Raw genomic sequence first — 144,179 nt, 5'->3', positions numbered from 1 at the left:
TTTAATTCATTGCACAGATGATTCAGTACAGATGAAAGCCTCTCGGTGACATCCTAGTAATTACACAATTTGTCATGTCTTTTTCCCAATGACTCATTAAATACACCATAGGATTGTAGTGCAGTTAACTAGTGTTGCCTTGTTTAATGAACAAGAGAAAAGATTAAAAATCACACCATCTAGATTTATAATCACATCTTAGGAACCTCGTGTAATTGGAATGTGACTGAAGAAGATGATTGTGTGCTGGATTAAATGCTACAGCATTGTTATACAAAATAGAGACTAGATGATTGCTTTTCTGTTTCCACAGCCAGCATGTTATGTTCACGAAGTAAAAGCAGGTTTGAGATAGTTTTTAAAAATCTACAAGGTATCACTCACAATAAAACGCATTGTAGCAATGTATCAACTGTTGAAGCTCTCTAAGAATATGACACAACAAAATATATGTGTTATTGAATTAGTTAACGTGGTAATGCTCTCACAGTACGGCAGTCAATCATGATTAACCTTTAATTACAGCACTTCCATTCAGAAATTACCGTCAGGAGTTACATTTCGCCACGAGGATACACTACACTTCAACATATTGAAATAACAACCGACAGATTTACAATGATACAACAAATAACAATCCATCAAATACTGACATGTATCTTTGTTTAAACTCGAATTCTATTAATCTAGGGCAAAATATTCACCAGGTGTTGTGTGTGATTAAGCGTCTTCTGCTTTATCGACGTCACTCGCAATGTAAACCTTGCTCAATACAAGAGAGTAATGTCACATTCTCAAACGAGAGGAGGGTATACAACAGCGGAACCAACAGGCAAATTTACGAGCAGCAAATACCACCAGCTTAATAAATAATACACAAAGAAATATAACATTTCTCGATGAGATCACTATGACGACCGAAAACTTCCTCATAATGTTTATCAACTTGCATCTCTTGCAACCCTTACGAAAAATAGTGATATTGGGAACAGAACCTGAAATATCAAATCTATGCTACATCATCATAGTCACCATAGTCTGAAGATGCAAGGGTGCTGCTATCCAGAAATGGAAATTAAAATCATCACGTTTTCCACACAGCTTGGTGGAAGTTGCTGGTTTCGTTGTAGGAAAAGAGCGAGGTAAGCTGCTGATGTAGAAGAGCATGTCATGCCCAAAATTTCCAATTGTAGTAGGCATATACAATGGGCATAGTCAATAAATATTTTATCATTTAACCCACAAGACGTCATCAATACATAAGAAAGTGACACCGGAGGACTTTGCAAGGTCTTTGTGATAGAGGAGCACAATTTGTTCCCATACGTGTGCCAGTTGTCTGTTAGAAGATATATTTCAACCAAACTCTACGACGAGTCTGAATGGTAAACCCAGGAGGCGACTAAAGAAAATCCAAAGCGAATGAACGAAATAATAAAATATAGATGTGGAGGCGCACTTGCCCCATTATTCAGTCAATTTCATAATTTTTATTTGATAATTTTAGAAATGTCGCCGAGTACATGTTCATATTCTGCACTGTACCACAATTCGAGACAATTAAAACACTGTATGTAGGTTATAGCAAACCTCGAGGACTAACTGTCTGCCAGCAGTGTCTATCGCCTGCAATTTCGACGATTGTACAAAAGACACACAGATGTCTAGCACCATTTCAAGGATTTTGAATAAGGTAAGGTAGAGTCGAGCAATGAATTACTGTCTACAAAAAACTTGATTATTTTTATGATTTCGATGCCTGTTCTGTTCCATTGATACGTACGGATTTTTTTAAAAGAGATATACTTCATAATACCTCACAACCATATACTTGTACAGAATACTCCGATAACAAGAGAAACGGATTTTTTTCAGTTTAGAATAGGGTACACAGAGTAAAAAATACAATGTTCTTTTAGAAGGAATATATCAGGAAAGGGCAGTGAAGATTGGTCAAAATCTCTTCCGAGTTCTTTAAAATCTATATATCATCAGTTACTGCAGAGCCAAGGCGTTGAAACTAGGCAAAATATGGAACACCAGAAAAAGTACAGGAGTAAGTCTTTTGTACAAACACTGAGTGTCCTCCATTACGATCGATATAGAATTCAGATAATAAACACTGTCAAAGTCTTAATCTAAATATAATGACTGTCAAATAATTGTGGAGTCAATCTGTAATTTTGTCAAGAATATTTTAAAATCGTTACCGTCATTAGCAGGTTGATTTCATTTTGCTTTCATTGTTGATGATCAACATGCCTCGCTCGGTTTTACGGAATCCATAATGACGGGAGTCTAATTTAGAATATTTCGTCTTCTTGTTTTGTTTTCGTGTAGCCTCAGTTTTGCTGACTTTAATTGCCGACTTTTTATTTGTTTTACATTATTATCATTTTTATTTATTGTGATGTTTTGTTTTTCTAGTTTACATATAATGTTACCGTGAAGTAAAATCGATTAATGACAACTCTAGAAACAGCAAGATGTTTCTGATTCATTGCTCGTCATCATCATGACGACAGCATCAATCAATCAAGTTTGTCCCCACAAAAGGTTAAATAAAAGGATTTCTGTCATTCCGACTAGTACCGGTTGTTTGTTTCTTGAATGTGAGACTATCCAAAGTCAATCACTACTTCTTTGATTACGAATGACCTTTAGAACAAGTGCTTCCAGGCCGTGGAAGACGAAACCCACAGGTAAACATTCGTACTCGTTTATGGTAATCCATATATGGTCATGGTGCATTATGACTATATAGTGATATACAACACCAGACTCAGTGTTTATGTACACAGGTTAGATCTTTACAATATAGGTGCCGGAAAACTCATTGATAGCCTGAAATCGGATCATCCTCGATCCTCGATACTTATATACGTACAGTAATATTCTTAATTTGAAATTCTTAATTTTTTGCCTTAAAATAATGAAACATCGCTATTGAATAAGATGGCATATTATGAATGAATGAAAGGTCCAAGAATTAAAAGGAGGATAAGACCAGGTGGTCCGCAAGGGTAAGTGTCTTATACTTCGGAGCTACCAGTAATGTTGATATCAGTAATAGGTAGTTGGATAAAAATTCTTCACAATGGGCAGTGCATTGCTGTTCTTTATAACGGCGTCACTGGCGAATTGTCTATACGAAACCACAGCGGAAATATTACAAGCTGGATGAAAACCTCAAGACGGAACAACAAAACACATGTAACGATAAACATGAGATCATATGTTTACAAATTCCCAGACAAATCCAAGAAGGCAAGCCATGCTTGAAGTACACAAATGGAAAGGGACTTTTTTCGTTATTCCCCTTCTCAAAAAGAAAAGCAGTGAAAATCGATAAAAGTGACATAAACAATGTTGATTACATTATAGAACCGGAAACAACTCGCTCATTCAGAAAATGAAAAATCATACAGGAGTCACCAATGACAACCTATTCACTACTCACAAGGTCAAGGTTCACTTTATAATTGACGTTAAAAGTGCGTGCGACTAATGGTATAGAAGGATCTGAGAATATTCACGATATTGTATAAAAGACTTGTATGGTCACATCTACAGTATACAACCAAATTCTGGAACTCCCGTCAGAATATACATCAGAAGATGTACAAAGGTGGGCTATACCCGGAATGGCAAATAGATCCTACCCAGAAAGACTACAATGCCGGAAGTTACCAATTTTGTCCTGTTGGTGATCGAAGTCACAAATGATACAACACCACTAGATGACATAATTTGAAAAAGAGAGACAAGGAAACATTCTTTATTCCACAAAACCTTGGATGTCTGAAATTGTCTGCCATCCTAGGGACGTGTTACAACCCTGAGTTGTCAGGTCTCAGTCTACTAATGCATTTGAATCTAAGCTTGACAAGAATATTCAACCTCTTGATATAACTATAATATGTTCATTGAAACCAAGAGTTCACTACTGTAATAGACAAATAAGTGTAAGATTATAACATGCTTGACCATCACAGGAAGCACCGCCTAATGGACAAGAACCTTAAGGTTTACACACCCGCGATACGTTCGGGAAATGATTAACAAAACCAATTAAAAATAATGTTATTTGTTTTTACTTTTAGCCAGCTTCCATTGATTAAACAGAGCTAAGAGAAGAGGGAATAGCGTAAAAATCGTATTCAGATTGTTTATCTGTGTGCTGTATGTTTCCCTTTAGTTGTTGACATCCGTCACAGATATCGTGATCTTGGGACAAGCTCTCGAATATTGAATCAAAAGCAACATTAAAACACCATAGGTTAGGGAAGCAGGTAGGTTACCGTCTAGATATGGAAATGATGTAGTTCAAATCCTCACGCGTATCATACAGTTTAGTAGAATGGTGTCCCTGTTGGTGTAAATGTATCCGGCTTGTATACCAGTAAAAAGGCTGCAGTGTTCTTCACTTCATTTTTTCAAAGGTGAGTCCAGACATAGCCTAAATGGTTGTTATAACCTAGACTTAAGACATTGTTATATACAATAAGGTAGCACACCGTTCGATATACAAATGATGCCAGTCGCGTGTAGAGATAAAACAAATGCAGCTGGCCTGTGAGGGTGTTGAGACTGTAGTGACGTAAATTGAAGATTTGCATTGTTTACAAATTTTGAACAAAGATAATAATTACCTGTCGAAGTTAATTCTTAAAATGACTATGTTACGGTTTCATTGGCATAAAACTAAATAGCTTTGAGTAACAGAAATAAAAATAAATGATGTGTTGTTCTTTCCGTCACGTTAGGGGTAACCTGAAGCAATTTCATGGGATCACCGTCAGCCATAAGCTTAGTGGATAAGTAAATACGACAGCTGATCACGACATCAGTGGCAAAACTCGTGTTACTCGTCTGTAAATGTTTGGAATGGAGTACTCCAAATTTGAGAATAACCAAACTAGTAAGTTAGAGTGATGAATATTGACACATGTTGGAATATTTAAAAGACATATCCTGATATTGAAAACATACATATGTCATTTCATTTTAAATCAGAGAAAATATACCCTAAATATTAAACCATATTAAAATAACAGGACTGGTGGAACAATAAAACAAATGTGAATACCAAACACGGAGACTTGGGTGTGAGACCACGCGCTCCGTGGAATGTGTGCCATCCAATCAGGCGCTGCACAAGGCCAAGCACCATATACATGTTTTTGATGATTGCGAAGTTTAATCAAGTGTTCGATTTGCATCTGTAGCGTTACCCTACTCATTACATGTGGTATGATCGCTTTTCAATGATATCGATATGCGATCAGATATCTCAAAGTATAGCCTTGGAGAAGAGGTTGACCATGACCTAGGCGCTGCCAAAACATGAAGACACCTGTAAACATATGTGTATATATACTGTACTTCGTACATTGTGTTTACCGAAACACTTTCTGGTGGTTCCTAAAACAGACAGATCTTATGACAACCATCAGAATTTACCGCTATAAGATATGTATGGAAATGGCACTCACCTCGAGCGTTGTCGTCTCCTTCAGAAGATGTCAAACAACGTCAGCCATGCTGTTCACTTCCGGAGCGCGCGACTTTCTCCCGGAAATAGTAGGCTTTCGTGGACAAATGTTTAAAGGCGATGTATCCGTTGACGTGCCTTTGTCAATAGTGTTTGACGAGATGAATGGTAGATGCCAAGTTGTGACAGGGCGGCGACACACAGAGGCAAGAAACAGTCACAGAATCAATACCACATATACAAGACCATGTGTAAGGGGTAGCTTAAGAGTCCGTCCAGATATTCGCATTAAGATGTTTCCCGCCTGTCTTTTTTCTGTTCACGCTGTATATAAAGCATGCGTATACGCACACACATACAAAAATAAATGCAAAGAGAGCCGGTTTCACACAACACATATGGCGATGGAACAACGGTTGTGTCCGCGTCTAATCTGGAGAAATGTGGTCAAGTGTCATCTAAATACGCATCTACATAGGAACACGAGAATGAACAATCGCGAAATCTTTATCAAAGTATAACAGAATGGTAAAAAGTCTTAGCACTTAGAATGTTTGAATCGAAGCTGCCATCGCATGTTGCTGTAGCCCTGTGCTGCCTAGTCTATCGATCGGTGCCCACCACGACTCGTGAGGAAAGATATGCCGACCCTTGCTTGTCTTTGGTCTATGGCAGACCGCACCGTATTTAGTCCTCCAACGACAATATACTTGGATGTTTTTCCATTATAGATTTAATTACCTGCCTCACTAGATCTGTATTCGGGTTCAATCAGCGATTGTAGATGGACTGTTTTATATGACAGTGGTAAGTTCTTTCTCTAATTATCCATGAAATACCCCCTGTGACAATTCTAACAAAGCTAATTTTCTTATATAGGATTCGTGCGCAGGAAACATTTATTTCCGAATGAAAAGGATTTTTTCCTTGTGGTGTTGAAAAGGTCAACGCGGAACAATAATACGACATGTTGAGTCTCATTCAGACTGAAGTTAAATGAGGTCAAGCTTGCGACCATCAAATTGGAACAGCACAGTTACCTACTGAAACAGCAGTATAACTAACATCATCAACACATCTCTATTCCCTGTCGATACTTCTATTTAACGAAACACGCGTAATATCAAATCACAAAGAAATATTGCTAGACATTAAAAGACGGTTAAGTGTAATATTTTCTTAAACCTACCCTGTAATAGGTACACATGTATCCAAATCAATGAACAGAGATTTATTAAAGAATTTCGGTGGGTGGATTCGCGTTTAGTATTTAAACATTTCCATACAAACAATACAAAATTCTGGAATGGTAATACAACATATCCTTGTCTACTGTGGCTGTACCTCAAAGTATTAATTAGTATTTATAACACCAATTTATGAAATAAAAATAGATTGGATTTTTATTAATAGACAAATCATAACCATGATCAATGATAAATCAGCTGAATCAGGTGCTTGTAGTCCATAATCACCATCGGTGTTGGTTTGGTCCCGGTAACTAACTAGAATATTATACAATAAAAATGGGAACTGTAGGTTAACATATCAGCAGCATAGAAATCTATATCCTTGAGTAATAGTTCTTACTTATAGACTAGCTTCAGGGACAGAGTAAAAATTAAACTTTAATTGTTTTGAATCATTTCCAAATGATATCAATGAATGATAAATATTTCAATTTCCCTGTTGCTTATCGTTAAATCAATCCGGTACGATTTCGGATCTACCTATAGAATTACCTGTACATATCCTTCAGACATTCAAGGTCATTGGAAAGCTTTACAGATTTGCTTTTTATCGTGAAGCCCGCTGAGGGGTTTCCAACATAAGCCTTCAACAGCTGTTGTTGTCCTGATTACGGATGTTCATGTTAGGCGATTACCCATGACTACATGTACAACGTAAACCCGAGAATCTATTAAAGTACATGTTTCTCTCACAGACGGAGTAGTATTTCTGGAATATCACCACCGTAGAGACTGTACAACAATATTTCTGTAACAGTAACAGGTCTACTGTATAGACGGTATAATATTTCTGTAACAGTACCGGTTCAATTGTATAGACGGTACAATATTTCTGTAACAGTACCAGTTCTACTGTAGAGAAGGTACAATATTTCTGTAACAGTACCAGTTCTACTGTAGAGACGGTACAATATTTCTGTAACAGTACCAGTTCTACTGTAGAGAAGGTACAATATTTCTGTAACAGTACCAGTTCTACTGTAGAGACGGTACAATATTTCTGTAACAGTACCAGTTCTACTGTAGAGACGGTACAATATTTCTGTAACAGTACCAGTTCTACTGTAGAGAAGGTACAATATTTCTGTAACAGTACCAGTTCTACTGTAGAGACGGTACAATATTTCTGTAACAGTACCAGTTCTACAGTAGAGACGATACAATATTTCTGTAACAGTACCAGTTCTACTGTAGAGACGGTACAATATTTCTGTAACAGGTCTACTGTAGAGACGGTACAATATTTCTGTAACAGTAACAGGTCTGCTGTAGAGACGGTACAATATTTCTGTAACAGGTCTGCTGTAGAGACGGTACAATATTTCTGTAACAGTACCAGTTCTACTGTAGAGACGGTACAATATTTCTGTAACAGGTCTACTGTAGAGACGGTACAATATTTCTGTAACAGTAACAGGTCTGCTGTAGAGACGGTACAATATTTCTGTAACAGGTCTGCTGTAGAGACGGTAAAATATTTCTGTGACAGTACCAGTTCTACTGTATAGACGGTACAATATTTTTGTAACAGTATCAATTCTATTGTATAGACGTTAAAATATTTCTGTAACAGTTCTTCTGTAGAGACGGTACAATATTTCTGTCACAGTACCAGTTCTACTGTAGAGACGATACAATATTTCTGTAACAGTATCAATTCTATTGTATAGACGGTAAAATATTTCTATAACAGTTCTACTGTAGAGACGGTACAATATTTCTGTAACAGTACCAGTTCTACTGTAGAGACGATACAATATTTCTGTAACAGTACCAGTTCTACTGTAGAGACGGTACAATATTTCTGTAACAGGTCTACTGTAGAGACGGTACAATATTTCTGTAACAGTACCAGTTCTGCTGTAGAGACGATACAATATTTCTGCAACAGTACCAGTTCTACTGTTGAGACGATACAATATTTCTGTAACAGTTCTACTGTAGAGACGGTACAATATTTCTGTAACAGTACCAGTTCTACTGTAGAGACGGTACAATATTTCTGTAACAGTAACAGTTCTACTGTATAGACGGTACAATATTTTTGTAACAGTAACAGTTCTACTGTAGAGACGGTACAATATTTCTGTAACAGTACCAGTTATACTATGTGTACTGTAAGTGCAAATCAAAATTTATATGAAGCAGGTTAGTAATTTGAGTTTGTCTTCACCCAGTTGGCATTCATATAGGACATGAATGCCATCTATAAGCGGTTAATTGTTGTTATATTGGAAGACAATTTCAGTTTGTTAACATCCCTGTGTTGTTGTCAGTATATCAACTGGCATAACACAACTAACTGGCTTTGGTAAGGTTACAACGTAAAAATCTGATACAGTAGTATTTTTGTCGCCGTCTTTTTCATCAGAGGAGAAATAAGGGACTATTGTATTGAATTGTCAAATTGTCATTATGGGTCACATATATATCGGGACAATTTCTTCATGTTGGCAATGTCAATAGAATAGTGCAAAATTTGAGTGTGACGATTTGATGACTACACGGTCACCTTCATCTTATAACACAACCAGTAGAAGATTAGAGTACGACGATGACTACACGGTCACCTCCATCTTAGAGCACAGCCAGTAGAAGATTAGAGTGTGAGATTCCGATGACTACACGGTCACCTTCCTCTTATAACACATCCGGTAGAAGATTAGAGTGTGATGTCTTTGGTTAATTAAACATAAGAAAGGGAGACTTATTCGCCGAAGGTACTTGTGAAACAGACTCTAACCAATGACACAAGAAATTGAACTGTTTTAATTGAAACTAATTCGGGCATGTGTTTGAAGCACGCGTTCAATGGCTATGAGTGTGTTGTCCTGTTATAACAAGCAGGTTCCAAACTAGCATGAGCTGTAAAATGATGGAAAGATCGTGTAATTAACAATGTTTTGATGTCACATTGTAAATATAAACACTTATCAAACATCGGCATGCATGTGCTTTGTGTCACGCGACTTCTCTGATAATCTCGAGGACGATGAGCTGAGTAGTTCTCTGCTGTGATTAACGCTTTCAAATACTAAGACAGTACAGTTAATTCAGTAATTGGTGACAACACATCGATTGAAGTCCCTGTAACAAACTCCGACAAATGATGTTTGTCTTTCATCATTCAGCACGCTAACACGTTTTTTTTAAGTGGCTGTGGTTCCAATTTCAGTCAGGGTTATCTTTGAAATAAACACAACTTGGGTCATTTCTGAAACTGACTTTCTATTCAGAAAGATTTCTAAAGACGATAGCTATATCTGATAGATCTGTTGTCGTTGCTGCCACCTTAAATGCAGGTTCTGTTCTTACCCTACTGCATATGATAGAATAGGACCCTATTAATATCCATTGGTAGTTGACCTGAGGAGCTAAAACATAAAATCTTGCCAAGACAGAAAAAGAAACGGAAAGTAGGCACAATACTAGCACCATACCCGTAAGATGCATGTAAAGTATGTTTGATGCTTGAGACTGTCATTATATAATATATTAATGATATGGTTATATAACACTGACGTCCTTGATGTCAGAGATTGTCTCCATGCCTCGAAACAAACTAGATATTTTAAGTCCAGAACTCCACAAACATACAAACAAACAAGCTGAAGATAATTGTGTACCAAAGTACAGGACGTGTTGTACATACCAGGACCGCTAATGACTTATTGCATGTATGACTTCATACACCTACAAACTCATTATGTCATAGCTAGATAATCATGTATTTATACCATTTTACCTTTGGACTCTAATTTATTTAGATTTTTCAGAGTTACTTCCCTTCGTTTCACTCTCTTAAACTGCATTGCGATAAGTGCGTCGAATGGGAAGTCGTTCATGCCATAGGTCACGTGATTTGGACTATCTCGCAGTTTTCAGGAACCTAAACAAAATTTGATTTCTCCTATGTTACATAACAACACATTGATATTCGGTTCCAATCTCCTGTTTAAATTATTCCACAAGTTTTACCATAGAGTGTCAATTTAAACAACTTTAGAAACAAGTACCCATTCACATTCTGATCCAGTTATATCATATCGGTCTGTATAGTAAATATCGAATTCATCGGCTTGCAAATTCTATTTATTTAATTATCATTTCAAATCGGTGGTTTGTAAGGGAAAACAGAGAAAGTTTTGTGATCAGAGAACACCCACATCTAGTAGAAGTAAATATTGTCACGTTTCCATGACGACAATATAAACCTCGTGAAGCTCAAGTTCCTGAACATCAACTATGAAATTGCTATGAATAGACCGAAAGAAATTTCGCTTGTTGCGTTTCACAATATAACTCTATAAAAGGACTGAGACAGAAGGGAAAAAGAACAAGCATTGTGCAAGATGTCGGCGACTAAGAGATAATCTCACAACACATTGTTTCGAGGGATGAATAGTGAAGATTATATGGACGTTTTATTCTCGCCATAGTGACCTCATCGAGAAAGGTTCTATTTTCCCGATGTGATGCTGGACGTGTTTGATGCTCGAGAGTTTTCCTGTTGGTCTCGTTGTTGTTTACTTATTTTTCATAGGGAACGTGACACTAATTATTTGGATTAGCCAAACTTCACAGAGCTGGTGTTTGGCTATGAAGCAGAAGACACTTTTCCTTCCGGAACACATGGTCTTATTCTCCTTGTACTGTTTCAGTTGTCTCTATGTAATTCTGTATTTTGTTAATAATTTGTCATATTTTTATTGAATAAGGGTCGGAGTTAAGTACAGCGATAATCTTCAGGTCATGGGGGAAATATCACACAAACAATGTCCAATATATTGTCTCATTATTTCACAACACTTAAATCACACGTCACACGTGGGGAAAACGGTGGATTAAGTGGGAAAATGACTCGGCTTTAACGAATCAAAAATACGGTGAGGAGGGGCGGGGTGACAACAAGTTTATAATGTGATCAATCAAAAATTGTCGGTATTCTAAAAAAAATGAACAGAAATATATAATAGGCGTATAATCTGTATTCTCTGTGGTATATACATGTGTAGTTCCCATTGGAATAAGCTGTGTTAGACATGCTGATTGACAGCAAACCTAGAGGATGAATTCTACCCGGAGGACCCACAACTCCTAGATCCAAGGGGAGGGCAATAATTCATTATCTGTAAAATCGTGTACATTATATAGGGATTATTCACTTTTTCCTTTAATGTAAGAAACAGAAACCAGATACTAATTGAGATGTTTCTTTTGGTCTCAAAGTTGGCGTCTTCGTGTCGAGACACAGGACAGATACTAATTCAAATGTTTCTTTTTGTCTCAAAGTATGCTTCTACGTGCCGAGACACAGGACAGATACTAATTAAAAGGTTTCACTTTGTCTCAAAGTTGGCGTCTACGTGCCGAAACACGGGACAGATACTAATTCAAATGTTTGTTTTTGTCTCTAAGATGGCGTCTACGTGCCGAGACACAGGACAGATACTAATTAAAAGGTTTTATTTTGTCTCAAAGTTGGCGTCTACGTGTCGAGACACAGGACAGATACTAATTCAAATGTTTCACTTTGTCTCAAAGTTGGCGTCTACGTGTCGAGGCACAGGACAGATTCTAATTCAAATGTTTCACTTTGTCTCAAAGGATGCGTCTACGTGTCGAGACACAGGACAGATACTAATTCAAATGTTTCACTTTGTCTCAAAGTTGGCGTCTACGTGCCGAGACACAGGACAGATACTAATTCAAATGTTTCACTTTGTCTCAAAGTTGGCGTCTACGTGTCGAGACACAGGACAGATACTAATTCAAATGTTTCACTTTGTCTCAAAGTTGGCGTCTACGTGTCGAGACACAGGACAGATACTAATTCAAATGTTTCACTTTGTCTCAAAGTATGCGTCTACGTGCCGAGACACAGGACAGATTACGCGCACATGTTGTTAGGAAAGACAAAACAGGGTTTCGCATGCATTATGTTTGATAAAACCATCAGTAAATGATAACAGTGTTTGTGTCTACCAGCAACATCATTTCAACGTAGAAAGTACATATGTATGTACAGTTTAAGCATCGACTCCCGCTGGTGTTGCCTTCTCCGACCTGCGCTATCAATACTGTCACAAGATCGAGATGTTTATACGTGTAAAATTTCACCATTGTTTTACATTTTAACACCATGATGTATATAAATCGTGAAGATCATATTCTGTGTATGTCATCCATTCATTGTAAGTTCAAAGACAATGCAATTAATGAGATTAAATGAAAACGTATACAAAACAAAATGTAAGACACTTTTTTGGCCACATGGGATTAGGACATTTTCAAATGTGTGCGAAATCAAACCAACTCCAATATATTTTCTCCATTTCGATGCAGGTAAATATCACTTTAGTCCAGGTTAACTAAATGTATTTAATTTTGCTTCTTAAAGAAAACACACTTTCAACGGCTGTATGTGTTTCTTTACAAACGACCATGAGATATCATGTTACTTTAGATAATCGAATGAAATACAATGTTGGTGTACAAACTAGTTCAAAACTGACAGGAGCCATAACTTGATGGAATGTTCGTGTAATTAGCAATTTGACATTAAGCATAAACACTTATCAAACAGTGGCATGCACGTGCTTTGTGTCACGCGACTTCTCTGATAATCCCGAGGACGATGAGCTGAGTAGTTCTCTGCTGTGATTAACGCTTTCAGATACGAAGTCTGTACAGTTAATTCAGTAATTGGTGACAACACATCGATTGAAGTCCCTGTAACAAACTCCAACAAATGATGTTTGTCTTCCATCACTAAGCACGCAAATAGGTAATTTGCATGTTGGGTCGCTTTGTTTAGTTTCGTACTTTGGTCCTGGGTGACTTTCGTGTACTTGTACTAGGTATAAACAATTTTATTCTTACTGATATTTATCCTAGTGTACATCTCAATGGTATAAATACCTGCTGTGTTTCGTCGAGACTTCTTATAAAAACATGTATAGAGAAACAAATATAAGCATTAATCAACACAGCATGTGTTTATATTAAGCTTTTAGAAGACAACAATGAACTTCAGGATAATAGAATTATAGAAGGAAATCACGAAAATCAAAGATCGAAACTCTTTGATTCGGAGAGATAAAACAAGTCTATCTCTGTTTGAAATACCACATCAGTAAAATAGTCATATCGGTACTGGTTCCACTCCATAAAAGACATGAAAAAAGAACAGAAAATTCTTGCCTTGCTAAGCCCCCTGTTTGTGTTGAGGATACAGATATGTGTTGTGTTCAATGATAGATTTGTAGAAAGCACATTCAGCGTCTTCAGTTACAAGCTCCGCCCATCTCTTGTGTCGTAAACATATTGTATATATTACGTAATAAGCTCCGCCCACCTCTTGCGTCGTAAACAAATTGTTTATATTACGTAATAAGCTCCGCCCACCTCTTGTGCCGTAAACATATTGTATACATTTTCCATTATAAGCTCCGCCCACCTCTTGTGTCGTCTGTAGATTGTAGATGTGTTAAGTGCCAAGCTCCGTATACCTCATATGTTGTATTTTGTAAATTTGTTCAGTTACAAGCTCCGCCCACCTCTTGTGTCGTATGCATATTGTAAATATGTTCAGTAACAAGCTCCGCCCACCTCTTGTGTCGTATGCATATTGTAAATATGTTCAGTTACAAGCTCCGCCCCCTGTTGTGTCGTATGTATATTGTAAATGTATTCAGTAACAAGCTCCGCCCACCTCTTGTGTCGTATGTATATTGTAAATATGTTCAGTAACAAGCTCCGCCCACCTCTTGTGTCGTATGTATATTGTAAATATGTTCAGTAACAAGCTCCGCTCACTTCTTGTGTCGTATGTATATTGTAAATGTGTTCAGTAACAAGCTCCGCTCACTTCTTGTGTCGTATGTATATTGTAAATGTGTTCAGTAACAAGCTCCGCCCACCTCTTGTGTCGTATGTATATTGTAAATATGTTCAGTAACAAGCTCCGCCCACCTCTTGTGTCGTATGTATATTGTAAATATGTTCAGTTACAAGCTCCGCCCACCTCTTGTGTCGTATGTATATTGTAAATGTATTCAGTAACAAGCGCCCCCACCCCTCAAACATACATACACACACACACCCTCACACACACACACACACACACACACACACACACACACACACCTCTCCTCTTGTGTCGTATGTATATTGTAAATGTATTTAGTAACAAGCTCCGCCCACCTCATGCGTCGTATGTATATTGTAATTGTGTTCAGTAACAAGCGCCCCCACCCCTCAAACACATACACACACACACCCTCACACACACACACACACACACCTCTCCTCTTGTGTCGTATGTATGTTGTAAATGTGTTCAGTGACAAGCTCCGCCCACCTCTTGTGTCGTATGTATATTGTAAATGTATTCAGTAACAAGCTCCGCCCACCTCACGCGTCGTGTGTATATTGTAAATGCGTTCAGTAACAATATCCGCCCACCTCATGCGTCGTGAATATATTATGGGTGCGTCTTTTAACAAGTTCCTCTCATCTCTCGTTTTGAATGGCTCGACGGAGACGCTCGGGTTCAGATATATTACAGTTCTAAGACTAAAACACCGGTCTTAAACACAGCTAAGCGAAGTTTACCGAAAGGTGTGGGAATATTGATCAAATCTGGTACTTTTACATTTATTTATTAACGTTGTTTGAGAGCTGCCCTAATTACTTTTACAAAACAAACTTCAAACGTCACTCAGATCAATCTTTCCATCTGCACACAAAAAAGCAAACGGGGAAACTCGCACAACTAAACAAAGTCGTTGTTGTTACGTAAACACACACAGACATAGCGCTATAAATAAGTTTGCTTCCATCGTTATCGGTTATAAATAGAGTCATTCTCAGTATGATACCCGTTCTTGGCGACAACGGATCGTATTTTGTGTGTGCTGACATTTACAATACGAAATAAAGACATTATACTGGAGCTAAATTTAATAAACCCAAGTTATAGTCGTCACCTCTCTGACATAGACTTGAATCAATACCACAAACAATCGTATGAAATCAGAAACTCCAAAGTACAGTAATTAGGTGGCTGGCGACTTACATTCTGAGTATGTCTGTAAACAAATATCACATATCGATAACTGAATTATTTCTGTCGTGATTGGAGAAGGAAAGCGAAGTTGTATGGTAAGTAACGACATATGTATATAGATGTTATGTGTTGATGTTTTAATGTCAGCGTTATATCCGTTACATTGGTGTTCAATCAAGGAAAGATAACTGAGAAGGTTTCCACTTCAAAATAACATCAAAGTAAAAAGCTTCGCGAGAGACGGGAAAGTGTCTGTAGAACTGATAAATATATTCTAATGATCATAACTTCGTTTTTTTGTTGTGAACGAAGACCAATATATTTTATCTCCGAAACAGACAGTAAGACAAGCTTTATTGTTATATTCCAAATGAATCCGTTGTGAAAATTTTGTAAAATGAATTACGAAAAGTTGGAACATTCTTTATCAGCTGTGGATTTGCTGATACATCTGTATATTTTGGGTGTTACTTTTAGTTTTAATACTCTAGTTTGTTCAGTGGCAGAGTTTGATATTTTCACAAACCACTGGTTAACTCCAGTTAACTTTTGTGCACTACCGGGTCCAGTGGTTAAGAAATCACCTTAACCTCGAGTTAATCATTGTAAAATTAATGTTAGTATAAAACAGTGGATGGAGAGGGTTTAATGTATCAGATACAGTGACACTATCAGACACACAGACGGACAGAACAAGATTACTACCGTGAATCACTCAGTACTGTAAGTTAAGTCGTCTTTATCGCCTCATTTTCTTAGTCCGATAATTGTTTCTTGATTTTGCTGTCGCGAGGGTGACAAGCCAGAAATGTTAAACGTCTTCACATACAAAAAAGTTTAAACAATTCATGTAATTTAGATGAAGTAGATGAAGTATATATTCTCTACCGTAATGCACCAAATTACATGTGAAGATAGATACACAAGCGATTCTTTCTTATTTTTTAATTATCGTGTAGCGTTTTAAAAGTTTCTAATTTAAAAGAAATAACAATTGATAGGGGGTTTATCCATGTCTTTAAAATATTACACACATGTTTTAGACAAAAGTATGACATATATGCTGAATTACATGACAATCATGCAAGGACATATGCATTTGTATGTGTCCCCTCCTTATCATCTTGTTTGTGTTCCATCAATACAAGGTTGCTGATATGCCCTCCTGCTCAGATGGTTTGTGTTCCCTTCTTTCCAGATGGTTTGTGTTCCCTCCTTACCAGATGGTTTGTGTTCCCTCCTTTCCAGATGGTTTGTGTTCCCTCCTTATCAGGTTGTTTGTGTTCCCTCCTTATCAGGTTGTTTGCTTTCCCTCCTTTCCATATTATTTGTTTTCCCTCCTTAGCAGATGGTTTGTGTTCTCTCCTTACCAGGTTGTTTGTGTTCCCTCCTTACCAGGTTGTTTCTTTTCCCTCCTGCTCAGATGGTTTGTGTTCCCTCCTTTCCAGATTGTTTGTGTTCCCTCCTTACCAGATTGTTTGTGTTCCCTCCTTACCAGATTGTTTGTTTTCCCTCCTTACCAGATTATTTGTTTTTCTTCCTTAGCAGATGGTTTGTGTTCCCTCCTTACCAGGTTGTTTGTTTTCCCTCCTTATCAGATTGCTTGTGTTCCCTCCTTACCAGATTGTTTGTGTTCCCTCCTTATAAGGTTGTTTGTTTTCCCTCCTTTCCATATTATTTGTTTTCCCTCCTTTCCATATTATTTGTTTTCCCTCCTTAGCAGATGGTTTGTGTTCCCTCCTTACCAGGTTGTTTGTTTTCCCTCCTGCTCAGATGGTTTGTGTGCCCTCCTTTCCAGATGGTTTGTGTTCCCTCCTTACCAGGTTGTTTATGTTCCCTCCTTACCAGGTTGTTTGTGTTCCCTCCTTACCAGGTTGATTGTGTTCCCTCCTTACCAGGTTGTTTGTTTTCCCTCCTTACCAGATTATTTGTTTTTCCTCCTTAGCAGATGGTTTGTGTTCCCTTCTTACCAGGTTGTTTGTGTTCCCTCCTTACCAGGTTGTTTGTTTTCCCTCCTTACCAGATTGTTTGTGTTCCCTCCTTACCAGGTTGATTGTGTTCCCTCCTTACCAGGTTGTTTGTTTTCCCTCCTTACCAGATTATTTGTTTTTCTTCCTTAGCAGATGGTTTGTGTTCCCTCCTTACCAGGTTGTTTGTTTTCCCTCCTTACCAGGTTGTTTGTGTTCCCTCCTTACCAGATTGTTTGTGTTCCCTCTTTACCAGGTTGTTTATGTTCCCTCCTTACCAGGTTGTTTGTGTTCCCTCTTTACCAGGTTGTTTATGTTCTCTCCTTACCAGGTTGTTTGTGTTCCCTCCTTACCAGATTGTTTGTGTTCCCTCCTTACCAGGTTGTTTGTTTTCCCTCCTTAGCAGATGGTTTGTTTTTCCTCCTTACCAGATTATTTGTGTTCCCTCCTTATCAGGTTGTTTGTTTTCCCTCCTTACCAGGTTGACTGTGTTCCCTCCTTACCAGGTTGTTTATGTTCCCTCCTTACCAGGTTGTTTGTGTTCCCTCCTTACCAGGTTGTTTGTGTTCCCTCTTTACCAGGTTGTTTGTGTTCCCTCTTTACCAGGTTGTTTATGCTCCCTCCTTACCAGGTTGTTTGTGTTCCCTCCTTACCAGGTTGTTTGTGTTCCCTCCTTACCAGGTTGTTTGTGTTCCCTCCTTAGCAGGTTGTTTGTGTTCCCTCCTTACCAGGTTGTTTGTGTTCCCTCCTTACCAGGTTGTTTGTGTTCCCTCTTTACCAGGTTGTTTGTGTTCCCTCTTTACCAGGTTGTTTATGTTCCCTCCTTACCAGGTTGTTTGTGTTCCCTCCTTACCAGGTTGTTTGTGTTCCCTCCTTAGCAGGTTGTTTGTGTTCCCTCCTTACCAGGTTGTTTGTGTTCCCTCCTTAGCAGGTTGTTTGTTTTCCCTCCTTACCAGATTGTTTATGTTCCCTCCTTACCAGGTTGATTGTGTTCCCTCCTTACCAAATTGTTTGTGTTCCCTCCTTACCAGATTGTTTGTGTTCCCTCCTTACCAGGTTGATTGTGTTCCCTCCTTACCAGGTTGTTTGTTTTCCCTCCTTACCAGATTATTTGTTTTTCCTCCTTAGCAGATGGTTTGTGTTCCCTTCTTACCAGGTTGTTTGTGTTCCCTCCTTACCAGGTTGTTTGTTTTCCCTCCTTACCAGATTGTTTGTGTTCCCTCCTTACCAGGTTGATTGTGTTCCCTCCTTACCAGGTTGTTTGTTTTCCCTCCTTACCAGATTATTTGTTTTTCTTCCTTAGCAGATGGTTTGTGTTCCCTCCTTACCAGGTTGTTTGTTTTCCCTCCTTACCAGGTTGTTTGTGTTCCCTCCTTACCAGATTGTTTGTGTTCCCTCTTTACCAGGTTGTTTATGTTCCCTCCTTACCAGGTTGTTTGTGTTCCCTCTTTACCAGGTTGTTTATGTTCTCTCCTTACCAGGTTGTTTGTGTTCCCTCCTTACCAGATTGTTTGTGTTCCCTCCTTACCAGGTTGTTTGTTTTCCCTCCTTAGCAGATGGTTTGTTTTTCCTCCTTACCAGATTATTTGTGTTCCCTCCTTATCAGGTTGTTTGTTTTCCCTCCTTACCAGGTTGACTGTGTTCCCTCCTTACCAGGTTGTTTATGTTCCCTCCTTACCAGGTTGTTTGTGTTCCCTCCTTACCAGGTTGTTTGTGTTCCCTCTTTACCAGGTTGTTTGTGTTCCCTCTTTACCAGGTTGTTTATGCTCCCTCCTTACCAGGTTGTTTGTGTTCCCTCCTTACCAGGTTGTTTGTGTTCCCTCCTTAGCAGGTTGTTTGTGTTCCCTCCTTACCAGGTTGTTTGTGTTCCCTCCTTACCAGGTTGTTTGTGTTCCCTCTTTACCAGGTTGTTTGTGTTCCCTCTTTACCAGGTTGTTTATGTTCCCTCCTTACCAGGTTGTTTGTGTTCCCTCCTTACCAGGTTGTTTGTGTTCCCTCCTTAGCAGGTTGTTTGTGTTCCCTCCTTACCAGGTTGTTTGTGTTCCCTCCTTAGCAGGTTGTTTGTTTTCCCTCCTTACCAGATTGTTTATGTTCCCTCCTTACCAGGTTGATTGTGTTCCCTCCTTACCAAATTGTTTGTGTTCCCTCCTTACCAGATTGTTTGTGTTCCCTCCTTACCAAATTGTTTGTGTTCCCTCCTTACCAAATTGTTTGTGTTCCCTCCTTACCAAATTGTTTGTGTTCCCTCCTTACCAAATTGTTTGTGTTCCCTCCTTACCAGATTGTTTGTGTTCCCTCCTTACCAGGTTGTTTGTGTTCCCTCCTTACCAGATTGTGTTTGTTTCACCTCCTTACCAGATTGTTTGTGTTCCCTTCTTCTCAGTTGTCTGCTTTCCATCAATACAATGTATCTGGGTTGTACACGTGTGGGGAAGGATCTAAATCAGTACATATATAGTAGATTGGTGTTGTTAGAAATCTACTTGTTTCTGTTTATTGACTGCCACTTAAAGTAACCGATTAACGCTGTTTGTACCATGAAGTACCGTGCAATCTTAGCCCATACCGTGAAAATATCAGAAAACTGATATCATCAGCCTTAGTTGGACACTGTGTGAGTCGTAATTTGGATGAGTAGAAATTTTTTCAACAGTCCACTGAATTTCGAGATAACGAGGTTCAACTGTATTAAGATACGACCTTCCTTTGTCCATTAAGATATCGAGAACTAGACAGTTTTAGACGTTGCTCTGATTTTGTTGTAATTTGACTTTATTTGTATGTGTAGACTATGTTCAGCCTGGTAGTCCTGATCAGTCTCCGCTACCATACATGAAAGGTCCGTCGAAAGTATTCCGAACAGACAAAACTGGAATGCTAAACAATTTGACAGGAACACGTGAGCTCGTGTAGATTTTGACACGCTGATTGGCCAGTATATAGTCAGACACGTTCCGAAGCACGTGTAACAGATGATAAAAATGACAAAGAAAAGATGTTACTAAGCTTTTAGGGTGAATATCGATTTGGTGAGTGACAGAACGAACGTGCTCAAGTCTCATGCTGACAAATTTCGTCTATAAAACAGAGGGCGCGCGGAACATGCACGACCACCGGAAGATAGCTCTTGAGCCGGTCACGTGTTAATTATATCTATTAAGCTTTCTGGCGTTTCCTGTGTCAGGTGATTATCAATTTTATATTCTCATGAAATGTTTTTTTCCGCGTATCAAATTCCTCTGCTCTGCCTTGTTCATGGTATAGGTTAGTATAATGTACAGCAGAAGTGTCGTGTCCCGGTACAGATGATTAACAGACATGTCGTGACAGGCACAGACACAAGTCATAGACAGACGTGTCGTGACGGTTACAGATGGTTGACACACGTGTCGAGACCGGCACAGATGGTTGACACGCGTGTCGTGTCCCATCACAGATATTCAACAGACGTGTCGTGCCCCATCACAGATATTCAACAGACGTGTCGTGTCCCATCACAGATATTCAACAGACGTGTCTTGTCCATCACAGATATTCAACAGACGTGTCGTGCCCCATCACAGATATTCAACAGACGTGTCGTGTCCCATCACAAATATTCAACAGACGTGTCGTGCCCCATCACAGATATTCAACAGACGTGTCGTGTCCCATCACAGATATTCAACAGGCATGTTTTATCCCATCACATATATTCAACAGACGTGTCGTGCCCCATCACAGATATTCAACAGACGTGTCGTGTCCCATCACAGATATTCAACAGGCATGTCTTATCCCATCACATATATTCAACAGACGTGTCGTGCCCCATCACAGATATTCAACAGACGTGTCGTGTCCCATCACAGATATTCAACAGACATGTCTTGTCCCATCACAGATATTCAACAGACGTGTCGTGTCCCATCACAGATATTCAACAGGCATGTCTTATCCCATCACATATATTCAACAGACGTGTCGTGCCCCATCACAGATATTCAACAGACGTGTCTTGTCCCATCACATATATTCAACAGACGTGTCGTGCCCCATCACAGATATTCAACAGACGTGTCGTGTCCCATCACAGATATTCAACAGACATGTCTTGTCCCATCACAGATATTCAACAGACGTGTCGTGCCCCGTCACAGATATTCAACAGACGTGTCTTGTCCATCACAGATATTCAACAGACGTGTCGTGTTCCATCACAGATATTCAACAGACGTGTCGTGTCCCATCACAAATATTTAACAGACATGTCTTGTCCATCACAGATATTCAACAGACATGTCTTGTCCCATCACATATATTCAACAGACGTGTCGTGCCCCATCACAGATATTCAACAGACGTGTCGTGTCCCATCACAGATATTCAACAGGCATGTCTTATCCCATCACATATATTCAACAGACGTGTCGTGCCCCATCACAGATATTCAACAGACGTGTCTTGTCCCATCACATATATTCAACAGACGTGTCGTGCCCCATCACAGATATTCAACAGACGTGTCGTGTCCCATCACAGATATTCAACAGACATGTCTTGTCCCATCACAGATATTCAACAGACGTGTCGTGCCCCGTCACAGATATTCAACAGACGTGTCTTGTCCCATCACATATATCCAACAGACGTGTCGTGCCCCATCACAGATATTCAACAGACGTGTCGTGTCCCATCACAGATATTTAACAGACATGTCTTGTCCATCACAGATATTCAACAGACATGTCTTGTCCCATCACATATATTCAACAGACGTGTCGTGCCCCGTCACAGATATTCAACAGACGTGTCTTGTCCATCACAGATATTCTACTGACGTGTCGTGTCCCATCACAGATATTCAACAGACGTGTCGTGTCCCATCACAGATATTCAACAGACATTTCTTGTCCCATCACATATATTCAACAGACGTGTCGTGCCCCATCACAGATATTCAACAAACGTGTCGTGTCCCATCACAGATATTCAACAGACGTGTCGTGTCCCATCACAGATATTCAACAGACGTGTCGTGTCCCATCACAGATATTCAACAGACGTGTCGTGTCCCGCTACAGAAATAGATACCTGTCGATATGTCTTGTACATGTACCATTATCAGGCTGTGTTTGGTATGATGGACAAACGTGACCACAGAACGGCGCTTCGGGAACCAAGGATGAGTACAGAAACCTAGATATGTATATAGAACGTATAAGATTCCAATGAATATCGGATTTCGGTGATGAAATGTCTCCATTCATGGCAGACGACATATTTACTGACATTTTTAGTAAAGAAACTATTGAGCAGATTACACAACATTGCTCTTTACATAGCATAATAAGTAACACGTAGCTGAAATTGGATATGGAAACAAGTTTTACATCTTATATAAATCCATCTCCAGAGTCAATTTGAACAACAGAATGACAAACAAACCCACTTATCATCACTTTAGAAGCAATATCTATCCATTTGTTCGCAAAAATTATCTAAACCTTCAGCATCGTTAAATTTAATTGGTGTAAGCGTCGTTCGTTTTGTGCAGCAATGTACACTGTTCACAACTTTGATCGCGTCTATGAAAGTGTACAAAAAGAGACTCTCCGCGGGGCAGATACTGAAGTTTGGCCGACAGAGCTCTTCAGTTGTACTGTGTCACAACACCACGTACACATGCTGTCACAACACCAAGTATACATGTTGTCACAACATCGTGTCCACATGCTGTCACAACACCACCTATACCTGTTGTCACAACACCACGTATATATGTTGTCACAACACCACGTATACATGTCACAACACCACGAATACATGTTGTCACAACACCACATATATATGTTGTCACAACACCACATACACATGTTGTCACAACACCACGCATATATGCTATCACAACACCACGTACACATGTTCTCACAACACCACGTATATATGTTGTCACAACACCACGTATATATGTTGTCACAACACCACGTATATATGTTGTCACAACACCACGTATACATGATGTCACAACACCACGTATACATGTTGTTACAACACCACGTATATATGTCGTCAAAACACCACGTATACATGTTGTCACAACACCACGTATAAATGTTGTCACAACACCACGTATATATGTTGTCACAACATCACGTAAACCCGTTGTCACAACACCGCGTATATATGTTGTCACAACACCACGTATATATGTTGTCACAACATCACGTATATATGTTGTCAAAACACCACGTATACATATTGTCACAACACCACGTATATATGTTGTCACAACACCACGTATAGATGTTGTCACAACACCACGTATATATGTTGTCACAACACCACGTATATATGTTGTCACAACACCACGTATATATGTTGTCAAAACACCACGTATAGATGTTGTCACAACACCACGTATATATGTTGTCACAACACCAAGTATATATGTTGTCAAAACACCACGTATACATATTGTCACAACACCACGTATATATGTTGTCACAACACCACGTATATATGTTGTCAAAACACCACGTATACATGTTGTGACAACACCACGTATATATGTTGTCACAACACCACGTATATATGTTGTCACAACACCATGTATATATGTTGTCAAAACACCACGTATAGATGTTGTCACAACACCACGTATATATGTTGTCACAACACCACGTATATATGTTGTCACAACACCACGTATAGATGTTGTCACAACACCACGTATATATGTTGTCACAACACCACGTATATATGTTGTCACAACACCACGTATATATGTTGTCAAAACACCACGTATAGATGTTGTCACAACACCACGTATATATGTTGTCACAACACCACGTATACATGTCACAACACCACGAATACATGTTGTCACAACACCACATATATATCTTGTCACAACACCACATACACATGTTGTCACAACACCACGCATATATGCTATCACAACACCACGTACACATGTTGTCACAACACCACGTATATATGTTGTCACAACACCACGTATATATGTTGTCACAACACCACGTATATATGTTGTCACAACACCACGTATACATGATGTCACAACACCACGTATACATGTTGTTACAACACCACGTATATATGTCGTCAAAACACCACGTATACATGTTGTCACAACACCACGTATAAATGTTGTCACAACATCACGTAAACCTGTTGTCACAACACCGCGTATATATGTTGTCACAACACCACGTATATATGTTGTCACAACATCACGTATATATGTTGTCAAAACACCACGTATACATATTGTCACAACACCACGTATATATGTTGTCAAAACACCACGTATATATGTTGTCACAACACCACGTATATATGTTGTCAAAACACCACGTATAGATGTTGTCACAACACCACGTATGTATGTTGTCACAACACCACGTATATATGTTGTCAAAACACCACGTATACACGTTGTGACAACACCACGTATATATGTTGTCACAACACCACGTATATATGTTGTCAAAACACCACGTATAGATGTTGTCACAACACCACGTATATATGTTGTCACAACACCACGTATATATGTTGTCACAACATCACGTATATATGTTGTCAAAACACCACGTATAGATGTTGTCACAACACCACGTATATATGTTGTCACAACACCAAGTATATATGTTGTCAAAACACCACGTATACATATTGTCACAACACCACGTATATATGTTGTCACAACACCACGTATATATGTTGTCACAACACCACGTATACATGATGTCACAACACCACGTATACATGTTGTTACAACACCACGTATATATGTCGTCAAAACACCACGTATACATGTTGTCACAACACCACGTATAAATGTTGTCACAACACCAAGTATATATGTTGTCACAACATCACGTAAACCTGTTGTCACAACACCGCGTATATATGTTGTCACAACACCACGTATATATGTTGTCACAACATCACGTATATATGTTGTCAAAACACCACGTATACATATTGTCACAACACCACGTATATATGTTGTCACAACACCACGTATATATGTTGTCACAACACCACGTATATATGTTGTCAAAACACCACGTATAGATGTTGTCACAACACCACGTATGTATGTTGTCACAACACCACGTATATATGTTGTCAAAACACCACGTATACACGTTGTGACAACACCACGTATATATGTTGTCACAACACCACGTATATATGTTGTCAAAACACCACGTATAGATGTTGTCACAACACCAAGTATATATGTTGTCACAACACCACGTATATATGTTGTCACAACACCATGTATATATGTTGTCAAAACACCACGTATAGATGTTGTCACAACACCACGTATATATGTTGTCAAAACACCACGTATAGATGTTGTCACAACACCAAGTATATATGTTGTCACAACACCACGTATATATGTTGTCACAACACCACGTATATATGTTGTCAAAACACCACGTATAGATGTTGTCACAACACCACGTATATATGTTGTCACAACACCAAGTATATATGTTGTCAAAACACCACGTATACATATTGTCACAACACCACGTATATATGTTGTCACAACACCACGTATATATGTTGTCAAAACACCACGTATACATGTTGTGACAACACCACGTATATATGTTGTCACAACACCACGTATATATGTTGTCACAACACCATGTATATATGTTGTCAAAACACCACGTATAGATGTTGTCACAACACCACGTATATATGTTGTCACAACACCACGTATATATGTTGTCACAATACCACGTATAGATGTTGTCACAACACCACGTATATATGTTGTCACAACACCACGTATATATGTTGTCACAACACCACGTATATATGTTGTCACAACACCACGTATATATGTTGTCAAAACACCACGTATAGATGTTGTCACAACACCACGTATATATGTTGTCACAACACCACGTATACATGTCACAACACCACGAATACATGTTGTCACAACACCACATATATATGTTGTCACAACACCACATACACATGTTGTCACAACACCACGCATATATGCTATCACAACACCACGTACACATGTTGTCACAACACCACGTATATATGTTGTCACAACACCACGTATATATGTTGTCACAACACCACGTATACATGATGTCACAACACCACGTATACATGTTGTTACAACACCACGTATATATGTCGTCAAAACACCACGTATACATGTTGTCACAACACCACGTATAAATGTTGTCACAACATCACGTAAACCTGTTGTCACAACACCGCGTATATATGTTGTCACAACACCACGTATATATGTTGTCACAACATCACGTATATATGTTGTCAAAACACCACGTATACATATTGTCACAACACCACGTATATATGTTGTCAAAACACCACGTATATATGTTGTCACAACACCACGTATATATGTTGTCAAAACACCACGTATAGATGTTGTCACAACACCACGTATGTATGTTGTCACAACACCACGTATATATGTTGTCAAAACACCACGTATACACGTTGTGACAACACCACGTATATATGTTGTCACAACACCACGTATATATGTTGTCAAAACACCACGTATAGATGTTGTCACAACACCACGTATATATGTTGTCACAAGACCACGTATATATGTTGTCACAACACCACGTATATATGTTGTCAAAACACCACGTATAGATGTTGTCACAACACCACGTATAGATGTTGTCACAACACCAAGTATATATGTTGTCAAAACACCACGTATACATATTGTCACAACACCACGTATATATGTTGTCACAACACCACGTATATATGTTGTCAAAACACCACGTATACATGTTGTGACAACACCACGTATATATGTTGTCACAACACCACGTATATATGTTGTCACAACACCATGTATATATGTTGTCAAAACACCACGTATATATGTTGTCACAACACCACGTATATATGTTGTCACAACACCATGTATATATGTTGTCAAAACACCACGTATAGATGTTGTCACAACACCACGTATATATGTTGTCACAACACCACGTATATATGTTGTCACAACACCACGTATAGATGTTGTCACAACACCACGTATATATGTTGTCAAAACACCACGTATAGATGTTGTCACAACACCACGTATATATGTTGTCACAACACCACGTATACATGTTGTTACAACACCACGTATATATGTCGTCAAAACACCACGTATACATGTTGTCAAAACACCACGTATACATATTGTCACAACACCACGTATATATGTTGTCAAAACACCACGTATATATGTTGTCACAACACCACGTATATATGTTGTCACAACACCACGTATATATGTTGTCAAAACACCACGTATACATGTTGTGACAACACCACGTATATATGTTGTCACAACACCACGTATATATGTTGTCACAACACCATGTATATATGTTGTCACAACACCACGTATATATGTTGTCACAACACCACGTATAGATGTTGTCACAACACCACGTATATATGTTGTCACAACACCACGTATATATGTTGTCAAAACACCACGTATACATATTGTCACAACACCACGTATGTATGTTGTCACAACACCACGTATATATGTTGGCACAACACCACGTATATATGTTGTCAAAACACCACGTATAGATGTTGTCACAACACCACGTATAGATGTTGTCACAACACCACGTATATAGGTTGTCAAAACACTACGTAAACATGTTGTCACATATGTTGCCTAATGGAATAATTTCAACTTGTCACATGACATTACATCATGTTGTCGCCTGGCATCATATTAAGTTGTAGCCTGGATTCAAAATCTGTTGCCATATGGTATCTCACTTGACACATGCCCCCCATAAAGTCTGCCACAAGTCTTATCATACCTATTGTCACTTAATATCATCTACGTTGTCACGTGGTATCATACACCTTGTCACGTGGTATCATACACATTGTCACGAGATCATATTTATTGTCACATGATGTAATATTTACAACATTTTTGTCATATGACATTTGTATGTTGTCACGTGACATCACACATATTTTCTATCACATTTTCACTTATCAATGATGTCCATTTTCCACGCGGTTCCTTTATTGAAAATTACAACGAATACACATACCGCTCGTCCATTTGACGTGACGTATTCCTGACGCACAACATGGACAGTAACCATTTCGAGTCCCGGCGCAGCTGTAGACTACATCAGACGATATTTTATGCTGAAACATCACATGGAAATCAACTTTCATTCATCAGAGTTCATTTCAACTTCTTTCAAAATTTGTAGATAATTTTAATGACTTACATATTGATTCACTGAATGAATTTCACTTTGTTGTCAATTATTTCTTAGATTTTTTAAATGTAAGTTATGCATTTTAATGTTGGTGAAAGCTCGAAATACAAACATTTTAAACGATATAAAGCTCTTGGTATGGGATTGACTTTGTGTATTTTTGATATGGCTCGAACGAAGGGAGGTAACCATTACAACATGTCGTCCTGGAAAATGAAAGCTAAAAACACTTTCCGTTGGGTCATTTTTTCATATTATGTTATCGCCCTAAAAGATCTAAAGAAAAAGTTGTGAAACATGGAATTTTTGTGAATTCTTCATTTCTTAAATTTCATAAGCAATGACATTTTTAATCTAGAAATATCTTCTTTTTCCGGAGGTCAAGGACAAGTTATTGTTATAAACTAAGTTGTATTTTATGGGATCAGATATCCATTGTAACTTTATGCTAAACGCTTCTCAGCATCCCTAATATTAAAACCGTAAAATCTGGAAAGTATTTTGTGTATGCTGGGTACATTGATGCGTTCACTCTAATCTTGCCGAAAACCAACGGATGGTGATGTGGGCGGGGTCTTGGATGTCAGTCCCTGTATCGTTGATGTACAAATCCCACTTTGTGATGCAAGTGTATCCCTTTTGAACAAAACCATACGCATTGATAACACTATCGAAACAATTTAAACGGTAAATGTTTATATTCTTCCTTTTATATATTTGAATAAATAGTTTGTTTTTGTTCTCACATAAAGTGTGTAAGCTTCTTGGTCGATGTCTTTGGACCGCCCTCCCACGACTCGGTCAGAGTGACAGGCGGATTTCAGGCCTCCCACCTCGCCATTATTTGACACTTTTCAAATAATGTCACATAACGTTTTCCTCTATGAAAGTATTGAAATAATGTAACGTAATCCTCATATCAAACAGCGATGGGGTATTGGTGTCCTGATCGGTACAGGAAGATTTGTCTCCCCTGATGTCAGTGGGGAGAGGTATTATTACTGTAAATTGTGTATACCCACATGGTTTGGTATCCAAACTACATACATCTTTAGATCCGTCTGTGTATATAAGTACATGTATACCTTCAAAAGATTTAACATAACTAGGGAATTATGACGTCATCGTCTTACTGACACTGAGACATAATTAGTATATGTAGATAAAGCGTCCGCGTTGAAGTTTAAATTCAGCGATGAACAGCTGAAAACAGGAAAAAAATGTAAAAAGTGGTAATTTCCTTTTCTGATACAAACAAAATTGATTAATCTTAATGATGTACATGGTGGGTGAGTTGAGAACAGACCCTCCAATTTTAAGTGATATTTACAGATTAAAACCCTATGACGTAATTGGTGTTGAGGATCGCCTGCTTCAGCTTGAAGATGCCTTCATGGCAGGTAGACAACAAATATATATATTGTAAGCCTTTATTTTTCCTAAGTGAAAGTAGTGAAAGTGAAAGATTTATTTGGTATTGATGGTGTATGGCGGTCACATCCCCAGTCCGTACCTCTACGGTATTCAATTGTGTTGACCATTGTTCACATCTGTCAGTGATACGGTCTATATGGGCACTGAGATCAGTACACTGTCAGAGTGCACGGCTTAAATGCTTATAACCCAAAACCTTTACACCAGACAGTTTGGAATATAAAGTTGCACTATGTATTTTTTCTCAATAAAGCCCCTCAGTATTTGTTTTCATTTGTTACATTAATTTGAAAGTTATATGATTTATCAATTTCTCTTGAAACATATGTATACAAGTGTTGTGAAATATTTTGATACACTCTGAAATATCACTTCTGCATAGTGTCTGGTCGATGTCATTCTGACCTCCCAGAGTTACTTCCCTTCGTGTCAGCACGGTATAACGATAAGCACGAGAGCCATTGGAGGCCGAGAATGTATACTGTATACATAGGAAAGGTCATGAGGTCTTTTCCGATTCTTACTTGTTGACCTGTAAAAAATATTTAATAAAAATACACATGAATACCATTATTCTTCATTTTGCATAGGAGCCCATTTCCTTCCATCATATCAAACTGCTTTTGTTCAAAATGGATGAGACTACTAAAAACAATTGTCTATTAAGTTCGCCTTTTGCTTAATTACTTTGACTACCTGATCGAAAGTACATTAACGTGATGTTAATAAATTATTTATTTCTAAAAAAAACATGTCAGTTTGCTGTTGGCCACCTTTTCACTAAATTCTCATGATGTTGAAGTAAGGCACACGGGTCTACAAGACAAAGGAACGCAAGGATGTTTACCTGTGTTTTGTTCTTGTACAACAATGGAGCGTTTCTAATTCGTTGGGTAATATTTTTTCACTCATATGATATATATTACATTTTGTCTTTATCACCATCTCCTGGATATATAATGTTCACTAAATCATTAACTTTGATACAATGTACACATAATGCTGATATGTATGACAATTTACAGTCAATAACACGTTTAGTAGTATGTCTACATCCATGTACAAAAATCTACACCAAGATAGAGTACGCTTGGGAAGCCCTGGAGTTCGTGTGAAGGTAAGATTAGACAGGTGTGAAAGTGTTCAGTCAGGTAGTTAATTAAGGTAACAGTACCATTACCTGTTGTCTGGAGAACAATAGACAGGTGTGAAAGTGTTCAGTCAGGTAGTTAATTAAGGTAACAGGATCATTAACAATAGACAGGTGAGAAAAATCTCCTTATCTGACAGGTAACAATAGATTTTCCTGTGAAGTGAACACATATCTGTTCACCTGGATAATTAGGATAACAGGACTGATTACTGTTAAGTGGTCTCACTTTTCTCTACCAATCAAGAGAGAGATTAACTGATCACTTATCCAATCAACCAATCAGATTATCTACATCAGACAGTGATTGGTGGCCTCCACCAATGAGAACGCGAGATAACAGTAGACTGAACTCCTGTTACCAGTGTCAGCCAATGACACACTTCTATCTTGACATCCAAGCCACCACTTTCACTTAAAAATGGTGTCAAGTGTCACAAAAAATCACAAATCACTCAGCTGCCAAAGTTGACATCTGCCATAACCTGACACCACTACTACTATGTCGTATGATATTCCCTCACCGATTCCAATGAAGGTTACCCCGGAGACAACCCTGTCTGACGTCATAGAGGCAACCATTCTAGATGGAGTCACCGAACTTGATGATCTGCTGGATTTCCTGTCTGACACAGTGGCGCCACATGGTACTACTACTCAAACACATAGCGAGACCACTACTACCAACCCTCACCCAGAGACCACTACTACCAACCCTCACCCCGAGACCAACACTAACAACCCTCACCGGGACATCACCAACAACACTCACTACGAGACCACCACCAACCCTCACCGAGACATCACCAACAACACTCACTACGAGACCACCAACACTCAATACGAGATCACCACCACCAACCCTCACCGAAACACCACCATCAACTCTAACTACGAGACCACCACCAACCCTCACCGAGATATCACCAACAACCCTCAATACGAGACCACCACCACCAACCCTCACAGAAACACCACCAAAAACCCTCACCCCGAGGCCATCACTACCCATCCTCCCTGCGATACCACCACTACTCAAGCACACCAAGAATCCACCACTACCCGCCCTCACCAAGAATCCACCACTACACTCGCTCACCAAGATTCCACCACTACCCGCCCTCCCCAAGACATCACCATTGACAGCCTTCTCAGAGAAACCACTACTCACAACAACTCTACTCCACAAAAGAAGTCTGCCCGCAGTCCCATCTCCGAATCCAGACCTGACTCCATCTTCAGTTTGCTGTCTTCCAACTCGCCACCATCCACTCCTCTACTCAACCACCCTTTCTTCTGTGAGCTCCGAACTGTCCTCCTTGATGAATGTAAGAAGTCCGCCACACCCAACTCCCTATTGTCTACCTTCCAACCTAAGTCCTACTCCACTGTGTCCGACAGAGAGCGCCGACTACAGCAGATGTTCAAGAGACTTCACAGTGTCCATGGTGATGAAATCCAGCAACTGTCCAGCTTCTACAGGTACCAGGCCGGAGCAGTGGAAATGGAACGTCTACAGAGCCTACAAGACAGTCCTACTGCCTACCACCCATCTGTCAACAGTTACTATGACAACCAACTTCACCTCATCATGGACCGTGTAGAGACTAGCCTCGACGGACTTGATACCACCAATCGTGAGAGAACCCGCCACCAGAGTGAGCCACTGACAGCCCCGAGTCGTCCACTGTCCAGACCCGTTCTGTCCCGGAAGGCCGTCAGACTGATGGAAGAATGGTATTACCTCAACACTGAGCATCCCTACCCGTCACCAGATGTCATTTACCGCCTCGCCGAGCAAGGTCACATCAAGGAGGAGCAGGTGAAGAAGTGGTTCAGTAACAAGAGAAGTCGTACACACAACACCAAGACACTCTCCGAGATCTCCAAGAGACGCCGCCGACCCCAGGGATCCCCTGGCGTGATCTACCTACCCAGCTTGGACTATTTTTGATATTTACAAAGTTATATTTAAAATGATTTTACCTAGTGCTACGAGATATACGGTACTATTTAACACAATGTACTCAGTGCTAGGAGATATACGATACTATTTAACACAATGTACTCAGTGCTACGAGATATACGGTACTATTTAACACAATGTACTCAGTGCTACGAGATATATGGTACTATTTAACACAATGTACTCAGTGCTACGAGATATACGGTACTATTTAACACAATGTACTCAGTGCTAGGAGATATACGATACTATTTAACACAATGTACTCAGTGCTACGAGATATACGGTACTATTTAACACAATGTACTCAGTGCTAGGAGATATACGGTACTATTTAACACAATGTACTCAGTGCTGCCATTTTCGCTTGTCATTTCTGTTCACTGGTTTTTTTTATATGTGAGGCCTGTACAGTAATAGTGCTTGTAATTCTTCTCTTTTTAAACTTTTGTATGAAAGTGCTACATTTTCGAATTCTCATTAATAGTTTTTCATTTGTAATTGTTGCTGTTTTCATATGCTAATGTATCTAATTCATATAATATGTATTGTTTATATGTAATTTTTATAGATGTTGATGTATCTGGTTCATGTAATGTCGTTTGTAATAAATGATGTATCTGGTTTATGTAATAAATGTGTCGTTTGTAATAAATGATGTGTCTTGTTTATGTAATAAATATGTCGTTTGTAATAAATGATGTGTCTGGTTTATGTAATAAATGTGTTTGTATTTAATGTTATAAATGTGTCGTTTGTAATAAATTATGTGTCTGGTTTATGTAATAAATGTGTCGTTTGTAATAAATGGTGTGTCTGGTTTATGTAATAAATGTGTTTGTATTTAATGATGTGTCTGGTTTATGTTATAAATGTGTCGTTTGTAATAAATGATGTGTCTGGTTTATGTAATAAATGTGTCGTTTGTAATAAATGATGTGTCTGGTTTATGTTATAAATGTGTCGTTTGTAATAAATGATGTGTCTGGTTTATGTAATAAATGTGTCGTTTGTAATAAATGGTGTGTCTGGTTTATGTAATAAATATGTCGTTTGTAATAAATGATGTGTCTGGTTTATGTAATAAATGTGTCGTTTTGTATTCAGTAAATGTTATTATACATTATTAATGGAATAAATATAGATTATGTATTGAAATATTGATGTGCATTGTTTTTTTCTTTCTCGCTCTCAGCAAGCCCTATTTTAACCGTCAACAACTCCAACTTAAGTTGCGAAAAGGAATGAGGTGTGAGTTTACTGAATTAAAATAAAGAAAGTTGAAAATCTAGTTAAATAAGATTCAGGCCACAATTAACGGGAGAGAAAGTGATGAGGGGTCCGTTAACTTCCTCATTATGAAGATCAACACAAATGATAATGTTTAACTGGGAATCAAATCCCCCATGTAGTTTCATGTAACAAAAACGCAAATTTTCTTAAAAAGTCCAATGCGCATAATCCTATCTGGTTCCGGGACAGAATTCCAACCACGACCTTTCCTAGTGAAATTAACATTTATAAAGGAATTATACGGAACTAACAACATTTAACATTCAACGAAGCTATAACCTGGTTCCAGAGCTATTGAGGAAAAAGAAAAAAAAAATTATGTTTAGGTACTAAAGGGTTTATCTGGTATATAAGGTTAATATTTGGGATTATATACCAAATGTATGAAAGCATGTGAAGCACAATAGAAAGGTATCCCAGTATCTTTACTGTCTCTCTGGTGTGCGACAAGAGGAATTTTTCCCTTCTTTTTTCTACTGGCTATTTTGTTACATTGAAAAAAAGTACAATATATCCTCAATATATTAATTAATAGAAATAAATGTAAATTAATTAATGAATAGTTTTAATTCTCTATTTATCGAGATGTATCTACCTATTAAGTTTCATATTGTTATCTCTTGTAGTTTTTCTGTGATATGTCCCAGAAAAAAATAGGACGGACAGACGGACAAAGCGGCGACTATATGTTTCGGGAATCATAAGCATCAACGTACATGTACTATGTACTCATACAGAAATCCGATCAGACATAAATGAATCAAAATAACGTAAAACCGCGGGAATAGACGCCTCTCTGGTGGAAGCTTTGAATAAACAGCACCATTTCCGTGAAATGGAAAGGGGACCATCCACTCTACGGTGAAACCTAACTTTACTTACCAAAGAGTTCCGTTTACGTATCGAGAAGAAATGCTTACTATGTACCAGGTAGGATGTATTGTAGTCGTCTCGATAAACGTATGGCGTCATGGGTGGAGTATGTCAGGTGCACGCTGTCGAGTGCAAATAGTCACACAAAAACGCAGATATCTCGATGATTACGTGTTTCCTTGGCCTGGTGAAAACATTTGGCTCTGTGGACAGGGAATGTTTGTAGTGCAAACTCTTCACACGTGGTGTGTTTGGCAACAATGTTACGTCACAGGGTACATGTAGGTTGACGTGTGGACAGTGGAACGACGACAACAACGTGTAATACAAGGCTGTTATCACTCTTATGTCACTGATCTTTTACAAAAACTAAATAAATCCGACTTGTGATCACACATCTAAATTGTTAAGTGATAAACATATATATACCATTATATTGTTATTATAATTTTACAACAAAATACAAAATAATCAACGGATGGCGCAGTGGTACCGCACTCGCCTTTCACTTAGTCGTCCGGGAATTAAATTCCCGGAACGGACGTGAAAAGGTTTGGTCACCTGCCCGACCACGTGGGTTTTCCCCGGGAACTCCAGTTACCTCCTACAGAAAGACACATCGCGCGCTTTCGTTAAGGCCAACAGGGGCGGAAAATATAGGCTGATAGCTTGTTTGGCATTTGTTGTTAAGTAAATAAAGTTTATATCGTGCAATGTTCAAGCTTCGTTGAGACGATAGATATGATGAAGTCAATGGCAACGAGTTGTTTTCGAAGTCCCAATAAACAATAAGGAAGATGCTGCTCATTTTTTCTTTCAATGTCCTCTTTACTCAAATATTAGACATCACATTTACTCTGTATATAATTTACTAGGATTTGTTAACCTTAATGTTTTACGATTTGGCAACATTGGGATGTCGGATGAACTAAATCGTGAAGTACTTTTCCACACCAGCTCATACTTAAAAAATCAAAAAGATTTTCAAATCTATAATATTTAAGTAGTTTTATACTCAAAGGCAAGTTCTAATGTCTATATTATTTAATTATTTATTTTTTTATTTTTTTTTTTTTTTGTTATGGTATGTGTGGACAATACAGTTGTGTGTGTGAGTACTTTTCTCTTCCTTAAAACATGTAATTATTATACCTCAAAACTATTACCTACTTTAATCAATCCATATTATAAAACATATAATAATACCGGTAATCTTGTGGGAAAAAACTTATACAGGCTTAGCCTGTTGTTTGATCCAAATTGTTATTGCATTTATATGTAATGTTATATGTGTGTGTTAAATGTATGCATTAACAACAAAATATTTTGAAATGAAACAATAAGGATACAAGCGGAAGTGTTAACAGTGGTTGTCTTCCCTTAGTCATTAACGATACAAGATCAGTATGAAGATTTTAACCACACTAAATAAGGCTACAGAAACACACCAAACATATTTATATAAATTATGACCTGAGTTACTGTCAATTTTATCTAACAATGTGTTATATGTATCAGAGAAGAAATTATCTTTCTACTTCCAAGTGATTAAGTGCCATTATATCTAAATGAAATATCTTTTTTATTATAATACCTAATTAGCGCTGATGTTGACGAGAAAGAGCTACTGGTCATTACAGATACGTATTATGATGATATTGGATAGGTGTGAATAAACAGCAATGCATATAGTCTTTTATTTCATACTTTTCACAAAATTCACGAATATCATTCGATGAATCATCTAGGACTGATCATCGACATTCATCGTCAATCATTAGATGAACCATCTGGGACTAACCACCGACATTTAAACAGATACTTCCGTAATACTCTATAAATTGTTGATAATAATACATTGTTGCACAGGACAGAGGTCAGTATTGACAATTGATTATTTCATCAATATAAGTATTTGTTACTTTAATTAGTAATTTAGTCAATGATAACAACTTTGTAATACGTAATGAAATAATATACATGTATGTATGTATGTCCGTTCATTATGATACCTAAACATGTTTTCTACTGTAAAATATTGACTTAAACAAATAATGTAATTCGTCGCTAATTTCTCCTAAATTACATATATTGGTAATTTAGCACTAGAAGTTCTACATTTACCGTACGATCTAACTAATGTTGACGTTAGAACAATAGGCATGTGTGAAAGTGTTAGGTAGATCATTCAGGTAACCATATTGTTTAATTGGTATCAGAACAATAGGCAGGTCAGAAATGGAGTAGTCGTGCGTCCAGGTAATTTATCGACGAACACGGCATCCTTAGAGAACAATAGACAGGTGTGAAAGTGTCCAGTCAGGTAGTTAATGAAGGTAACAGGATCATTACCTGTTGTCTGAAGAACAATAGACAGGTGTGAAAGTGTCCAGTCAGGTAGTTAATGAAGGTAACAGGATCATTACCTGTTGTCTGAAGAACAATAGACAGGTGTGAAAGTGTCCAGTCAGGAGTTAATTAGGGTAACAGGATCATTACCTGTTGTCTGAAGAACAATAGACAGGTGTGAAAGTGTCCAGTCAGGGAGTTAATTAAGGTAACAGGATCATTAACTGTTGTCTGGAGAACAATAGACAGGTGAGAAAAATCTCCTGATCTGACAGGTAACAAAAGATTTACCTGTTAAGTGAACACATATCTTATGATAACAGGACTGATTACTGTTAAATGATCTCACTTTTCTCTACCAATCAAGAGAGAGATTAACTGATCACTTATCCAATCAACCAATCAGATTGTTCACATCCCACAGTGATTCGTGGCCTCTACCAATGAGAAAGCCAGATAACAGTAGACTGAACTCCTGTTACAAGTGTCAGCCAATGACACACTTCTATCTTGACATCCAAGCCACCACTTTTGGTTAAAAATGGTGTCAAGTGTCACAAAAAATCACAAATCACTCAGCTGCCAAAGTTGACATCTGCCATAATCTGACACCACTACTACTATGTCGTTTGATATTCCAATGAAGGTTACCCCGGAGACAACTCTGTCTGACGTCATAGAAGCAACCATTCTAGATGGAATCACCGACGTCGATGATCTGCTGGATTTCCTGTCTGACACAGTGGCGCCACCTGGTACTACTACTCAAACATATAGCGAGACCAACACTACCAACCCTCACCCAGAGACCACCACTACCCATCCTCACAACGAGACCAACATAACCCATCCGCACCCCGAGACCAACATAACCCATCCTCGCCCCGAGACCACCACCACCCATCCGCGCCCCGAGACCACCACTACCCATCCTAGACCCGAGACCACCACTACCCATCCTAGACCCGAGACCACCACTACCAACCCTCACCAAGAGACAACCACTATTCGTCCTGAATTAGAGATCACCACCTCTTCCCGGCCTCACGATGAGACCACTACTCGCATCAACTCTACTCCACAAAAGAAGTCTGCCCGCAGTCCCATCTCTGAATCCAGACCTGACTCCATCTTCAGTTTGCTGTCTTCCAACTCCCCACCATCCACTCCTCTACTCAACCACCCTTTCTTCTGTGAGCTCCGAACTGTCCTCCTTGATGAGTGTAAGAAGTCTGCCACACCCAACTCCCTCTTGTCTACTTTCCAACCCAAGTCCTACTCCACTGTCTCAGACAGAGAGCGTCGACTACAGCAGATGTTCAAGAGACTTCACAGTGTCCATGGTGGTGAAATCCAGCAACTGTCCAGCTTCTACAGGTACCAGGCCGGAGCAGTGGAAATGGAACGTCTACAGAGCCTACAAGACAGTCCTACTGCCTACCACCCATCTGTCAACAGTTACTATGACAACCAACTTCACCTCATCATGGACCGTGTAGAGACTAGCCTCGACGGACTTGATACCACCACTCGTGAGAGAACCCGTCACCAGAGTGAGCCACTGTCAGCCCCGAGTCGTCCACTGTCCAGACCCGTTCTGTCCCGGAAGGCCGTCAGACTGATGGAAGAATGGTACTACCTCAACACTGAGCACCCCTACCCGTCACCAGATGTCATTTACCGCCTCGCCGAGCAAGGTCACATCAAGGAGGAGCAGGTGAAGAAGTGGTTCAGTAACAAGAGAAGTCGTACACACAACACCAAGACACTCTCCGAGATCTCCAAGAGACGCCGCCGACCCCAGGGATCCCCTGGCGTGATCTACCTACCCAGCTTGGACTATTTTTGATATTTACAAAGTTATATTTAAAATGATTTTACTCAGTGCTACGAGATATACGGTACTATTGAACACAATGTACTCAGTGCTACGAGATATACGGTACTATTTAACACAATGTACTCAGTGCTACGAGATATACGGTACTATTTAACACAATGTACCCAGTCCTACGAGATATACGGTACTATTTAACACAATGTACCCAGTCCTACGAGATATACGGTACTATTTAACACAATGTACTCAGTGCTACGAGATATACGGTACTATTTAACACAATGTACTCAGTGCTACGAGATATACGGTACTATTTAACACAATGTACTCAATGCTACCATTTCGATCATCATTTCTCGTTATTTCATATAATATTTGTTCGTCATATCAATTTCATTTATTGTGTATTTGAATTAGTGCTTGTTCAACTGTCATATCACAGTGCTATACTTTATGTGATTTGTATGTATAGATAAGAGTTAGCTACATAAGTGCTACATAACACCAATATATATGCATGGATTTTGGTCTGTTGATTAAAAGTTTTGTCGACTTTATAATGAATATTAAGCTAATGTATTCAATATAAATTTTGTAATAAATGTGAATCACCCTGTAATAAATATGTAAGTAATGCTGGTATGTCAGATTTGTGCATAAATGTTTGTCATTTATACTAGATTTGTTGTCATGTCTGATTTATGTGTAAAAGGTTTATACAACAAGTTAATAAACATTAATTGAAGTTAATGTGTTTGTTCGAAACGTTATGTCATAAGTCATATGTCACGTTATCTTTGATAAATGTTAATATGTCTGTTTTATGTAATAAATATTCATTCTAGTAATTGAAATAGATGATGTTTGCGTCTCTTTCATGAAATAAGTATTATATAACATGAATGTTGGGATGCATTTTACTGTAATTTTGATATAAAGATAAAGACAGGATATAACGCGAACTTCTTGTGCAAGGTTGTTGTAAGAAGTACAAAACCCTGTGTACATCGGTATGTAGGACATGATTACTGCCATCACTAAGGTGGTATTTCACAGGGGTTCTATTGTTATTATTTTGTCTCTTCAGATGAGTAATTCATTGTCCATGGTCATATGTCCTCAATAGGAAATCGAGACCAAAAAAACTTTCGGCCTAATATCTCAATCATTACATGAGAAGTATGTTGATTTTGCTCCTGTGAACTTTCCACAGTAACATCTTTACTCCCCTACATCTAACTTGTTTACTTGTCCCAGCTGACTCCATGGCTTTTGAATGACATTCCGTGCAATATGAAGTTCAGTGATTTTCATTTAAGAATGTACAAATGACCAAGATGACACAGAAGATGCTAATATTCTCGGAACCCCTTGCTGTTTTGTATATCTTGACTTCCGGTTCATATTTTTGTTTCATAGATTTCGAGATCAAATTTCTCATGTTTCCCTGTTACTATTCATGATTTGTATGATGGAAGATCATGTTAAATATATTATTCTATCACACAAATGTAGACAATAATACTGAAATTCTTCTCGTTCAGCTATCAGATTAGTTTACAGTGAGGACCATTACCATAAACAAAATTCATTCAGAATTCATTAATAATGGAATTACAGAAATATAACTGTGACCTAAGTTTGTCGCCTCAAATCTTTGTGAAAATATTCTCTGACCAGTGTTAGTGCTAAATCAATTTGTCTCCCCTTTGAAAGAATGTTCTATCTTCTTCTGATACAGCCTCGTCAAGGTCTTAACTTTGAAATCATTATCTTGATGAAACATTGACCACATACATGTATGCATCACCAACAGAAGGAGATCTGTGCATTGAAATTAGGTCACTGTAAATGTGAAGGTCAAATGTAAGAGCAAAATGTTCAGTACCTCATTGTCCCAGTCGTAAATGTAACGTTAGTATCCATCTATACTACTGGTTAGTCAGAAGGTAATTATCTATACCTGATTTGTCTTTGTTGTCTGACACCGATATTCTATCAGTTCGCGATCAAAAACAAAATAAAATTGCAGATAGATAGTCAGAACCTTTCGGACTAACTGCTGTTCTAATATCAAAGTCCATGTCTTCTACAACAATGTCTGTTAGAGAGATGATCATTTCAAATACAAAACATTTTCGCCCAATACAGGAAAGGTCATTCAGTTGAACTTTCCTTCATCCAGCATGCTACTGGTACAATATTATCTCCAAGGCTTCAACAATATTGAGTATTCCTTAACAGATTTCAACATTTTTGACCCCTGTCTCCTTGAAAACATAATAATTCATTAAAACATATATTCAAACATGCTATAGTCCCAATAGCAATTAGGGTAAAGTGTCACCCCGAAAGACACAACAATTTTACCACAGACTATAACATTTCTCAGCTGAGAAACACAAACTGTAAGGGGTAGGACCTGTCACCATGCCCCTCGGATCTTTTCCTGACGAGGTTGGATAGGCCAACTCTCAAACCAACTTCACAGCTACTGCAGTTCCTTCAAACGTATGAGATTTTTTACTCTTTCTCTCCTTTCAAAAAATAAGAAAGTATAAGTTGGAAAAGATATTTATTCTGACGATTGAAAAGTTCCTCTCACTAAATCCAGTCTTTTGTTGCAGCAGTGTTAATACAACAACAGAACTGTTAATGAAGGAACAAGTTAAAAAAAACATGATCACAGAATGAAACATCAGTGTAGGAAAGTATGATATTTTGACAACTGAATTTAAGTCTGAGGCACTTCCAAAGTTAAGTTTAAATATATTTGCCTTTCCAGTTAATAAATAAGATCTTTGTCTTAATCAGAGACAGATTTTCTAGATTGTGGTATTTTGTGGTTCTCTGATGGGTTTCCCTTCAATGCAAGTTATAAAAACAATATTGTATAAAAAGTAAGATCATGATTATATTTTGGAATCAATTTAAGCAATAATATATGCCTTGATTCCGAAAAAGACACCCTGTTGAGATTTCAAGTGTTACAACACCCGATCCATCACATGTAAGCTGAACATCCATCACACGTATGCTGAACACCGATCCATCACATGTATGCTGAACACCAATGAATCACACGTATGCTGAACACCGATCCATCACATGTATGCTGAACATCCATCACACGTATGCTGAACACCGATCCATCACACGTATGCTGAACACTAAGTTACTGATTCTTGATCATTTCAGGATCCGTTCTTTCCACCATTTTGGTAGCTATTGACAAGTCCTGCATCAACAGCCATCCCATAGAACATGGAGTCTTGATTACTCAACAGAACTGCTGGGGAGTCAAACTCAGCAATCTGTCCATTACTTAGAACCATCACTCTGTAAAACCATTAAACAACTCCAGTAAATATCAATTATATCTCCTGTACAGTATGTACACAAAATTCCTCATATGTTAGGGGCTCATTACTAGACAATGAAAGAGCACTTGTTTGTAATTCTAATGTACAATAGTTACAGATGGACTGGATAAATACATCTCACAATGAATTGTGCTGAATGATTAAGTAAATACAAATTTTCTAAGATTTCTTTACTTGTTACACAATTGTACGTCATTTAAAATCATATGTAGCAGGGTTGTAGTTCCAACTGATTAAAACACACAATTTTGTGGATAATACTGATTGGTTAAACAGAGCAATGCTTGATCAGAAACATTAGATACTGTACTTATAATGTATGTGATAAATATAAAGAGTCTTATCAACAGTAATATCAAGTTCAAAATGTAACCAGAAAGTAATGAAATCAAAAGTGACTGAGAAAGACATATCAAAACTACCTTCTCATCAAAATTCAACCTCTCTTAAAAAAAAAAAAAAAAAATTATATCCTGAAATATCACACAAGTCTAGAGTCATTAAGTAAGATTGTCAGATTTTTAACAGAAATGCTCACCTGTCATAATCAAGCACAGTGTTTAGACGGTGGGCGATAGAAAGGACGGTACAATCACTGAACTCTGTGTGTATGGTCTCCTGTATAAGGGCATCTGTCTGCATGTCGACAGCAGCTGTTGCCTCATCCAGTATCAGCACATTTGTCTTCTTCAGTAATGTCCTTGCCAAACACACCAACTGTCGCTGTCCTACACTGCAAACAGATAGATTATAATTTAGGAGTACCAGTGCCTTTTACATAACAGAACAGAGTTTAGAACTATCTTTGTCCAAGTCCAGTGTCAGATTCTACTATATAACATATCCAATCAAACAGAATTAAAACGATGAGGAAATCACCACTGACAGCTGATTCGTATGAGACTTTCATCATCATGTTTTATTGTACAAACCTATTGAAAGTACTAGAAATAACAAGAGACCCATGGGCCTTAACGGTCATCTGACAAAAAGCAAGCCAAACTCTAACAACAGTGAGTCTGCCGTTAAAACAGTGGGATTTATTCATTTGAATAAACTTGGTAGCCCTTCCTCCCAGCATCCTACAGGCCCAATATCAGCACTCTGAGCCTTTTGGTTACTGAGAAGAAGTTGTTTACAGATTTTAACATATTTGAACCCTGTGATCTTGACAGTGGGTCAAGGTCATTCACTTGAACACATTTGGTAACACTTCCTCAAAGCATCCTACAGGCCCAATATCAGCACTCTAATCATTTTGGTTATTGAGAAGTCATTTGCATATTTTAACATATTTAACCCCTGTGACCTTGAAAGTGGGTCAAGGTCATTCATTTGAACTAATTTAGTAGCATGTCATCCCAGCATCCTACAGGTCCATTATCAGCACTCTTGGACTTTTGCTTACTGAAGAAAAGTTGTTTGTACATTTTAACATATTTGACCCCTGTGACCTAGAAAGTGGGTCGAGGTCATTCATTTGAACAAACTTGGTAGCATGTCATCCATGCATCCTACAGGTCCATTATCAGCACGCTTATTGAGAAGAAGTTGTTTGTATATTTTAATATATTTGACCCCTGTGACCTTGAGAGTGGGTCAAGTTCATTCATTTGAACAAACTTGGTAGCCCTTCATCCCAGCATGCTACAGACCCAATATCAGCATTCTGAGCCTTTTGGTTGTTGAGAAGAAGTCGTTTGTATATTTTAACATATTTGACCCCTGTGACCTTGAAAGTGGGTCAAGGTCATTAATTTGACCAAATTTTGTAGGGCTCCGTGCCAGCATGCTATAGGCCAAGTATTAGCCCCCTAGGCCTTCTAGTATTTGAGAAGAAGTTTTTTGAATGAAAAGTTTACGGACGACGCACGGCGGACGACGACGGACGAAGCACGATGGCTATAGGTCATCTCGACACTTCGGGTAAGATGACCTGAAAATAAACAGGTATATCAATCTGAGACACTTCTTTGCCCCTTAATTACAAGTAACATCAAAAAGAATTAAAGCCAGTCTATCTGGACTGATGTGTGAGCAACAGATTGCCAAGTGTGTGACTTTTTTATCAAAATCTCATGAGGACTGAAGCCGCTATAGTGCTGACAATGATATTCAATAGCAATGGTGACCTTGACCCTTCTACCTGAAACATGCACTCCTTTGAGATCTATGTTCCTTTATATATGATGTAAGCATGTATATTTTATAAAAATGTGCAAAATTGGCTCTATATCCCCACCATCTTTCAGCCACAACTCAGTAACCCTGGTAACGTCTGTAGAAACTTACCTTAAGTTTTGGCCCCCGTTTTCCACACTGGTAACTCAGTAACCTTGGAAATATCTGTAGAATCTTACATGAAGTTTTGACCCCCTTCTCCACACTGGTAACTCAATAACCCTGGTAACGTCTGTAGAAACTTACCTGAAGTTTTGGCCCCCTTCTCCACACTGGTAACTCTGTAACCCTGGTAACGTCTGTAGAAACTTACCTGAAGTTTTGACCCCCTTCTCCACACTGGTAACTCTGTAACCCTGGTAACGTCTGTAGAAACTTACCTGAAGTTTTGACCCCCTTCTCCACACTGGTAACTCTGTTACCCTGGTAACGTCTGTAGAAACTTACCTGAAGTTTTGACCCCATTCTCCACACTGGTAACTCGGTAACCCTGGTAACAACTGTAGAAACTTACCTGAAGTTTTGGCCCCCATTCTCCACACTTTTAACTCAGTAACCCTGGTAACGTCTGCAGAAACTTACCTGAAGTTTTGACCCCCTTCTCCACACTGGTAACTCAGTAACCCTGGTAATGTTTTGATAAACTCGCTCAGATGAGCCTGTTGTAATGCATTCCATAATTGGTCATCAGTGTATTTGTCAAATGGGTCCAGGTTCATCCGCAATGTCCCAGAGAACAACACAGGGTCCTAAAGAAAAAATATCAAGCTCCTTAATAGTAAGTAATCCTAAGTGTTGTGCCTCTACTAACCCCAAGGTGCCACAAATTTCATTCATGCAAAATATCATTGCCCCCTCCTAAAAATGTTTCTAGACAGGTTGGCTCAGGAATTAACATTTTAACCTTTATTTCTACTTGTCCTTGTATCAGAGATGTCACAAAACATATAACAAAAATAAGTACATGTACCTTGTCCTAAGCATGTTTCAGACCACAGGTTCTGGACACTGGTACCAGAATCATGAACTTCATATGCCAAAAGATTTCTTTCTATTTCACATTATTTTACATGAAAACCCACATAAAGTGTCAAAGAAGAATTTGCATTTAAAAGTAAAAGCACTAATCTTCCATCACAACTCCCAGAAAAAATATCCAGCATCTTCATTAGACAAAATTTGTTCAAGGAACTCTTGGAATAAAAGTTAAAAGCAATTAGGAGTAACATTATAAAACAGTTGAGATTACAAAAGATGTCAAGACACATCATTGATTTAATGGGGTTTGTTGCCACCAAATGTTAAATTTGTAAGGTTTACCTGTGGCAGAATGGTGAGTTTGGCACGTAAGTTATGTAAACCAATGCTGGCTATCCTGATACCATCAATTTTGATGCTTCCCTCTGCACCCTCTATCAGACGGAACAGTGACAGTGTCAACGAGGACTTGCCAGCCCCTGTCCTTCCAACGATACCAATCTGTAATTCATATGATAGTTGGATTAAAGTCTTGTGGTTTACAGATTATAAATAGTGGTTCAAGGTCTTTCTACACAATAAAACATTGATACTCCTACATCTCACTACATGTAAATATACCACATTTAATCAAGAAGAAAATCAAGGAAGCATATTTATATAAAAAGTTCCTAAGTACATATTGCAATGCTATTAATAAATTATCTGTGCTGTTTCTTAAAATAATGATGACCATTTTCTTTTTCTAATCAGACTCAAAATTGTGCGGACAATATGGAGGACCAAGGAAAATCTAAATATGATATGTAATAAACTGATCAAATCCTTCTTGAGGAATAGTGATTACATAATTGTTTCAGGATGTACACTGGATGACTGATGATTGATCATGTACAAAGGGCATTTATAAAATCCAGTGATGGTGGGATGAAAATCCTGACTACCATAAACTTCATCCTCACCTTCTCTCCATGATGAATATGTGCTGTAACGCCCTTGAGAACCAGGTCAAGGTCATGTCTATATCTCATCTTATAGTCCTGAAATATTATCTCCCCTTGACGTGGCCATTCAGGGTGTGGAGGACTTTTGCCATACCATTCCGCCTACATTTATCAAAATATAACTTCTTAATAAAAATTTGTCCTGACCATAGATAATGATAATTTCTGTTATATATTGCTGTTCAACTCTCAATAAATTTTTTGCCATGAATGACAAACCATACTGATTCAATATCAGTTCTAAAATAAAAGGGTTGTGTTCTAAAGTGTCAATCAAAATATTTTTACAAAAGCACTCAAAAGTAAAAAACCCCACCTTATACTGGTGTACATAAAATGTATTTATACTCCAGCTTACATTACATCTTCACACAATACAAAAGAGGTACATTCCAACATAGAATTAACACTGCATTTAATAATCAGTAAAACTAACCAGGTGCCATCCATGAAACTGCTGACATACAGAGTACAATGCAGTCACATTCGGCCTTATCTATTACTTCACCTGACTTCAACATCTGAGCTTTAGTATGTAATCTTTACAAATGTTCTTTACATCATTGACCTTTCAGTTCAATATTCAGCGATGGTAATAGCATACCTCTGATCCAACCTCCGAGTACTCCTTTATCCTCTCCACTGACACCGTGTTACTCTGTAGGTCACTTATGTTCACCACTAAAACATTCAGCACACTTGTCGCCTGCCAACACATCACATATTTCAGTCAATAAAAACAAATCTGTAAAACAAAACTCAAGCAAAGACACAAGTTTAATATCTGTTACTATATCTCTACAAACCCACATTAAATGTCATATTGTGACATCAATGAAATGACAACACGCACTTGCTAAATTAAAACATCCTTCAGACTTATTTCATCAATCACTCCAAAAATCTAAACTTGTGCAAGATCCTAGTAAATTGTTGTGATTTACCTGTAAACTGAACCACATGTGTTTTACCTGTAAACTGGTGTTTTACCTGTAAAAATGTGCCATTTACCAGTAAACTGAACCAGGTGTGATTTACCTGTACACTGTTGATATTTACCTGTAAAGCGTAAGATATTGACAGACCAACAATTGCTCCTGACTGTCCAGCAGTGAAAATGCCAAATAGAGAAGCAGCCAGAATGAGTAAATTTCCCAAGAGTTCTAAACGTACTCCCAGCCATCTGTAAACGTAAAGTGACATTGACTATAAATGTATTATGGGTAGCATGGGAATATACATCAGTACTATGGACATTTCTTCTATCAACAAAAGGAGAATCAATTGTTAACGTCACATGACATTGACTTGGTAGCAATATATTGTCTCTATATACAGTTTTAATGGTAGGACACGCTGCAGATGGTAAATTTGATCAGAAAATAAGGAAGAATCACCTTGAAGATACAAAGTAACCATAGTAGAAGACAAGATTATTGTCGACTCGGTCCATGGACTCCTTGATGAAGCGTTCTTGAGCTCGGTACGCTCGGATTACACTGGCTCCAGAAACACTCTCACTGAAGTGATTATAAACAGGTGACCTGGTCATGGATTCCAGCCTTTTCAGCTGCCGTGAGGTGGGAATGTAGAATTTCTATGGAGAAATCATGAAATATTGTAAGAATACAGTTTTATCAAAACACAAGTATGAACTGATGAATGCTCCCTGAAAACAACTTTATTGGAGGCTGAACTTGGTACATGTCTTTGTATAACAAACGTTTATAATGAGTTTCTTTATTCTAGATGAAATGCGTGGTTATACAGATGTACTCTAGATATGAAATTCTAACAAACATTGGAAATCCAGAAGGGGTGGTAGGCCTTGAATCAAGTGCACATCACCTTATTGCAACACCAAGTTTCATGATCCTTGCTGAACTGTTAGCAAAGACACAAGAAGGATAGATTGAAAAATGGAAGAACACACAGCCTGCCAGCCACTTAGTGTGACAACTCTATGCCTCTGATATAAGTTTTCAGGAAGTACAAAAATATCAAAAGTGAGAAGGAGATGTAGCATTTCTTTTTAGAGCTGAAGAAAAACAGCTGATAATAGTATGAAGCCAACTTTGAGGTGGGAAACTAGAATTTTTAATCCATGATGTAGTCAGCAAATTTTTTAAGTTATAAGTGAGACTTTTGGAGAGATGAAGTATGTAGCGTCAGCATATATGAAATCATGAGTCTGAAATGATGCTTATATCTACACAATGACATCAAACACAAATCAGTTAACACGGATTAACAAACGTATTGTGATTTATGGATTAATGTGTCTTGCTTGATACATATTTTGTTTTTGTACAAATTCATGGATTCTAATTTACAATATCTAATAACAAATAATTTGAAAAGAACAGGCTGTACAAATAACATTACCTCCATAGATTAAAATATTTCAAAGATCCCACTTTGTAATCAAATTATTTGTGTTCAAACAAAGAATTCATTCCTGATACACAAAACCATTAGGTCACATGATTATTTCAGACCATATTTTTTAACTCCAGAGTCTAAGATAGTATGAGTGAGAGACAAACTGGTTTCAGACTCCAGAGTCTTAGATAGTAAGAGTGAGAGACAAACTGGTTTCAGACTCCAGAGTCTTAGATAGTAAGAGTGAGAGACAAACTGGTTTCAGACTCCAGAGTCTTAGATAGTAAGGGTGAGAGACAAACTGATCTCAGACTCCAGAGTCTTAGATAGTAAGGGTGAGAGACAAACTGGTTTCAGACTCCAGTCTTAGATAGTAAGGGTGAGAGACAAACTGGTTTCAGACTCCAGAGTCTTAGATAGTAAGGGTGAGAGACAAACTGATTTCATACTCCAGAGTCTTAGATAGTAAGGGTGAGAGACAAACTAATTTCAGACTCCAGAGTCTTAGATAGTAAGGGTGAGAGACAAACTGATCTCAGACTCCAGAGTCTTAGATAGTAAGGGTGAGAGACAAACTGATTTCATACTCCAGAGTCTTAGATAGTAAGAGTGAGAGACAAACTGATCTCATACTCCAGAGTCTTAGATAGTAAGGGTGAGAGACAAACTGATTTCAGACTCCAGAGTCTTAGATAGTAAGGGTGAGAGACAAACTAATTTCAGACTCCAGAGTCTTAGATAGTAAGGGTGAGAGACAAACTGATTTCATACTCCAGAGTCTTAGATAGTAAGGGTGAGAGACAAACTGATTTCATACTCCAGAGTCTTAGATAGTAAGAGTGAGAGACAAACTGATCTCAGACTCCAGAGTCTTAGATAGTAAGGGTGAGAGACAAACTGATTTCATACTCCAGAGTCTTAGATAGTAAGGGTGAGAGACAAACTGATTTCAGACTCCAGAGTCTTAGATAGTAAGGGTGAGAGACAAACTAATTTCAGACTCCAGAGTCTTAGATAGTAAGGGTGAGAGACAAACTGATTTCATACTCCAGAGTCTTAGATAGTAAGGGTGAGAGACAAACTGATCTCAGACTCCAGAGTCTTAGATAGTAAGAGTGAGAGACAAACTGATTTCATACTCCAGAGTCTTAGATAGTAAGAGTGAGAGACAAACTGATCTCAGACTCCAGAGTCTTAGATAGTAAGAGTGAGAGACAAACTGATTTCATACTCCAGAGTCTTAGATAGTAAGAGTGAGAGACTGATTAGAGTATATCTGCTGTCCCTTTTGTTTCTAGAGATATTACATAATAGATGGCTATATATCTGTGGTCACTGTTAACTCACCAGGATGATGAAATAAAGAATAGCCACAGGTACTATGATGGTGAGAAAGATTGGAGTGTTGACGCTGATTACAATGATAGTGCTGAGCGACAGGAAGAAAGTATTCAGCGAGATACGACACGTGATTGGTAGGTTGTTATCCATGATATCGACATCGCTGGAGAATCGGTTGATGATCCTACCAGCAGGTGTCGTGTCAAAGAAAGTCATGGGACATCGCATGATGGTAAAAAGCATTTTCTTGTGGAGTTTACCAGCAGCTACCACCATTCTCACAGCCAGCATCAGCCCATATATCAAAACCAGCACAGCTGTGGGAAATCAAAAATCAAAAAATCAAATCAGAAATAAAAAAAAAAGTAAAGAGGTGTACTGAAAATAAAATTATGTGCACAAGTCAGCATAACTATACACCATGATGTATGAACAAAATTGATCAGCTCAGACTGGAGAGATAAATAAATATATAATGTAAAAACCTGACTTTTTTCCCGGGATAATGATGTGTTGTAGATTGTAACTGTAAGATATTTGCCTGACTGCATTCTAATGACTTCCGAGCAGTAAGACGTCATACTATAAAGTAGGATATTCCTTATGTATATGGTCTCTACTACTACTTTCAAACATAACATTACAACTCTAGACTATCAGACCTTCTCTTTACAATTAAAATAGTCCCATTCAGTGACGTCAAACATGTGATATCAAAAATATGGTGCCAAAGAATTTTATTTTATTTTTACAGTTTAGCGTTTTCTCACCATGAGTTATTGACCTTTACTGTACAGTACCTCACCAGATCAATCACAAAAATTTATTATTTATTACATATCTTTAATGGATCTCACTCCACACATGGCGAAATTTACAGAAGACAGATGCTGGTAAAGCCATACCTTGTATGACTCCTAGTAAACCATACACCAGGAGGTAGTCATACGACCGATCTCGATACTCCAGGGTGTCCACCAGGGAGACATTCAGCAGTAATTTGTCCTCTGTCCAGAATGTCAGCCAAAAGTTAGAGAAGATGCTGCTAGTATGGAAGCCTGAGAACAGGATCAAGATTATAGCGACCGCCCACCATCCAGCTGCCCCAAAATAGGACGAGAACACATCCAGCTTAACCTGTACGGAAGGTTTAAAAAATATCAGCAAACTTCTTGCAATAATCATGACAGTATTTCTTCAAACTTTCTTGCTTGTTGCCATAATTATCATCCTGTCAACAGCCAGGATCATTTAAAGGTGAGTGTCCATGAAGACGCTTGTGGCTACCTCATGAAACAAACATATACAATAGAGGCCAAATGCCTGCCATCATAAGAAATTAGGGTCAGTTGGCATGTCCAAAGACACAACTACTTTAAAGTGCTTATAGGTTACACTTCCTCTTAGGAAACATAAAACCCCTCCCCAAGCTCTAGTGACTGAGATACTGTGTGCCCTTTGAGTTAAGACACTATACAAGATAAATAAAATATATATATCATCTAATAATTGTTGCTCTTCTCTGTTCTTGAGTAATGTCTTGTCCTGATCCAACAGCCGAGACAAAATGCTTTACTGCCCATTCCAACACTATTCGATCCCTACCAATTGTCCATAAAAATTGTTGTTCCTCTCATTAACATGATAATGTATTGAATTAATAGCTCAACTATGTAGATTTCTTCCAGGTACTTTCCTTCACATTATTACCCACTTTCTGCTTCCACTTTACCTATTCTCAATCCTGTGACTTGCCCCACCTTTTTCCTTAACCCATTCTCTGGCTCATGACATGCCCCTGCCCTTTGCCCTTACCCATTCTCAAGCCTGTATCTTGCCCTGCCCTTTGCCCTTACCCATTCTCAAGTCTGTAACTTGCCCCATCATATGCCTTTACCCATTCTCTAGCCAATGGCTTGCCCTGTCCTTTCCCAATCACAGCTTGTATTTTGTCCTACCCTTTGCCTTTACCCATTCTCAGACTTTGATTCACCCAACCCGTTCCTTTTTCCAAAGACAAGATCTTGACTCACCCCGCCCACTTTAGCAGTCTCCTGTTGCGTAAGCTGTTGTTTTGTATTCACTAAAGGTTTGCGAACCTCCTCCTTCCGTTTGAGAAGTCGACTTCCTCTGCGACTTACACTGGCACTGAAAATAAATGTTTCTATACTAAAGAATATCATTTATCATCTATAAATGACGAAGTTCAAAAGTTTAGGTTTCAATGCCAATCCAATGATACATCAATCTATTTAAAAACAGGAAAAAATCCACTGTACAAGTTTTGATAAGCCATTAAATTTGACTTAAATGTTACAGGAAAGTGTGTAACAGATTTATAGCCCAATGCAGTTCAAGAAGTCCCTACCGTCTCAGGCTGAGAGGAAGACTCCGCTGGTCATCAGAGGTCAGACCTTCAGATGTCACACTCTCCACTTGTTCGAATATCTGGTCTTTTATGGCTCTCACTGGGAAAGAAAACAACATTATCTGATAAACTTGTCTATAGCCATGGTAACTACCTCTCTAGTCTCCCTTTAATGATGTACTACAATGTGGAGATTTCCAAGGATATTTATATCTAGTGTCTCCCTTTAATGGTGTACTACAATGTGGAGATTTCCAAGGATATTTATATCTAGTGTCTCCCTTCAATGATGTACTACAATGTGGAGATTTCCAAGGATATTTATATCTAGTGTCTCCCTTTAATGGTGTACTACAATGTGGAGATTTCCAAGGATATTTATATCTAGTGTCTCCCTTTAATGGTGTACTACAATGTGGAGATTTCCAAGGATATTTATATCTAGTGTCTCCCTTTAATGGTGTACTACAATGTGGAGATTTCCAAGGATATTTATATCTAGTGTCTCCCTTCAATGATGTACTACAATGTGGAGATTTCCAAGGATATTTATATCTAGTGTCTCCCTTTAATGGTGTACTACAATGTGGAGATTTCCAAGGATATTTAAATATATTGTCTCCCTTTAATGGTGTGCTACAATGTGGAGATTTCCAAGGATATTTATATCTAGTGTCTCCCTTCAATGATGTACTACAATGTGGAGATTTCCAAGGATATTTATATCTAGTGTCTCCCTTTAATGGTGTACTACAATGTGGAGATTTCCAAGGATATTTATATCTAGTGTCTCCCTTCAATGATGTACTACAATGTGGAGATTTCCAAGGATATTTATATCTAGTGTCTCCCTTTAATGGTGTACTACAATGTGGAGATTTCCAAGGATATTTATATCTAGTGTCTCCCTTTAATGGTGTGCTACAATGTGGAGATTTCCAAGGATATTTAAATATATTGTCTCCCTTTAATGGTGTGCTACAATGTGGAGATTTCCAAGGATATTTATATCTAGTGTCTACCTTTAATGGTGTACTACAATGTGGAGATTTCCAAGGATATTTATATCTAGTGTCTCCCTTTAATGGTGTACTACAATGTGGAGATTTCCAAGGATATTTATATCTAGTGTCTACCTTTAATGGTGTACTACAATGTGGAGATTTCCAAGGATATTTATATCTAGTGTCTACCTTTAATGATGTACTACAATGTGGAGATTTCCAAGGATATTTATATCTAGTGTCTCCCTTTAATGGTGTACTACAATGTGGAGATTTCCAAGGATATTTATATCTAGTGTCTCCCTTTAATGGTGTGCTACAATGTGGAGATTTCCAAGGATATTTATATCTAGTGTCTCCCTTTAATGGTGTACTACAATGTGGAGATTTCCAAGGATATTTATATCTAGTGTCTCCCTTTAATGGTGTACTACAATGTGGAGATTTCCAAGGATATTTATATCTAGTGTCTCCCTTTAATGGTGTACTACAATGTGGAGATTTCCAAGGATATTTAAATATATTGTCTCCCTTTAATGGTGTGCTACAATGTGGAGATTTCCAAGGATATTTATATCTAATGTCTCCCTTTAATGGTGTACTACAATGTGGAGATTTCCAAGGATATTTATATCTAGTGTCTCCCTTTAATGGTGTACTACAATGTGGAGATTTCCAAGGATATTTAAATATATTGTCTCCCTTTAATGGTGTGCTACAATGTGGAGATTTCCAAGGATATTCATATCTAGTGTCTCCCTTTAATGGTGTACTACAATGTGGAGATTTCCAAGGATATTTATATCTAGTGCCTCCCTTTAATGATGTACTACAATGTGGAGATTTCCAAGGATATTTATATCTAGTGTCTCCCTTTAATGGTGTGCTACAATGTGGAGATTTCCAAGGATATTTATATCTAGTGTCTCCCTTTAATGGTGTACTACAATGTGGAGATTTCCAAGGATATTTATATCTAGTGTCTCCCTTTAATGGTGTGCTACAATGTGGAGATTTCCAAGGATATTTATATCTAGTGTCTCCCTTTAATGGTGTACTACAATGTGGAGATTTCCAGGGATATTTATATATATTGTCTCCCTTTAATGGTGTACTACAATGTGGAGATTTCTAAGGATATTTATATCTAGTGTCTCCCTTTAAGGATTGTAGGATACTTACACTCCGGGTCAATTTTTGTGTCTTCCTCCTCATCTTCTAAAAAGTATTCCTTGAGGAACTGAGCAAATGGTCCATTATGAGAGATAAGATCTTCATATGATCCAGATTCAGAAATCCTGCCGTTCACCATGACTAAAATATTGTCCACCATTGGTAACCAATGGATACCATGTGTCACCAAAACTCGGGTCTACAGAGAAATAACAACATGTAAACCAACTTTACAAACACTCTTTAGACCTTTGTCACTCATTTACTTTGTTTTCTATAAAGGGAGACATGAGAAACCAAGAAATAGGTAAACAAACTCTCCTGCCCTTTCAAATAGCTGTATATTTTTGGATGGATAACTTACAGTATTCAACAGATCTGGGCCCGTATTCATGAAACCGTTCTCATGCTCAAGCATGAATTTTGTGCTCAAACCTTACATCTTGTTTAAGTTAAAAATGAATAAATAAGGCTGATTTTGCCAAAGATTAAAAACAAATTTTGAAAGGACTTCAAGTCAAAGTTATATTCAATGTTTATATTTGACATTTGTATTATTGTATATATGATTTAAGTGAATTATAAGAAAGTTTGCTTGAGCACAAAATCTATGCTTGAGCATGAGAATGGTTTCATGAATATGGGCCCTGGTCCTTCCTACATGGTGAGCATAAAATGTAGAAATGAAGGCTTCTTAACATCCAAAAACAATTATCTTCTATACTGTGATCCAGCTGTTGTCAACATGTTTTAACCGCTGACAATAGTCATCATTAATTTTTAGTGACAATGAAAAATTCTCGACTGTGGATGTCTGGTACACAAATTCATTCTGAATTCTTTCAGGTGTTAAAATCTGCTAAGTACTATGTATTGAAGCTATCATAACCTGCATGCCTAGTTTTAATTCATTTCAATAGTGGCACCTTTAAGAATATAAACATATATTAGACATTGTTCTGAAATAATCTGATAAGAAAATTAAAAAACTTATTGAATTATTTAGCTAATGCACTTCCCCATCTAGATTTTGACTTTTTTCTTCAAATCACTTTGGACTTTCCTTAGTTGCCTCCTAGACTTCAAAACTTAGACCGTTAGAAAACACTGAAGAGTCCTACAAGGATGAGACAGCTGTATTATGCAGTTTACTTCACATAATAAAATGTCTAAATAAATGATTTTCCCATTCACCTTTGATTACATACAATTATGTCATATTTAAATAAGGGTTACACATGACTTAAGTGACAGAAAGATATAATTGTGTTACAACTGATTTAATCTCAGGCTGTATACCTTGTTTTTGAGCAGACCCTTTGGTCCTATCACTTTGTTGAATATATGTTTGCCAACGTGAGCATCGACAGCACTGAGCGGGTCGTCCATGAGATAGACATTAGAGTTACTGTACACGGCCCGTGCCAGACTGATCCGCTGTTTCTGACCTCCACTTATGTTGATACCCTAAACAAATGCAGAGCATATTAACTGTGAAAAGTCTGTGACTAAACAGCCTTAGTGTGAATATTTCAGTTTTGAATTAATAATAACATGAAAATATATTTCAATTGGCAAGTTTGATATCATATACTAGCACCATGGTGTTACTTCAGTGTCCATATCTTGAAAAAACAATTTTCAATATCAGCAGTTATGTTATTTGAATTATTACAATCAAAAGGCATTCAATTTTATTTTTTAAATAACTCTATTGTGGGTCATTTGTTTCTTGTTCCTGGAGGCTCCAAAACGTGGAAAATTCCTCATTTTGTTAACTGTTAATCTACATGGAAACTTCAGTAGATTACACTACCCACATCTTCACCTGGAAATTTGTGTAGACTTCACTACCAATCTCCTCACCTGTAAACTGTAGGTGACTCTTTTACCCATTTTTTCCCTAGGAGTAGGTTCATCTACTCACCTTTTCATCCTGAAGCTTATGTAGATTCCTATACTTACCTTTTCACTTGTAAACTTGTGTATAACTCTCTAGTCAGTTTTTCTCTTTTGAACTTGTGTAGAATCTTCTACTCACCTTTTCACCTATATCTATCTGGTCACCTCCAGGTAACATCTCCAGGTCTGGTCACAGTCCAGTATGTTCCTCTACTCACTTTTTCACCTATTTCTATCTGGTCACCTCCAGGTAACATATCCACGTCTGGTCACAGTCCAGTAGGTTCCTCTACTCATATTTTCACCTATTTCTATCTGGTCACCTCCAGGTAACATCTCCAGGTCTGGTCCCAGTCCAGTATGTTCCTCTACTCACCTTTTCACCTATTTCTATCTGGTCACCTCCAGGTAACATATCCACGTCTGGTCACAGTCCAGTAGGTTTCTTTACTCACCTTTTCACCTATTTCTATCTGGTCACCTCCAGGTAACATCTCCAGGTCTGGTCCCAGTCCACACGATTCTATCACCTTTTTATACTTCTTTGCCAGTAGTTGTTTACCAAACAGGATGTTGTTCATTAGTGTTGCATTCTGGATCCATGCTTCCTGAGGCACGTAGGCCACCTTACCCTAGTATAGAAAAGATGGATTCCTGTAATTACCAACATGAATAGGACAACTTGAATGACATGGAAACCAGATATCAGTGAAATTCTGAATTACAAATTTTGACACCAATACCTCTATACATCATTTGCAAAAGCTTAACATACCTTGATACATGTATATGATCTCCAATCTTCAGGTAATATGAGCTACAGTTACTCTGCAGCAATGAAAAGTGACTCTGATTGTGTTGCAACAATAGCATTTATTCAGTTATAAAGTATGAATTTCCCTCACACACTGGCCCTTATCTTGCAATGACCTTGACCATTTAAAAACCTTGAAATATTGCATGAAGGTCATTGATTCCCACATGCTGACCTTAACCTTGAACTGACATTTGACAAAGAAGAAAATTTAAGATATTTCCCAGAAGCTAATGCTCCTCAAATGCTGGACTTGGCCTTCAACTAACCATGACTGTGTTAAACCGTAGCACACTACCTAAACGTTCATGTTCCACACATGCTGACCTTGACCTAACACTGACCTTGACTGTTACATTGCCCTGCATCTTGGTGAGATCACCCAGTAGAGATGATATTAAAGAAGATTTTCCAGCTCCAACTTGTCCCACCACTGCCACCAACTGTCCATCTGGGATGTGGAAGTTAATACTGTAAAGATAACAGAGGTATGATAAAAATCCATGGATTACAGGGATTCTTCAATTCCAAACATTGCTTTTCCTCTGCCAGACACAGCAATCATATTACAGATTTTTTATTTCAAAACTCAAATTTTAGTAGAAAACAGTTTGATATGTCTTTGCCATCTAGACCAAATATAACAAATGTGTAAAAATCAAATAAAACAATTCAGGAATTTACTAAAGTAGTGAAGTAGCACACTGGCACCTGGACTGACACGTGGACTAGCAAAGTCACACCTAAAATGGTGAAGTGAACTGGTGAAGTCACAACTGGACTAGATAAGTCACAACTGGACTAGTAAAGTCACACCTTAACTGGTGAAGTCACACCTGGACTAGATAAGTCATACTTAGACTAGATAAGTCACACCTTAACTGGTGAAGTCACACCTGGACTAGATAAGTCATACCTTAACTGGTGAAGTCACACCTGCACTAGATAAGTCACACCTTAACTGGTGAAATCACACCTGGACTAGATAAGTCACACCTTAACTGATGAAGTCACACCTGGACTAGATAAGTCACATTTGGATTAGATATGTCATACTTGAATTAGATAATCACACCTGGACTAGATAAATCACACATGGACTAGATAAATCACACCTGGACTATATAAATCACACCTGGACTAGATAAATCATACCTGGACTAGATAAGTCACACCTGGACTAGATAAATCATACCTGGGCTATATCAATCACACCTGGACTAATAAAGTCACACCTGGACTAGATAAGTCACACCTGGACTAATAAAGTCACACCTGGACTAGATAAGTCACACCTGGACTAGATAAGTCACACCTGGACTAGATAAATCACACCTGGACTAATAAAGTCACACCTGGACTAGATAAGTCACACCTGGACTAGGTACGTCATACATGGACTAGATAAATCATACCTGGACTAGATAAATCACACCTGGACTAATAAAGTCACACCTGGACTAGATAAGTCACACCTGGACTAGATAAGTCATACCTGTACTAATAAAGTCACACCTGGACTAATAAAGTCACACCTGGACTAGATAAGTCACACCTGGACTAGATAAGTCACACCTGGACTAGATAAGTCATACCTGGACTAGATAAATCACACCTGGACTAGATAAGTCACACCTGGACTAATAAAGTCACACCTGGACTAGATAAGTCACACCTGGACTAGATAAATCACACCTGGACTAATAAAGTCACACCTGGACTAGATAAGTCACATCTGGACTAGATTAGTCACACCTGGACTAGATAAATCATACCTGGACTAATAAAGTCACACCTGGACTGGATAAGTCACACCTGGACTAATAAAGTCACACCTGGACTAATAAAGTCACACCTGGACTAGTATAACATACTCACTCTTTAAGTGTAGGCTGTGGCATTTCTTTGTCCCATATAAATGTACCATGATTTACTTCTAATGCATAATCTGCCAACAGAGTCACGACTGAAGTACAATCACTTGAATTAACACTTATACACATTCAATTCATCTATTTTTAATTTTTGCAAACATCCCAAAATCAAAACATTGAATAAGTCATTACTTTGATTACATTTGTTATATGTAAACACTGAAAGATTGACTGATCATTAACTAGAACATGTAAACACTGAAAGATTGACTGATCATTAACTAGAACTATACAGGTAAACACTGAAAGATTGACTGATCATTAACTAGAACTATAAAGATTGACATCATTAACTAGAACATGTTAACACTGAAAGATTGACTGATCATTAACTAGAACTATACACTGAAAGATTGACTGATCATTAACACACTGAAAGATTGACTGATCATTAACTAGAACATGTAAACACTGAAAGATTGACTGATCATTAACTAGAACTATACTTAACACTGAAAGATTGACTGATCATTAACTAGAACATGTAAACACTGAAAGATTGACTGATCATGTAACTTTGACTGATCATTAACTAGAACATGTAAACACTGAAAGATTGACTGATCATTAACTAGAACTATACAGGTTAACACTGAAAGATTGACTGATCATTAACTAGAACATGTAAACACTGAAAGATTGACTGATCATTAACTAGAACAAGTAAACACTGAAAGATTGACTGATCATTAACTAGAACTATACAGAAAGATTGACTGATCATTAACTAGAACTATACAGGTTAACACTGAAAGATTGACTGATCATTAACTAGAACATGTAAACACTGAAAGATTGACTGATCATTAACTAGAACTATACAGGTTAACACTGAAAGATTGACTGATCATTAACTAGAACATTAACACTGAGAACTGATCATGAACTATAAAACACTGAAAGATTGACTGATCATTAACTAGAACATAAACACTGAAAGATTGACTGATCATTAAACTACTGAAAGATTTGACTGATCATTAACTAGAACATGTAAACACTGAAAGATTGACTGATCATTAACTAGAACTATACAGGTTAACACTGAAAGATTGACTGATCATTAACTAGAACATGTAAACACTGAAAGATTGACTGATCATTAACTAGAACATGTAAACACTGAAAGATTGACTGATCATTAACTAGAACTATACAGTTAACACTGAAAGATTACTGAAAGATTGACTGATCATTAACTAGAACATACAGTTAACACTGAAAGATTGACTGATCATTAACTAGAACATGTAAACACTGAAAGATTGACTGATCATTAACTAGAACTGTAAACACTGAAAGATTGACTGATCATTAACTAGAACATGTTAACACTGAAAGAACACTTTGACTGATCATTAACTAGAACATGTAAACACTGAAAGATTGACTGATCATTAACTAGAACATATAAACACTGAAAGATTGACTGATCATTAACTAGAACTATACAGGTTAACACTGAAAGATTGACTGATCATTAACTAGAACATGTAAACACTGAAAGATTGACTGATCATTAACTAGAACTATAAAACACTGAAAGATTGAGAACATGTAAACACTTTGACTGATCATTAACTAGAACTATACAGGTTAACACTGAAAGATTGACTGATCATTAACTAGAACTATACAGGTTAACACTGAAAGATTGACTGATCATTAACTAGAACTATACAGGTTAACACTGAAAGATTGACTGATCATTAACTAGAACATGTAAACACTGAAAGATTGACTGATCATTAACTAGAACATGTAAACACTGAAAGATTGACTGATCATTAACTAGAACATGAACATGTAAACACTCATTAATCATTAACTAGAACATGTTAACACTGAAAGATTGACTGATCATTAACTAGAACATGTAAACACTGAAAGATTGACTGATCAATAAATAGAACTATACAGGTTAACACTGAAAGATTGACTGATCATTAACAGAACATTAACACTGAAAGATTGACTGATCATTAACTAGAACTATACAGGTTAACACTGAAAGATTAAACACTGAAAGATTGACTCATCATTAACTAGAACTATACAGGTTAACACTGAAAGATTGACTGATCATTAACTAGAACATGTAAACACTGAAAGATTGACTGATCATTAACTAGAACTATACAGGTTAACACTGAAAGATTGACTGATCATTAACTAGAACATGTAAACACTGAAAGATTGACTGATCATTAACTAGAACTATACAGGTTAACACTGAAAGATTGACTGATCATTAACTAGAACATGTAAACACTGAAAGATTGACTGATCATTAACTAGAACTATACAGGTTAACACTGAAAGATTGACTGATCATTAACTAGAACATGTAAACACTGAAAGATTGACTGATCACTAGAACTATACAGGTTAACACTGAAAGATTGACTGATCATTAAATAGAACATGTAAACACTGAAAGATTCACTGATCATTAACTAGAACTATAAAGATTGACAGTTAACACTGAAAGATTGACTGATCATTAACTAGAACATCATTAACTAGAACACACTGAAAGATTGACTGATCATTAACTAGAACATGTAAACACTGAAAGATTGACTGATCATTAACTAGAACTATACAGGTTAACACTGAAAGATTGACTGATCATTAACTAGAACATGTAAACACTGAAAGATTGACTGATCATTAACTAGAACTATACAGGTTAACACTGAAAGATTGACTGATCATTAACTAGAACTATACAGGTTAACACTGAAAGATTGACTGATCATTAACTAGAACATGTAAACACTGAAAGATTGATCATTAACTAGAACATAGAACTGAACACTGAAAGATCACTGAAAGATTGAATCATAACTAGAACTATACAGGTTAACACTGAAAGATTGACTGATCATTAACTAGAACATGTAAACACTGAAAGATTGACTGATCATTAACTAGAACTATACAGGTTAACACTGAAAGATTGACTGATCATTAACTAGAACATGTAAACACTGAAAGATTGACTGATCACTAACTAGAACTATACAGGTTAACACTGAAAGATTGACTGATCATTAACTAGAACATGTAAACACTGAAAGATTGACTGATCATTAACTAGAACTATACAGGTTAACACTGAAAGATTGACTGATCATTAACTAGAACATGTAAACACTGAAAGATTGACTGATCACTAACTAGAACTATACAGGTTAACACTGAAAGATTGACTGATCATTAACTAGAACATGTAAACACTGAAAGATTGACTGATCACTAACTAGAACTATACAGGTTAACACTGAAAGATTGACTGATCATTAACTAGAACATGTAAACACTGAAAGATTGACTGATCATTAACTAGAACTATACAGGTTAACACTGAAAGATTGACTGATCATTAACTAGAACATGTAAACACTGAAAGATTGACTGATCACTAACTAGAACTATACAGGTTAACACTGAAAGATTGACTGATCATTAACTAGAACATGTAAACACTGAAAGATTGACTGATCATTAACTAGAAATATACAAGTTAACACTGAAAGATTGACTGATCATTAACTAGAACATGTAAACACTGAAAGATTGACTGATCACTAACTAGAACTATACAGGTTAACACTGAAAGATTGACTGATCATTAACTAGAACATGTAAACACTGAAAGATTGACTGATCACTAACTAGAACATGTAAACACTGAAAGATTGACTGATCATTAACTAGAACATGTAAACACTGAAAGATTGACTGATCACTTTGACTGAACTAGAACATGTAAACACTGAAAGATTGACTGATCATTAACTAGAACTATACAGGTTAACACTGAAAGATTGACTGATCATTAACTAGAACATGTAAACACTGAAAGATTGACTGATCATTAACTAGAACATGTAAACACTGAAAGATTGACTGATCATTAACTAGAACTATACAGGTTAACACTGAAAGATTGACTGATCATTAACTAGAACATGTAAACACTGAAAGATTGACTGATCATTAACTAGAACTATACAGGTTAACACTGAAAGATTGACTGATCATTAACTAGAACATGTAAACACTGAAAGATTGACTGATCATTAACTAGAACTATACAGGTTAACACTGAAAGATTGACTATTAACTAGGTTAACACTGAAAGATTGACTGATCATTAACTAGAACTAACTAGAACATGTATTTTAACTAGAACTATACAGGTTAACACTGAAAGATTGACTGATCATTAACTAGAACATGTAAACACTAGATTGACTGATCATTAACATTAATTAGAGATAACCAAAGACTAGTACATACCATTATGGTCAGTAAAGTGTACATTGTTGGGGTCAAGATCACTCCCACTGAGGTAATTTCTAATCCTTTTGATGGACACCATCGCCTGTCAAACAACAATGTTTATAGGGTTACACTTCAGCACAGACTGGTCTGTTGTTCACCTTCCTAATAAACAACAATGTTTATAGAGTTACACTTCAGCACAGACTGGTCTGTTTTTTACCTTCCTGATAAACAACAATGTTTATAGGGCTACACTTCAGCACATACTGGTCAGTTTTTTACCTTCCTGATAAACAACAATGTTTATAGAGTTACACTTCAGCACAGACTGGTCTGTTGTTCACCTTCCTAATAAACAACAATGTTTATAGGGCTACACTTCAGCACAGACTGGTCTGTTTTTTACCTTCCTGATAAACAACAATGTTTATAGAGTTACACTTCAGCACATACTGGTCTGTTTTTTACCTTCCTGATAAACAACAATGTTTATAGAGTTACACTTCAGCACAGACTGGTCTGTTTTTTACCTTCCTGATAAACAACAATGTTTATAGAGTTACACTTCAGCACAGACTGGTCTGTTGTTCACCTTCCTGATAAACAACAATGTTTATAGGGTTACACTTCAGCACAGACTGGTCTGTTGTTCACCTTCCTGATAAACAACAATGTTTATAGAGTTACACTTCAGCACAGACTGGTCTGTTTTTTACCTTCCTGATAAACAACAATGTTCATTGGGTTCAATTCAGCACAGACTGGTCTGTTTTTCGCCTTCCTGATAAACACATACCACCTTAGGTAGAAAACGTGAAACTACATACCTGGGATCTTCACGTTAGGTTAAACTCAAACTGAATGACAACTTTCAGTCCCTCACTTTTGACCTCTGCATCAGATTCTCCTTTCAGATCTGATTTTTGACCACCACATATTTTTTTCCTGTCAGGTCTGAATTTCGACCACTATATATTTTTTTCCTTTCAGGTCTGACTTTTGACCACTATATAAATGTTTCCTTTCAGGTCTGACTTTTGACCACTATATAAATGTTTCCTTTCAGGTCTGACTTTTGACCACCATATATTTTTTTCCTGTCAGGTCTGAATTTCGACCACTATATATTTTTTTTCCTTTCAGGCCTGACTCTTGACCACTATATAAATGTTTCCTTTCAGGTCTGACTTTTGACCACCACATATTTTTTTCCTGTCAGGTCTGAATTTCGACCACTATATATTTTTTTTCCTTTCAGGTCTGACTTTTGACCACTATATAAATGTTTCCTGTCAGGTCTGACTTTTGACCACTATATAAATGTTTCCTGTCAGGTCTGACTCTTGACCACTATAAAAATGTTTCCTGTCAGGTCTGACTTTTGACCACTATATAAATGTTTCCTGTCAGGTCTGACTTTTGACCACTATATAAATGTTTCCTGTCAGGCCTGACTCTTGACCACTATATAAATGTTTCCTGTCAGGTCTGACTTTTGACCACTATATAAATGTTTCCTGTCAGGCCTGACTCTTGACCACTATATAAATGTTTCCTGTCAGGTCTGACTTTTGACCACTATATAAATGTTTCCTGTCAGGTCTGACTTTTGACCACTATATAAATGTTTCCTGTCAGGCCTGACTCTTGACCACTATATAAATGTTTCCTGTCAGGCCTGACTCTTGACCACTATATAAATGTTTCCTGTCAGGCCTGACTCTTGACCACTATATAAATGTTTCCTGTCAGGTCTGACTTTTGACCACTATATAAATGTTTCCTGTCAGGCCTGACTCTTGACCACTATATAAATGTTTCTTGTCAGGTCTGACTTTTGACCACTATATAAATGTTTCCTGTCAGGTCTGACTTTTGACCACTATATAAATGTTTCCTGTCAGGTCTGACTTTTGACCACTATATAAATGTTTCCTGTCAGGCCTGACTCTTGACCACTATATAAATGTTTCCTGTCAGGCCTGACTCTTGACCACTATATAAATGTTTCCTGTCAGGTCTGACTTTTGACCACTATATAAATGTTTCCTGTCAGGCCTGACTCTTGACCACTATATAAATGTTTCCTGTCAGGTCTGACTCTTGACCACTATATAAATGTTTCCTGTCAGGCCTGACTCTTGACCACTATATAAATGTTTCCTGTCAGGTCTGACTTTTGACCACTATATAAATGTTTCCTGTCAGGCCTGACTCTTGACCACTATATAAATGTTTTCTGTCAGATCTGACTTTTAATCACTAAAACTTAAATATATCAAAATATTTCAACACGGACAAGAACTAAATCTTTTTAACAAGAATTTCATTAGAAAACATATACCCAACAAGATAAAGTACAAACTATGACATTAGAACATTAATGAGGTGAATACATAGGGGAAGTTGAATATAGGGGAGGTTGAATATGGGGGAGGTTGTAAGACAAGTACACATGTCCAATATAGATGAAAGACTACCTGGGCCCTGTAGGGGATGTATCTGGGAAAGGTATAGATGAAAAGTTACCTGGACACCGTAGGAGATGAGCTGAGACAACAGATTAACTGGTACCCTCAGGATGTTGAAGAGCGCCAAGGCAACAAAAGCTTGCTCAGACCTCAAAGTGTGTGTTTCAGAAGTCACAACATATGTTGCAAATGTTGCCAGCATCACCTGCAATCAGAAACAACTGTAATTAGTGTGTTCTACTTAATCTGTGATAGAGTTCCAACTTGTCTAACACCAGGTCACTGATACTAAGTATTATACCATATGTTCATCTGTAATACATTATTACAACATTTTGACCTTGTAATGACCTCGTTATATGACTTTGACCATGTTTTGTGTTTCAGCTTTCTACATTACCTATGATGGAGCTCTAAGCATTCTATTTGAGATCTGACCTTGTACTGGAGCTCTGAGCATTTGTATTGGCAATTTGACCTTAACTGAAGATTTTACCTTGTATCTATCTTTACTGGAGGTCTGACCTTGTACTGGAGCTCTGAGCATTTGTATTGGCAATTTGACCTTAACTGAAGGTTTTACCTTGTATCTATCTTTACTGGAGGTCTGACCTTGCAGTTTACTGGTACCTACCACAAAAGGTGCCAGTAGGAAGCAGAATGTTGTGAAGCCCTGAAGGTAGGCAATTTGCTTTAACCGCTTTAACTCTTCCTGTCGGATCTCCAACACTTTCTCTGTGAAGGAAGGTTCCCAGGCATACATCTTAAGAACCTAAAAAGTAAAAAAATAATATTGTCAGGTTTGATTAAGTGCTGAAGATTATCTCTTAAAACCACCAATTGTCAAACACCAATTTGATAGAGAGTATACTAATACCAATCATGATCACATCTTGATTGGACATGTTTCCATTTTGAAATGACAAGCCGCTACTACATACTTGCTGTTACTATGAAAAAAAATTTAAATAACATGAATTATATACCTCGAAGGACAATTAACCTCCTAATGATATTTACCAGGATAATTACAGTGCTCCAGATAACTTTTTGACATGTGGGGTTTTCACTCCTACCTTTATAAATTGAGGGGTTTTTTCACCCCTGCCTTCAACAAGTGTATGGGTTTTTCCATATTAGGGTAACACTGAATTTGTAAACATTTTTGACAGCGCCATATTTGCTATGCGACTGGTTTATAATCACGATCAAGAAAGCGCTTGTTACGAGTTTCGTTTGTCTGTTTGACTTAGATTATTGAGTTTTCTAACTACGTAATATTGGAGCCGGACATTGACGCAGAGTCCGGATTTCGCACGGGTTAATGACGCAAATCTTATTTTTTTCCTAGCGTGAAATTAGAAATATTGTGCGTGAAAACGCATTCACGCAGGCTATCTGGAGCACTGTAATTAAATCCTATATTTAACGAAGCATCATAAGTACATCACAAATAATCCATTTAACTGAACAAGTACCTTTATGCCGTTGAGAATCTCGCTGAATAATTTAATTCGTCGACCTTTATTCTTCAGGACAAGGCCTTGTAACTTCTTCTGTTTTACAGCCACAAATGAGTTGAGAGGAACCATGAGCATTAGAACAGCCAGTCCTGCCAAACAGGAGGGGCCGAGTTCCACATACGTCCAAAGTAGGTAGATTCCAATGGTGATCTGAAGTGGTACGGTGAACAGTGACCACAGGTAGTTGAATGTGTCCTGAATACGCTGGCAGTCAATAGACATGAGGTTCACTGTTTCTCCCAATGTTGTACCTTTTTGCATTTCACTGCTCATGGTCATTGCCTGTCAAGGTCAAAACAACACATTAACAATTCCCTTCTTTGATACCCTAAAAATGCGACAACCTGGAATTTGAAAAATTTACTTATATTTTATAGTATACATAGTATAAAAATATAAATAACATTCATCAGTATGAAAAATTAACAAAACAACATCAAACTTGTGTCTAGGTCCAAATTATCATTATTGGGTCAGTAGCAGGCGGAGATAAAGGGGTTCCGCTTTTGTTAGAAGGAATGATTTCACCCATTTTCAAAGTCATGGAAGTCAAATGTACTAAAATCTTCAAAACTTCAAAATATTGGGCTTGCAGCTTGTCTGTATAAATGTTTGTGCTGCTATGTTGATGAGCAATTCAGGCCAATGAGGCATTTGTTTCTATCAATATCTTGTGAAGAACATGTACAACCTTTATAGAAGGTCAGATGACCATTAAGACCCATGTCCTCTTATTTACCTATAAACTATCTTCTCACTATGTACAGGGGTCAAAGCTCAAAGGAGCAATTTGGACAATATCATTAACTGACAACAGTTAACCTGACTGGACACTGCACACCTGCCCATTTCTCTCCTGACAATACATCCCTACCTGTCTGGAGACAGGCTGGAAATTGTGATTTCTCCAAGAACAGTAAATTCAGATTTGTTCCTCCACGTTTTCACATTAAAATAATTGATGTAAAATCAAAACTCTCTAAAGAAATGATTTAACAAAATAGAAAATAGGACTGGATTTTATTGTAAGTATATTGTAAATAGCAAAAACTAACACAATCAGTTGACACAAATAAGAATATCAGACTACAATAACACAATAGAATACACAATTAAGAATCAGATGACACTTCTGAAAATTATTTATGACAATTATACATTATACAATTAACACGAATTATCCATTCACATAATTATCAGATGACAATTAGCCAGATACCAGTTAACCCAATTATCAAAATTTCACATGACATTAACATAAGGAATATAAGATCACACAATTACCACAACAGAATATCATTGACACAATGACCACAACAGAATATCATTGACACAATGACCACAACAGAATATCATTTGACACAATTAACACAACAGAATATCACTGACACAATTAACACAACAGAATATCATTTGACACAATTACCACAACAGAATATCATTTGACACAATTACCACAACAGAATATCACTGACACAATTACCACAACAGAATATCATTTGACACAATTACCACAACAGAATATCACTGACACAATTACCACAACAGAATATCATTTGACACAATTACCACAACAGAATATCACTGACACAATTACCACAACAATATCATTTGACACAATTAACCATACAGAATTAGATAAGGCACAAATTAACAGAACAGAGTTAGATATGACACAAGTAACACAACAAAATAACATCAGACATTAATCAACATTTAAATATTATATACACTTATTAAGCACTGTCATCGTTTATCATTATAGGAAGCACTTATGATGTAATATAAATATACAAGCAAGTATGTAATGAAAATCTAGCACGGTCATAGCACTGAAGTCATTAATATATTCAAAACATGCAGAAATAAAACACAGTAGCACTGAATTATATCAAACATTTCTAACAAGTGATTGCTGGTATCAAAAGTAGTCCAAGCTGGGTAGGTAGATCACACCTGGGGATCCCTGGGGTCGGCGGCGTCTCTTGGAGATCTCGGAGAGTGTCTTGGTGTTGTGGGTACGACTTCTCTTGTTACTGAACCACTTCTTCACCTGCTCCTCCTTGATGTGACCTTGCTCGGCGAGGCGGTAAATGACATCTGGTGACGGGTAGGGGTGCTCAGTGTTGAGGTAGTACCATTCTTCCATCAGTCTGACCGCCTTCCGGGACAGGACGGGTCTGGACAGTGGACGACTCGGGGCTGACAGTGGCTCACTCTGGTGGCGGGTTCTCTCACGAGTGGTGGTATCAAGTCCGTCGAGGCTAGTCTCTACACGGTCCATGATGAGGTGAAGCTGGTTGTCATAGTAACTGTTGACAGATGGGTGGTAGGCAGTAGGACTGTCTTGTAGGCTCTGTAGACGTTCCATTTCCACTGCTCCGGCCTGGTACCTGTAGAAACTGGACAGTTGCTGGATCTCATCACCATGGACACTGTGAAGTCTCTTGAACATCTGTTGTAGTCGGCGCTCTCTGTCAGACACAGTGGAGTAGGACTTGGGTTGGAAGGTAGACAATAGGGAGTTGGGTGTGGCAGACTTCTTACATTCATCAAGGAGGACAGTTCGGAGGTCACAGAAGAAAGGGTGGTTGAGTAGAGGAGTTGATGGTGGTGAGTTGGAGGACAGCAAACTGAAGATGGAGTCAGGTCTGGATTCGGAGATTGGACTGCGGGCAGACTTCTTCTGTGGAGTAGAGTTGATGTGAGTAGTGGTCTTATCATGAGGGCTGTCAATGGTCGTCTCTTGGAGGGGGAAGGAAGTCTCTCGGTGAGGTTGGGTAGTGGTAATCTTTTGGTAAGGGTAGGTAGTGGTGGTCTCTCTATGAGTGTGGGTTGTGGGCTCTCTGTGAGGATGGGTAGTGGTGGTCTCTTGGTGAGGGTTGGTAGTGGTGGACTCTTGGTGAGGGTGGGTCGTGAGCTCTCTATGAGGTTGGGTAGTGGTGGTTTCTCTATGAGGGTGGGTTGTGGACTCTTGATGAGGGTTGGTAGTGGTTGACTCTCGGTGAGGGTTGGTAGTGGTGGACTCTCGGTGAGGGTTGGTAGGGGTGGACTCTCGGTGAGGGTGGGTAGTGGTGGTCTCTTTATGAGGGTGGGTCATGGGCTCTCTGTGAGGGTGGGTGGTAGTGGTCTCAAAGTGTAGTTGGGTAGTGCTGGTCTCGAAATGTGGCTGGGTAGTAGTATTATCGCAGTGAGGAAGGGAAGTGGTGCTCTCGCTATATGTTTGAGTAGTAGTATCAGGTGCAACTGTGTCAGACAGGAAATCCAGCAGATCATCAAGTTCGGTGACTCCATCTAGAATGGTTGCCTCTATGACGTCAGACAGGGTTGTCTCCGGGGTAACCTTCATTGGAATCGGTGAGGGAATATCATACGACATGATAGTAGTGGTGTCAGATTATGGCAGATGTCAACTTTGGCAGCTGAGTGATTTGTGATTTTTTGTGACACTTGACACCATTTTTAACTGAAAGTGGTGGCTTGGATGTCAAGATAGAAGTGCGTCATTGGCTGACACTTGTAACAGGAGTTCAGTCTACTGTTATCTCGCTTTCTCATTGGTAGAGGCCACCAATCAACCTCTGATGTAGATAATCTGATTGGTTGATTGGATAAGTGATCAATTAATCTCTCTCTTGATTGGTAGAGAAAAGTGAGATCACTTAACAGTAATCATTCCTGTTATCCTAATTATCCAGGTGAACAGATATGTGTTCACTTAATAGGTAAATCTATTGTTACCTGTCAGATCAGGAGATTTTTCTCACCTGTCTATTGTTCTTTAGACCACAGTTAATGATACTGTTACCTTAATTAACTACCTGACTGGACACTTTCACACCTGTCTATTGTTCTTCAGACCACTGTTAATGGTACTGTTACCTTAATTAACTACCTGGCTGGACACTTTCACACCTGTCTATTGTTCTTCAGACAACAGTTAATGATCCTGGTACCTTAATTAACTACCTGACTGAACACTTTCACACCTGTCTATTGTTCTTCAGACAACAGTTAATGATCCTGGTACCTTAATTAACTACCTGACTGAACACTTTCACACCTGTCTATTGTTCTTCAGACCACAGTGAATGGTACCGTTACCTTAATTAACTACCTGACTGGACACTTTCACACCTGTCTGTTGTTCTCCAGACAACAGTTAATGATACTGTTACCTTAATTAACTACCTGACTGGACACTTTCACACCTGTCTATTGTTCCCCACCTATCAATTATTACTTTCCTAGTTTACTGGATTAGCCAGTGTATCATGTCTCAGTCCATTGTAGTGATTATCTCCTAAATCTGTTTTGTACTAATTACTACTGGCCTTGATAACTGATGATCAATTAATTAAATTATACTGTCTTCTCAGAGTCAATTGTTTTTCATAATTTCAAAAAATTATTTGAAATGAAATGTTGGTGGACTTTTTATTATGAAAAAAATTTTCAAATATTATTTCAAAATTCATAATTCAATGATAAAATAATAATTCAGTATTAAGTAATGTACTGTAATTGCTGTACACGAATTTATTGCTCTTCCATGTTTTATATTATTTTGCATCAATGGAAATAAAATCAAATTTATAATGCGAAAATATAAAGTGAATTTTATTGTCAAATTTTACGAAATGGTTTTGAAAATTCTATTGAGTTGTTGATGGTACAGATGAAACATCAATCAACCAAATATAAAGTATATACATTATCCTGAAAGCATGGGATTTTAGTTAAATTTCTATTTAAACAAACTTGTTTTGTGTTATTATAGTCAACAGTTGGGTGAAAATTTGTTAATAGTTGATAATATAAGCATGAGATAAAGAGCTGACAAGGAAACCTCTTATCTACAATAATGGTCTGTGTCAACATGCTTTGTACTGGAGTCTTTCTACAGTCAAACTTTTATCTCTGAATTAAAACTCAATCATAATATTTCTTCATTTTTAATTACAAATAATTATGAATTTAATTGATTTTAACAGAGAGACTATCAGTAGTGGTTTGTTGGGTCATAAGGACAATATTTACATTGCTTGCATGGTGTTGTCAGTCAATAGCTAGTGTAATTTTCAGCTTGGGTTTTGTGTAATTGATGACTACATAATTGGACACCAGGTGGGAGGTCCATCATTTGTTATCAAAAGCAATATCATTTAAATAACACAGAGGTCATTGAGACAATGGTTTCATAGTTAGGACGAAACATTGATGCATGGTTGTTAATGGGCTTCTATAAAGTACAGTGTATCTTCATCAAACCGGTCCTTCTCAGAACCAATCACCTCTTGAAACCAAACAAAATGGTGAGGAGTATTTGGAATATGAGACAATATCACATTTCTAATGAACCAATCATTACATCCAAGTGAAGAAAAAGCTACAGAGTGAACAATACTGATGTAGAATTAGAAAGCAGCAGTTTCGCATCTAAATTGTGAATGTTATTTCATCACATGCAAAATGGAAACATCAGCTGAGAGTTGTTTTAAAATTTATTTTTCATACTGATAAGACACCTGTTCATCACATATATCACTTGAAAACACCATCAGATAGGATGACCATTGGACAAGGGCTCTGCATAAATGTAATGTTAGCTCCACCAGATTACTTTTTGACTAACGTCACATATTGTGCACAAGTATTAGTTTTTTTTCACTTTATAGAATTTTTCTATATCTGTGAACGTTTTTTCATATTCAGTTGGTCATTTGCAGTGTAAATGATGAAAGCAAGTGCAATGGTAATGTACTACAAAGGTTTCAACTCTGCATCCTTTCTGCATGGTCTGGATATTCTGCATTTTCTCACAACAAATTTTGTTCTCAATGTATAAACAAAACCTGCTTTCTCCAGAAACCTTAAATCATTAACTCCTAGCTTTGCTGTGTGGTAATAAGTTCTGACCAAATCACCATGGAAGCATTTAAGGAGGTGATCCTATCTTCTAAACGTTGGATATTCTTCAACATTAGAAAAATCCTGGAATTTTAAATATAATCATTAAAAGAATCCACTTACCTTGTTGTAGATTGCTGATATAAGAGCGCTACGTATCCTCATGCCAACAGTCATGCCAAGTTTTAAGTTTTGGTGGTAAAAGACGGACTGGACTAGGGCCACAAATAACATGAGAATGGCAGGGATATATCCCCTCCACTGAGGAAGACTGTCACGGTTGTCGGCATAATTTATGATGAATCTTGTAAAAAATTTGAAACAGTTCTTTATTACTTGTTTTAAATAAGATACAGACAAGAACCACAAGTGATACCTAATACATTCCTGACATGAATAATGATATAAAGCTGCAAGTCCCTGTAAAACATCTTCACATGTCAACAGATCCCAGACAGATCTTGGCATCAACCATCATTCTATCTGTATTTGTTTTATAAGTGTTGGATCTTTTTCCTTTATTTCTCTCTTTTTTATCCATTTTTGCTCATATTTATATAAAATTTGAAACTTCCTCGTATGAAATAGTGATCAGTCTCAGCGAGGAACAACAAGGAACCAAAGGAAACCTACATACAACATTTTTGAAAGATCTATATAGTATTTCTGAAGAAATAACAACAACAATCTATCACAGTGAAAACACAACATGGCTACCTGTCAGCCATTTTGTTTTTCTCATCGGTCTCCAATTCAAAAAGGCACAACTACAAGAAACCAAGGGCAACCTACATCTGAAATTCAAGTAAAACCTGTTAAGAACTTCTCATGAAATAGCGATAACAATCTTCAATTGTAAACATCAAAGATGGCCATCTGTCTATTTTTTCCCCCCTGAATGGCCCTAAAATCAAAAGTGTACACTGCAGAACCATGGGCATTTAGCGTATGAAATTCAAAATTCAAGATGGCCACCTGTGAGCATTTTTGTATTTTACAATTAAACCCAAAATCCACAGGACACAGCTAATGGCCAAAGGGAAACTAGATATGAAATTTGAGAAAGATCCATCCACAACTTCTGAAGAAATAGTGATAGTATTTTATGGAGGGATGAACGACAGATCACAGGTGTATGTTGATTTGGATAGCCAAACATCTAATGATAATAGCCAAACATCTGATGATGATAGCCAAACAAAACATCTGATGATGATAGCCAAACATCTAATGATAATAGCCAAACATCTAATGATGATAGCCAAACAAAACATCTGATGATGATAGCCAAACATCTGATGATGATAGCCAAACAAAACATCTGATGATGATAGCCAAACATCTGATGATGATAGCCAAACAAAACATCTGATGATGATAGCCAAACATCTGATGATGATAGCCAAACAAAACATCTGATGATGATAGCCAAACATCTGATGATGATAGCCAAACAAAACATCTAATGATGATAGCCAAACCAAACATCTGATGATGATAGCCAAACATCTGATGATGATAGCCAAACATCTAATGATAATAGCCAAACATCTGATGATGATAGCCAAACAAAACATCTGATGATGATAGCCAAACATCTGATGATGATAGCCAAACAAAACATCTGATAATGATAGCCAAACATCTGATGATGATAGCCAAACAAAACATCTAATGATGATAGCCAAACCAAACATCTGATGATGATAGCCAAACATCTGATGATGATAGCCAAACATCTAATGATAATAGCCAAACATCTGATGATGATAGCCAAACAAAACATCTGATGATGATAGCCAAACATCTGATGATGATAGCCAAACAAAACATCTGATGATGATAGCCAAACATCTGATGATGATAGCCAAACAAAACATCTGATGATGATAGCCAAACATCTGATGATGATAGCCAAACATCTGATGATGATAACCAAACAAAACATCTGATGATGATAGCCAAACATCTGATGATGATAGCCAAACAAAACATCTAATGATGATAGCCAAACCAAACATCTGATGATGATAGCCAAACATCTGATGATGATAGCCAAACATCTAATGATGATAGCCAAACAAAACATCTGATGATGATAGCCAAACAAAACATCTGATGATGATAGCCAAACATCTAATGATGATAGCCAAACAAAACATCTGATGATGATAGCCAAACATCTAATGATGATAGCCAAACAAAACATCTGATGATGATAGCCAAACATCTAATGATGATAGCCAAACAAAACATCTGATGATGATAGCCAAACATCTAATGATGATAGCCAAACAAAACATCTAATGATGATAGCCAAACATCTAATGATGATAGCCAAACAAAACATCTGATGATGATAGCCAAACAAAACATCTGATGATGATAGCCAAACATCTAATGATGATAGCCAAACAAAACATCTGATGATGATAGCCAAACATCTGATGATGATAGCCAAACATCTAATGATGATAGCCAAACAAAACATCTGATGATGATAGCCAAACAAAACATCTGATGATGATAGCCAAACATCTAATGATGATAGCCAAACAAAACATCTAATGATGATAGCCAAACAAAACATCTGATGATGATAGCCAAACATCTGATGATGATAGCCAAACATCTGATGATGATAGCCAAACATCTGATGATGATAGCCAAACAAAACATCTGATGATGATAGCCAAACATCTAATGATAATAGCCAAACATCTAATGATGATAGCCAAACAAAACATCTGATGATGATAGCCAAACAAAACATCTGATGATGATAGCCAAACAAAACATCTGATGATGATAGCCAAACATCTGATGATGATAGCCAAACATCTGATGATGATAACCAAACAAAACATCTGATGATGATAGCCAAACAAAACATCTAATGATGATAGCCAAACCAAACATCTGATGATGATAGCCAAACATCTGATGATGATAGCCAAACATCTGATGATGATAGCAAAACAAAACATCTAATGATGATAGCCAAACATCTGATGATGATAGCAAAACAAAACATCTAATGATGATAGCCAAACATCTGATGATGATAGCAAAACAAAACATCTAATGATGATAGCCAAACATCTGATGATGATAGCCAAACAAAACATCTGATGATGATAGCCAAACATCTGATGATGATAGCCAAACATCTGATGATGATAGCAAAACATCTGATGATGATAGCCAAACATCTGATGATGATAGCAAAACATCTGATGATGATAGCCAAACATCTGATCATGATAGCCAAACATCTGATCATGATAGCAAAACATCTGATGATGATAGCAAAACAAAACATCTAATGATGATAGCCAAACATCTGATGATAGCAAAACAAAACATCTAATGATGATAGCCAAACATCTGATGATGATAGCAAAACAAAACATTTAATGATGATAGCCAAACATCTGATCATGATAGCCAAACATCTGATCATGATAGCAAAACATCTGATGATGATAGCAAAACATCTGATGATGATAGCAAAACATCTGATGATGATAGCCAAACCAAACATCTGATGATGATAGCCAAACCAAACATCTGATGATGATAGCCAAACATCTGATGATGATAGCAAAACATCTGATGATGATAGCCAAACATCTGATGATGACAGCAAAACAAAACATCTGATGATGATAGCCAAACATCTGATGATGATAGCAAAACAAAACATCTAATGATGATAGCCAAACATCTGATCATGATAGCCAAACATCTGATCATGATAGCCAAACATCTGATCATGATAGCAAAACATCTGATGATGATAGCAAAACAAAACATCTAATGATGATAGCCAAACATCTGATGATAGCAAAACAAAACATCTAATGATGATAGCCAAACATCTGATGATGATAGCAAAACAAAACATCTAATGATGATAGCCAAACATCTGATCATGATAGCCAAACATCTGATCATGATAGCAAAACATCTGATGATGATAGCAAAACATCTGATGATGATAGCAAAACATCTGATGATGATAGCCAAACCAAACATCTGATGATGATAGCCAAACCAAACATCTGATGATGATAGCCAAACATCTGATGATGATAGCAAAACATCTGATGATGATAGCCAAACATCTGATGATGACAGCAAAACAAAACATCTGATGATGATAGCCAAACATCTGATGATGATAGCAAAACAAAACATCTAATGATGATAGCCAAACATCTGATCATGATAGCCAAACATCTGATCATGATAGCCAAACATCTGATCATGATAGCAAAACAAAACATCTAATGATGATAGCCAAACATCTGATGATGATAGCCAAACATCTGATGATGATAGCAAAACATCTGATGATGATAGCCAAACATCTGATGATGATAGCAAAACAAGGTAAACAGTTTGGCTTTGATTCTGGTGACAGATTGACTTGTATACTTACTGTAGAAGTACAGGGTTTAAAAACTGCAGAACATCAGAAACAGATTTAAAAATGATTGCACAGCAGTATGTAGGTCCAAAAGTCTTCAACAATGCTTTGAAAAGAGAAGGTGAAGGTTTATCTTCCTTCTTCGGCTCTTCTTTATACTCTGGAAATTTCTCTCTGTCTGACTCGACCAGAAGTGGTGTCTTCTCTGTAACCGTGGCAGCGAAGAAAGGATTGTTGAACTGACTACTGGTACTGTTACTGGAGCCAGACAGTGACACAGATCTGAAACACACAATCAAAGTTACACCTCTTTCTTACCATTTAGGGGAGGGTGGAGAAACCCTGATATCAAATATCTACACTTGATGAGAATGTATACAGGACATCTATATCCCAATCATGAGCATAGAAGTTAAGCATTTTGAAAGGGAAACTTTTGTATGGTTTAATATATAAGTGGTCAACAAGATACTAGTAAGGCATGTGTGACTTGAAGTCACCATCCTCATAACCACCCTATCACACAGTCACTGTCAGCTCACCTATCACACAGTCACTGTCAGCTCACCTATCAGACAGTCACTGTCAGCTCACCTATCAGATAGTCACTGTCAGCTCACCTATCACACTGTCACTGTCAGCTCACCTATCAGATAGTCACTGTCAGCTCACCTATCACACAATCACTGTCAGCTCACCTATCACACAGTCACTGTCATTTCACCTATCAGACATTCACTGTCGGCTCACCTATCACACAGTCACGGTCGGCTCACCTATCACACAGTCACTGTCGGCTCACCTATCACACAGTCACTGTCGGCTCACCTATCACACAGTCACTGTCTGCTCACCTATCACACAGTCACTGTCGGCTCACCTATCACACAGTCACTGTCGGCTCACCTATCACACTGTCACTGTCGGCTCACCTATCACACTGTCACTGTCGGCTCACCTATCACACAGTCACTGTCGGCTCACCTATCAGATAGTCACTGTCGGCTCACCTATCACACAGTCACTGTCAGCTCCCCTATCACACAGTCACTGTCAGCTCACCTATCACACAGTCACTGTAAGCTCACCTATCAGACATTCACTGTCATCTCATCTATCACACAGTCACTGTCATCTCACCTATCAGACATTCACTGTCGGCTCACCTATCACACAGTCACTGTCGGCTCACCTATCACACTGTCACCGTCGACTCACCTATCACACAGTCACTGTCGGCTCACCTATCACACTGTCACTGTCGGCTCACCTATCACACAGTCACTGTCGGCTCACCTATCACACTGTCACTGTCGGCTCACCTATCACACTGTCACTGTCGGCTCACCTATCACACTGTCACTGTCGGCTCACCTATCACACAGTCACTGTCGGTTCACCTATCAGATAGTCACTGTCGGCTCACCTATCACACAGTCACTGTCAGCTCACCTATCACACAGTCACTGTCAGCTCACCTATCACACAGTCACTGTAAGCTCACCTATCAGACATTCACTGTCATCTCATCTATCACACAGTCACTGTCATCTCACCTATCAGACATTCACTGTCGGCTCACCTATCACACAGTCACTGTCGGCTCACCTATCACACTGTCACTGTCGGCTCACCTATCACACAGTCACTGTCGGCTCACCTATCACACTGTCACTGTCAGCTCACCTATCACACAGTCAGTCGGCTCACCTATCAGATAGTCACTGTCGGCTCACCTATCACACAGTCACTGTCAGCTCACCTATCACACAGTCACTGTCAGCTCACCTATCACACAATCACTGTAAGCTCACCTATCAGACATTCACTGTCATCTCATCTATCACACAGTCACTGTCATCTCACCTATCAGACATTCACTGTCGGCTCACCTATCACACAGTCACTGTCGGCTCACCTATCACACTGTCACTGTCGGCTCACCTATCACACAGTCACTGTCGGCTCACCTATCACACAGTCACTGTCGGCTCACCTATCACACAGTCACTGTCGGCTCACCTATCACACTGTCACTGTCGGCTCACCTATCACACAGTCACTGTCGGCTCACCTATCAGATAGTCACTGTCAGCTCACCTATCACACAGTCACTGTCAGCTCACCTATCAGATAGTCACTGTCAGCTCACCTATCACACAGTCACTGTCAGCTCACCTATCACAGTCACTGTCAGCTCACCTATCATTGTTTTGAGACTTGCTCACTTCCTTTCGCCAAGCTTTCTCCAGATTTGGGGACAGAATTTGACTTTTGTCCCAGGGATTCAGGGTCCATAGATCATCCGTTTCCAAGGGCCTCTTAAACGCCTTGATTATCAACCTGTACAAAGTATATCAAAATAATACCACATTTAACAAACAGGCCAAAGAAAAGAATCAGAAAACATGTAGATATCCAAGTCCAAAATCTGTAAGATATTCAAGCTTCAAATCAATTAAATGAACGCATTTTTCACTCAGTGAGTCTGTCAGAATATGAACCGAAATTCCGTAAAGTTTATGCAAAAAAATCTTAAACATTACATTTACTGACAATGATTAAACTTTCTAGAAGCCAGGAAATGAAATCAGTTTTTGTTCACCAATTTTATCAGAAGCATTGAGTGTTCCGTCTAAAATTTGGGGAATGAAGCATATCGACTTAAATCATACAGTTATTGTTTAGTATCATCATTATGTTAATGACATGATAATCCTGGTACTTATAACACAGTTATGTAAGTTATTGTTATTGTTTAGTATCATCATTATGTTAATGACATGATAATCCTGGTACTTATGACACAGTTATGTAAGTTATTGTTTAGTATCATCATTATGTTAATGACATGATAATCCTGGTACTTATAACACAGTTATGTAAGTTATTGTTTAGTATCATCATTATGTTAATGACATGATAATCCTGGTACTTATAACACAGTTATGTAAGTTATTGTTTAGTGTCATCATTATGTTAATGACATGATAATCCTGGTACTTATAACACAGTTATGTAAGTTATTGTTTAGTATCATCATTATGTTAATGACATGATAATCCTGGTACTTATAACACAGTTATGTAAGTTATTGTTTAGTATCATCATTATGTTAATGACATGATAATCCTGGTACTTATAACACAGTTATGTAAGTTATTGTTTAGTGTCATCATTATGTTAATGACATGATAATCCTGGTACTTATAACACAGTTATGTAAGTTATTGTTTAGTATCATCATTATGTTAATGACATGATAATCCTGGTACTTATAACACAGTTATGTAAGTTATTGTTTAGTGTCATCATTATGTTAATGACATGATAATCCTGGTACTTATAACACAGTTATGTAAGTTATTGTTTAGTGTCATCATTATGTTAATGACATGATAATCCTGGTACTTATAACACAGTTATGTAAGTTATTGTTTAGTGTCATCATTATGTTAATGACATGATAATCCTGGTACTTATAACACAGTTATGTAAGTTATTGTTTAGTATCATCATTATGTTAATGACATGATAATCCTGGTACTTATAACACAGTTATGTAAGTTATTGTTTAGTATCATCATTATGTTAATGACATGATAATCCTGGTACTTATAACACAGTTATGTAAGTTATTGTTTAGTGTCATCATTATGTTAATGACATGATAATCCTGGTACTTATAACACAGTTATGTAAGTTATTGTTTAGTGTCATCATTATGTTAATGACATGATAATCCTGGTACTTATAACACAGTTACGTAAGTTATTGTTTAGTATCATCATTATGTTAATGACATGATAATCCTGGTACTTATAACACAGTTATGTAAGTTATTGTTTAGTATCATCATTATGTTAATGACATGATAATCCTGGTACTTATAACACAGTTATGTAAGTTATTGTTTAGTATCATCATTATGTTAATGACATGATAATCCTGGTACTTATAACACAGTTATGTATATCTTACCCATTCATCCACCAGAAGTAGAACTGATTCAGGATAGACACACTCCCCTCTGGACATGGTTCCTATGTTAACACACTTGATATGTTTAAACTACATGCATAATTCAGTTCAATTTTCTGTTTTCATATTTTTACATACAAAATTACAATTTCTGTTATATAAACACAAGACATTTCCTACATGTTTTTATTCAACTAAGAAGGATTCTGATCAAATACTTCAACAATTCTGTCATGTATTTTTTTTCTCTCCTCGGCTAAATTAATTGTGGGTATATTAACCAAATTTTTTCTGTTTTTTTTTTTTTTTATGTTATGAATTAGATTCGCAATTACAAAATGGAAAATATACCTTTTCTCTTCCTAAGTACAATTAACTATGAATATCAACTTCATTTTTTTTCTATTTTTTAAAAAAAAATTTCTTTGTTACACATCAGATCTACAATTACAAAATGGAAAATATATCTTTTCTCTTCCTAAGCACAATTAACTGTGGATATTAACCTCATTTTTTCTATTTTTTATTTTTTTTTTGTTACACATCAGATCTACAGTTACAAAATGAAGAATGTACCTTTTCTTCGTCATCCAATATGAATAACTTGTGCTCAGCGAAGCAATGAAGTAGAAGCTGAAGTAAAACCAGGGCGTAGTAACAGAAGAAGATGGTGAAGATAGAAAGGTTGGTGTTATACTCCTGTAAAATAAAACAACTTCAAATCTCAAAACCAAACATTAACCAGTTCGGTTGAGAGGTTATCAATATATGAAATTGATTCTGAACTGATTGGATGGGATGGGATGGAACAGGACGGGATGTGGACGGGATGAGGATGGGATGGGAGGGGAAGGGACGGGACGGGACAATACAGGATGGGACGGGGTCGGGACGGGACAGATGTACATGGGGACAACTCTCGCTTCCAATAAGATAGTGCCAGACAAAAACAGTGCGCACTTTTTTAAGCTGAAACTGTCGTGTCAAAAAGGGGGTGCGCACTATACGCAGGTACATGCCATTCCTGGGGTTATCATTCCCGAGTTCTGTATCCGCCATATTGGATTACCTCCCTTCACATAGTTATATGTAAAAGTCGTCGGTCTTATATGATAGTTTGGAGATAAAAACGACAAAAAAATAAAATAAAATAAATTTCGAATGTTTTAATCATCTGCCATTCACGCTAGCATTACGGTGAATCTAATTTTTTTTTTGTTTCCCGTCGGTCTTACTATTGGTCGCGGCTATAGTAGTGTCTGAATTTCTGCCTCATTTTGATGATGTATCTGTGGAATTCAATGAATCCGGAAGTTTTTAGGCGATTGTCGTTCTGTTCATAAATCGGACAGCCCATCCCACCGATGCCCAAAGTTGGTGACCCCATGACCTCTCTTGATCTGCATGGCCGGCACGCGCAGTTCTGTTGTACTGGCAGCGATGCCGGGATATCGGCGATCGCATACAAAGTTGAACAGCTCTCTCTCTCCATCTCTGGGTGTTTCGCTGTCGCACCTATGTCAGCCCTTCTGGTCAGTGGTTGGGACTTTAGACGGTCTTTTCTTTCTTCCGTGCCTTGATATTTCACTCTGGAATGTCGAAGTGGCGAACGGCGGCATGAAACTCCAGTCTCTCGGCGTAGTCAAATGGCGTTCGCAGTTTCCCCATGTCGAAGTCGGTGTAAACAATCTATCATTAAATACCTTCAGATACCGCGGTGGCTACAGATACCATGAAAGATCATGCCTATACTGAACAAACCACCTGCTTTTATGGGGACAAGGTAGGATTGGAAATGTTAAAACAACATCGTTTTCTGACCAATAGTACGCGTTCAGCCCAAGCCGGGTGTCATCAGTCTCCTCATACTCAACGTGCTAACTGTCATTAACCGTTAATTATACAATCAGCCAAGCCTTTCATGCTTGTTAGGTCACCTGGGTAAATTTGTTTACTTAAGGTAATTACATGTGTTAGGGTCACGCTCATTGTGGTTTCCTAATTATCAATGGATCAGACCACATCAAATGTTTGGTCGCAGTGACCAGTCAATTAATTTTTCTGTAGATTTTTTTTTTTAAATCTGATCTCCAAAAAGTACCTGCGCACTATACGTGAGTGCGCACTATACGCGAATATTTACGGTATATCAATACTCCAATCTTACAGTATTATTGAGCCTAAGAAAACTTCTTTTGAAATGGACTACAGTTTTGCTTTCATATTACAACAAAGATTGATTTGAACTCCACAGTCAAGTTGAGTACACATGTACCTCATTGATTAACTTGGTGTATGTTGGTATAATTCCAGCCATGGCCATCAGCAGCCAGAAGAGAAACAGAAGGCCTGATGTGTGGACACCTTTGATCCTGAGAAGGTGGGTCAGCAGGCCGGAAATCATCTGTAAGATTGAACGACTACCTTTAGATATAAGTATTAAAACCGCTGGCTTTCACCATCTTCACAAGGCAGTGGTATTAATGTACAAAAGATGGTGCCGAGTAACTTTGGGAACTGTTGTCATGTAAACTAAGGAGTAAGGTTTATTATTATTATTCTCTTTATTGCCTCCAAAATGAAGAGTACAGAGAGTATAGAACATGGATAGAAAACATTTGATAGTATAAATACATGATAAATATTATATACATGTACATATAGGTGCACATGCAGGTGAAACATCAAATTGATAAATTATCATAGAGTATATATGGAAGAGTTTACATATACATAGTAAGTTATAGTTTTAATTCCACATGTCAAGTGTATGTCATATGAATTAGGATTCACTTTGAGACATATCATATGGGCAGCATAATGATAAATAAGTATTAATACACTTGTGTAGTACAATAATGTGTAAGGTATGCACTAGAAGGATAAATTTGTGGGCCAGTATCACACAGTTTTATACTGTATGTTACAGTGAAGAGGCGTGACCAACATGCTAAGTATCAGAAATTGTGGTGTAACATGACACACGATAATCAACAATTTGGGACACTTGTTACTTACAAATGAGAGTATTTTAAGGATACAGGCAATGGAAATGGCGATCGGAAACTCCTCGGAGATTTGGGCCTGGTAGACGAGCTCAGTTAGTACCACACATATCAAGAGTGCATTCACTAGCTGAAACAGATACAGAACTTTAATAACAATTAGTACCACACATACCAAGAGTGCATTCACTAGCTGAAACAGATATAGAACTTCAATAACAATTATCTAATCTAGTTTGAATTAAACTATCAAATAGCTACAATGTGTATGTTTTATCTTTAAGAATGCAGGTAAAATTATACCAAAAACTTATATGTTAAAATAATGAAGTTGTTTTAATTATGGGAGTGCTGCATCACCCCATCTAGATTTTGACTTTTCCTTCAATCACTTTGGATTTTCCTCAGTTGCCTTCTAGGCTTCACAATTTAGTTCCTTAGCATCGCTGACAAGTCCTAGAAGGACGAAAAATCTTTATGATGCAGTTTAGTTCATTGTATGAATCTATTGTGTGTGTAACTCCGAGTATTAATAGGCACTATTGACTTGTGTATCTTTGTATAAGGAAATGTAGTTCACAGAAATTCTGTTTATCAACATTTACTTAGTAGTCAGACTTTTCAATGACACCCTATCACATCGTTTTGTGATAAAACAGTTAATTTTAATCTCATTTTACAAAGTTTCCGATAAAAACTTAACGTTGTGTATGAATGGATGATATAAATTTTGGGTGGCTTCCTGTTTTAAATTGTTTGACAAATTGAGGCTGTAGAAGACTTATATACTATACCAATTTTGCCACGTGGAAGCAGCAGCATGGATTGGTGACAGGGAGTTTGCCACTGAATTCCCGGTGTAGGTAAAATAAGTAGAACGGAAACAGTAGCAACAATATTCCACATGGTATCCATACCAACAGGGTCTGCTGGAAACACTCGCTGAACTGAGGAAACGATCCATCAATCAACTCAGAAAAGTTCTGAAATGATAATTGATTTTATCTGACAAGAGTTACAATATAAATATACATTTCAATGTATTTCCTTCATCCAATACTCAAAACATGGTAACTAGTATCAACATATACTAAGTATTCCTCTCTCAGGGAACCATAAACTGGTGAACTAACAAGAGGTCCGGGGGGGCCTGTAACATATAATTATCAAAGCAATGATGGGAATTTATTACTACTAGTCAAAAATATTTCATTTAAAGTTCCTCAGTTTTGGTTCCATATTATCTCACAGAAACACATTGAAGACAAATTCTGGTACTAGCCTTGCAGTTGTTCTAGGTTGTGTTGATACTAGTACATGATGAAGATTCATCTAAGGAATGAAGGGGAGCATAATTTTAAGAATGCTTTCATGTCAAGCAGTTGTATTTAAAGAGTGGGACCATTAACATGTTGCTATAGCAACCATAAAGACCAAACTCTACATTGTGATGACGGCTGTACATAACACAATTTATTCAAACAATTAAGTGTTATCAGAAAGTATTTATAGTCCATGAAATTATGACCTCCTGTCAGATCCCATGAAACTTACAATCTTCAAGATTATTTTGACTTTAATTATATCCAGAAAATGCCATTTTTTATTTGTATATTTTACATTTCCAACAACACTTTGATACTATTGACAGACAATTTACATTGCAATGATGTGACTAACTGCATCTGATCCCACTCAGGGCTGTGACCACAACCAGCAGTATTGCTATAATGGGAATGTGGTGGGCAAATGTACGATCTGTAAAATTCATATACAGATGGGATGTATAACAATGATACAATTTGCCAATGTTGTGTTACATCTAACAAAAGATACAAGGCCAGCTCCACAATTATATAACCTACATAAAATTATATACAGATGGGATGTATAACAATGATACAATGGGTCAATGTTGTGTTACATCCAACAAAAGATACAAGGCTAGCTCCACATAACATACATAAAATTATATACAGATGGGATGTATAACAATGATACAATGGGTCAATGTTGTGTTACATCTAACAAAAGATACAAGGCCAGCTCCACAATTATATAACCTACATAAAATTATATACAGATGGGATGTATAACAATGACACAATGGGTCAATGTTGTGTTACATCTAACAAAAGATACAAGGCCAGCTCCACAATTATATAACCAACATAAAATTATATACAGATGGGATGTATAACAATGATACAATGGGTCAATGTTGTGTTACATCTAACAAAAGATACAAGGCCAGCTCCACATAACATACATAAAATCATATACAGATGGGATGTATAACAATGATACAATGGGTCAATGTTGTGTTATATCTAGCAAAAGATGCAAGGCCAGCTCCACATAACATACATAAAATTATATAAGGGCATATGGTGCCATGTCTATCTATAAACAGGGCCTCGATTAGAACCAGGGAAATATAAACCTGTTAGTCTTACATGTACAGGTATTACTAGAAAGACGTTGGATAAAGTATTGTACAGTTTGTGAGATTAACCGCTTAAGTAACCAACACTACAGTTTTATCCAGCAGACTAGTCGAACTACACTTACTAGTGGTGTTGGGGAAACGGATAAAATGTTACTAAGAAATCAACTTGATGTCACTGACTGAATAAATGGACATTAAGCCTTGAAAAAAGTAACTCGCCGGACTCTGAGACCAGCAAACTGATACTAAAAACATGGATGTACATTTTTAAAAAAAACAATCTGAGACAACTCCAAATGGCTTTATACATCCCAGAAAGTGTGAGGTTTTTCTTGATTCAATCAGATGAAAAATAGAATTATTGTGCAACATGAGATGGCTGAGGAAAAAACACATTTAAAACTAAATCAACAAAATAGGACCATGGAAAAAACTGGATGCTGAAAGCCTGCTTCAATATGTTAATGACCTTGACAACACGGCTTGACCTTCCAAGTGTTTTACCCGAGTTATCTCCCTCCAATTTATCTATTTATAACATTATGATTGCCTAGACAGTCGACTTACTTGATAACAAAAAAGTCTTAGTGTACGCGCGATAAACTAGCTAAATTGTCTTTAGTCTATCCAATACAGGGAACAGGCTGCGTCCCTCTTCCCGAGATCTGTCTAGCTCTAGATCTCGCGAAATCTCGGGCAACTAATTTGCCGCCAAATCGATGTGTGTCCATGAGTTGAACTAGAACAATGTCACGTGAAACTGAAACCAACATGCAACTTAAATCTAAATCTACTCAGGTCCTGGTATGAAGCAGCAGATTTTTACTTTTCCATAACACGTCGATTTTTCATTCTCATTCTTTATTTAATAATCTCCGCGGAAAGATTTTGTTGCGTAAGACCATGGACTTGTAGATATCAGTATATATAAGTCCGTGTCATGTATCAAAGTCTGTGGTAATACCACAGAATATATCTAAGTCCATGGTAATATATATTTTATCCCCCCGCTCCCATGTCTGTCTCTCTCTCATTGGTTGTAACATTAAAATCGGTAATTGGAGACAGGGCAATTTTAAACCAACTAATAACAACTAGGAATCTTTGTGTTATAGATGTTTGAAACTTATGTTGTTTCATCGTTGGCTTAAATGACAGAGCAGAGTATAATGGATTTCCTGCAATGGTACTGCTTTCCAGATCACACTGTCGGAATAGGAGCCCAGAGACTGGCTAGCTATAACTTGCCGCTCACTGAAAACACCGGCATTCAGTTTGTCATTTATAGTAAATATATGTAGCAGTAAGATCATAAAAGCAGGTGAGTCCGATATGTTTACTTTTATTAAGAGAGAGAGAGTAGGAGAGAGGGGGAGAGCGAGAGAAAGAGAGGGAGGAAGAGAGAGGGGACAGAGAGAGAGAGAGAGAGAGCGAGATAAGCACGTGATCATGCGTTAATAACAGAACATATGGCAGTGTATAATTTCGTCACCACACTCGCTGGTACAAATGCCAGATATATTCAGTGACAGTCTTACTGACAAAGGAATTCAACCGTTTACTTGGAGAGATAGAATTCAAATGTGCGTGATAATGACAATAAAAGAAACCCACAAGACAGAAATTTTTAACTAATCTAACAACTTCGTCCAAAGTCCGTCAAGTGTCACATGTCCATTCCGCAGCTGACCACAACTCACGTACAGCACACATGCATATGTACAAAGCGCAAACAAAGAAACGTTCTCGCGCTATACTCCTGGTATACGTACCGGTATGCATTAACAGGCAAAACGTAACACGAATTTTACAAATAATATTAAAGAACAACCAATTTAGTATATTGTACTAAACGACAAATAAATATATTCGATATCCAAAAGAATGTAATAATGTTGACCATGTTACACACATACGACAAGCAACAGTAAATAGTTAACGTAAAATATAATTACCCAAATACTGGAACCGTTGCAAAATTTCCACGCCAACTGACCAGTCGCGCGAAGTGCCATACTTTTTTCATCCATGGAAATATTTTTACTCTAAATCCAACTTTATATTCCATTCCACTTTTTACTATCACATTTTGTCACGAATTCGCCTTGAAACTCCATCGGAACAATATTTTCAGTCGTATAAAAAATGACTAGTGGAAAAACTTAATGAAAAGAAACTTGCCTTCACCGTATGCAATCAGTAAATCTTACATGACGTAGCGCCGTTTCAACTTCCCACAATACTCTTACATGGTAATCATGCGGTACCACGTTATGTTACACTTATTTTAGGTAGGAATCTCGTGATCTGCCCGTGTCGTTATATTTATGAATGAATCGGTTTTACAACCCATGATGTAGGATACACAGTTAAAATACACTTGCCAGGTAACTTTTTATATTGTTGTGTCCTTATATCATATTAAAGATGTATTCTTATGCTCCTTAAAACGTTTTCGGGGGAGCATAAAGTCACCGCCCTTTTTTCATCATGAAATGTTCAATGGTGAATGAGAGTTGATTGATAAGTTGTAGTGTGCCTCATATTTAAGGGTTTGACTTTTGACGAACATATTGCATTATTTTTCAACATAATCCCCTGCAATATCCATGAACTTATGTCAGCGATGCTTAAGGGCTTCAAAGTCACTTTGAAAGATACTTCAGGGATCACGATCACTTTCGCTCTCTTTACAGGCGCTGTACATGTTGGCGTACGTATTTCGCTCTCTCTACAGAGCGACAGTGATAGTAACCCCAGGTTATCGATATTGGGTACTATCAGCATCCCAGAAAACCGAGGCCATAACCTTTCCAGCTGATGGTATAGCCTTTGCCTTTTTGGCGGGGATGAACCAGGGTGCTTCCATTGTTAAGATTGATGTTTGGTCTCTGGGGTGAAATGATGGAGCCATGTTTCATCCATAGTCACAAACCTCTGCAGAAAGTTAGCAGGACCTGTCTCTGAAAGGTTCAGATTAGCACATCTAGAGAAGTCCACCTGCTGTGCTTCTGATCAACAGTCAGAAGTCTTAGTACCCAACAGGATGAGAGCTTTCTCATGGCAAGACCTTCCGTGAAAACGGAATTTGCTCTTCCGGTGAAATCCCAACTGTACTGGCTGTATATATCTCTGTAACTCGCCTGTCAGCCGTAACAATATGATGGACTTTATTGACCATTTCTGGGGTTACAACAGAGACAGGCCTTCCAGGACGGGCGTCATCCCCAAGGCTCTGCCTGCCACGCTTACATTCCACCACCCAACTTTTCATTGAAGCATATGTAGGGGCATCATACCCTAGTGTTACTACCATATCAGCATGGATATCCTGAGGTGCTAGGCCTTTCTTATGCAAATATTAAATCACTGCTCTTTTTAGCGATTTTATCCATTTTGCATAAGTCACTTGCCTTGTGCTATCTCTTCGACATAAACTGACCAAATAACACAAGTGTTTCGGGTACATAGCTTTAGATAGTGAGGGAAACGTAGAGCTGAGAAAGGACACAACTGCTTAATATCTTCGATGCAAGGCTCACAACTTATCAATTAGCCCTCGTATATATAATGAGTCCCAAGTTGAACCTGGTATGATCTGATAATAACATGTGTACATCCATCAAATCATCTATCAAATACTACATTAAGTAAAGTTATGTTTCATAGTAAACATCAGGGACGTGTAATACATATTGTGCTATATTATACGTCACTGATAACACACAGAATTTATCAAACGAACTGACAACAACAGAATACCGAAATTTCGATTTATTTGTCCCGAAGTAATCTGCAGTTTTTTTTAAAAAAAACTTTTACAAACCCCAACCTGCAAGTCCATACAGCGATAGATATGTTGAAAGTAAGCGTTACGCATGACCGTCCTACTGGTGTCGGCTCTCGTGACTACAACTCGAATATGTAACGAAACAACCTCATATGATTGCTGTTACGGGTGTCTCAGTCACGCCTCATCGGAGACGTCTCGGGTCACATGGTACAAGTACTGTTGTCGTACGTACGACGTCAAGGCAGTAAGAGAGACATCGTCCCCACTGTAGTGATGTAATGAAAATTAATTTCACTCTAAACTGCCACATGTGACAGATGGAGTGTTCATCATTACCCCTGTTCCGTATGGTTGTAACATTAGAGCCCCGATAATGTGGTTATTATTACGGTAATATAGACACGGGCGTATGATCAAGGATATATGATACTATACTACCTTGATCACAATGTTGATGTCAGTATCACATCATTATGTTGATGTCAGTTTTACATCACAATATTGGTGTCAGTATTACATCACAATGTTGATGTCAGTATTACATCACAATGTTGGTGTCGGTATTACATCACAATGTTGGTGTCAGTATTACATCACAATGTTAGTGTCAGTATTACATCACAATGTTGGTGTCAGTATTACATTATAATGTTGATGTCAGCATAACATAACAATGTTGGTGTCGGTATTACATCACAATGTTGGTGTCAGTATTTCATCACAATGTTAGTGTCAGTATTACATCACAAGTTTGTGTAAGTATTACATCACAATGTTGGTTTCAGTATTACATCACAATGTTGATGTCAGCATTACATAACAATGTTGATGTCAGTATTACATCACAATGTTGGTGTCAGTATTACATCACAATGTTGGTGTCAGTATTACATCACAATGTTGGTGTCAGTATTACATCACAGTGTTTGTGTCAGTATTACATCACAATGTTGGTGTCAGTATTACATCACGATGTTGATGTCAGTATTACATCACAATGTTGATATCAGCATTACATAACAATGTTGATGTCAGTATTACATCACAATGTTGGTGTCAGTATTACATCACAATGTTGGTGTCAGTATCACATCATTATGTTGATGTCAGTTTTACATCACAATATTGGTGTCAGTATTACATCACAATGTTGATGTCAGAATTACATCACAATGTTAGTGTCAGTATTACATCACAATGTTAGTGTCAGTATTATACCACAATGTTGGTGTCAGTTTTACATCACAATGTGGTTGTCAGTATCACATCATGATGTTGATGTCAGTATTACATCACAATGTTGATGTCAGCATTACATCATAATTTTGGTGTCAGTATTATATCACCATGTTGGTGTCAGTATTATATTACAATGTTGGTGACAGTATTACATCACAATGTTGGTGTCAGTATTATATCACAATGTTGGTGTCAGTATTACATCACAATGTTGGTGTCAGTATTACATCACAATGTTGGTGTCAGTATTACATCACAATGTTAGTGTCAGTATTACATCACAATGTTGGTGTCAGTATTATATCACAATGTTGGTGTCAGTATTACATCACAATGTTGGTGTCAGTGTCAGTATTATAGCACAATGTTGGTGTCAGTATTACATCACAATGTTGGTGTCAGTGTCAGTATTACATCACAATGTTGGTGTCAGTATTATATCACCATGTTAGTGTCAGTATTACATGACAAGTTTGGGTAAGTATTACATCACAATGTTGGTTTCAGTATTACATCACAATGTTGATGTCAGTATTACATCACAATGTTGGTTTCAGTATTACATCACAATGTTGATGTCAGTATTACATCACAATGTTGGTGTCAGTGTCAGTATTATAGCACAATGTTGGTGTCAGTATTACATCACAATGTTGGTGTCAGTGTCAGTATTACATCACAATGTTGGTGTCAGTATTATTTCACCATGTTAGTGTCAGTATTACATCACAAGTTTGTGTAAGTATTACATCACAATGTTGGTTTCAGTATTACATCACAATGTTGATGTCAGTATTACATCACAATGTTGGTGTCAGTATTACATCACAATGTTGATGTCAGTATCACATCATTATGTTGATGTCAGTTTTACATCACAATATTGGTGTCAGTATTACATCACAATGTTAGTGTCAGTATTACATTACAATGTTAGTGTCAGTATTATACCACAATGTTGGTGTCAGTTTTACATCACAATGTTGGTGTCAGTATCACATCACGATGTTGGTGTCAGTGTCAGTATTACATCACAATGTTGGTGTCAGTATTACATCACAATGTTAGTGTCAGTATTACATCACAATGTTGGTGTCAGTATTATATCACAATGTTGGTGTCAGTATTATATCACAATGTTGGTGTCAGTATTACATCACAATGTTGGTGTCAGTGTCAGTATTACATCACAATGTTGGTGTCGGTATTACATCACAATGTTGGTGTCAGTATTACATCACAATGTTGATGTCAGTATTACATCACAATATTGGTGTCGGTATTACATCACAATGTTGGTGTCAGTATTACATCACAATGTTGGTGTCAGTATTACATCACAATGTTGGTGTCAGTATCACATCACAATGTTGGTGTCAGTATTACATCACAATGTTAGTGTCTGTATTACATCACAATGTTGGTGTCAGTATTACATCACAATGTTGGTGTCGGTATTATACCACAATGTTGGTGTCGGTATTACATCACAATGTTGGTGTCAGTATTACATCACAATGTTAGTGTCAGTATTACATCACAATGTTGGTGTCAGTATCACATCACAATGTTGGTGTCAGTATTACATCACAATGTTAGTGTCTGTATTACATCACAATGTTGGTGTCAGTATTACATCACAATGTTGGTGTCGGTATTATACCACAATGTTGGTGTCGGTATTACATCACAATGTTGGTGTCAGTATTACATCACAATGTTAGTGTCAGTATTACATCACAATGTTGGTGTCAGTGTCAGTATTACATCACAATTTTGGTGTCAGTATTACATCACAATGTTGGTGTCAGTATTACATCACAATGTTGGTGTCTGTATTATACCACAATGTTGGTGTCAGTATTACATCACAATGTTGGTGTCAGTGTCAGTATTACATCACAATGTTGGTGTCTGTATTATACCACTATGTTGGTGTCTGTATTATACCACTATGTTGGTGTCTGTATTATACCACAATGTTGGTGTCTGTATTATACCACAATGTTGGTGTCTGTATTATACCACAATGTTGGTGTCTGTATTATACCACAATGTTGGTGTCTTTATTATACCACTATGTTGGTGTCAGTATTATACCACAATGTTGGTGTCAGTATTATACCACTATGTTGGTGTCTGTATTATACCACAATGTTGGTGTCTTTATTATACCACTATGTTGGTGTCAGTATTATACCACAATGTTGGTGTCAGTATTATACCACTATGTTGGTGTCTGTATTATACCATTATGTATTATCACTGGTTTACACGTTACCGATAGAAAAACCTGAGTTTTGAAAGGTATTCCTGATTTTCTACTTAGAACTTGGCGTTTTATAGATGATTTATACGGCAAAGTGAAGCTTTCATTTATTCATAGATCAATGTTGATGTCGAAAATAACCAAATTTGATAAGGTCTGTTGGAGATTTTTCATTTGTTTGATAGATGTTTTATAATAATGTTTGTTATATGATATACTTTATTACATATTTTATCTTAAGTTGATGATATACAAAAATTATTTATGATTTACCAAATATGGTATCTATCATATTAAATTGATCAAAATATATCTCTAACGAACAGAACTGAATTAGATATCTTATCTGTTATAATTAATTATTGATTATGCTACCGATATTGACTAAATAGGAACGTTTTGTTAAGTAGTGTTAGGTATTTGACAAATAAATAGGATATCTCATTCAGTAAAGTGGATGTCTTATAGAGGACGAGATGTTCTATAACACATACTTCCTTGTTACGTCACACCCCTTTATCTCTCTCGTAAATGCAGCGACTTCTAAGTGTGCGGGGAAGGTTTATCATCACAGATTCAAATATTGTACTTAAAATTAGTTTAGAAAATAAGAATTCTTGTGAAGAAAACACTTTAGTAAATATATCATCTTATTAAGATTTTTTTTTATATAAAATCATATATCTTAATCAATAAATTCTATATGCTATTTAATGAATTACATATCTTATATGATATGTTTAGTACAGGGTCATCATAACTCCATAAATCTGCGTTCTAGTTAGAATCGATATTACAAACCCCCAATTCTAATCATTGTTTCTGTGGAGAATTGACAACATACTTGCCAAGACAGAGGATAAAAAATATTATATTGATAAAGAAAAGATCAGAAATGAAAACACTGTACAGTAGGTACAATTCTAAAACGATTTCAATCACCTATATTTTGCGTGATTACAACTTACCCCTGTCTGGAATCCGTTAGTTGATGTCTCCGATTGATTTTGTAGGGTTGGTCGACATATACCTGCCATCGTGTGTTGACAATGTTCCATATACCGACTCGTTTGTCAGTTACAATATAAATACATACAAACTTTTCCGTGATACATGTCTACCAATATGTTATAAATTAGATATGTTTATTAGTAGCTTGTAAAATATTCCACTACAGGTGTCTATTGAATCCCTAATTACGTGCCCAGAAGTAAAGATATGTAACGTACCATTATTGCGACGTAAATACACACACCTGTGACTGATACTCTGTGTGGTATCGAAGAACATATTATATCAATTCTTATGTAAAGAATAGCATCACGTTCAATATTTCTGTCCGATCTTTGACTATATATATTTATATGATGGCAATAATCTGTGGCTTGAAGATACAATATATATTCACTCAGAAGCGTTGATATATTTTCATGAAAGACTTAAAATAAAATATGAACCACTAGCTTATAGTTAAAGATTTCCGAGGCAGCTTTTGTAAATACATTATATAACCCCGTAGTGTTCTTCCAGTCGTGTTTGCATGTTATTTATAACATTAAAATCTTAGTGTTTTTTTATACAGGGTAACTTAGATTGGTAGAGAACAACGAATGCCTACTTTGTATTAACTGAACCTTAATCCAAACTCAACTTCGATGACATCAAGAAAAACATGAACATGACAAACATATACTTGAAGATTTGTGAAAAAGTACAAGGAGTATAAGACCATGTGTTCCGAAAGGGTAAGCATCTTTTGCTTCATCGACGACACCCGACATGTCAGTCTTGGTAAATATAGGTAAGCAGTCACAATGTATACACCAGTGGAACCAACAGGAACATTAACGATCATTTAATACGTCTAGCTTCATATCACACACAGAATGTTTCGTAATGAGATCACTATGACGACCGTAAAACTTACCCTTAATTTTTCTTTGTATTTACTGTACAGGACATCAATCTTCGATTTTGTAGATATTTAGATATGAAGATTTTTGTAGAGCTTTATTCTGTATGACTTTGATTTTAAACATTTATTGTGTATAACTTGGATAGTAAACGTTTATTCTGTATAACCTGGATTGTAAACGTTCATTCTGTATGACTTGGATTGTAAACGTTTATTCTGTATAACTTGGATTGTAAACGTTCATTCTGTATGACTTGGATTGTAAACGTTTATTCTGTATAACTTGGATTGTAAACGTTTATTCTGTATGACATGGATTGTAAACATTTATTCTGTATGACTTGGATTGTAAATCTTTATTCTGTATGACATGGATTGTAAACGTTTATTCTGTATGACATGGATTGTAAACATTTATTCTGTATGACATGGATTGTAAACGTTTACTCTGTATGACTTGCATTGTAAACGTTTATTCTGTATGACTTGGATTGTAAACATTTATTCTGTATGACATGGATTGTAAACATTTACTCTGTACGGCTTGGATTGTAAACATTTACTCTGTATGACATGGATTGTAAACGTTTACTCTGTATGACTTGGATTGTAAACGTTTATTCTGTATGACATGGATTGTAAACATTTATTCTGTATGACTTGGATTGTAAATCTTTATTCTGTATGACATGGATTGTAAACGTTTATTCTGTATGACATGGATTGTAAACATTTATTCTGTATGACATGGATTGTAAACGTTTACTCTGTATGACTTGCATTGTAAACGTTTATTCTGTATGACTTGGATTGTAAACATTTATTCTGTATGACATGGATTGTAAACATTTACTCTGTACGGCTTGGATTGTAAACATTTACTCTGTATGACATGGATTGTAAACGTTTACTCTGTATGACTTGGATTGTAAACGTTTATTCTGTATGACATGGATTGTAAACATTTATTCTGTATGACATGGATTGTAAACATTTATTCTGTATGACTTGGATTGTAAATCTTTATTCTGTATGACTTGGATTGTAAACATTTACTCTGTATGACATGGATTGTAAATCTTTATTCTGTATGACATGGATTGTAAACATTTACTGTGTATGACTTGGATTGTAAACATTTACTGTGTATGACATGGATTGTAAACATTTACTGTGTATGACATGGATTGTAAACATTTACTGTGTATGACTTGGATTGTAAACATTTACTCAGTATGACTTGGATTGTAAACATTTACTGTGTATGACTTGGATTGTAAACATTTACTGTGTATGACTTGGATTGCTGCTCCAAATCTTTGCCACACAAAGATTAAGAAATCATGTTTTTAATCCGCTCTCTGTTTGATTTTGTGATTTTGTAAAATCTTCATTCCAAAATATGTTGTTGATCCGAAGGTTCCAGATTTGAGAATTACATATATATGGTAATTGTGCCAGTTATCATATATATCATGAAAGGTTAATTACTCACTGATATTGTTCTCAGTAAAGCCAGCACGAACACGCAACTGTTAAGACATTTGAAATCCAGAAGTCATATCTAAATAGAGGTTTATTATTTATATATATATGTATGTCGTTATATTTATACATACAGGTCCATGACTATAAAGACGTATTCCCTGGTAACGGTAGTCATAGTGAGAACAATTACCGATTACAATAGTTCAAAATATTTCAGCAGCGAGTGTCAAAAACTCACCATTTCGGGTTTTCAAACTTCCCACAAAATTTCAGTGCTAATTTTGACAAGGCCTAGAATTTTTATTATTTTTTCTTAAACGACGGCAATTTTGGATTTCGGAAGGACATGAAAAAACAATACTTGGTTTGAAACATCTAAGGATAATTCCACTCAAGTTTCATCTAAATCGGATCGGGGAACTTATAACAAAATGTGTTTTTTGAAAAATGAAATAGGGTCAAATTTGATTTTGGACCAATTCGAAAATAACAGCATCTGGTCAGGACCATCTTAGGATCATTTCAGCTGAATCTCACAGGTGCAACACGGCTATCATTGCTGTCATGTTGAATTTTTGATGAAGTTGAAAAATAACGCTTCGTCGTCTTTCCTTCCTTCTCACCAATTTACAGCTAAATGACACCAGATGGACTTTGGAAGTTTAAAATGTGTTTTTACCAGATGATAATTTTAAAAAGTGAAAAGTTTACAATACCAACAAGAAACATGGACTTGGTGCCACACACACATAGTTTTCATTTTATTAGCAATTCTAGTCACTAACAATACCCGCCCAAATTACAGTTTTTTTTAAATGTGTAATGGTATTCATATACCAAAAATGTAGTAAAGACCAACACAAGACAACAATGTGTATGAAGATATTTAATTCATGAGCCTGATACTTGTCACATTCAATAAATAAGCATAACAGATCAATGATACCTAATAATGAAAAATCACAATATTAGGACAACATGATTTTTACATAATCTATACATCACACCTTGTCATTATCATCTCCACTAATAACACTCACTGATAATGGAATACTACCGACATGTTCTTGTCTATGATCTATCAACCGTGCGCTGCATGGATGTAAGAATGTGAGCTAGTGGAAAGAAATGTTATCACATCTAGACAAACTGAAAAAGGGAACATATCATCACCATAACATTAACATGCTTTATTGGTAATTAATGTTTATTTAGAAGGCGAGAAAAGAGGTCAATTTACCATTTCCATTTTTGTTTTCGATTAGACAGTATTGTCAGTAGGTTAGGGGTCAGAACCAGCTCCATATTGTCACAAAACACTTAGTAAAATGTTTTACTAGAAGTTATCCTCTCCCTTATACCATGGTTCTAAACAAGCATTTTACCACCACAAACAACTCGGTATCGTGAATATATACACCACACTTATAATGGATTCACCAGTCTTCTCTGGACAAAGATACTGACTTTTATTCTCAAGTCTTAACAATTAATGAAGATGTTGACAACTCTCAAGTCCTACAATTCAGCTGCGATTCTGTAGATGTAACAAAAACATACACTGAATCTAATTAAAGTCTAAAAAGCATAACAAAAAATTATAAGATGAAGATACCTGCCAACTTAGGTAACTGTGGAGTTACTGATCAAGACACTCGAGTCATGGAGATTCTCTCTGGAGTATTACACAGAAGAACAATCAGTGATTTATCAACCAGTACTGATGAAGTGGAGAACAGAAAACCTGTTTTTTTCGGTTGGAAAATCAAACCAGCTCTCATTTATAGAAAATATTCCATAATTTTGGGTTGTATGGGCGAATGCTTGCCATCCCTGTATATCTCTAAAGTGTCCAGGTTTTACCGTACATCACTGATCACACAAACTGTATATCTCTAAAGTGTCCAGGTTTTACCGTACATCACTTATCACACAAACTGTATATCTCTAAAGTGTCCAGGTTTTACCGTACATCACATGATTCATTTATCTATCAACAAACCAAAGTTGTGATCACCACCCTCTACCTATCAGTATCTGCTTTACGCACTCATTACAACAGTTACAGGCACCGTATATCAAACAAACCTTTTTATGTATAAGAATGTTAAAGTTGTCCATTATTATAGATTTATATTATGCAATAACTTTATATGTAGGTATCCTGGATATTGATCCTACATCCTTTAATGGTTTACCATACCCTAAGAACATTTATCTGATGGTACCTAACCAGGTGGTGTAAACACACCTCAATATACAACTGTCTGGATCATATTTAATTACAGATGTAAAGTCAGATAAACATATTTTCTAGCCTATGTACAATTAATTGTTATTTTTCTTCATGATTTTAGTAAATGCTCTTTAATAAACATGATTTTATCATTTCAGATGAAAAGTTCAGGTACGTGTATATACTGCTGCGAAATATTAAAAAGTTTCCAAAGTTCTCAAACAAATTATCAATGTAAAACGATGTTTTGGTGTTTTAGTTGAAATGATTTTGAAACAGAATAAATTATATTAAAACACCTGTGTACAACTATGATAAAATTCATGTCATTTACAAGGATTTCTGTGACATTAAAATTTTATAATTTAAAGGTGAACAATGAATGTAAGGGACGTCACTCTCAAATCTAGCAGGAATAACTGTAACTGATGTTAAAGAATCCTTGGTACACAAGACTGTTACAGAATCCTTGGTACACAAGACTGTTACAGAATCCTTGGTACACAAGACTGTTACAGAATCCTTGGTACACAAGACTGTTACAGAATCCTTAGTACACAGACTGTTACAGATTCCTTAGGACTATGTCAGCCAATGGGCCCAAGACTACAATAAAATTCTGTAATACTTCAGACCTTTAAATACAGGTACATTTTACACTTGTTTTGTATATAAGATGCAGCACCACTAGACATGCCAGAAAAACAACTGATAATTGATAAGTCTCCAATAGTTTGCTTTGTAAATGCCAAATAAATATTTCAAATTTACATAAAATGTAACAATTATGTATACCCAGAAAAAAGATGCAAAATAATAAACAGACGAAATACCCATTCCAACAGTTGCTAATTTCTGTAAAGTCTAATATTGATTCAAGAAAGAGCTAAGTATTTTGAAAATTAGGGTAGTCTTTTTGCTTTGGACATCAATGTGATTGCCATATGTTGTCTGTACATCAAATTTAGAGCTATTCTGTCAAAATTCTGTATGTGTATGTGTGGTAATTAGGTGCATATATTAGTAGTGACACTTTCAACAGCAAAGTTTCTTTCATAGCATATTCCTGAATTTTTGATGCCTGCTGAAGATCTGATTTTAAAAGAAAACTTACAAATGGTTTATCATGAATAACCACAGTGAATTCATTTGAATTCTGACAAAAGAACTCTCATATGAAAATATTTTGAGCAAATTCAAGGTATAGCCACGTAAAAATCCTTTAAGCTGTTGATAAACTAGTGATACAAGTCAAGAAAAATGACAAAATGTATATTAATAACAAATTTAAAAAAGATATTTGCATGAATTCACTTATATTTTCTATGATACCTCTTACTGCACTTTGTATAAATTTACATACAAACTAAAATGTTGATAAAACAATATTTAGACTAAAGTGACAGTCTGCTTTATCTAACACAATGTTTTTACAGCAGAAAGTGTTTCAATACAACTGATGTCAAGTACTGAGTCTCTCCACAGTGTTCCTGCACAACTTATTTCTAGTACTATGTCACTACCAGAAAGTGTTCCAACACAACTTATGTCTAGTACCATGTCCCTACACCAGAAAGTGTTCCAACACAACTTATGTCTAGTACCATGTCCCTACACCAGATAGTGTTCCAACACAACTTATGTCTAGTACCATGTCCCTACACCAGATAGTGTTCCAACACAACTTATGTCTAGTACCATGTCCCTACACCAGATAGTGTTCCAACACAACTTATGTCTAGTACCATGTCCCTACACCAGATAGTGTTCCAACACAACTTTAGTCTAGTACCATGTCCCTACACCAGATAGTGTTCCAACTTTAGTCTAGTACCATGTCCCTACACCAGATAGTGTTCCAACACAACTTTAGTCTAGTACCATGTCCCTTGTTCCAACACAACTTATGTCTAGTACCATGTCACTACACCAGATACTAAACCAGATAGTGTTCCAACTTTAGTCTAGATATTTGTACTTGGTTTTTAACTTGGTTCACATTATAGAAATGCATAGTTATGGGAAAAATCAAACTATGTCCAGAATGCTTGGTCTTTTCAAACAGCTCAAATATCATAATATGGATGTTCAATGAATGGCATAAAATATATAAAAATAGTTCTTTCAAGTTTTAAATAAACACATAACTTATTTTGACAACTGTTTGGTAACTCATGTAAGTCTGTTTTGTACGTTAACAAGTCAAACAAATGGTGAAGGAGAAATGGACAGACATTCTCCATCTACATTATCTGATAATTCCAGAAGGAGAAATGGACAGATGTTCTTCATCTGTATTATCTGGTATTTCCAGAAGGAGAAGTGGACAGACATTCTCCATCTATATCGTCTGGTATTTCCAGAAGGAGAAATGGACAGACATTATCTATCTGTGTTATCTGGTATTTCCAGAAGGTGAAATGGACAGACATTTTCCAACCAAATCATCTGGTATTTCCAGAAAGAGAAATGGACAGACATTCTCCATCTGTATTATCTGGTATTTCCAGAAGGAGAAGTGGACAGACATTCTCCATCTATATCGTCTGGTATTTCCAGAAAGGGAAATGGACAGACATTCTCCATCTGTATTATCTGGTATTTCCAGAAGGAGAAGTGGACAGACATTCTCCATCTATATCGTCTGGTATTTCCAGAAGGAGAAGTGGACAGACATTATCTATCTACATTATCTGATAATTCCAGAAGGAGAAATGGACAGACATTATCTATCTGTATTATCTGGTATTTCCAGAAGGTGAAATGGACAGACATTTTCCAACCAAATGATCTGGTATTTCCAGAAGGAGAAATGGACAGACATTCTCCATCTATATCGTCTGGTATTTCCAGAAGGAGAAGTGGACAGGCATTCTCCATCTGTATTATCTGGTATTTCCAGAAGGAGAAATGGACAGACATTTTATATATTATGATGTTTTTCTAGATCAGGTGAAACCTAAACATTTAGAATATTGACAAGAAACATACACATGAAAAGTTGTAGATGATCTATCATGAATAAGGATGATATTTTTTTGTATGTGCAGTGTTCTCCTGTGTTCTATCTACAGGTAAATGTTTCTCTATGTGTGAGTACTTCCTACAAAGTGTGATCTATTGAAGTTCACTAGTACTTACACCTAATCCAAAACAAATACTTTTTCAAAATATACATTACAATAATAATTCTGAATATGCATGATCTCAAATCACATGCCTAATTTGTCAAATTATTGAGTTTCATGCTAACTCTTATACAATGTATATGTCTGAATTCCTTGACAAACAGACAGCATGGATTGGCTGTTCAATTTAGAACAGTTGACTTCCAATCTAAGGATTTTGTGAACCCAAAGGTTTGGTTCTGACAGAGGAATTAAATTGTTTTAAAGAGTACCACTTTGTTGAAGTCCATCACAGTGGATACAGAGGTGATAAAATAACATTGCATTCCACAAAAATTAATGTATGGAGTTACAGTTTCCCATTCTATCACTCTGTGAAACTGCAACAAGGTTTCCACTCTACCGGCCAAGTAAAGTGCTACAATCTGGAGTCATCATTTCATATCCTTTTCATTTACAACTGTCCCTTTGATGGATCCCTCCATTCGTTGCTGAAATTTTAAAAGTAAAACTTACAAACAATGATTACAACAAATAATCAAGTTCAACATCATCTTTTTTCATGTTATTTAAGAATTGAATGCTGGTTGTCAACTACAGCATGCTTTAAGTAGTTATCTAAAACAATATAGAGAGTGACCATAATATAGACAGGTAACACAGCAATAAGATCAGATGATATAGACAGGTAACACAGCAGTAAGATCAGATGATGTAGACAGGTAACACAGCAGTAAGATCAAATGATATAGACAGGTAACACAGCAGTAAGATCAGATAATATAGACAGGTAACACAGCAGTAAGATCAGATAATATAGACAGGTAACACAGCAGTAAGATCAGATGATATAGACAGGTAACACAGCAGTAAGATCAGATGATATAGACAGGTAACACAGCAGTAAGATCAAATGATATAGACAGGTAACACAGCAGTAAGATCAGATGATATAGACAGGTAACACAGCAGTAAGATCAGATGATATAGACAGGTAACACAGCAGATCAGAAAACATAGACAGGTAACACAGCAGTAAGATCAGATGATATAGACAGGTAATACAGCAGTAAGATCAGATGATATAGACAGGTAACACAGCAGTAAGATCTGATGATATAGACAGGTAACACAGCAGTAAGATCAAATGATATAGACAGGTAACACAGCAGCAAGATCAGATAATATAGACAGGTAACACAGCAGTAAGATCAGATGATATAGACAGGTAACACAGCAGTAAGATCAGATGATATAGACAGGTAATACAGCAGTAAGATCAAATGATATAGACAGGTAACACAGCAGTAAGATCAGATGATATAGACAGGTAACACAGCAGTAAGATCAGATGATATAGACAGGTAACACAGCAGTAAGATCAAATGATGTAGACAGGTAACACAGCAGTAAGATCAGATGACACAGACAGGTAACACAGCAGTAAGATCAGATGATATAGACAGGTAACACAGCAGTAAGATCAGATGATATAGACAGGTAACACAGCAGTAAGATCAGATAACATAGACAGGTAACACAGCAGTAAGATCAGATGACATAGACAGGTAACACAGCAGTAAGATCAGATGATATAGACAGGTAACACAGCAGTAAGATCAGATGACATAGACAGGTAACACAGCAGTAAGATCAGATGATATAGACAGGTAACACAGCAGTAAGATCAGATGACATAGACAGGTAACACAGCAGTAAGATCAGATGATATAGACAGGTAACACAGCAGTAAGATCAGATGATAGAGACAGGTAACACAGCAGTAAGATAAATGATGTTCTTACCCTATCCAGTTCACACTTTGTTTCATTTTCAATCCTACGGATGTCCTCCATAGTAAGACCAAACCATTTCTCCATCCAGCAGTATACTTGACGATGAAAGTTTGTGAATATCCGCTTTTCTTGCTGCAGTTATAAAAAATTAATTTTTGAACATGCTACATCCCAAAAGTTTTCTCACTCAATTAAAATACACAGAAAAATATTTTGCTCTTCAATTAGCGATTCATTTTTTTTTTTTTTTTTTAGAAATTTTCAGGCAACATCTTCAGAGTTAAAACTACGTATGAGTAAGGACAATAAACTAAACCAAGACACATGAAGGCTATATATAGTCTGAGGTATACCATTATATACATGAAATTTATAACGTATCACTTTAATTTCAGTACAGTGTATAGTACATTCTGTTTCGGTAAACTCATTCTTGTGCCTTAATAGGTAGTTTTATGGAACTCAAAGTACTCGCAGGTCTTATGATACAAAGTACATGCTATGTACTTACTGGAAGCAACCTAAACATACCCAGTTTGTATAGAGCTACTTTTATGTGATTTACTCACCGCTTGTATAAATTTCTCGATTCTATTTTGAAATCCCAGCCATTTGAACTTACAGGATACAAGTTTATAAGCACACATTACAGGTTCCACAGTTTTCTGATAAAACAAAAACATTAAGATACAAAATACGCAAAGACATTTTGTGACTAATACATGTATTCCCTTCTGTCAGTGGGAAACCATTACTTTAGATAACACTTTATTCCATTTTTCACCAAAATAATTCATGCTACCCATAATGATTCATGCTAAATATAACAGGTCATTATTTGTTTCAGTGCCGTTCTTGGGATTCTGGTTTACTAGTCTGATGCTCAAATGAAAAAGAAGTTCTCTCAAGCCCAGCAGTATATTGCAGCTAGTATACCAGGGTAACATACTCCTCCTATAGGAAATATCTTGTCCCCCAGTTTCCAGGGGTTACAGCTATACTTGTAAGGCTATGTATCATTTGCGAGGCCCCACATTAGGTGCTAATGTAACAGGTCATTATTCATTGTAATGCCTCCATTAGGATTTGAACCCAGTACCTCTGGCCAGACACTTTATCCTAATTGCTCTGGAGGCCACCACCTACTTCAAGGAGACCCTGCCTAAAAATGACCCTGGTTGTTAACAGGGTGACAAACCCATTTGTAAAATCAGTTTATTTTCAAGATTTTGCTTTGATCAAGCAATCTCTCATAAGTATAGCATGTAAAAAAAACTGGTTTACAATACTAATCATGGTAAAAAATTCTGATTTTAATTCTTTTTTAAATTTTTTGTGGCAATTTTGTGTAAATAGTGAGATAAATGAAAAGGAAAAACTGTTCATCTTACCATCCAGTCTACTCCCAGTGGACCTCTGCCTATTGGTTCCCCTGTATTCTCAGACTTGACAGCCTTCACAAGTTTAGGATTCCACTCTTCTTTGTAATCCTACAAAGATTTCAAAATTAATCATTTGTGACAGCGTTGTTTGGCTTGATAAAATTAATCATTTGTGACAGCGTTGTTTGGCTTGATAAAATTAATCATTTGTGACAGTGTTGTTTGGCTTGATAAAAATAACCATTTGTGACAGTGTTGTTTGGCTTGATAAAATTAATCATTTGTGACAGTGTTGTTTGGCTTGATAAAATTAATCATTTGTGACAGTGTTGTTTGGCTTGATAAAATTAATCATTTGTGACAGTGTTGTTTGGCTTGATAAAATTAATCATTTGTGACAGTGTTGTTTGGCTTGATAAAATATATCAGCTGTATATGTTTTTTTGTATATTACATTAACAGCCATCAGCCTCAGTGGTTCAGCCAGGGTAAATATGTAAATAAATCAGGTCTGAATTATTTCTAAAGGAAATTCAAGAAATATCACAGCAAGACCATTAATTTTTGTACACATTTTATACACTTCCAGTTATGTTTCTATGCTATCCCAATATTAACAAAAGATTTCCAATGTTTGACATGATCATTTAGTTTTTTTTAAAACTTCCCTAAATATAGCACTGCTAATTTCACATGACTGTTTTGAAAGCATGGCAGTTTACATGTAAGCACAAACATCTGTTAGTGGAGACAGTTTACAGAAGCAATAGTGACACAGTACCTTAACACCTGTTTTTCAGACAAACAACATGCTATAAACAAAAAAGTGAAAGTCGGCAGTTTTATTTGCCCATTCTGGCAATTTTTGTACTGTGGCTGGCACCGTAACCAGTTTTTGACATGGAATATTCACACAATAAGAGATTTAGTTTACAGGTGATGCGTGTTCTGTGCATGCGTTATCATATATCTATATCTAGCTTGTTGATCAACAGTGAGAAATTACTGTAGAATAACAATTGATTTTTATTTCCCTTTCATAACTATTGAATTAAATCATTCGTAACTATTGACTTATCTGTATATTTCAACAAAAAACAAGTGGCACTGTTCATAAGGTGATACAACTGATATACAAGGGATGATTTGTAAGTTGTGAGCCTTGTATTGAAGAAGTTAAGCAGATATGCCCTTTTTCAGTTCTACTATTCCTGGACTATTTAAGGCTGTGCGGCCAAAGATTGTTGTTCTTTAATCAGTTTATGTAGAAGAGGCAGCACTCTAAAGTAAACAAGGCAAGTGACTTTTGCAAAATGGACAAAATCGCTGAAAGAGCAGTTATTCAATATTTGCATAAGAAAGGCCTAGCACCTCAGGATATCCATGCTGATATGGTAGTAACACTAGTGAACGATGTCCCTTCATATGCTGCAGTGAAAAGATGGTTGACAAAATTTCAGCATGGCAGGCAGAGCCTTTGGGATGACACCCGTCCTCGAAGGCCTGTCACTCTTATACGCCCAGAAATGGTCAATAAGGCCATGACATTGTTATGTTATATAAAATAATGATATCATGTAGCAATCCACTGAGAAAAAACTGAAGAAGAGAACGGGAGAAAAGGTAATGACTTACTGATGCCGATACTGAATCATTGGCAATGTCTATAACTACAACCTTTCTATGCTTCTCATCCTCTGGGTTTAGTCCATGAGCCTGTCAAAATAGAAAGTTGAAATCTAGTTCAAGTCTAGTCTATCTAGTTATAGTTGAGGTCTGTGAACATTTTTATCATGTGAAATGTTTAAATTTAACCTCGAAATTCTACACATGTAAGTCTGAATGTCAAACCCATACACTAAATTACAGTCAAAGCTGCTTTCCTAACCATCTGTAGTTCATCATCCAGACCACTTTTCTGTTAAAAGGATCATCTGATGTAAAGTTCTCTCCCTTACTTACATTTGTTTGGTTTCCCCTGATGTAAAGTTTTCTCCCTTATATTTGTTTGACTCCCCTGATGTTAAGTTCTCTCCCTTATATTTGTTTGGTTTCCCCTGATGTTAAGTTCTCTCCTTTACTTATAATTTGTTTGGCTCCCCTGATGTAAAGTTCTCTGCCTTATATTTGTTTGGTTTCCCCTGATGTAAAGATCTCTCCCTTATATTTGTTTGGTTTCCCCGATGTAAAGTTCTCTCCCTTACTTATATTTGTTTGGTTTCCCCTGCTATATTTTGGTTTCTCTTTCTATAGCTACTCTCATCTACTTACATTTTTTTGGTTTCCTCTGTCTGAACAATGCAGGGTTTCAATGATGATGTAGAAATTTTCTTTCATGTAACCTGGATTCTGAAAAATTATAGAGTATTAAAAGTGCCCTTTAAAAGCTGACAAATTATGAATCACGAACAATTCTGACACCAATGAACTGGTCTGTCATAACAAGTGTAAATAAGCATGAACATTGACCCTCTTTACAGCAGAAGATGAGATTGTAGTGAACAGGCAGACCAGAATGATATTTGTGCTGAGTAAGTTTTACTGTTAATAGAACCAGTCTAATGTGATTTCACTATCTGACTAAACTTTTTCATTTAAGTATCTTAAGCTTCTTCTTAAGAACCAACAGACCGAGGCTTAATCTAAGATAGGTGACCAGAGTAACCACCATGGTTACCAAGGCAACCCTGTCAAAGCAATCCCTGTATAATTTTGTGACAATTTTCTAGATTTGTAATACTAAGTAGGTACTTACTGTTATTTCTGTAACGCAATATGGGTATGCATTCCAAGCCTTTTCATGAATTTCTAATGATCCTTTGGGAGCCAGTAGCCGGATAAACGATGGTACTCGACTAAACAGATGAAGACAAATTTCGTGTTCATTATGCTTTAACTGATCAGACAAAAGTAATACAGAGAGACATGCTGAGCTGACTACAGAAATGCCACTTGTATAGCCATATTCATGAAGTATAAGAATATGAAAATTAAGAATATGACAATAGGGCAGGTGATTGGTACTCTGGAGAAAATACTACACTATTTAATATTACAACATTACAACTTTTAATCTGTACAATAAAGGCCTGATATGTTTGACTTGTAAAGGATCACAAAGCATTTAACATTACATAATCTCTTTTATATGTGTTCTAGTTATCTTGTTAACATCAACAAATATGGTGCTAAAAACCCAAAAATTTTAAGTGTCTGTCTAATATAAACAGACTTAAACCTTTAAAACAAAAAAGATAATGACTACACTATACGTATGTACCCACCTTTCTAAATGATATATCTTATGAGTGTATTGTCCTTGTGTATACTCTCCACCCTTTAATTTTCTATAGTAGCCACCTTGTTCCGCTGATTCTCTGTCATTAACAAAGTCAAAGGGTTCATTTTTTCTCACTTCTATACCCTCTCCGCCTCCTGTTTCATTCTTGCTAGCTTCTGCCACAGACCATAACTGTGCCACTTGATACTGAAAATAAAGTAATTCTAATAAGAAATAGCCAAAAAAGTTTTTTCCATATTAAGGCATATATTCATAACTACAAAATATATATTTTGTTTTCATTTTACAAATTAATATGCCCATACATTTATATAAAGATTTATGGTCTCCAATGTTTGTCATCATTCAGAAATTTACCAGAAGCTAAAGTAAATCCAAATTAAGGTATTCCCAAAGTATGAAACAAAAGATATGGTTTGGGCCATCCTCAATTTAATGCAACATTTATATTTTTCAGTTACAATTTTTTAATTCTAAATTCTTATATACAAGATAAAATAAATCATGGTAGAAAAATAGTCAAAAAACAGAAGTTTTAATGGTTAAATATGTAAAGAGATTAAAGTTCTTTATACAATGTGCATATAAATAGTGCTGTATGAATAAAAATAAATGGCATCAGATTTATTTATACAGATAAGCAGCAGTTTGCTGTTTGCCAGGTTATAATAGCCTGATTGTAATCTAGTGTTTAACATGAAATTAAATGCACCAGATATTTCAAATGATATATACCAGGTACTTATAAGGCCACACAAAAAAAATGTTTCCTGTTTCTGTTGAGTCTATCTATCCTTAAATTTGTGCATATCCAAAACTTTTTCAAGCAATTTTTAAAGAAGTACTGCATGTTGAAGTAAAAATTCTCTTCAATGTAAACTATATAAAATCATTTGTTAAAATTCAAATTTTTCCTTCCTAACTGCCCTCCTAAATTTTTTTCAATATAAAAGAAACAAATACATTTTATGTCTGGCCTTAGTGAAATAAATTGATTGCTACTGAAAAGAGGATATTTTTTTCTAACATGTTTAGGTTAAATTGTTGTATAAATGTACATACCTCCTCTACTGTCATGGGCAGTACCACCCGACTGAAAGACAAATATTGTACAGTAAGGTCATATACTTCAATACATCTGAAACTATTAAAGAATGATTTCAGGAAGGGCATATGGTGTAACAAGTAACTCCAATGGCAATATGCCTGGGATTTGGACAAGTAGATTGAACGTCAAGATAATTTCCTGTCTGCAGTGAAAATAGACATATATCCCTAGCATTTCCATCTAGTACCCCAAGAAATGTGTGAAGAATGTTTTTCAATTGAAAAAGTTTATCAAAACAAGCAAAAATTACAGAATGCATTGTCATGACTGTGTGTCTACATTTATATTTGGTAATTCTCATCCAATACACATTTCAAGGTATATGTTATGTATCCAGTAAATACTGACAAGTTATTTCTGACATGATGAAGTAAACAGCATTGGAGAAGTCTCATTCCAGAAATCAATGGTAAAATAGATATCCATGTAGGGTATTCAATATTTGCAGCGGGATTTGACTGAGTAAATCGCTGGCAATCTGGCAGCTCAATTGTTATAGTATGTCTAATATTCTGAGGGTTAAGTAACATATTTATTTTTGTGACAGACAAACAAATGAAATAAATACCACCAACTTTCAACAAGTTTGAACAAAATGAAATAGATATTGTTAAACCTGTTCAAATGATATGTATTTAATCTGGAGAGTCACATTTTCAAACTTCCCACCTATTTTAACTGACTGGAGATCTACTGTTATCAGGATTAACAAAAGTTGTTTTTGTATAGATCTGCACATATACCGTATTTATTCCAATAAACGCCCCGGGGGCATGAAATTTTTCAGACGGGGCAATTAATAGAACACAAAATTTCATAATTTGTTGGTCGTGACATGCCATGGCTGCCACTTAAAAACATTGTTTAACAAACTAACGAATTACTCATCGAAGAATGCTTTGAAAATTGCAGTAATTCCAACATCATTGTAGCTTTAAACATTGTTGTCAATTGCCTTCTGATAACCTGAATTCTTGTATGAAATGACACAATGTCAATCGTGTCAGCTTCAGTCAAAATCGTACAATGTTCATCATGGCTTGTAGGCCTAGTTTGCATAACAAAATAAAAAAAACACAGCGGTATATAAGCCAGTCTGTTTCTTAATAAATCCCACATACCTGATAACAATGTCTTGGACAAAACGAAATTATGACACTGCTTTCAAGCTTAAAGTAATCGCCTTCGCAGAGGAGAAGGGTAAACATGCCGCCGCGAAAGTGTTTTGTGTTGACAGAAAATAAGTGCGGGACTGGTGTCAAAACAAAGAAAAATTAAAAAATCTTTCTAAAACATCTAAACGCTGTAAAGGAGGTGGGAGGCATGTCAGATATGAAGATATTGACAAAAATCTGATGAGATGGCTACAGGACACACGGGAGGCTGGAATACAAGTGACTAGGAAAGCATTGCGGTTTGAGGCCCTGCGTATGCATAAGGCAAATGGTAGTCAATCGTTCAAAGCCTCATATGGATGGTTTTCTAAATTCAAAAAGAGACATAATATTTCGTTCAGACGATCTGCGCATGTGGCACAACATGAAGTTTCATTAATTGTCGGCTACGAGAATACCCCGATAGCCATATCGCTAACATGGACGAAACCCCTGTATGGTTTGACATGCCAGGAGAATCGACATTGGCAATAAAGGGGGAAAAGGAGGTCAGAGTTTACAGTACTGGCCACGAAAAACAAAAAATAACGGTGGCACTGGAAGCATATGCCGATGGGACTAAAATCGCCCCCCCCCCCTTGTGCACATGCCAGGCATTCGTCCCCTTCCGAAAGATGACAAGTGGTATTGTGGTATACATGTGCGGGCCGGACAAAAATCCTGAGCAAATGAGGAAAGTATAAAATTTGGTTAAAAAAACTCTGGGGTGTGAATAATACAGCTAGGCGGTTATTAGTATGGGACGCTTTCCGTGGTCATCTTACTGAAGATGTAAAAAAACTGGTTCGTCAAAAATATAATTCAGTCATCTGTGTTATACCCGGAGGATGTACATGTAAGCTACAGCCAGCCGATGTGTCGTGGAATAAACCCTTCAAACAAAAACTTGGAGAGTTGTATGACGAATGGTGTTTCAGTGGCCCCATTGAGAAAACCAAAGCAGGGAATCGTAAAGCCCCATCTAAAGCTGTAATGTTGTCTTGGGTCAAGACAGCATGGGATAGCATTAGCCCTGACACAATCAGAAGATCGTTAAAAAAATGCGGTATCACAAATTCGCTGGACGGTAGCGAAGATCATATTTTCCAGCATGATTCTGACGATGAGGAATTCCAGGGGTTTAGTGAAAAGGATGTCCAAGCTACAGATGACGTTTTGCAAAATTTAATGGGTGATGTGAACGTGCCTTCTATTCCACAAATAGAACTGAATGAAAGCGAGACTGGCGAAAGTGAAAGTGAAGACAGTAGTTTGTACGGCAGTCCTGGCTGTTAGGCCTGCAGTATATTGAAATGAACCGTGGATTAAATTGACATTACTTGTGTACATGTCGTGACAGTGTAATTTTCTTGTGCCAAAATTCATTTGTTCATGTTCATGGATACCAGGAATTTAAAATTTATTAAAAGGTAAGCTTTGTAACCTGACTCCTGAGTTGTTGAAATTTACTGAGAAAACAGGTGGGGGGCATTTATTAGAGACGGGGCGTTTATTGGAATAAATACGGTACACATTAACCACGAGTTTTGACAAGTCGATCATTTGTGTTTAACATCTTTATAAACAGTTTTGGCAAATAACAGGTAACTATTATCTATTCACCTAAATAGTGCCATTAGTTGGATGAAACCCAGATTTCATGCAAATGTTTATGTGGTTGGCCATTTACAAAGCACAACTAGATTAGTTCATAGACACTGTATTACATTTCTTATTGTATACATGATCACTGATTATTTCCCAAATTCAATGGACAGTCTTTCTCCGAAAAGGTTCTATTTTTAGAATTGATTTTTTTACACATGTCAGATCATATGTAGATCAATGCTGGGTCATTATTGTTTCAACACTGATTACCATAATAACAGCAATCAAACAATTTAGATATAATGATTCTATTTCAAAATATGCTATAAATAACTATGATGAGTAAAAACTCACAGTATTATTTCACCTGGTTTAGGACCAAACATATCGATCTGATGTATCATCTTGGCAAAAAATCAATATGCCCGACAAATCCCCCTTAGACAGATTCAAGAAGTCTATTGTAAGATTATGGAAGAGCTTTACAAATCAGTTTTTGTATTGTGGGTGAGTTGCTAACATTACATCTGTTTACAGTCATTTGTTGGTTTCAGTATGTGTAAAATGAATGGCCTTCGCGACGCATGATCAGCACGAGTGACTTGGGTGGTGGACACCGGCCGTCTTTGTGACAAACTTACTACGATATCCGATTGGATATAGACAAATCACAATAAAATATCAGACGTAATGAACTTACTATTCCGAACTATTTGAATGTGTCGGCGGCATTTTCCTATATTTCCCTGTGATTGTCAGCGTGAGAAACGGGTGGGCCGATCGCAGCAGATATGACGTCAAGTGCGGACTATGCTTAGGCAAGTGCTCTTCCGGTGCAACTATTGTTTCAAATAAAACCCTCAAAATCAATTCTTTGATTTATAGTACTGATCATGTATTTTTTAAAACCTGACATAAATAACAGATACGTTAAAAAAGCGCAGAAACTAAAATATTATATATTAAAACAATATGTGAAGGATAAAAGGTCAAAGTTCAATTTTCAGGATCAAACATTAGTCGGTGTGAAGTATACAGCATAGTGATGGAGATGTTGTGGTTTGGAATCTTGACAAGCTTATTGCTTATAATTCTGTTAATTTATATAAGTTATCTGAGATCGACAAAGGAACAGAATATATGGAAATTTGCATCAAGATATCCACAAGACAAAGACAAGGTAACTTATTAAGGGAAGGGAAATAACTCTCACTTTTCCTCGGCTACAGCAGCTGTTTTACGGGTCTGTAGCTATCGATGTCTGTTTGGTCGTACGGAGCTGTTGTTTGCAACTCAGCTGTGTAGACCCAGAGACATATATAACGCATGTTATATACGTCTCTGGTAGACTAAACAAATTTAATTTGGATGCATATATTACATGTCCAACACACAGTTTTTGGTCGTATTCGACTATTATATTACTTATTTATGATCATCTACAAGTCATAAATCGTGTGCGTGGTGTAGAAAAATTTAAGGACATTATTCTGGCATATTCTAGGGTTCAGGTTAGGACTGCAGGTTTGACATATACATGTATGTTGAAAGTTAATAAATCATGATAGTATACATTCAAAAAAGAGACAACAAGAGGGTGAATAGGGTGGGGTGTATGTGTTATAGACGTCTCTGGCTGGGACCAACTTGCCTTACAGAGAACATTATCTAGATCTTTTGAAAAGTCTTAAACTCCGAAACAATTCTATTTACAAGAGGATTGAATAATGAGGTGATGGATTGGTGTTGTCCATACACAGTTATGAAATTGTTATATTTGGATAGGACAAATAATTCCATTAGCGATATATTGCATCAGTACCTGTCACTGTACACATGGAAACAAAAATAAAAGTATCACAGAGACCACATTTAACACCTCTTTATTTCTGCAATCATACCAAAACAATTTGTTTTCAAAATGAAATTCAAAAGTGAGTCTTAAGGTAGAATTAGATACTGACTAATTGATCCAGTTTCATGGAAAGTCTTGTTATCCAAAGGATATATCCTTATCATAAGGATTTCCTTCAACTTCCCCCATGTTTTTTTAGCCTAGCAATCATCCTGACAGAATCAGATATATATATATATGTTCCATGCATGTATATGAAACTGAAATCTGAAGAATACTTTCAAATTTAAGTGGAAAAGTTGTTATGCATTCAATGAGATGCACAGGGGCTGGTTAATCTGTTGTCAGTATAATGGGACTGGGGTTTTAGGTGTCTATCAGTTAATCTGTTGTCAGTATAATGGGACGTTTTTTTTATGTGTCTATCAGTTAATCTGTTGTCAGTATAATGGGACTGGGGTTTTAGATGTCTATCAGTTAACCTGTTGTCAGTATAATGGGACTGGGGTTTTAGGTGTCTATCAGTTAACCTGTTGTCAGTATAATGGGACGTTTTTTTTATGTGTCCATCAGTTAATCTGTTGTCAGTATAATGGGACTGGGGTTTTAGGTGTCTATCAGTTGATCTGTTGTCAGTATAATGGGACTGGGGTTTTAGGTGTCTATCAGTTAACCTGTTGTCAGCATAATGGAACTGGGGTTTTAGGTGTCTATCAGTTAATCTGTTGTCAATATAATGGGACTGGGGTTTTTAGGTGTCTATCAGTTAACCTGTTGTCAGTATAATGGTACTGGGGTTTTATGGGTCCATCAGTTACCTCATCATCTATAGATACAGTCTTCATACGATCATGGCTGTTAGGATGTAAAAAAAATGTGATCTTTGGTATCATTTCTAATTTCTTTTCTTTTGTGGACAGTCTTCATTTGACCTCACTGTTAGAACGTAACAAAATAAAGTCATACCATCTCCTATGGTTAAAATTAAAGTGTACTACTCTAGATAGATTTCTGACATCATCACTCTGCTATACCTACACTGACCTCGTACTCACATTATTATCATCTCTTGAAAGTATTTTAATGTCAACCCCCTGAGGTCAAAACTGATGTCACTGGTGTAACACTGGTAAAATACTAGCAGCAATGTACTGCATGACTGGAGAGAAGTTCTCTTTAGGTCGATCGGTTGAACATCAGACTAGTAAGCCAGGGGTCACGGATTAGAGTCTTAGTGGAAGTAGTGAAATAAATAATGATGTTTATTTCATTGATGCCCTTGCAAGGATTTGGGTATAACACTTGGCATTGTCCCACAGACATTGCTGTAACCCCTTGAAACTTCTTTCCTGGAGGGGGAGTATGTAACCCTGGTTAAATACTTGTCACAATATACAGCTCAGCTAGGGAAAAATTTACCATTCGTATGATCAATTGAGTGTCAGATTAGTAAGCCAGAGGTCCCAGGTTCGAGTCTTAGTGGAGGCATTGAAATCATTAATAACCTCTGTAACACTGGTACTATAACTCTATTTAATGTGTACAACCTCATCAACTTTATGTTTTAACTGATTCATATGAAGGATTTTATAACCAATAAAAAATGGATAACATTAAAAGGAAAAATAAATTATTATAACTGGGCAGTGTACTCACCTAGCAAGGCCATGATGATGTGGCCAGGTGGTCAGCCCTACCAATTTGACAACCATAGCAAGGTCACTTATGACCTACCTAGCGGGATCTCTGATATCGGGAGATTACTCCAATTTTGATCCAGACGATCGGGAGGTGGGCATGGGGAATGAGAATCGGGAAAGTTTGCTGGTATGAATAACCTAAGAAGTAGAGATAAAAGGGTACCAACAAAAATAATTACAGTTGGTAGGAACACCAAGCCTTCCTACAGACTCGGCAACAATACAGGACATTAAAAAAATCCTTGTTTAGAAAGATGTCAAAAGATGAAGACAATGAAGTAAGAAATCTGTTAAATAAGGTCAGAAATAAAGTATGGAAACTTACCCGTAAAATAAGGACAGATTATAAACACAGAATTGGGGTAAAAGCCAAAACGGATCTTAAAGTCAGAACTACATTAAATCTAACAGTTGGAGATGTTTATTCACTGCCAAAAGATAAAAATTCAGTGAAAATATCCTCAGTTAAAAAAGTAAAGCAGAGACTGGAATTACACAACTAGATCAACAAAGATTTACAGAGGAAAGGACAGCCCTCAATGATAATAAATTGAAACTGGAAAATTCACCAGGATTGGATGGACTCCACCTAATGTTTCTCAAAAACTGCTTCTTCAATATCAGGTCCTTTAACAGAAATCTGAACCACTCACTGTCCACAGGTACACTATCAGACAATTAGGAAAAAGTTTGGGTTTGTGCTGTCTACAGGAAAGGTGATACACTTGAATCAGGAAACTATAGGCCAATTAGTTTAACATCAGTGGTATGTAAAGAATGTTTGCATCTATTAGAAGTCTTGGAGGAATGGACAGAAGCCCTTAGATAAAGGACAGAACATGTAGATTTTATTTACATTGACTACCAAAAAACTTTAGATAAGTTACAACAGACTCCTCACTAGATTAAAAACATATAACTTCTCCAATCAAATGATATCAACATTTTTGATATGCTGAAGAGTATCTCTAAATGGTGCAGACTTGGATTGGGCTAATGTTACATCAGGAATCCCCCAATCCCCCAAACTGGAAGGTGTCAAGCTTCAGAAAGATTGTGACACAATGTGTAAGTGGAGTGACATGGCTATTTGAGATGCATCCACACAATTGTAAACATTTGTGAATAGGCGGGGAAAGAAGCAAAGGGGAAAGTGATATAGAACCACTATACTAACTCATTGGAAAATACAGGCTGTGATCCAATCAAGAAAAGGATATGGGAGTAATGATAGATTACGATCTATCATCTGATGAATACAACATGATTAAAATAGAGGGAGTTCAAAGAAGAGCAACTAATTGCTCCCAGGAATGAAAGACCTGGGCCCGTATTCATGAAACCGTTCCCATGCTCAAGCATGAATTTTGTACTCAACCTTATGTCTTGTTTGAATCAAAAATTAATAAATAAGCTTATTTTGCTGAAGATTTAAAAACAATTTTGAAAGGACTTCAAGTCTAAGCTTTATTCAAGGTATAAATTTGACATTTGTATTATATCATATTATTTAGGTGAATTATAAAAAAGTTTGTTAGAGTACAAAATCAATGCTTGAGCATGAGAATGGTTTTGTGAATACGGGCCCTGACCTACAGTGAGTGGTTGAAGAAACTGAAAGACATGATAGAACTTTACAAAATCACAGGTCAAGTTTATGGTAATGAGTGTTTTAATGCTCTCAAACTTTGGAAAGATGCAGCTTGTCGTCATAGTGAGAGGGACACACTAAAAAATGTATTCCACAAGTGATCAGTAAATAAGCTCAGGAAAAACTTCTTTCAATCAGAACAGTAGCAATTTGATATCAGCCTTATACTCCTTTAACACTAAGCTAGATAATCACTGGGAAAATACAAAAAAAATCTTAAATTACACAGCAACAATTAAATATTAGACATTAATGTACATGTTTACAGAATGGAAGTATTTAATAAATGTACTTAATTATTTACAGGGAGTCTGGTATAGAGGATTCTGATAGTCCAGAACCAGAAATAAAACTTAGGAATTATCATACAATTACCAAGTAATTTGTGTCTTGACCTCATGGGATCAGGATGTAGGTCACTGTTACCACAAATAAACATTTTGATGCCCTTGATCCAGTTTTGTAATCTGATTGTCAGAATTGAGGTTGCTCTTCTCTGAATAGTGCTTTCATGTCCTTGTTCAACAGACTGTATTCTTCTTTCAGTTATGATGAAAGTTGATGAAATTCAAATGTTTTATGTGGGATATTTTGTCTTGACTTTTTGTAAATAATAAGGTCACCTTTTCTATTACTAGAATTTTAGGTGTAAACATCTGTCGACGTTGATGGATTCATGATCATGTCTTACAAAAAGTATTTCTAATTTGTTTCTAGTGCAAGGGTAATCATATTGCCTATGATAATTTGCTTATTCAACTTATGATGTGTTTTAAGAGAAATTTGTTTTCCCCCTCTACAAAATCAAAATTAATTTCCTTGGAAAAGGGGAGGTAACCAAACAGTAATGCAGCAAAACTAGATTTAATTTCCTTTATTGATTATCGTCATCCTGGAGAAATCTGGTTTTCTTATTTTTGTGTACAATGACATTTTTTGTACAATAACAATTATTTGCAGTGTGTTCTGACATATTTACATAATGATGCTTTGACTCTGTGATAAGTTTGATTAATGGTGTGTGTTGTAGAATATAGAGAAGGAGCACTATGATGTGGCTATTGTTGGGGCAGGTCCTGCTGGGGCCACCTGTGCTTACTTTCTGGGTAAGTAAGTTTGTACTACGGAAGCCTTATAATCTCATCCTACTTCATTACTTATCCATTTCCTTTAAGTAGAAATATTTTGTAATATACCAATTATAAGCACATCCTGGGAGTCAGATTGTCACTGTTCCTTGTGACTGAAGATAGATGCTGTATCAAGGGCTGACATTTACTTATTAGGATGTTAGTGACATCAAGGACATTTGACAGTATCTAGGTTGATGAAATAATCCCAAAATTAATTGTGTGAATATCAAATTAAAATAAAACTTTGCATATGTAATCTTTTCTAACAGAAAAGTATCTTGAATCTTGAATAAATTCTAGAACTTTTAGGATTTAAGACTAAATCATCTGAGATATAGATAACACAAGAATCAGGCTTCATTTGGTTTTGTTATTCAGTGTTATCCTCTACAGTTTCCCCATCTCCATGTCCCCTTTTTATATGTTTCCATTGGACGCTAGTTATGCATTATCAACTTTTCAAATGATTCACAAAACAAAACAGTCAACAGCTGTCATCTTTAATTTTGATGATTAAACATTGTTATAATTATTTTTTACAAAGTTCCTGAAAGATCATTCTCAAATTTTATAATTCTGCTTTCCTTGGTCAATAGTTGTAAATGATCTAATTTTGGGCTAGATTGAAAAAAATGAAATTGCAGACAGGTGACTAGCTTGGATTTTGACAGTTTGATATTATTATTTTAATAACTTCATTATCAAACTCAATACATAGGTTTCCCTTTGTTACAAGTTGTGGATTTTTGCAATTGATTGGAAAAAATGAAATTAATAAATAAATGGCCAACAAACAGAACTGCTCCATTTTCTGTAGAATGTATTGATGTACAGCTTGGTGCTAAGATCCTTTTAGCAACTTCTGCTTTTGTAAACTGGCAATGAGCTCAAACGCATTTTATTTATAGAAAATTCAATTGAAGAATACAAAGATAAAATGAAAGAGAAGTTTTTTTTTATTTTGTCTTGGAAACTTTTTTCTGCTGATCTGTCAGATTCACTTTTAGAATGATGGTGTTGGATGAAACTGTGTGACAAATTTTGTCAAATTCCTGTAAATTTTAGGAGATTTTCTCATGATTAAATTTGTAGATTTGTATTTTTTCTTTAACTTGTTGCTGAATTTGGTTTTGTGATGATTGCTGATCAATCCATCTGAACTGTGTTAGATATTTAGTATCCCTGAAACAATACAAAATATGTCTTACACAATATTCAGTTAAAATTCTCCTTGTGTCATTGTGTATGATCAATGAGAACAATGATAACAACAACCTTGAGCATTTGACCTTTGACTCGTACCACTTTGGACCTTGTATAAGGTTTATCCTCTTCTGATCAGGACTGGTAAAGAGTTCACTCACGTGTAAGTGTATAAGTACACATTATTACAGACTGATCACAATCTAGAGCATGGTGGTGAAGATTTCGGGTGGTGAAGATTTCGTGACGAGTTATCAACACCTTTCTGATCTATTTATTTAATGATAACTGTATACTCTAGGTACTAAGTATTGCACCACGTAGTCCTCACTTCCTGGTGATATCTTCTGTAATCAGCTTATGAGATATAAACACCAGTTCACTATGTATAGTACATTATAATTATTTCTGCTGCTCACTGTATCTGTAGAGATTGGAAAATTTGATTATAGCTACAAGCGAACCTTGTTTTCTTCTACTCATATTACTCCAACACACCATTTCATTTGAAGCTTTTCGTCAGTCCCTGCCTAACTTTAAATAAAATATTCAAACTGATTTCAATTGAATACTCAGTTATCTTGAAGTTTTCCCATGGTCCCACCGAGTTCAAGATAACGAGGGTGGACTGTGACTTTTTCATGAAAATGATGATGATATTGGTGTTTAAGAGGACAAATATTTTAGTAAATCATTCTAATAAAGATGCAAAAGTGTTCGTATCGTTAAACTCATGGGTATGTTTGGTCTTACCTAACAGTATTACACATATAACCACCTTGAATTTGATCACTGATTAATTTATTTTCTTTCACAAATAGCGAATGTTGTTTATTATATTCTGGCTTTTACAATAAATTGATAATGTTTTAGTTTGATATTAACAAAATAACTGACAGGTAAGCTGGGTTGTTTGACATTTACAAAATAACTTACAGGTAAGCTGGGTTGTTTGACATTTACAAAATAACTTACAGGTAAGCTGGGTTGTTTGACCTCTACAAAATAACTGACAGGTAAGCTGGGTTGTTTGACATTTACAAAATAACTTACAGGTAAGCTGGGTTGTTTGACATTTACAAAATAACTTACAGGTAAGCTGGGTTGTTTGACATTTACAAAATAACTTACAGGTAAGCTGGGTTGTTTGACATTTACAAAATAACTTACAGGTAAGCTGGGTTGTTTGACCTCTACAAAATAACTGACAGGTAAGCTGGGCTGTTTGACATTTACAAAATAACTTACAGGTAAGCTGGGTTGTTTGACATTTACAAAATAACTGACAGGTAAGCTGGGTTGTTTGACATTTACAAAATAACTTACAGGTAAGCTGGGTTGTTTGACATTTACAAAATAACTTACAGGTAAGCTGGGTTGTTTGACCTCTACAAAATAACTGACAGGTAAGCTGGGTTGTTTGACATTTACAAAATAACTTACAGGTAAGCTGGGTTGTTTGACATTTACAAAATAACTTACAGGTAAGCTGGGTTGTTTGACATTTACAAAATAACTTACAGGTAAGCTGGGTTGTTTGACCTCTACAAAATAACTGACAGGTAAGCTGGGTTGTTTGACCTCTACAAAATAACTGACAGGTAAGCTGGGTTGTTTGACCTCTACAAAATAACTGACAGGTAAGCTGGGTTGTTTGACATTTACAAAATAACTGACAGGTAAGCTGGGTTGTTTGACTCTACAAGATAACTGACAGGTAAGCTGGGTTGTTTGACTCTACAAAATAACTGACAGGTAAGCTAGGTTGTTTGACATTTACAAAATAACTTACAGGTAAGCTAGGTTGTTTGACATTTACAAAATAACTTACAGGTAAGCTGGGTTGTTTGACATTTACAAAATAACTTACAGGTAAGCTAGGTTGTTTGACATTTACAAAATGAATTACAGGTAAGCTGGGTTGTTTGACATTTACAAAATAATTGACAGGTAAGCTGGGTTGTTTGACATTTACAAAATGAATTACAGGTAAGCTAGGATGGAAATGCCTTTTATTGGAGAAGAAGAAGTTTCCACGTGACAAATACTGTGGGGATGCGGTGTGTAAAACTGCCATAGAGATCCTCATGGAGATGGGCCTGTATGAGCAGCTCCTCAAGGACAATAAAGCTCATGTGGTAAGGTCTATGGTGGTCAATAGAAACTTAAAATTGTGTTCGTTTTTCAATTCTCACAAACATCTCATCAATATGTTCATATAATTTCCAGTGTTAAGAATGATCACACTAGGTACATCGATACCTTAGCATTATATATCTTTTTGGCATTGTATACTGTTCAATGTATAGCTGACCTATATAATCAACTGTAACCCTGGTTCTATCACAACCTGAGTGATTACACCACTGTTTAAGATATAGCTGACCTATATAATCAACTGTAACCCTGGTTCTATCACAACCCGAGTGATTTACACTACTGTTTAAGATATAGCTGACCTATATAATCAACTGTAACCCTGGTTCTATCATAACCTGAGTGATTACACCACTGTTTAAGATATAGCTGACCTATATAATCAACTGTAACCCTGGTTCTATCACAACCTGAGTGATTACACCACTGTTTAAGATATAGCTGACCTATATAATCAACTGTAACCCTGGTTCTATCACAACCCGAGTGATTTACACTACTGTTTAAGATATAGCTGACCTATATAATCAACTGTAACCCTGGTTCTATCACAACCCGAGTGATTTACACTACTGTTTAAGATATAGCTGACCTATATAATCAACTGTAACCCTGGTTCTATCATAACCTGAGTGATTACACCACTGTTTAAGATATAGCTGACCTATATAATCAACTGTTACCCTGGTTCTATCACAACCTGAGTGATTTACACCACTGTTTAAGATATAGCTGACCTATATAATGAACTGTTACCCTGGTTCTATCACAACCCGAGTGATTTACACTACTGTTTAAGATGTAGCTGACCTATATAATCAACTGTAACCCTGGTTCTATCATAACCTGAGTGATTACACCACTGTTTAAGATATAGCTGACCTATATAATCAACTGTTACCCTGGTTCTATCACAACCTGAGTGATTTACACCACTGTTTAAGATATAGCTGACCTATATAATGAACTGTTACCCTGGTTCTATCACAACCTGAGTGATTTACACTACTGTTTAAGATATAACTGACCTATATAATCAACTGTTACCCTGGTTCTATCACAACCCGAGTGATTTACACCACTGTTTAAGATATAGCTGACTTATATAATCAACTGTTATGTAATTTACCCTGGTTCTATCACAACCTGAGTGATTTACACTACTGTTTAAGATATAACTGACCTGTATAATCAACTGTTACCCTGGTTCTATCACAACCCGAGTGATTTACACCACTGTTTAAGATATAACTGACCTGTATAATCAACTGTTACCCTGGTTCTATCACAACCTGAGTGATTTACACTACTGTTTAAGATATAACTGACCTATATAATCAACTGTTACCCTGGTTCTATCACAACCTGAGTGATTTACACCACTGTTTAAGATATAGCTGACCTATATAATCAACTGTAACCCTGGTTCTATCACAACCTGAGTGATTTACACTACTGTTTAAGATATAGCTGACCTATATAATGAACTGTTACCCTGGTTCTATCACTCCCTGAGTGATTTACACTACTGTTTAAGATATAACTGACCTGTATAATCAACTGTTACCCTGGTTCTATCACATATATTACTGTCTAAGATATATCTTTATCACTATGGAAAGTGAGTTAATTTAGGTATAGTATGGTTACTAGTCTGTTAAAGCAACAGAATTCACTATCTAATCTAGATGTTTAGTACATGAATAAGTAGAAGCATACTGTCTCCTTTTTAGAACAATTGGAGTCTTAATGTGTTGTAATTTTCGCAATATCAATGAAATTCAACAAAACAAAGATCTGCACATTTTTGTGTGAAATGATACCTCATGTTTTCTTCGCCAATCAATAGGCTTCTCTCAAACCCTGACGACTGTTGTCTTAGCCAATCAGCATCCTTCTCTCTACCCCTGACGACATGGATGCTCTGCCCACCTTCCAGTCAAGTTGTCAATTGATTTTGGTCAGGATGTAGGTCAAGGCATATGAAAAGATTTAAAATGTTCCTCTGTGTGAATTGTTTGTCTAAATTGTCTGAAATTCAGTGTGGCATATTGTATTGTCCTAATCAACATTATAATATTACCGACAAACTCAATTGAAGCAGAGAAAAGTCAGTTTTATCATATTATAGAAATTATCATCATTGTACTCTCCACTTCACATTTCGATGACACATTTTAGCATGTTGTCATTGTTATAAATTTCTTCCTTGTCAATGATCTAAATGGCTGCACCAGAAAGATTGCCACCATATTTGGACTTGTGTCAGAGTCTATGAGTAAATGGTATACGATCATGAAATTGATCCAATAACAAGATGTGTTACAAAAACATTATTCTAGAATGAAATATGAATCTGTCTATTTGAATGTGTTTTTCAGGCAGACAGCGGAGGTCTGTGTAGTCCTGGAGGCCTGAGTTATATTGGACGGAGTAAGGAAGGGCTGGGAGACATACCTGCTGCCATTGCTTGTAAGCGGATACATCTAGACGAGGCTATCGCAAAGGCAGCTAGAAGGTTTACCTTTAATACTGATAGAATGTCTATTCGTTTTGTAGAAAATTGTGTTTTGTGTCTTTGTTGGCAGTTGGAAGGAAATGTTTATTTTTATTTTATTATTGGCAATTTGCAGAAAATATCTTTCTTTGTCAAGTCATTGAAAAGCTGGGAAATGTTATTTTCTTTTTTCATTGGCAGTCTTTAGGAAATCTCATATGGTTGTGTTCTCATTGACAGTTGAAGTTTTCACTGAGGGTGTGTTAAAAATGGTACCATGTATAGTCATTGATTATTTCTGGCAAATGTTACTGTGTCTTGTTGAAAGTTTGTTGGAAATGTTCATTTGTCTTGTTGTTAACAGATTATAAAAAAATTACTTTTCATGATTAAACAGTTATTGACAGTTTGTGGAGAATGATACTTTGTCTAGTCATCAAGGATCTGGAAGAAATTTTATTTTTATTTTTACTTTTCCTGTTGTTCTTAATAATATTCCAAGAGATGACTTTAATATTGATAGTAATTATCTAGATTAGTTAACATCCAATTAATCTGCTAATTTAAGTAAACTTTTTTGGGGCTACTGAAATAAATGGATATAAAATTGATCATTTGTTAATAGGATAGGAGCAGACTTGAGAGAAGAATGGCCTGTAGCTGAAGCCAAGTTTGACACAGAAGCTGGATTGTGGACAATTTGTAAAGAGGGCAGTACATCAACATTTAAATCAAGGGTAAATATATATGATTGGCTAGAATTAATACATGTTCATAATGATGACAAAACAACAGTTACACTTCTCATGTGAGGTCCATGTATTTAGTGATGACAAAACAACAGTTACACTTCTCATGTGAGGTCCATGTATTTAGTGATGACAAAACAACAGTTACAGTCCTCATGTGAGGTTCATGTATGTAGTGATGACAAAACAACAGTTACACTCCTCATGTGAGGTCTATGTATGTAGTGATGACAAACCAACAGTTACACTCCTCATGTGAGGTCTATGTATGTAGTGATGACAAACCAACAGTTACACTCCTCATGTGAGGTCTATGTATGTAGTGATGACAAACCAACAGTTACACTCCTCATGTGAGGTTCATGTATGTAATGATGACAAAACAACAGTTACACTCCTCATGTGAGGTCTATGTATGTAGTGATGACAAACCAACAGTTACACTCCTCATGTGAGGCTCATGTATGTAGTGATGACAAAACAACAGTTACACTCCTCATGTGAGGTCTATGTATGTAGTGATGACAAACCAACAGTTACACTCCTCATGTGAGGTCTATGTATGTAGTGATGACAAACCAACAGTTACACTCCTCATGTGAGGTTCATGTATGTAGTGATGACAAACCAACAGTTACACTCCTCATGTGAGGCTCATGTATGTAGTGATGACAAAACAACAGTTACACTCCTCATGTGAGGTCTATGTATGTAGTGATGACAAACCAACAGTTACACTCCTCATGTGAGGTCTATGTATGTAGTGATGACAAACCAACAGTTACACTCCTCATGTGAGGTCTATGTATGTAGTGATGACAAACCAACAGTTACACTCCTCATGTGAGGTCTATGTATGTAGTGATGACAAACCAACAGTTACACTCCTCATGTGAGGTCTATGTATGTAGTGATGACAAACCAACAGTTACACTCCTCATGTGAGGTCTATGTATGTAGTGATGACAAACCAACAGTTACACTCCTCATGTGAGGTTCATGTATGTAATGATGACAAAACAACAGTTACACTCCTCATGTGAGGTCCATGTATGTAGTGATGACAAACCAACAGTTACACTCCTCATGTGAGGTCTATGTATGTAGTGATGACAAACCAACAGTTACACTCCTCATGTGAGGCTCATGTATGTAGTGATGACAAAACAACAGTTACACTCCTCATGTGAGGTCTATGTATGTAGTGATGACAAACCAACAGTTACACTCCTCATGTGAGGTCTATGTATGTAGTGATGACAAACCAACAGTTACACTCCTCATGTGAGGTTCATGTATGTAGTGATGACAAAACAACAGTTACACTCCTCATGTGAGGTCTATGTATGTAGTGATGACAAACCAACAGTTACACTCCTCATGTGAGGTCTATGTATGAAGTGATGACAAACCAACAGTTACACTCCTCATGTGAGGCTCATGTATGTAGTGATGACAAAACAACAGTTACACTCCTCATGTGAGGTCTATGTATGTAGTGATGACAAACCAACAGTTACACTCCTCATGTGAGGTCTATGTATGTAGTGATGACAAACCAACAGTTACACTCCTCATGTGATGTCTATGTATGTAGTGATGACAAACCAACAGTTACACTCCTCATGTGAGGTCCATGTATGTAGTGATGACAAAACAACAGTTACACTCCTCATGTGAGGTCCATGTATGTAGTGATGACAAACCAACAGTTACACTCCTCATGTGAGGTCCATGTATGTAGTGATGACAAAACAACAGTTACACTCCTCATGTGATGTCTATGTATGTAGTGATGACAAGACAACAGTTACACTCCTCATGTGAGGTCTATGTATGTAGTGATGACAAACCAACAGTTACACTCCTCATGTGAGGTCTATGTATGTAGTGATGACAAACCAACAGTTACACTCCTCATGTGATGTCTATGTATGTAGTGATGACAAACCAACAGTTACACTCCTCATGTGAGGTCTATGTATGTAGTGATGACAAACCAACAGTTACACTCCTCATGTGAGGTCTATGTATGTAGTGATGACAAACCAACAGTTACACTCCTCATGTGAGGTCTATGTATGTAGTGATGACAAACCAACAGTTACACTCCTCATGTGATGTCTATGTATGTAGTGATGACAAACCAACAGTTACACTCCTCATGTGAGGTCCATGTATGTAGTGATGACAAAACAACAGTTACACTCCTCATGTGAGGTCCATGTATGTAGTGATGACAAACCAACAGTTACACTCCTCATGTGAGGTCCATGTATGTAGTGATGACAAAACAACAGTTACACTCCTCATGTGATGTCTATGTATGTAGTGATGACAAACCAACAGTTACACTCCTCATGTGAGGTCTATGTATGTAGTGATGACAAACCAACAGTTACACTCCTCATGTGAGGTCTATGTATGTAGTGATGACAAACCAACAGTTACACTCCTCATGTGAGGTCTATGTATGTAGTGATGACAAACCAACAGTTACACTCCTCATGTGAGGTCTATGTATGTAGTGATGACAAACCAACAGTTACACTCCTCATGTGAGGTCCATGTATGTAGTGATGACAAAACAACAGTTACACTCCTCATGTGAGGTCCATGTATGTAGTGATGACAAACCAACAGTTACACTCCTCATGTGAGGTCCATGTATGTAGTGATGACAAACCAACAGTTACACTCCTCATGTGAGGTCCATGTATGTAGTGATGACAAACCAACAGTTACACTCCTCATGTGAGGTCTATGTATGTAGTGATGACAAACCAACAGTTACACTCCTCATGTGAGGTCTATGTATGTAGTGATGACAAACCAACAGTTACACTCCTCATGTGAGGTCTATGTATGTAGTGATGACAAACCAACAGTTACACTCCTCATGTGAGGTCTATGTATGTAGTGATGACAAACCAACAGTTACACTCCTCATGTGAGGTCCATGTATGTAGTGATGACAAAACAACAGTTACACTCCTCATGTGAGGTCCATGTATGTAGTGATGACAAAACAACAGTTACACTCCTCATGTGAGGTCCATGTATGTAGTGATGACAAACCAACAGTTACACTCCTCATGTGAGGTCCATGTATGTAGTGATGACAAACCAACAGTTACACTCCTCATGTGAGGTCTATGTATGTAGTGATGACAAACCAACAGTTACACTCCTCATGTGAGGTCTATGTATGTAGTGATGACAAACCAACAGTTACACTCCTCATGTGAGGTTCATGTATGTAGTGATGACAAGACAACAGTTACACTCCTCATGTGAGGTCTATGTATGTAGTGATGACAAACCAACAGTTACACTCCTCATGTGAGGTCTATGTATGTAGTGATGACAAACCAACAGTTACACTCCTCATGTGAGGTTCATGTATGTAGTGATGACAAGACAACAGTTACACTCCTCATGTGAGGTCTATGTATGTAGTGATGACAAACCAACAGTTACACTCCTCATGTGAGGTCTATGTATGTAGTGATGACAAACCAACAGTTACACTCCTCATGTGATGTCTATGTATGTAGTGATGACAAACCAACAGTTACACTCCTCATGTGAGGTCTATGTATGTAGTGATGACAAACCAACAGTTACACTCCTCATGTGAGGTCTATGTATGTAGTGATGACAAACCAACAGTTACACTCCTCATGTGAGGTCTATGTATGTAGTGATGACAAACCAACAGTTACACTCCTCATGTGATGTCTATGTATGTAGTGATGACAAACCAACAGTTACACTCCTCATGTGAGGTCCATGTATGTAGTGATGACAAAACAACAGTTACACTCCTCATGTGAGGTCTATGTATGTAGTGATGACAAACCAACAGTTACACTCCTCATGTGAGGTCCATGTATGTAGTGATGACAAAACAACAGTTACACTCCTCATGTGAGGTTCATGTATGTTATGAGAAATAATTAATCCCCCAATTAATTTATCTCTCATTTGGAGGACTATGGATTTGACCCTGACAAATATCAAGACAAAATTATGACTTCCGATAGGATTTTGACAAAACTTTTCATGCAAAATATACGAGAATCAATCAAAAGAGTCCATGATTCAAAGTTTCTGTTGCTATTTTAAGAAATTTATCAGACAATGATACTAATATGCATATTAATCAGAGCATTCTTTTCTTAAAGGCAGTTTCTGGTTATTTTGTGTATTTTGATTTTGTCTTGATATTTGTCGGGGTCATGTATATTTAAGAATTCTTGGTACATTTGTAAGTGTGAACGATTGGTATGTAATGGTGCACACACTGTATGGTGCTTTGTATGTGTTTACTACAGGAAGACATAGTGTTAACTTTGTTATAGAAATCAATGATTTCCACAAATAAAGCATACATAATTTAGTGCTGTTGTTGTTGTGTCCATGGGCACTACACCTTCCCCAAATTCCTCTGGATTGTATGTGACTGGACTTCAGTGTTGTTCAGAGAGGGAACTCCCAGCTACTAAACCCTGCCTGAAAGTAAACCCTGCATGAAAATAAACCCTGCTGGAATGTAACCCCTGCCTGAATGTTATCCATACCTGAAAGTAAGCCCTGCCTGAAAGTAAATCCTGCCAGAATGTAAACCCTGCCTGAAAGTAAACCCTGCCTAAATGTAACCCTGTCTGGAAGTAACCCCTGCCTGAATATAACCCCTGCCTGAAAGTAAACCCTTCCTGAAAGTAAACCCTGCTGGAATATAACCCTGCCTGGAAGTAACCCCTGCCTTAATGTTAACCCTGCCTGAATGTAAACCCTGCCTGAAAGTAAACCCCTGCCTGAATGTAAACCCTGCCTGAAAGTAAACCCTGCCTGAAAGTAAACCCTGCCTGAATGTAATCCTGCCTGAAAGTTAACCCTGCCTGAATGTTAACCCTGCCTGAATGTTAACCCTGCCTGAATGTAAACCCTGCCTGAAAGTAAACCCCAGCCTGAATGTAAACCCTGCCTGAAAGTAAACCCTGCCTGAAAGTAAACCCTGCCTGAATGTAACCCTGCCTGAAAGTAAACCCTGCCTGAAAGTAAACCCCTGCCTGAAAGTAAACCCCTGCCTGAATGTAACCCTGCCTGAAAGTAAACCCCAGCCTGAATGTAAACCCTGCCTGAAAGTAAACCCCTGCCTGAATGTAACCCCTGTCTGAATGTAACCCTGCCTGAAAGTAACCCTGCCTGAAAGTAAACCCAGCCTGAATGTAAACCCTGCCTGAATGTAACCCTGCCTGAAAGTAAACCCCTGCCTGAATGTAACCCCTGTCTGAATGTAACCCTGCCTGAAAGTAACCCTGCCTGAAAGTAAACCCATCCTGAAAGTAAACCCTGTCTGAATGTAACCCTGCCTGAAAGTAAATCCTGTCTGAAAGTAAACCCTGCCTGAAAGTAAACCCCAGCCTGAATGTAACCCTGCCTGAAAGTAAACCCTGCCTGAATGTAATAAAATTAACACTTCCATTACATGTTGACTGTTCTTTGTTATGGCAGGTGTTAGTCTGTGCAGATGGTGCTCCCTCCCGTCTAGGTACACAGCTTGGACTAATCACGCGTCCCCCAGACAGTAACTGTTCTCGCGCCTATGTTGAAGGAGGTACTCACAAGTTCAAAGCAGATGGTGTGGTCTTCTACAACAAAGGCATGCTTCCAGGTAAATATTTACCTAGGGTATAGATTACAGTAGTAAATGAATACTGTATTATAGAAGGAACATTTGGAGTAAATGAGAAACAAGAATTCTTATTTTATTTTTTTGTAAGGTTTAAAAAAAAATCTGATTGGAAAATATCAACAAATTATTTTGTGCACACTGTAAGATGTTGTACCTTGTATTACAATTAGAATGACCTCATTCATTACTCAGCGGTCTGTTAACCCTTTACACCTTAGGTATATATTGGGTCGTAGGATACACTAAGTTTTTGTTGTTTCAGGTTATTCAGCATTATTTCGTCATCCTAATGATGTGCTCAATTACTGTGTGTACATCATACCTGGCAACCCTAAAGTGACCCCTGATGACCTTACATATTGGCATGACAACCTAATGAAGAACGACCCCAATATCAGCAGGGCCCTCGGTGATAACTTTAAGATTGAGAGAATGAAAGCTGGTATGTCTTCACTCCTTCAGTCTACTATGTACAGTATACTGCTTTAGTCTACTACGTATAGTACACTGCTTCAGTCTACTATGTACAGTACACTGCTTCAGTCTACTATGTACAGTATACTGCTTTAGTCTACTACGTATAGTACACTGCTTCAGTCTACTATGTACAGCATACTGCTTCAGTCTACTTCAGTCTACTATGTACAGTACACTGCTTCAATCTACTATGTACAGTACACTGCTTCAGTCTACTATGTACAGTACACTGCTTCAGTCTACTATGTACAGTACACTGCTTCAGTCTACTATGTACAGTACACTGCTTCAGTCTACTATGTACAGTACACTGCTTCAGTCTACTATGTACAGTACACTGCTTCAGTCTACTATGTACAGTACACTGCTTCAGTCTACTATGTACAGTACACTGCTTCAGTCTACTATGTACAGCATACTGCTTCAGTCTACTATGTACAGTACACTGCTTCAGTCTACTATGTACAGTACACTGCTTCAGTCTACTATGTACAGTACACTGCTTCAGTCTACTATGTACAGTACACTGCTTCAGTCAGTACACTGCTTCAGTCTACTATGTACAGTACACTGCTTCAGTCTACTATGTACAGTACACTGCTTCAGTCTACTATGTACAGTACACTCCTTCAGTCTACTATGTACAGTATACTGCTTTAGTCTACTACGTATAGTACACTGCTTCAGTCTACTATGTACAGCATACTGCTTCAGTCTACTATGTACAGTATACTGCTTTAGTCTACTATGTACTGTACACTGCTTCAATCTACTATGTACAGTACACTGCTTCAGTCTACTATGTACAGTACACTGCTTCAGTCTACTATGTACAGTACACTGCTTCAGTCTACTATGTACAGTACACTGCTTCAGTCTACTATGTACAGTATGCTGCTTCAGTCTACTATGTACAGTACACTGCTTCAGTCTACTATGTACAGTACGCTGCTTCAGTCTACTGTGTACAGTACACTGCTTCAGTCTACTATGTACAGTACACTGCTTCAGTCTACTGTGTACAGTACGCTGCTTCAGTCTACTGTGTACAGTATGCTGCTTCAGTCTACTATGTACAGTACGCTGCTTCAGTCTACTATGTACAGTACGCTGCTTCAGACTACTATGTACAGTACGCTGCTTCAGTCTACTGTGTACAGTATGCTGCTTCAGTCTACTATGTACAGTACACTGCTTCAGTGTACTATGTACAGTACACTGCTTCAGTCTACTATGTACAGTACACTGCTTCAGTGTACTATGTACAGTACACTGCTTCAGTCTACTATGTACAGTACACTGCTTCAGTCTACTATGTACAGTATGCTGCTTCAGTCTACTATGTACAGTACACTGCTTCAGTCTGCTGTTTATAGGAATGTATAATGATATATCTACCTACATCTCCTGTGGTGGTTCACTTTTAAGAAATAAACTTTTACTTATTCCTTTATTTTTATGTGAACTTTTTGTTTTCTTTTCCTATATAAGCTTCAACATTTTCTTTCCTTTCCAGAGACCTTGACTCTCTCCTTCTTTTACAATGTGACCTTGAAACCTTTTTTTTACTTCTACAAAATTAACGATGACTTTGTCTTCCATTTGCAATTTGACACTATTTACTGGGTAGGGAGAAGGTGACACACCATGTTCTCATTGTGGGTGATGCTGTGTTGTGTTTTTATCTTCAGCCAGTCTGAGACTGGGTGGGGAGAAGGTGACACACCATGTTCTCATTGTGGGTGATGCTGTGTTGTGCTTTTATCTTCAGCCAGTCTGAGACTGGGTGGGGAGAAGGTGACACCCCATGTTCTCATTGTGGGTGATACTCTGTTGTGCTTTTATCTTCAGCCAGCCTGAGACTGGGTTGGGAGAAGGTGACACCCCATGTTCTCATTGTGGGTGATGCTGTGTTGTGTTTTTATCTTCAGCCAGTCTGAGACTGGGTGGGGAGAAGGTGACACACCATGTTCTCATTGTGAGTGATGCTGTGTTGTGTTTTTATCTTCAGCGAGCCTGAGACTGGGTGGGGAGAAGATGACATATGGTGACCATGTTCTCATTGTGGGTGATGCTGTGTTGTGTTTTTATCTTCAGCCAGTCTGAAACTGGGTGGGGAGAAGGTGACACACCATGTTCTCATTGTGAGTGATGCTTTGTTGTGTTTTTATCTTCAGCGAGCCTGAGACTGGGTGGGGAGAAGGTGACATATGGTGACCATGTTCTCATTGTGGGTGATGCTGCGGGTATGATTGACCCTATGACAGGTAAGTCTTATGGAGGAAACTCTTATCACTGGAACATCTTCTTAACCCTGGAAAGTTTTGTTAATCTGACAGCAAGTTTTACATTTTATATAGAAAGATGAAGTTGTAAGCTGCCGTAAGACTGACACATCACTCAAAATCTTTGCTTAGAATGGTAATGTTTCACCTAGTTGTCATCACCAGCTTTCCAGCATCATATTTACTTTAAGTCAGGCCTGTAGGTAGATTATGATGTAAGTAATGAATATATGAAAATGAGAATTTTTTTTATTTTTTAAAGCTGTTCAATTCTTATTTAAACAGTATCCATGAGGTTAAGGATAGAAGTTTTAGCTTCAGATGACATGTAGAAGGTAATAACGACATAAAATAAAACTCAGTTGAAGAAAACATGTGTCACATCTTATATATTGTTCTACAGGCGAAGGAATTCACCATGCAATGGAGGGTGGTAAAATGGCAGCCCAGTTTTTAGATGAGGCTTTAAATAATGGCAGCTACGGCAAAGATGTCATGAAAATTTTTCATCAAAGGTGGATGAACAAATTTGGTTTCGACTTTCGATGGTAAGTGTTTGATGTTCTGCTGAATTTAAATGTTATTTCACGAGCTTTGATAATAAAGAGATTTTGGTTTTTTTTTCTCTTTTCATTTGCAGTAGACTATGTGTTCTTCATCACCCCTAAAAAAGTATTACTATGGATATTTGTCAAGCAAAAGAAGAAGACAGATGAAATGTTATGTAGATTCCCATAAGTCCATAATTTGTTTTTGTTCCTGTTTTATTTTGAGATAGAATACTTGCTATGTAGGGGCAGCCATCTTGACTTGGACTGTAAGTGAAATTGGTTGCTAGAATTATACAGGAAGATTTTTTCTCATATGTATTGTGTGGAGGTCCTTAAATCTCACATTTTTTGAGACTGATTGAAGAACAAGAGGCTTCAATGCCAAGTTTATTATAATTTCTCTTCACACTTTTTTTCAAATTTTGTTTGTATGTCCCCAAAAAACAATGTGCAATATGCACAGTTTTTTAGCCCACCATCATCAGATGGACGTCTGTGGTCCGTTGTCCATCAATCTGTCCATTGTCTGTCCGTCTATCCATAAACAATTTTTGTTATTGCTATTTCGTTAGAAATACTGGATGAACCTTTTTCAAATTTCATTTGTAGATTTCCTTCGGTCCCTAGTTTTGCCCATTTGATTTTTGGACTGATCAGAAAAACAAAATGTCCGATGGGCAGCCATCTTAGGTTTTTCAGTGAAGTTTGTTATCGTTATTCCTGAGATGTGTGAATGGATCTCTTTCAAATTTCATATATAGGTTCCTCTTGGTCACTAGCTGTGCCCGTTTGATTTTGGGTGTGATCGAAAAACAAAATGGCCAACAGGTGGCTATCTAGGATGGTCTAGACAGTTTAACCTGCTGTATCATCGAACCATCACATGTGTGAAGTGGCTCATCATATGTAAATATAAATGTAAAGTAAGATGTGATTGTGTTTATATTTAGAGATGTTTGTGATTACAGGTCGATGGCGTTTTGTCAGTTAACCTACCGTTTTCCGATACTGCTGGATGCTGCAACTGCTGCTGTGATCCGCAAGGGAGACAACTTCCTCTTAAAATGGACAGACATCATGACAGGTAGACATGAATTCTAGTTTGATTTATTAGAGAAAAAAAAACAGAGAAAGAAAAAATGTACCTGTATTGTTGTAATTCAATATTCTTGATGATATGATATCAAATATAAGAGCTATGTATATTTAAGATGTGATATCATATTCATTTTACTGATGTTTACGTAGTAATTCCAGCCCTAGTAACTTTGTTATCCTGATTGGGTTAACATTTTCCTGTTTATGATGAGATCCTGAGAAGAATATAGAAAACAATGTAGACTGATTAGACAATATAGTGATGGAAATTTTCCTCTCTGTCTGTAGACATATTTAAATGTACACTATATAGTATATCAACTTTATTTATTTTACAACAATTGCGAAACCGGTTATTTCAACTTGTACTAATCACTCTTGTTGTCCCGGATGTAAGTGCGAGGGGTCTTATTATTTGAGGGAACAGAGCACCTCAGGTGTGTTCATAAGTTTAATAATGATTATCATATTTAGCTGATAATTTTGTCTGTTGTAGGTCGAGTACCAAAGATCCATATGTTGAAGCCTGAATTTACACTGACTATCACATTTGAACTCATTCGCCTTTGTGTCTTAAGATTATTTGGAAAATCAGGCGGAAATCAAAAGAAATCAAACTAAAATGTATTCCAGAAGTGAATTTCTGGTCTTTGTGACAATTTATATATATCAGAGCCTATGTAATATCATGCTAACACAGACACTGTGATAGTCTGGATACAAGTTCATGATCAGGTTGATCAAAAATGTGTGTTTGTTTTATAATATCCTGGACTGTCCGAGTGTACAGTTAGTTACCAGAAATATATATTTGTTTTTTAATATCCTGGACCGTATAAAAGTCCGAGTGTACAGTTAGTTACTAGAAATATGTTTGTTTTGAAATATCCTGGACTGTGTAATAGTCCGAGTGTACAGTTAGTTACTAGAAATATGTTTGTTTTGAAATATCCTGGACTGTCCAAGTGTACAGTTAGTTACCAGAAATATGTTGTTTTTTTTTAATATCCTGGACTGTGTAATAGTCCGAGTGTACAGTTAGTTACTAGAAATATGTTTGTTTTGAAATATCCTGGACTGTCCAAGTGTACAGTTAGTTACCAGAAATATGTTGTTTTTTTTTAATATCCTGGACTGTGTAATAGTCCGAGAGTACAGTTAGTTACTAGAAATATGTGTTTGTTTTAAAATATCCTGGACTGTCCGAGTGTACAGTTAGTTACCAGAAATATATATTTGTTTTAAAATATCCTGGACTGTATAAAAGTCCGAGTGTACAGTTAGTTACCAGAAATATATATTTGTTTTTTAATATCCTGGACCGTATAAAAGTCCGAGTGTACAGTTAGTTACTAGAAATATGTTTGTTTTGAATTATCCTGGACTGTCCAAGTGTACAGTTAGTTACCAGAAATATGTTTGTTTTGAAATATCCTGGACTGTGTAACAGTCTGAGTATATAGTAAAGCTATCCAATTTTATTTTTTTGTTTTGGGTGTGTGATAACACAGACTGTATAAATACTCAATGATCAAATTGATATCTATCAGCATACATGTACATGTGTATCAGAATCAAGGAGGCAGCAACATGCTCTTGTTAAACTGTAGTGATCGAATCATGAGTGAAAGAAAAGTAAGATAAAATCAGCCTTATTTTAACCATAAAGTATTGATTTAAAATTGGTTGGAACCCTAACAGTTACGGCATGTGTTTGCATTAGAAAATGAAACAGCATCCAGTGGCTATTATATATATGATAGTGACAATCCAGTAGTACATGTTTCAGTCTGTACATACTGTAGGACGCTGGATAACATTTTCTATATTTATTGCATAATCAGAATACAATCACTACATTGTCCATCAAAGGAATTTATTTATAGATTATACCTAAAAAGTGCCAAGTTAGGAAAATGGTTACTTTGTCGACCCTTTGGTAGGCGTTTGTTTTAAACACTCACAAAACATTTATACAAAGCATTATTCATTGTGTGAATTACATGGCTGTGTGCTGTAGAATTCTCATCAACAATTTTGTAATGTACATATAAAGAAGAAAAACATGAAGCTGTTTAAAATGTCATGAATTTGTTGTATCATAAGATGTAGAATGTTAAAAATGTCATGGCATTGTGTTAACATTATATGCAGGATGTTTAAAATGTCACGGCATTGTGTTAACATTATATGCAGGATGTTTAAAATGTCACGGCATTGTGTTAACATTATATGCAGGATGTTTAAAATGTCACGGCATTGTGTTAACATTATATGCAGGATGTTTAAAATGTCATGGCATTGTGTTAACATAAGATGTAGGATGTTTAAAATGTCATGGCATTGTGTTAACATAAGATGTAGGATGTTTAAAATGTCACAGCATTGTGTTAACATAAGATGTAGAATGTTTAAAATGTTATGACATTGTGTTGACATAAGATGTAGGATGTTTAAAATGTCACGGCATTGTGTTAACATAAGATGTAGGATGTTTAAAATGTCATGACATTGTGTTGACATAAGATGTAGGATGTTTAAAATGTCATGGCATTGTGTTAACATTATATGTAGGATGTTTAAAATGGCATGGTGTTAAGATTAGATGTAGGATGTTTAAAAATCATCTGTAATATTTACCTTCCTCAGGTTCAGTATAGTCCCACAATTCTGTAATATCTGACCTTCCTCAGGTTCGGTGTAGTCCCACAATTCTGTAATATTTACCTTCCTCAGGTTCGGTGTAGTCCCACAATTCTGTAATATTTACCTTCCTCAGGTTCAGTGTAGTCCCACAATTCTGTAATATTTACCTTCCTCAGGTTCAGTGTAGTCCCACAATTCTGTAATATTTACCTTCCTCAGGTTCAGTGTAGTCCCACAATTCTGTAATATTTACCTTCCTCAGGTTCAGTGTAGTCCCACAATTCTGTAATATTTACCTTCCTCAGGTTCAGTGTAGTCCCACAATTCTGTAATATTTACCTTCCTCAGGTTCAGTGTAGTCCCACAATTCTGTAATATTTACCTTCCTCAGATTCAGTGTAGTCCGACAATTCTGTAATATTCTACCTTCCTCAGGTTCAATTGTGTAATGTTTAGCATATTTTCCAAGCAACACCTCATTATTGTATATGTTGTAATTATATATTGTTATCTATAAAAAATGAAAAGGTGATACTGTCTCAAAATTGTCTCCCCTTCAATGCCTACTCCTCCAAGTTAATACCTGGTTTAATGAGTTCAAGTTCAGTATTATAGATGAAGAAGGGAAGATGTTGACTAGTACGAAATACACAGTGATTATGAAAAGTCAGAAAATAAATTGTGATTAATAAGTATGTGACTACAACAATATAATGTGATTAGTAATTTTGAGGCTGGTGACCACTTTCAGGTAATAAAATTAATTGTAGGGGAGAGGGGCAGTTGTTGACATATACAATAATTCTCTCATTTCCTCACAAGTGTTTTATGATATAGGTAAAAGTGTCCTGATACAACTGGTCATGGTTCTTGCAACAACAATATCAAATGGCTTTATTGGAAATCATTTCTTGAAATCTTTGCTCAGATGATTACTAAATCATAAAATGATATAAATTTGATTGTGTGTGTTGTCTATTTCTGACTTCTTATGACTTAGAAACTATTCATTATAAATACATGTACAGGTAAATTGCTTCCCTAAATACATGTGCATAACATTCCTTACCTGATCATTGGGGTTAAATTATATATTAGTATGCTTGTCTGTATTATTTGTGTGTTTTTATTTTTATATCTACAATATGTCACCAGACCAGGTGTTCACAGCACGGAACAAAAAGCTATAAATACAAACCGATATATCAATATGACCTATATAAACGAATATACAGCTATGAAATGATCATATTTACAGTTTTGTGTGATAGATGTTTAACAATTTTCATTACCCACTGGATCTGAGCACCGTGTGAGGGACAGGGGCCTGGTGTATCACAAGTTTTATTATTCCATATCAGTGATTACTGTCACAATTACACTACAACTGAACGGAATGTGATTTATACAGAAATAAATGCAGTTTGTTCAGATAAGTCTCCAAAGTTATTTTTTATCGGATAGGGACCATACGGACCTCAGAACTTTAATAACTTTAAAACAAATTACCTGTAAAGTTGTTTGAACCTGCTACAGTCATCTCTATGAAAAGATAGGGAGGTAAATCTTACAGTGGAATAACTTCAGGTTTGAAGTCGATAAAGGCACCACGGAAAACTTACAATTAAAAACAGAAAATAACGACATGTAAACTTAATCTTAGTTGAAGTCCATGAAACTATGGCAAAATATGAACAAAACAAGGTTTACTCAGAGACTCTTGAAAAAGTGCAAGGATAATAAGGCCAGGTGTTCCGGAAGAGTAAGTATCTTCTGCTTCATTGACGACAACCATCATGCACATTTTGGTCAATTCAAGTAAGTAGTGTCATGTTTCAAAATGAGTGCAAGGTATGGAGGAACGAAACCAACCGGTATACTAAGAAAAGTTCAGCTTTACACTGAAAAAAATATTTCTCAACGAGATCATTATGACGAACTTCTGGTAACCTATACCAAGCTGCGTCTCTCGAAACAGTGTATTCTAGGTTTATCTGTAAGTTGTGGGCTTCTTAAACATAAATTTAAAAAAATAAGAGCATGTCGTGGAATATTGAATCAACAGCGACATATAAACACCAAAGGATGGATATGCAGGGTTGTTGCTCTCCAGAAATGGAAAAATCACAATAATGCAATTGAAATCATCACGCTTATTATAAAGCTTGGTGGAAAGTTTCTATTGGTTTCGTGGTAGAAAAAGACCGAGGATAACAGCTGATGTAGAAGCGTCTGTTTTATCCCTGGTGGTTATATACAATGGACATGGTCAATAAATTTCTTATTTAAGGACACGATGTCATCAATATATCTGAAAGAGAAACTGAAGGACTTTGCAAGGTCTGCGTGATCAGTTTTGATAAGCTCTTTGATATGAATAGAAGAAAACACCAATATGTGACCATGTTCATAATTCAAACACAAATTCAACACAACTGGGGTCAAAATATGAACAAAGGAGAGATTTACACGGAGACTCGTATAAAAGCATAAGGGAAATAAGACCAGGTATTCCGGAATAGTAAGCGTCTTCTGTCTCATCGATAATAAGAAGGTTTTACATGTCAGCGAGGAATCCGTTAAACTGACGGCATGGGATTGAAAATTGATATGTTTTAGATTTTTAGATTTAGACTGTGTGACCTCCCAATTTTGGGTTAATGACTGTGTGACCTCCCAATTTAGGGTTAATGACTGTGTGACCTCCCAATTTGGGGTTAATGACTGTGTGACCTCCCAATTTAGGGTTAATGACTGTGTGACCTCCCAATTTAGGGTTAATGACTGTGTGACCTCCCAATTTGGGGTTAATGACTGTGTGACCTCCCAATTTAGTGTTAATGACTGTGTGACCTCCCAATTTAGGGTTAATGACTGTGTGACCTCCCAATTTGGGGTTAATGACTGTGTGACCTCCCAATTTAGGGTTAATGACTGTGTGACCTCCCAATTTGGGGTTAATGACTGTGTGACCTCCCAATTTGGGGTTAATGACCTTGTGACCTCCCAATTTAGGTGTTGATATTTATTTGAATATCATTTTCCTGTTGCCTCTTACTTCTCAACAGTTAAAACTCTTAGCCTCAATGCCAAGTCCTACGAGGACAAAACATATGTTATGATGCAGTGTAATTCATTATTTGGCTGTACTGTAATTGATTCTAAATGTGTTGACAGACGCGTGAACCATTTGTACAAAGAATTAGTCTACATTGCATATTTTCTTGAACTGATATGAAAAAAAAAAGAAAAAGATGCAAGACATTGTTCGTAACAGATGCAGCCTACAATGACGAAGGGGACGGGATACCCTCAAACCGTTACTTATGTTCTCACGGTCCTATTCTATATTCAATATTTAAAATGTGAGAATGTTACCAGTAGTGTTCACTACCATCACATGGAATATCAGCTCTGATCAAATGACATTTCATAAATCCGTATTCACATTTCCTTTATGATCTTTATGAAAGTCTTATCATTCATTTAAACTACACATCTCGTTCCCTCTTATTTCATATGTAATTTTCTCGGAT

The 144,179-nt window shown here is 36.9% G+C and overlaps 5 protein-coding genes across 6 annotated transcripts; 3 read left to right on the top strand and 2 right to left on the bottom strand.

Annotated features, from left to right (window-relative positions):
- The first annotated feature begins 32,176 nt into the window (after positions 1–32,176).
- On the top strand, positions 32,177–33,628 carry LOC132554092 (mucin-2-like). Its single transcript, XM_060218390.1, has one exon. It carries the CDS (start codon positions 32,177–32,179, stop codon positions 33,626–33,628), a length of 1,452 nt encoding a protein of 483 aa, XP_060074373.1.
- Positions 33,629–38,777: 5,149 nt separating this feature from the next.
- LOC132554091 (uncharacterized) lies at positions 38,778–40,004 on the top strand. The gene has a single exon (XM_060218389.1). The coding sequence runs from the start codon at positions 38,778–38,780 to the stop codon at positions 40,002–40,004; it is 1,227 nt and encodes a 408-aa protein (XP_060074372.1).
- A 3,185-nt stretch (positions 40,005–43,189) lies between these two features.
- LOC132554090 (multidrug resistance-associated protein 1-like) lies at positions 43,190–96,861 on the bottom strand. The gene is made up of 30 exons (XM_060218388.1): positions 96,793–96,861; positions 86,869–87,057; positions 86,088–86,204; positions 85,345–85,473; positions 83,646–83,768; positions 83,070–83,131; positions 81,291–81,431; positions 79,101–79,370; positions 74,780–74,960; positions 68,702–69,028; positions 67,858–67,995; positions 67,282–67,428; positions 64,768–64,852; positions 60,404–60,473; positions 58,870–58,996; positions 58,167–58,343; positions 57,109–57,276; positions 55,819–56,008; positions 53,633–53,732; positions 53,298–53,412; positions 52,170–52,401; positions 51,271–51,581; positions 48,939–49,138; positions 48,601–48,724; positions 48,146–48,247; positions 47,500–47,643; positions 46,880–47,038; positions 46,142–46,308; positions 43,917–44,111; positions 43,190–43,334 (listed from the first exon to the last, which is right to left on the bottom strand). The coding sequence occupies exons 1-30, from the start codon at positions 96,859–96,861 to the stop codon at positions 43,190–43,192; spliced, it is 4,704 nt and encodes a 1,567-aa protein (XP_060074371.1).
- Positions 96,862–100,097: 3,236 nt separating this feature from the next.
- LOC132554082 (phosphatidylinositol transfer protein alpha isoform-like) lies at positions 100,098–115,729 on the bottom strand. The gene is made up of 11 exons (XM_060218380.1): positions 115,641–115,729; positions 112,133–112,163; positions 111,054–111,256; positions 110,525–110,624; positions 110,041–110,118; positions 109,405–109,485; positions 107,779–107,877; positions 106,957–107,052; positions 106,397–106,519; positions 101,205–105,082; positions 100,098–101,112 (listed from the first exon to the last, which is right to left on the bottom strand). The coding sequence occupies exons 1-10, from the start codon at positions 115,670–115,672 to the stop codon at positions 105,026–105,028; spliced, it is 900 nt and encodes a 299-aa protein (XP_060074363.1). The 5' UTR covers positions 115,673–115,729; the 3' UTR covers positions 100,098–101,112; positions 101,205–105,025.
- Positions 115,730–115,970: 241 nt separating this feature from the next.
- LOC132554098 (conditioned medium factor receptor 1-like) lies at positions 115,971–142,079 on the top strand. 2 transcript variants are annotated; one of them, XR_009554383.1, is made up of 12 exons: positions 115,971–116,120; positions 121,177–121,252; positions 124,472–124,620; positions 127,021–127,157; positions 127,762–127,873; positions 133,406–133,565; positions 133,849–134,028; positions 136,241–136,330; positions 136,752–136,896; positions 137,868–137,983; positions 138,494–140,690; positions 140,777–142,079. XR_009554383.1 is itself a non-coding variant. In XM_060218396.1 (11 exons), the coding sequence occupies exons 1-11, from the start codon at positions 115,986–115,988 to the stop codon at positions 138,616–138,618; spliced, it is 1,425 nt and encodes a 474-aa protein (XP_060074379.1). In that variant the 5' UTR covers positions 115,971–115,985; the 3' UTR covers positions 138,619–142,079. The 2 variants fall into 2 exon arrangements, 1 of the variants encoding a protein (XP_060074379.1); XM_060218396.1 differs by having other exon boundaries at positions 138,494–142,079.
- Positions 142,080–144,179: the final 2,100 nt, after the last annotated feature.

This window comes from Ylistrum balloti, unplaced genomic scaffold (genome assembly GCF_031769215.1).
Source record: "Ylistrum balloti isolate Yb309-2 unplaced genomic scaffold, AGI_CSIRO_Ybal_v1 Utg370378, whole genome shotgun sequence".
Classification (NCBI taxonomy): Eukaryota; Metazoa; Mollusca; class Bivalvia; order Pectinida; family Pectinidae; genus Ylistrum; species Ylistrum balloti.
This window is presented reverse-complemented; position numbering and strand designations above follow the sequence as displayed.

Bases quoted from the DNA above. Each gene is read 5' to 3' on its own strand.
- LOC132554092 (XM_060218390.1), top strand. From the start codon at position 32,177: ATGTCGTATGATATTCCCTCACCGATTCCAATGAAGGTTACCCCGGAG.
- LOC132554091 (XM_060218389.1), top strand. From the start codon at position 38,778: ATGTCGTTTGATATTCCAATGAAGGTTACCCCGGAGACAACTCTGTCT.
- LOC132554090 (XM_060218388.1), bottom strand. From the start codon at position 96,861: ATGGCAGGTATATGTCGACCAACCCTACAAAATCAATCGGAGACATCA. The intron at 67,429-67,857 runs GTAGGTACCAGT...TTCTGATTGCAG, and splicing joins TCCTACTGGCACCTTTTGTG to GTGATGCTGGCAACATTTGC. The intron at 53,413-53,632 runs GTAGGGACTTCT...ATTTATTTTCAG, and splicing joins CTTCCTCTCAGCCTGAGACG to TGCCAGTGTAAGTCGCAGAG.
- LOC132554082 (XM_060218380.1), bottom strand. From the start codon at position 115,672: ATGCCGCCGACACATTCAAATAGTTCGGAATA. The intron at 112,164-115,640 runs GTAAGTTCATTA...TTTGTCTTTCAG, and splicing joins CATTCAAATAGTTCGGAATA to TCGGGTGGTACTGCCCATGA. The intron at 107,053-107,778 runs GTAAGATGAACA...TTGTTTTATCAG, and splicing joins CACTGGGAGTAGACTGGATG to AAAACTGTGGAACCTGTAAT.
- LOC132554098 (XM_060218396.1), top strand. From the start codon at position 115,986: ATGGAGATGTTGTGGTTTGGAATCTTGACAAGCTTATTGCTTATAATT. The intron at 124,621-127,020 runs GTAAGGTCTATG...TGTGTTTTTCAG, and splicing joins AGGACAATAAAGCTCATGTG to GCAGACAGCGGAGGTCTGTG. The intron at 136,897-137,867 runs GTAAGTGTTTGA...TTGTGATTACAG, and splicing joins TTTGGTTTCGACTTTCGATG to GTCGATGGCGTTTTGTCAGT.